General features: G+C 38.9%; 8 protein-coding genes and 3 long non-coding RNA genes across 30 annotated transcripts; 6 read left to right on the top strand and 5 right to left on the bottom strand.

The window, feature by feature from the left end:
• Nucleotides 1-12,170: 12,170 nt before the first annotated feature.
• On the bottom strand, nt 12,171-21,933 carry LOC111251873 (uncharacterized). Of its 8 annotated transcripts, none has more exons than XR_015329317.1 (5): nt 21,669-21,933; nt 21,351-21,529; nt 19,328-19,427; nt 12,999-13,161; nt 12,171-12,427 (listed from the first exon to the last, which is right to left on the bottom strand). It is a non-coding gene; the product is annotated as an uncharacterized LOC111251873 (long non-coding RNA). The 8 variants fall into 8 exon arrangements; XR_015329320.1 differs by having other exon boundaries at nt 12,999-13,158; XR_015329319.1 differs by lacking the exon at nt 19,328-19,427.
• A 2,953-nt stretch (nt 21,934-24,886) lies between these two features.
• On the top strand, nt 24,887-26,615 carry LOC111251872 (uncharacterized). Its single transcript, XM_022808954.2, has one exon. The coding sequence runs from the start codon at nt 25,443-25,445 to the stop codon at nt 26,322-26,324; it is 882 nt and encodes a 293-aa protein (XP_022664689.1). The 5' UTR covers nt 24,887-25,442; the 3' UTR covers nt 26,325-26,615.
• A 4,272-nt stretch (nt 26,616-30,887) lies between these two features.
• LOC111251911 (uncharacterized) lies at nt 30,888-38,623 on the top strand. Of its 2 annotated transcripts, XM_022809026.2 has the most exons (4): nt 31,535-31,671; nt 33,458-33,566; nt 34,602-34,873; nt 35,156-38,623. In XM_022809026.2, the coding sequence occupies exons 2-4, from the start codon at nt 33,494-33,496 to the stop codon at nt 36,422-36,424; spliced, it is 1,614 nt and encodes a 537-aa protein (XP_022664761.1). In that variant the 5' UTR covers nt 31,535-31,671; nt 33,458-33,493; the 3' UTR covers nt 36,425-38,623. The 2 variants fall into 2 exon arrangements, with proteins under 2 accessions (XP_022664760.1, XP_022664761.1); XM_022809025.2 differs by lacking the exon at nt 33,458-33,566 and having other exon boundaries at nt 30,888-31,671.
• Nucleotides 38,624-40,659: 2,036 nt separating this feature from the next.
• On the bottom strand, nt 40,660-46,111 carry LOC111251557 (myosin regulatory light chain 2-like). 3 transcript variants are annotated; one of them, XM_022808231.2, is made up of 4 exons: nt 45,978-46,111; nt 42,457-42,643; nt 42,066-42,288; nt 40,660-41,208 (listed from the first exon to the last, which is right to left on the bottom strand). In XM_022808231.2, the coding sequence occupies exons 2-4, from the start codon at nt 42,572-42,574 to the stop codon at nt 41,046-41,048; spliced, it is 504 nt and encodes a 167-aa protein (XP_022663966.1). In that variant the 5' UTR covers nt 42,575-42,643; nt 45,978-46,111; the 3' UTR covers nt 40,660-41,045. The 3 variants fall into 3 exon arrangements, with proteins under 3 accessions (XP_022663966.1, XP_022663964.1, XP_022663965.1); XM_022808229.2 differs by lacking the exon at nt 45,978-46,111 and adding an exon at nt 45,806-45,971; XM_022808230.2 differs by lacking the exon at nt 45,978-46,111 and adding an exon at nt 43,039-43,189.
• Nucleotides 46,112-60,194: 14,083 nt separating this feature from the next.
• On the top strand, nt 60,195-68,931 carry LOC111250694 (uncharacterized). The gene is made up of 3 exons (XR_002673476.2): nt 60,195-60,475; nt 66,363-66,460; nt 68,792-68,931. It is a non-coding gene; the product is annotated as an uncharacterized LOC111250694 (long non-coding RNA).
• Nucleotides 66,929-75,454, bottom strand: LOC111250691 (xylosyl- and glucuronyltransferase LARGE1-like). Its single transcript, XM_022806294.2, has 8 exons — nt 74,998-75,454; nt 72,843-73,184; nt 72,158-72,354; nt 71,941-72,048; nt 71,449-71,658; nt 70,682-70,859; nt 70,277-70,376; nt 66,929-69,645 (listed from the first exon to the last, which is right to left on the bottom strand). Exons 1-8 carry the CDS (start codon nt 75,452-75,454, stop codon nt 69,513-69,515), a joined length of 1,725 nt encoding a protein of 574 aa, XP_022662029.1. The 3' UTR covers nt 66,929-69,512.
• Nucleotides 75,455-75,582: 128 nt separating this feature from the next.
• On the bottom strand, nt 75,583-78,039 carry LOC111250692 (uncharacterized). The gene is made up of 3 exons (XM_022806295.2): nt 77,894-78,039; nt 77,093-77,183; nt 75,583-76,229 (listed from the first exon to the last, which is right to left on the bottom strand). Exons 1-3 carry the CDS (start codon nt 77,894-77,896, stop codon nt 75,922-75,924), a joined length of 402 nt encoding a protein of 133 aa, XP_022662030.1. The 5' UTR covers nt 77,897-78,039; the 3' UTR covers nt 75,583-75,921.
• A 213-nt stretch (nt 78,040-78,252) lies between these two features.
• LOC111250690 (uncharacterized) lies at nt 78,253-92,873 on the top strand. 8 transcript variants are annotated; one of them, XM_022806292.2, is made up of 7 exons: nt 78,253-78,394; nt 84,523-85,127; nt 85,365-85,670; nt 85,818-86,534; nt 86,841-86,939; nt 87,294-87,690; nt 88,760-92,873. In XM_022806292.2, the coding sequence occupies exons 2-7, from the start codon at nt 84,873-84,875 to the stop codon at nt 88,810-88,812; spliced, it is 1,827 nt and encodes a 608-aa protein (XP_022662027.1). In that variant the 5' UTR covers nt 78,253-78,394; nt 84,523-84,872; the 3' UTR covers nt 88,813-92,873. The 8 variants fall into 8 exon arrangements, with proteins under 8 accessions (XP_022662027.1, XP_086847586.1, XP_022662028.1 ...); XM_086991460.1 differs by lacking the exon at nt 78,253-78,394 and adding an exon at nt 78,958-78,978; XM_022806293.2 differs by lacking the exon at nt 78,253-78,394 and adding an exon at nt 79,465-79,606.
• A 3,934-nt stretch (nt 92,874-96,807) lies between these two features.
• On the top strand, nt 96,808-107,910 carry LOC111251749 (uncharacterized). Its single transcript, XM_022808683.2, has 8 exons — nt 96,808-97,122; nt 99,832-99,992; nt 101,681-101,897; nt 102,901-103,138; nt 103,950-104,147; nt 105,602-105,843; nt 106,123-106,248; nt 106,542-107,910. Exons 1-8 carry the CDS (start codon nt 96,952-96,954, stop codon nt 107,544-107,546), a joined length of 2,358 nt encoding a protein of 785 aa, XP_022664418.1. The 5' UTR covers nt 96,808-96,951; the 3' UTR covers nt 107,547-107,910.
• Nucleotides 107,911-109,825: 1,915 nt separating this feature from the next.
• Nucleotides 109,826-114,408, top strand: LOC147755593 (uncharacterized). 2 transcript variants are annotated; one of them, XR_015329322.1, is made up of 2 exons: nt 109,826-110,591; nt 114,195-114,408. It is a non-coding gene; the product is annotated as an uncharacterized LOC147755593 (long non-coding RNA). The 2 variants fall into 2 exon arrangements; XR_015329321.1 differs by lacking the exon at nt 114,195-114,408 and adding an exon at nt 112,056-112,446.
• A 20,539-nt stretch (nt 114,409-134,947) lies between these two features.
• On the bottom strand, nt 134,948-141,622 carry LOC111251189 (domesticated amidase effector 2-like). 2 transcript variants are annotated; one of them, XM_086990829.1, is made up of 4 exons: nt 141,164-141,622; nt 139,693-140,003; nt 135,970-136,061; nt 134,948-135,816 (listed from the first exon to the last, which is right to left on the bottom strand). In XM_086990829.1, exons 2-4 carry the CDS (start codon nt 139,879-139,881, stop codon nt 135,693-135,695), a joined length of 405 nt encoding a protein of 134 aa, XP_086846955.1. In that variant the 5' UTR covers nt 139,882-140,003; nt 141,164-141,622; the 3' UTR covers nt 134,948-135,692. The 2 variants fall into 2 exon arrangements, with proteins under 2 accessions (XP_086846955.1, XP_022663287.1); XM_022807552.2 differs by having other exon boundaries at nt 139,693-139,882; nt 141,164-141,602.
• Between the last annotated feature and the right edge of the window lie 2,557 nt (nt 141,623-144,179).

Below are 144,179 nucleotides of genomic sequence, written 5' to 3'. Positions count from 1 at the left end.
TGAAATCTTTCATCTCAACCGAATTCGCCGCGGAAGTTAGGTTATTGTGACGAACTTAAGGTCTCTGAAAAATGCTTTGTGTCGTACTTACTAGTGGAAAAGGATTCCTCGACTCGCGTGATGTTTACAATGCAGTCCTCTAATAAACACTAATATGTTAAAATTTAGCACAGACGACATGTGGTAAACATTTAGAGCATAGGGACATTTCAGAGCGCTACTTAATTTGTTCCACTTAGATAAGCAAGTGTGGTGGTGACCCAGAAGCGTCTGGACTCGAACCCCATGCCTCCTTCAAGGCCTCGATCGGGTAATGACTTCTGTTCGAGAAGCAGCATACTTTAAAATTGTCATTAATAGATATCAGTGGAGCTCTGGAGCTTGTACATAAGTTAATGAGAATTAGTTGCAGCAAAATGTTTGACGGCTTAGGTCTCGCCTAGCTCGATCCATATTTACTGCATATTGAAATGTTTATTATAATTTAAATATTTTAAATAGCGCACTCATGTGAAATTTATGTTTCACTCCAGTTGCAATTATAATAATGTATAAATTCCCTTATAGACTACGTCCAACGATTAGCTGATATGAATTTCACTTTCGTAGCAGAAGTAGGCTAACCCAATTTAACTCTTCTTAAAAAGTGAAGACTGGACGGGAAGATTCTTAGCATGTGTACCATGCAATCCAATAAAAAAAAATGTAAATAAATATGGTCCTAAGGTTAACATGAAAATACAGGCAATGTTTTCTCCCAACTCGCCGCACATGTATAAAAAGCCTCAACGGTGAGAAACTATATAATTTTAATTCTTTTTTTTTTTATTTTAACTCCATCAGTGTATTTCAATCATCAGTAGTTCTATGCCCCGATGAGGTGCGTGAAGGCCGAAATAATCGTGTTGCGTTTTCGCTCTAACGCCAGATGCATACGAAGGCTGTCATCAGCCTAGCCCGTGTATTTGCCTGTGCTAATCTTCACGGTTGTTTGCATGTCCTTCGAAGATAATCACAATGTTAGATGCCTGATTTAAAAATATCTTTTTTAAACTCGTTTATTAAGTATCAGCTTATCAATTATCAACCAGTACTAGCACTCATCAATTCTGCACCTACTAATAACAAACGTGGCCTTGAGGTGTCGAATAAGATAGCATCATCTATTAATTCTTCTATATTTGTGCATATTAGTAAAAGATGCCTAAAGTCATAATCATAGAAGGCATAATTATCTCTTGTGATGAGTAAAATATCAACTGTAAAAATCTGTGTAGAAAGTGAGTACATTTAATACATGCGTTAAGGTATTAACTTAGCGTTGAACTTCGAACCTTTGGACTCCAGTGGATTAATTTGCGTCAATAAATTTTCTAATACCTCTATGCGTGCCAACGATGAAAAAATATCGAAGCTTTATAACTTGCTATTCTGCATTTTTCCATGGATTGAGACTACTTACAATTTTTTTTACAGTGATTGGGACAGGACTTTATAACAACGATATTATAGCGGCAGATCTCTGGCTCTTCACGTTGTTGTTTTAACCATTAACCTGGAGCGTCGCCGATTATTTTTAGTCCTTTCTTCATTAGGCCAGTAAATACGTAACTGACTGATTGGATCTGTCCGTCCTTAAGGCAACACCACAAGCACTATCCTGCATTTTTTTTTTTATAGAAGCAGCTTTTCTTGTATAGCTACAAAATGCAGGCTTTTCCGGGGACATACAACTGCTTCATTAAATCGAGAGATTCAAAAAAAAGGACAATAACAGCATAAAAGCTTTGTTAACGTCGCCGATTATTCATTTAAGCATAACCAGCCAGTAACTTGGTGCAGTAATATTAGCAGTTTAAATGTTTTTTCCCCTGGTATCTAAACCAAATTACATTTTACAATACTTAAGCTTAATAATACATAGCTTTATCGTACGGTAGACGACATTTGATTTGCGAAGGTGACAACGAAGGGACCAGGGATCTTTATAGCCCTCAGCATTTAAAATGTACTATTTACTTGCGATAATTGCGGCTTGGTATAGATTGACCGATTCAATGACATTATGCTGCATGTTGTCCATATATCATTGGTATCTAAAAGGATGTAGAAGTTACAAAAGACCGACAGGACCTTAAATATCAAGCGCAGCCTTGGAGGGCAAATGTTAGATCGATCATGTACTTGCATCAAAATTATGTCGAATATATGGCTCTAGAGGTATCGGTTGACAACACGGAAAGGGACTCCCATTTTTCTGGACGAAAAAAAGACGATAAAATAAACTCATGTACACGATTAACATAAGATATATATCACAAACAATGTTTGTAAACACCCTATTTGGGGGAAATAAAAACGTTTTTAAATTCGGATCGCAATTTATCATTTAGTTATAATCGTTTAACCATACGCATATACTTTCGCAGTGCTAGAGTTGTCTTTGCCTGCTGTAATATCTTTATAGTACTATTTTTTGAAAGATGAAAACATCTGTAGCCTATTGATATTGCCGGAGCGGATTTAAACGGGAGATTATGAGCTGTCTCTAGGTATTTCAAGACTACATTATATTTAAATCAACCGCGCTGTTATTTACTGCCGTTTCGAGATCTGACTTGGCTTTCTTAACAAGGTCTATACAACAACTAGCGTACCTGATTTGTAAAACTTAGACTAAATAGCATAATAATATATCCTTGCTTTAGAGATTTGCATATAATGTTGCATTTATATACACCGTGGTTAAACCTCTGACGTCTGATAGGCACCTTACGCCAACCTCATTTCAGATACTGCTAAACATTTTTCAATTGTTGTGGGCATAAATATGCTTTAAACGGTAATTTGTCGAATAAGATGTATCGTTGCTCTTTGATCTAAATCGCTAAAATTAAAAAAAAAACGCTCTCTCAGGCTTTATTGTATAACACGTAGAGTCCAATTGAGAACGTTATTCTCTTTATTACTATATCTCTTCAGTTAAACATAGGGTATAAGGCAGTCACTTGTGATTCGATTAAATGGGCGTTATTTACTATAACCTTCTAACTCCAATCAGTAGCTCAGTGATACATATCGCAAGGTAATGCCCCTCACCGAGACGACTTGTTCTTCTCAATACATGCGGTCTATTTCCCCATTGTTGCAGTATAACTGCAATTTACTACAGCTAACCTTCGAACTTTCTACCGAACAATTGAAAACTCTCTCAGACTTGTACACTGCAAGCAGATAAGCTACTTTTCCTAATTGCACCTAACTTTTTTCTGGTTTCCATCTTCTACGTAACAGGATAATTAGCAGACGCTCATGAAAGCCATTTGTGCAAAATTAAGAATTCGAACTGTTCCTTTGAGTTATGAGCAACCAAAGTTTATTAATATCTTGGTAACGGCAAATATAACTTAATTTACATTTTAAATTTAATATAAGAGAAGTCGTTTACTAATACGCGTTACAGTTTCTACAACGAGATATCCAAGTCTATGCGGTAAGTAACCATATTAGTTATAATAACTTTATCTAGTGCTGGGAGCCAAGCGTTTGAGGCAATGCTCAACGGCAGTGTTAGACGTAAATTCCAAACGTTTATTCAATTAAAATAACCACCATGATGAATTGCTATACAATATTGAAAGTGGACCGATAAAATAGGCTTTTCGCTGAAAATGCAGACTGTACAAGAATTAGCCCGGCATTTTTACTGCAGCCATCTTATCCATGTTTCGTGATACTGAAATAGCGTATTAGTTGGGCTGGTACTCTGGGAAGCATCATTTAATCAGCGAAGTTGATAGCATAAGTTAATGGGGAAACGCGGCGTCCTGAAGGAACCAACCTGGTCGGACTGCTGATTGTTCTGTCGGTGGCATGCCAGCTAGCTAGCTAGCTGTAAATGTTCACGAATCGTATTTAGAACTAGCGTGAGCAAGAAGAAGATGAAAGGGGAGAGTTATCTCTCGGAGGACCCCACATGGGGCAGTTGGGCAGATGTTGGCAGACAGTGTCTTTGGAGGCGACATGATTTGTACCTTTGCCGAGTTTGTGTGCATATACGTATAAATGTCTGAGATACAAATACAACCAACAGATAACCTGTGCCCCTGTCCATTACTGTACTAATTCAAGGCTTACAACGATGAATAAGGCTAGACACCTTCTACCTGTAGCCATTGTTTCGGCATCTTCGAATCTTTTCCATGGCACCTTCTGAATTGAAGTAATTCAATTAGCAACTAGAATTCCATATTCTCGCGTTGCTAAGGTACCTTTTAGAGACAATTAAATTTTACGATTAGTTAAAAGCCGCTAAAAAAAGTATGGCCTCAAGCTATCTTGCCTTATTAATTAGAATTCTGAGGGATTAACATATAGAGGTAAATGTGGTCGATGCTAAACAATGATTTATAACATTTCACGAAGTGCAAAAGCTCATACACAATTACAGTTCATACACCTATACTAAGAAACGTTTGATTAAATTTGAATTATCAAATAAAGCCTGATGTGATCCACGCTCCTAGCGCTTGTTAAATTGTTCTTATCAATATAAAAAATAAGGCAGACGCAAACTTAGTCGAAGATCATTGTAAATAGCCATAAAAAATCTCTTCGACAAATCGTGTTTACTAATAACACCTATAATTATAAACCGTTTTTGTATTTTTCTAAATATAGGCATCATAATGTGATAAAGTAATGGAGGAACCCGGCCATCTTGATACGATTTTTTGAAGATAAGCTTTAATAGTTCTACTACTAATTGTTAGGTTCTCTTGTAACTATTCTATCGATTATTCGTTTCCACCAATTTCGTAGAGATCAATTTTTTGTGCCTGACTTTTCTGTGTGATCGCCAGTGGAACTTGTGTTCATAGAAGTCTCATCGAGGCCTGATGAAATTTTTTGGGGACGTCTGTGGATTATCTGTAACGCGAAAGTAAAACGCATACGAGCCTCCAGCCCCATACGGTTACGACCATTTCGGCAATTTATAATCAAAATATATATATATAATTGAAATAACATTGGCATGAGTTTTATCCACGGAATCATCAAATGAAATTTATGAGTTAATAAAAACAGTGCTACGTCGCTTATGGGAAGATGTCTAACTATTACAAACATTTTATCAGAACACTAGATAATAATCTCCAAATTAAATCCATACATATTAGCTACGCTTTCGGAGGCCGTCGTTGTCAGAAGGAAGGAAGGAAATAAATATATTTCTCCCAAAAAAAAAAGTAGCTAGTAAAAAAGCGTATGTCCATATGAAAAAAGCCAATGGAAAAAATAACGTGTGTATATATGGTCACAAAGACTATGCATAAGTTTATTATCCTATTTACTTTTTTGGTTGCGGCTTTTCTTAATTGTTCTAAGAAGAAACGCGTCTAACATGGGTCTGCTTGGTTTTTAGTAACCTATATGAAGGCAAGGAGCAATTCCCTTAATGGGATGGTATTCTATTATTAGGACATTGCCTGTTTACAGCTTACTAATAAAACAAAAAGGCATTCCAATTGGCATAATTTTAATAAAAGTTTCGATTTTTATGTTCGAAAGTGTTCCACCAGACACTGCGATGCTCGCATTTATTTGACTTGTGCTAGGATTAACTAGAATAACATTTAGTACCACTGTAATACAAATCCGGCCTGTGAACCGCTATAAAAATAAGTATAATGTTGTTTTTTCTTTACTAAATACTTGCTCATTGCGGTAATGTTTCTTTCACAGTAAGGGTTTAACAAGGCAGGTAGATACGTATTAATCGATATACAAGTATTGTTTTTTGTCTGTCGTATAGCTTTGGCTGAAATAATATGGTAGGCAGCTTCTTTCATGAGTTCCTTATTTGAGGACATCTGAAAACTCATTGTTCATATGTAGGGCAACTACTTGAATTTTTTAGATCATCCTTAAAACCTAGAGAAAATGTACAAACGGAAAGTCGAATACCTGTAAAATTCAATTGGGATGTTTCATATTATTTCGCACGTATGCTTCAGTCGCAAATATCCCTTATTGAGAACTCAAAGTTAACATTAACTTACATTAGAGCCACTTGATGATAATGTTTTGCTGATACGGCAGAGAAAACTAAATTTGAGCGAATAACCTTTAACCTTAGAACTATTAGGCTAGCATGCAAACATGAACTTCACAACAGGCGCATCGTGAAGTTTTGACTTGAAAAAATATTCTTTTAAGCCCGCTATCTAGTGGTTGACAGACATGAACACTCCCTTCCAAACACGTGATTTTCCCCTTTAATGGTACTTTGAGTCCAAAAAGGCCTGTATATGACAATTACTATATTTAGGATCGCGTTCATAAATAACTAAAATACTTATTAGGTTGTCTGTTTCAAACTTGAACGCATTTAAAGCGTGGGTCTAGAATAGGCTCAGTCAGCAGAACACATTAGGAAGGCAGGCAGGAGTATTTGACTTTGAAACAAACCCTAAGTTTAAGTAAGTTGGTATCGTGTATTTTCAGGTAACGAATTCATTTAATGTCTATTATCATTGAGTCATTATCAAGCTTATTTTTGTTAGGAATTAGTAGAATACTTAACCTTAGTTGACTTCAATAGACGTGTAGCAATACCATAGGCTATCAAGTCGGAGATCCCAATGCGAATACTACGTGATAAATCGCATTCTGATGTTCCTTTGTGGAACTTGGTCAATACCAGGTTCCACAAAGGGATTATGGGATAGGTACCAAAATACGTTTTTATGCATAATGGCAGTACAAATTGCATTTTTTATAATTTTACTCGATAAAGACAGACGCTGTTGATTCTGCGTCCAACTTGTGAGATGCTATTTTGAAAACGAGTTCCTCCAGTAAATTTTATTACTAATCATTGGGCAGTCTGTGCATATTGCTTTGAAGGAAGCTAATCAAATATTGGTCTATATGGCGAAATTTTCATCTTAACCACAGTGTGAGATAGTTTTGGCTCTAAAATAATTATGGTAGCTGCTACAAATATTAAATGATTTCTTATTTTACAAAGTACTATCCGATGGTAAACAAATTCTCATATATATATATATATATATATAAAGATTCGTTGATATATCAGTGGCTGAACAATCAATGAAACGTGCTGTGGTGGAATAATGCCAACGCGAGGCTGTGTGGAACTTTTGAAATTGTATATAGAATAAATGGTCACAACCCATTATTGATAGTTGCTTCTGTGATACCGACAAATCGCTTGGGGCGTCGTTCTATATGCTATCATCGAATTACTTGAAGAAGTAATACATAAAGCGGCACGGTAACTCAAGTGGTAAGTTGACAGTCAGTGAGCAGCTTTCGGAGTACAGGACTCAACGTGCAAGTGGTAAAGGAAGATCTCTAGAACGGACTCGCTTTCGTCAAAAAGCTATGAATGTTTAAAAGCACACGAGTTCGAACGAAACATCCAAGTAAAATGAATTTCGCTTTTATTTAAAAATGTTTGACGAGTTTGGACTCAACAAGTGCCTAAAGGAACGCATCTCTTTGCTTCTGACCAAGCTTACGATACGGACGATAACGGCCAAGCGAGATCGATTCTCACAGCTCTAATATATCCTCATGGACGGATACGGATCCTAGCATCGGCGCTCATTGGAACGTATTAGATTAGAGTTACAAATCGGCTTGGAATTAATGATAGGCAATTAACATTTATGCGATATAGTTTCTATTGTTTTATCGCGTCCCGAATGTATGCGCGGTCTCCTTCAATACAACGTTCGTCATTACTGTCGAATCATTAGGGCTATGCAGATATCTAGCTTTGGTTAAACGTTTTGCGGAGTTTTTTTTCTTTTCGTTCCGATTGCGTTGCCGGTTTCTTCTACTACAACGGAAGCGGCAGCGACGGCGGCGGTAGCCAAGTCGTAGCGGTAGATTTTACCGACTGCAGCGACAGCCGAGTAACGATGAGATGATGGTAATAGCAGTCGCAGTTACAGTATAACTCAACAGTGTTTCGGCCGATATTGGAGGCCGGTCGAGGCAGGTAGTGGTGTCATACGCTGATTACGCTGGTCGTCCTTTTTGCCAGTAGCAGCATTCCAGGCGAGGAGGTCGCTCGCTGGGCGCTTCGTTGGTCTCCGCAATAATCCCAAAGTACGTGTAGTCAAAAACGTCTCCCATTAAGTCGAGCCAGGTCGAGCCGAGCCCTCGAGCTGTGGAGTCGAATTCAATAGCAGCGGTAAAAGCAGAATCAGCAGCAGCTGAGCGTCTGCCGCGTTTTCTGGTTCTTTCTCGTCTCCTCGTCATTCACTCGTTCACTATCTCGTTCAGTTGTTCGCTGTCATTGCTCGCCCTGCCGCTGCCACCGCCGTCGTCCATTCGCGTGTGTGTCGTTGCAGTAACGATCGTGATGTCGCTAAGCGTTATAAAGAGAACATAGCTATCCGGCATCAGTAGCAGAGTGGACATGAAAGCGTCTAACTACACTACATATGTAATCTCTTTCGAGGCGTCTAGCAAGCGACAACGAAACTGCTCTCTGTTGTAGAAGTGACTAAACTGAAGCGAGCCGACTTGCTTATGTCGCCCGTATCGCTTCTGTCGCGTGTGTCCTCACTGTCTACCCATCTACCTAGTTATTACTTACACCGATGATAATGGGGGCTGCGTGTAGCAGACGACGCCGCCCGCTGTAACAACAGTACTTGTCGCGGCAGTGGCGGCCTTTTTAATTTCAGTGACCGGAAGTATTTGCGACTATTTATAGTATGTAATCCCATAGCGCGGGGTATTTTGTCTCCATGTGCTGAAACTCCCCTCATTCATGGTTATGGAACTGACCGATTAATGTTCAGACAATTCACGTTGACTGCTACCGAATCTGCCAGTAACATTTTCTTGCGTTGACTATCTTGTAACTGAAACATTAGTCATACGACGCGAACGCATATATTCTAATCTAGTTAGGATTATTTGACAATGTTAGCGTCATTATGCCTTTTTCAAGATTATTACGAAAATAATTACTATTTCAGGAAATCCATGCTCGGGCAACCTAATACTAGGAAGGGTAATATAAATAAACTAGTACAAATGAGAACGATTTAATAAAAAGTATCAATTCCATAATACATGTATATATATATTTAGTTAATCATAGGGAAAGAGCGTTAGCCAGTGGTGAAAAGAGACGCAGTACGTCAAGCACTCAATGGTCAGCTCCCCTGGAATGCATCGCTCTGTCTGGGCTCCAGTTATTCAGCGCATTAACCACAAAGTATGGCTTCGCTAACGTATCTACTGCGCAAAAGAAAAGACTCTATCCAAAGCAGTAGTTATTTTGTCCCAAATTGCTATGTCATGTATAATATGTGCATATATATATATCACAAATGTTGTAGCATTAACAATTTCTCTATTTCTATTGCTGACTGATCGATGGCTGAATGAACGATTTATTTTTTTGCCTGAACATTCTTAGCCATTTCAAAAAGAATTGGAGTAACTCTTTTTTACGTACGACCTTATGGCTTGTGATATGTGGGGCTTAGCCCAACGGTTTGATCTATTTCCACCAAGACCTCTTTCTGCTGATTCTCAACTTCTCCCTTTTGCGTTACTCCGAACCAACCCGAATATTCAGTTAATATAATCGTACGAATGGTAAAAGGGAACGACTGGTATAGGCTGCAGATTCACTTTCTTGGCTCACTGGTCGGGTTTCTCGCCTCATCCTACTACGTGGACTATTCCTTCTCGTGTACTCTGTGAGAAAAGTATTAGCTAGAAGTTTGCTTGGCTATAGCCAGCGATAGTCTTGACACATTACAGTTGTTGTAAAAGCTTACTTTCTGCTGCATTAATTGTTTTTTTTAAAAACACGTAATTTTTCCGCACGTAATCAACGCTTTGCTGATTGCCATCTGGCTAGCATGCTCTGCTTGTGAAAGGCAGAACTTGCTATTGGCTCGTAAGTTTCAGCTTTTGAAATGTGGACATCTTTAGAAAGGAAATCGTATGCAAGCCAAGCAGTGTCCTAATATTATACATATTTAGGCCTTGGGTATTATTTACAGTATTATTCTTGCGGGCATTTGAACAACATGGGCTCCAGTTAGGTAAAGGTGCTAACCAAAATGTTGTTTTGCAGAAAAACCTACTTGCTCACTTGCAAGGTCGATTGAACCGGCCAAGTGGGTTAAAACTATAAACAAATTTACGTGTCGTTAATGCCCGTATCATCGTTCCAGTCAGAGGCAGCTTTGTACCTTTTTTAGTGTGGGCTCTAAAAATTGAACAATATTTGCTATACACGGATTTTCGGTGGCATAAAATTAATACATACGTCGTCACGCAAGATACCAACATAAAAAGAACCAAAACACTTTCTAAAAAATAGAAAGCCGATCTTGAAACGAATTTATTGGCCAAGAAAGAAATATCCTCTTGACCGAATATTAAAGGCCGGGTGTAATGACATTTTGCCTAAAGTTCTGTTCTAAAACCATAGGCCGGACAAGGACTTTTTTGGAAGTGTCGGTACCATTTAAGAGTACAGCCGCTTGCAAAAAGCGCGCAGCGCTACGTAACGCCTTCCAAGTCCCAGCCCTGCGCTTCAAAATGTAGAAGAAAACGTATGACATTGCTCCATTAAAAAAAAAGCATTGTCAAAAAGATATTTATCCTCGAAAAAGTACCCCTCCTGAACATCTGTTACCATTGAGATTAATAGAATAGTAATTTCTGTATATGAAGAAAGTGAAATGAAAAATAATTAATTTCTCGACTAATAAAGATGTACACTAAATAGAGAATAAATAGAAATAGTTGTAATAGCATGAATATTACGAGTTAATCAGCTATTACAACGATCCCGAATGATATTAAAAAACGTAAGAAAAGGCAACTCTTTTATCACTGCAAAAATGTATAGCTAAAAGTAAACCAGACAGAACGTGAATAACTAAAAATAATTTTAATAAAGATCAAACATTTGACATATAATTAATATTTGAAGCAGATGGCAGATCTGCTAAAGCTGCTGCGCATATATATGACAAAATCATACATGTGTTTTTGAAACACCATTCTACTTATTGCCCTTGCTCTTCGGCGTTAACTGTTTTCTGACACGTCTCACGCAGTGTTAACGCAATTCCAAACCCCTAAATTCGACCCGTTTAAGCTGTTTATGTTCCCTAACTTGTATGTTCATCAGTTTTCTGTTAAACTTTTCCATGCCGTTGCTATAGAAAATCTATATAATCGAATGCCCTTATCGTGACGACGCTCTGGAATCTTTCCGTCATTTGCTATATTTAACTGGTTAAGAAGACGATCTCTTGCGGCTTACAGTTCTATGTGAACTAGCCTTTCCTACGTGTGCTCTGCGCTCATCGCTTAATTATAGCATGACAATTAATTTGGCTTGCCAGCTTTTAGTACTGACTGGGTGATTACATAAAAAATTAGATAAAGACTCGGTGATCTTCGATGAGCGTTACTGACTACGAACTCAAGACAGCGAGGACGACGCAGTCGGTCGTTGGGTGGTAATCTGATGAGCAAGATGCTGGGAGCTTAGATGTGGAATGAGGACGTCACACAGATACCCGCGCTAACTAAAATAACTGCTTTATGGCCCGGTTGCCTGCCTCATCTATTTGCTTTGAAGAAGAATATCTCTTGACAAATTTGCAGACTCCTCAATTCTCGCAACCAAATGGCAGAGGGGCAAGTTAGCGTGGCTCTTGATGCCCAGTAGGTCGTCAAGCGCGTCTATATGTTTCTGATTGTAGCTTGAAAAGTCGCACCGCCCAACGCCATAGGGGTAGGACCCTTAAAATTCTCGATTTTAAGCCTTATACATCATGTATGTGAGCTTGCATCGCGTGCTTATAACGTGCCAATAACAAACTGCTACTATGTTTCGCCTAGATAATTCTGTTCGAGTTTGGTTAGCTAGCAACATAAATATTGCTGATAAATGATACCCGTGAAACATGCAATAGTTTACTGATCATTACCGAAGTGAAGTCAGCGGAGTTACCAACTTAAGTTATCAATAGGCAGCTTTAAGATTAGTGATATTGCTCAATAACGATACATTTCTTCGATGCTGCACCTAAGGCGCTTCCGGCCAATTTGCGCCACTTTTCCCCACGTTCAAAAGCTTTAGAAAACTCTTTTGAAAGCGACAGTTTCTTTATTTAATCATACCTTGTTATAGTTAATGTATACAGCATACGCGATGTCATTTCCAGAGTCTATTTCTTACATAAGTTTGAATAAGCGAATGCGTTGGAATAAAGTGACATAAACCACTTAAGCTAGAAGTTGCTTGCCGTGACGGTTATCCTTCGGAATACCGGAAGAGCGAAGAACAAATCGTAATAAAAAGTAGAACCATATCCGTCACGAAGCAAGTGAAGTGAGATAACTGTAGAAAGAAGATAAGGCAATTGTAACAACGTAATTATTAAGTGGGCAATATGTTTACGGGAAAGAACTAGCCAGATGGCATAAATTACAAACAATAGCATTTAACGGTGGACGCTAAGAAGTTGCCCTAACATTTCTAAATTATAACTTAAACCAATTTTCTGTTAAATAGATATAAAGCGGGGACCTAGATGATAGGTATGGACGGACCCCAGTCGTATGTCAGTGATCGTATTCCTGTGAAAGCTTGCAGAGCGATGGTAAAGTTTAACTCAAACCTCTAACATAGGATCACTCCATTTTCATCGTTCTGTGGTACCTAACCTAATAAATGGTCAGCTTTTGGGTTGCCGACATATACAAAGTCTCCTAAAAATGTATATGCAACCTAAATGATTACAAGTTAAATTAAACTAATTTATTTATTATATTAGTTTATGAATAAATCTACATAAAATGTACATCTCTCTTTCCTGCTGCAGTTGTTTAAAATTAATATTGTTCTGGTTAATAGACTTAATAGACTAATAATGAACTATTAATTTTCAAACTTCTAAAATCTTCCAAACCTTCGGTTTTCTGGCGTAGAGTTTTTCTTTAGGGTAAGAAAAGTTAATTGTCGTCACGTCTGGAATACGGGCAGGGCATTTATGGAGTTGTTCACTCGATCATCCATCCATTTAGAAGATAAGCTTTTAGATCACGATGATGATGTGGTGGTGTTTTGTCCTGCTGTAAATAAAATTCACCCAGGGTCTTTTGAATGCGTGAGAAACATTGATTTTATAATAAATTCGGTATTGTCAAAAAATGATGGTATAATGAAATTAGAGTGTATACATTTTTGAGAACGACTATATATATATATATATATATATATATATATATAGAAAGAAGAAAAAGATGCAAATAGACGCCATTGCCACTATTTGCGTCTTTTTTATGTCGTTCCGTTTGCGTTTTCCATTCAATGTGTTTGCCCATAATTATTTCATATCGACTGCAGAGTAACACCGATTGGCCACTACCAACTTAGTTTGTTACCGCCTGAATATGGCCTGCCATCCCATATCCTATCTGTCATTTTTGTCTCTGCTTACGAGAAAAAGCCGAAAGTTGTAAACTAACCCCTAGAAGACGCGGTGTTCGAACAACGCTGAGAGTCCCAATTGTGGTGCTTATGTGTGTATCTGTTTGCGTGTGTGTCTATCTATGTGTGTACGATTAATCAGAGGAATCTGATAAACAAAGTCAGTATTTTTTCTGCTATTCGTAGCAAATAAACACGTAAGATATTCTCAAAGAAGTCAAAGCCTACGTAACTGTGAAATGCATAGGGATCCATTAGGGAATCAATTTCGAATGAGAAAAATCAGGAGTCGAAAAATCGCGTTTTGTTTAGTTAATTTAAAATACCTCGTATCTATTTCAAAATAAACAAAAATAGCTAATTTTTTGCTTTACGTATGAAATTCCAAGTGAAGATATACATATATTTTAATGTAATAACGTTCTTATTAGTTTTTGATTTTTTTTAATTATTATGGTTTCGGCTAGAATCGGAATCCTTAAGAATTGGACTTCGAATCTTTTCTGACGCAAAAAAATCAGCGGTTGATTTCAAAAGAGAAATGCTACTTAGATAATAACATGTCGGTGTTGTCTGCTCGGTATCTTTATCAAGCTTACGCCACAGTTTTTATGCCTAGTTGCTCGCACGCTCTATAGAGTGGGAACCTTACTTCTTGGGCAAATAGGTACAAAAAAACACTGACATTTCTATACATCAAACGTTAGAACCTAACTATGATTCGTAGCCACCCTTAATATGTGCATATTAGCAAACAGTTATTACTACCACCCTTATTTTGCGCGGATTGCTGGAGCACTGAAAAGCGGGAAATACCGGTCGACCAAAAATAAGTTTTATGCAAATGGGTTTCCAGCTATATATTGTTGAACTTAAAACAATGGCCAGACTAACCTAAGCCAGTCATGTTTTCATACTAGAAAACGGTCATATGTCCCTGAAGGTTTCACGTCAATAAGCAAATATTTTGCAAATAAATTAAAAAAGTTTTGAAATTAGCAGTAACTATAGACTGTAACTATATACTTGAATCCTCTGCTTCGATCCTTTTGCCGAGTTTCCCAATTTCATGGACAGCGCCTCTAAGTTTCTGAGCATTTAATAGTCTATCGATTATAATTATTCTTATATGTGTACATTGTTTCAAAACGACATGCCGACTTATGTGCGATTGTATGTTTCTACGTTAATGCACGTGCGTGTATGTGGCGTCATTTCAACGTATGATACGAACGATATTTATTGTACTGTACGCTGCAAATGGATAACCCTCAAGATACTAACATGTATTCTGCTCGGTAGATGTGAGTAATAGCTGAAATTTCCGAGCAAATATAACTCTACACAGATCGGCCGAAAAGACAGAAAAGAAAGCCAAAGTCAGAGAGACCACACATCCGATTTGTGAGTGGGTCAGCGAGAAGATCAAGTCGGCTTAGCTACAGTCGCGCGTAATTTAGCTTGTTCGCTGTTGTCGCCGCCGCCGCCCCCGCTGCTGAGCCTATGACAGCAACGAAACTAAGCGAAACGCGATCAGTCTGGAAATGCCGTTTCTTTAAAACCGTACCATGGCTGCCGACATCAAGATGACAACAGACGACGGCCACACTTCTACGGTGGCGACAGCCAACAGCGGTCCCGTTCGCTATTGTTGTTTACGACCGAATCGTCAAACGCGCGATCGAGCTGCAGGGGCAACAGCGATGGGCCGATAGAGTGTCCGCCCCAGCGGCCGCTTACATCGAGACAACCATCGAAATCGCTGCTGCTAAATGGCTGTGTCCTTAATGTTGCTGTTTATTAATGTTTTGATGTTGTCGACTGCATGAGCCTGCTGACTGCCTGTCAGATATCGAGTGCGTTATAGACCCTCCATTGCTTCGGCTCGGTTCGAATCAGTCAAATAACTCAGCGAAAAAAAATGATATGCTGTCGCCATCGTCAATGGCTTTCATATCGATCTATCAGCCAAATACGAAGCTCCTAGAAGTAGAGCTATTACAAGGACATCTTTAGGGAGTAGAACATTTTTGTTTAAGAAAGACAAAAAAAATTCAAAAAAGACGATATATAAAATTTGGAATATATTTCCAGCTTTCTCGCTATCTTCCATAAATCTTGCACTGCTTAGCTTGTCTCTACATAGAAGTGGAGGCAACCCATAGTCGCAGGTTGTGTTGTCTGTTTCGTATTCATCTTTGAAAGAGAAAAATTATTTCATCAGTATCATTTCAATGAAACTTCTTACTCTTAGGAAGTTAAAGCAATGTGTCCAATTTTTTTTATTAGATCGAGTGAGAGAATATTGCAGTTACACTGATCAGCCTTATCTACTGTTAAGTTTGTTAAAAAAAAATAGTTAAGGACTACAAAGAGACGTGTTATGAGTGGTTATGACGGAATTAGTTATCTTCAGATGACAATTGGAAAGCCCTTAAAAAATCAAAATACGTGTGCGTAAATATATATATTTATAATTTACATGCAACGTTAAGACGCATTGCAATGAGAGGCTTTTACCAAATGGCGTCTAAGTTACCTGGATCGATCTGGATACAATCTGTCGATTCTGTGTATGACTGGTTGCCTATCAAACATGAAACAGCTAACTCTATAAGTTACGTGTACTTATATTATTATTATATTAAGACTTGATTTTGGAAACAATTCATCTATATGAATTGCACCCTTTAATTAAAACATTCAGTGGGAAACTTTTTCAATAAATTTACGCCGTAGGCTAGTTTTGTAAAGTGTGGACTCTGACTGTTCGTTAAAGACCTCATCTCTTCAAACCGAAACTTTATTGATCTGTTTAGAATGGCAACAAAAGAGCCATTAGAAAAACACAATTGTCGAATTCTAATTAGAAATTAAGTTTTAATATGTTTTATGTTAACCACGTTCATTAGGTGTTCGATATAAAAACTGCATGCTATTGCACGTACAACTGCCTGAGGATATCGGCCTCAACTCTTACGTGTGTCCCTAATCTATTTATACAGAAGATAGTTATGTTACGCACACAAACATTTATATACGGATAGCGAAAGACAGGAGCGATTACGATTTATTGATTAAAATGTAGTAATATATTTAAAAATAGCACGTTACTCCAAGTAGGAGCTAGGAAAAATAGTTTCTACGGTACTTAAAATGTAGGTGACAACGCTAACCTCACTCATGGACCGGATATACGTAAAAGCTCGAGAATAAAATATGGTAATAAATAATAATTATTATTACATAATAATAACTTTTAATTACGTAAATAATAATTACTAAAAGAATGAACTGAGTAACGGAGAATGGATCTGAGCTGTGTGACATCTCTGATTTGAAATTTCATAAATTCAGTAACCATTTAATCGAAAAAATACATAGCATCTATATGTACAGATAATACGTTTCCGTGATTGTTTCAGTATAAAGTCTAGTTAAATATTTTCTACCCATGTAGCACCATTGGTCGACACCATGGATGCAACGTAGAGCTAAGTATATATATCTGCTTATTTGACAAGTTTACTCAATATAAATACCGTATACCGCGATTAAATCAGGCGAAAGTCTCCAGGCGAAAATACAAGAACTCAAAACAGCCAGAGAATTATGTCAAGAACCCGATTGGCAATTAACATTCTCGTCTCTAAAGCGGCCGTTAATTTCTACATCAAAAGCCTAGGTGTACCAAATAAAACTTTCGTGACGTTTTCTTATTTCCAAATTCTTTAAATCAAAACTTCATTGTAGGTCTTGTTGTTTGTCTTATTATAGTCTTCTTCGGCCTTTTCAGAACCCACATGAAAACTGGCAATAACGTAAACCTTCGATCTCCGACAAGAAACGATGTTTTCAGTCTTGGCTGGGATATGCCCACTGCTGAAAGATTGGATAACAACACATCATTGCTCAAATTCAGGAAACTATATGGTGTTTTTTGCCGTGACGAGTTTTTTGTGTTATTCTACAAGAATTTGGCTTTTGTTTGCCACTAGATGTCGCTGTCACGATACTTTTACCCCATTGTGTATATATATATATATATAGGTATATACATATGTACCTTTTTCATATTCCAAACATTAAGAAGTACGTTATGAAGTTGATACTAATCAAAATAGCAATCTGATTACTATTGTTAAGTTAAAAATCTTGTGTAGATTACAGGGATGTCCAGAAGAACTGCACGAATAAGTTAGAGATGTATCAACTCGAAGAACGTCTTATGCCTTTTTGACCTAAACAGAAAGGAGTCCAGTGGTTGCCGATAAGCCCTAGTACATAACTAGGTCTGGATAGCTTGAAATATCCGCAAAAACTCACGCAAAACTAGAAGAAAAAAGGTTCTTTTTTTAGTTTTGCTGAATACTGACTTTATCTTAAGCAGATAAACTTAAAAGCAAGTAAACTAAAGCAAATAAATGTTGTTAAACTGAAGCATTAAAATGCTTGACGATGATAGACGTAACAACCACAGCATCTATGTATATATATGACATTGAAGCTGTTTATTGACAGAAGAACAATACTAATTTGTAGCTAGTACATCGATAAGCAATTTGCTCATTTAACTTACTCATACTTGAAAATTATATTCGAAATTTGATCTGGCTACATGTGGCATAATGTCAGCATTTCCTTTCCCCAATCCATTCTTGCAACAATTATAAACAGATAGCCAATACATATATATTATGACATCTGCACAAAACTTATCATAGGCACTGCATATATTTATACATTGAATGTGCGTTGATAGGTTTTCTCAGGCGAGCCTATGCTGCGTTCTGTGCGCCTTCGAAAGTTATCTTCGAACTCGAAAGAATCTTAAACTTCTAATAATTTTCATACGAACGACTGCCGAAATCTAAGTGATAGTGACAACGCTATATAAGTGCTGTTCGTTGACAGGCAAACTTGCTTAAATGAATAGATATGTTGGTTTTAATTAGACTAATTTCACATATAGGCAAATAATATTACGTTTAAGATATAGATTCAATCAAAATTTCTAAGTACGTCTTCACCATTTCCCCCTGTACGTTTGGAATGGTCTCTGTGAATACCTGTACCAATAAGAACGAGCTTAATTTGGGATACATTATATATATACATATGTATCTTTTTCAATAACTGTAATGTACATGGTAATAACCTTTATATAATTCGGGAGTTTTTTTTTTGGTACACAGTTCTTTCACAGGCAGCGTAAGGCGACAAGTCCGACTTCAATTTGTTAGGCTTTACGCCCGAATTTACAATACAATGTAAGTCCACCTTCATTTGGGCCAAACCGATAGATTTTTTTTGCCATTTTGATAATAATAACTCTATAATAAAAGCGAGATATTTATTTCGCATGTCAGTTTTAATGTATAAATAGTTACTAGGGGTACGGAAATAGCATGTTGAAGATATGACGGACAGGAAAAACGTGTTTGTACAACCCAGACCTCATCCGGGCTGTAAACTTTTTTTTACTTCAGGCACACCTAGCCAAGTAAAACAAAAAAAAAAAAGCTGACGTGTATAATGTATATAATGGTCACGTTGTCTCAGGGTACAATCATTAGCTGCATATTATTTAAGACGAACAATTATAACAACGAGTTTGCTATATACGTAAAACAATAAACTGTTTACGCAAAACACTTATATACAATGCTGTTTTTAGGTTACGGACTGTTTCATCAATAGATGAAACAGTCCGTAACCTTAAAGTCCGTAGTAGTCATTATAAGTTATCGTTTTAGTAAATTATGGCTTTCGATAAAAGTACATGTCAATTTTTCAACCCCTGCTTACCCCGAAATTTTGAATATCTTTGACTTGCCGTGATATGAAATTATTTTGAGTTTAGAATATTCCTTACGCATTCGCATATCCATGCAGTCATGCAAGTTACCTGAAACAAGTGTAAGTTGGGGTGGTTTAAGTTCGCATCGCAGTCGCCTGATAAAACTGGTTCGTACAACCTCTGTGCGTCTGTTAAGCTAGTTCAGTTTCACAGCAATACGCCATCTTAGTAGTGGCTAAACTCTTACAGAGACTGATATGAAATTCCGGCACGAAACGCGAAAAATTGAGTTGCAAACAAGAGGAGTGAAGTGAACAAATTATTAAATCTGAGTAATATATGGTAAAGTCCAACTTCGGTCATAGCACAACATCGACGGTTAGATTTCGGTTCGAGCAAGCAGTACATTACTTCAGAATATTACTTATCAGGGTACGGCGTCTATGCAAGCAAGCTGGCCTTGCAGTGTTCGTTGTACTGCCTAAGTCTCGGACTTTTTCTGTAGGTTCTAAGTACCCCCGATGTTCAACCTAGATCGCCTCGAGCTATGTGTACATAGAGCACCTAAAAAGTAAAGCAGTTCTATGATATACTATGAGGCAATAACGTCCTCGAAAATGGCACTCTTCTGTTCCGTACTCTCTGTAAGTAAATGACTCTATAATAGTGCGTTAATAAACACAGCAAAAAAAAATTCACAACAGATTTTGCGAACAAAGCACCTACATGGACCTTCGAAGGGTCGACGCGACCTAGGTACAGTCCATTCGTAGACGGAAAATCAAGCAAATTCGATTACATACCTTCCACAATCCAATACAGAAATTTAACTCTCCGTAGAAAATGTAAAAAAAATATTTAGCTAAAGTTAATCATTCTCATAAAGAAGCTGTTGCATATGCAAAGTACTAACTATTATTTTTAACTAGAGCGTGGTATTCATTGGTTGTTGATGTACTTGCCTAGCTACTACCCAAACATTTGTAGACGAAAGCAGTATGACACTTCATGAAGGAAAAATAAATCTATCTCATCAACGCAATTATGTTTCCATCGTTTTTGTTAGTGTATCAAGCGCACAGCCATGTTGTACATTCATATTTATCTCACCGTAGGCCTTTCGGCGCATCGCGAAATACTAATAAAAAAAAAAACAAAAAAAAAAAGGCTTCGAAATTTGAGATAACATTATAAAACTTATCTAATAAAATGGTACAAGTGGTGAAAGTGTATTTCAGTAGGGTTACTGAGACTGGCTCACAATCTAAAAAGGTTAGCATTGTTTAGATAGAAACGTCCTCAGCTGTAAAGGTCTGATAACATTGTCTGCCTACGTATGATGGTTCAAATTGGCTGGTTATTTTAGCGTATGGACTGTTTGGTACTAGGATCTAAGTAACTAATAGAACGGCAAACAGGGTAGTCTACAATCGCTATTCTAGCTATCATTGATAGAATACGTGACACGTATAAACTAGGCAAATTCACTGTCAAATGTATTGTAATTTATTTTACTATCTGTTTTAGATGGCTAAATAATCAATTAAAATCTTATATCGAAGCTGAGGATTTGCTAGCTAGACTAAAAAAAAAAATGAAAATATACAATAATTATTTAATGTGTGTGTGTGTTGTATAGATATTTAATTATTCCTCCAACAGAAAAGTTGGACTGCAGTAAAATCGTTTAATGTGTACGTTGCAATAATTTCCGAAAAGAAGAAACCCAAAGCCCATTTTTTGTGCGAGGTGCATCCAATGCTAATGCACCTCGCGACAAATGGTCTGACGCAGATTTTTACCACGGTTGATTTACAGCATCTGTTGTAGGTAATCACCTGCTGCTTCATTGTGGCAGCTCAAGCTACCACAGAATATCAACAAATGACTTTAGAAATTCTAGATTTACTCATGTCTCGGCCCCATTACATACGTAGAGCAGGTAATTTACAAACTAAAATAGGGTTGATTGAAGAAAATATATCCGCTAGAGCTAATATTTATAGGGTGAAAGAGGTTCTTCCAACTAACTTTTATAGAAAGTTTTCTTTCAAATCAAGAAACGGCTCTCATTCAGTAAAGGTTTAATTACACTCCCGTTGAACTTGTCGACGCATGCGTTCGTACGGATATTTACGGTAACCGCTTGCCAAACTCGCTGATGTGTTGTCGTAATGTAGTGCAGGCTAGTTTCCATTATACGAAACCTTCTAACGAATGAATCGATGTGTCGTTAATCCTCAATGCGACCAGAGTGCCGATCAGAATACATGTTAGAGACGAAAAAGATAGATATAGAAAGATAGCTCTAACTGTTGTAACAGTAATCCAATGAACAATTAAACTCACGTTTAAGTATGTCAACCTGTGTCCTATAAGGGATTTTACAGTGAGCCCCCCTCCGCCAGCTGAAGAATACATGACCCATTAGGATTATGATAGATCCGGCCGAAACGTTCGCTAAAGGCAACAGGAAGTGCTTCAGGCATTACCTGGACATTTGGAAACACGTTATCACTTAGACGAATCGCTCAAAGTGGGATTATCCACTCGATTATAGATTAAGTACATAACTAGCAGTTAACTTATATCTGTTTACTATTTCTACTGCTCGCTAACCTTGTTTATCAACATTGGGACGTGCATGTATCGCTAGGCAACATCTTACAGTTTGCGTGCATTTTATATAGGGGCTCGTGTATAGCACCTAACGGGCACGAGCCACTAACATAAACACTTCTCTGTCGCAGTCTTTGTTGGAGGTAATTTCGTTATGATTTTTTGTTAAAGGAACATTTATTTACTTAACTGTATTGTACATACTTTAAAGCAACGTCCGTGTTGCGGCCTTCAGCCGGTAATCACAATTTGTCATCAGAATCGGAAAAGACTTCATTCAACAAGCGATCTTGCTTCGTCTACTACATGCGCTCTATGCGTAGTACTAATACGGTGAGTCTGCAACCTGAAAACCGTCGCCCGAAGTCGGTAGCGAATTAAAAATCACCCTCAATAGTCAATGATAACGCGACGCTACTTGATGCATAACCGTACATCACCATTAAGCAGTGTTATATCTGCATTCGTTATTTCGGCCCTTGATACTTTGGACAGTGGTTGTTTTTTTGTTTTCGATATAACCGGCGTGTTTGTCGAATACCGCCCGCTTCGTTGATATTTTCTACCTGTTTTGGCCGTGATCAGGCCTGACCAGGCCAACGGCGGGTGGTCAAAGAGAACTACGAAGACAAAACGAACGATTCAGGAGCCAAGGAGGCTGAGAAGTCAATAAAGATCCAACAGTCAAGTAGCATTAGGAGACCTGACAAAATCTAATGATCCGGGAGAAGACGACCGCTAAAAGGGATCCAGCGGCCAGCGTTTAACCCACGGGTTAGAAAAACACATCGTTCGTAAAGCATGTACCGCTATTACGTGTTTAAAGCAATGTTAAAAATAGTGCACATTGCAGTTCCTCAGTGAGCAGATAACTTGTTTAGTTTAATAAATGACTTAAATATTAATTTACACATAGCACTTTTAAGTTATTGGAGAAAGCCTTTATCATCCAGCTACAAATGAGGTTTAAATAATCATGGACTTTGACTTCCTTAGCTCAAAATCGACCCTGGACATCGCTCACAGATACAATTAAGCATTCAAATTTTGCGGTATTTATGTGACCTATCTTACTGAGATACCAGTTCAAACTCGCAATACGTGCAGCGCTGAATAGTGGTTACCAAATCTTTGTTTTGTTTATTGAAACAGACACGGCCCTAAGATGGCAGTAAGCGCTTTTACGGGTCCTTTTCGGTTTGTTTTTTTTTTTTGATGCTGATTCAAGTAAATTATACAAGCCTGACTCTGATTAGCGCATTTCAAAAAGATTTCCAAACAATTTAAATTCGACTCGTTGCATAAATGAAACTTACTAAATTTAATACCTTCAATAATATAGAGAAAACTGCGATTTTTCATCTTTAGATCACAGATCCGAGTTAAGTGAACAGAATTCGCTGTATGTAATTTTCTATTTTCTGTGATATCGCTAGCATTGGACGTTACCAGTGTGTTGTCAGTTCTGGCGTCATAGCAATGGCGTATACGTAGGAACGCCTTAAACATTATGACCCGTCACGCCTGCGAGGTGAAGGTGAGCTACTAGAGTAGATCTTTGCTTATCTGGATGAACTAGAGGGCTGTTGAAGAACAGTGTACAGCTTATTTCATTCTAGCCGGCAAACAAGCAAGAAGAAACGATGAATCTATCGGCTTGGATCGGCGCTGGCTGACTTGTGTCAGGTAACGATGCTCATTATCTTCGCGCCGATAATCACATGTTAGACACCTATTGTTAATATTCGTTAGTTGGTTTTTACAATCTAAACACAAAATACACTAAAATACCCTAATCAAAACAGAGAGACCTCTATGAGTCGTTTAGATATTTCAACGAAGATAAACCGATAATAATAGACAAAGTTTAATATTTACTATGCTATATAGAGTCGCACAATATACTTAGCAAATGTTTTTTAACAGCTTGACAAAAATTATTATTATTATTAGTTATTTGAAGATTCCATGCGCATTGGATTTTCTTAATGCGTTGGCTTAGCCGGCCAAGGCTCTAGTTAGGAAGGCCGAACGAGTGTCGCGCACATCTGCTGTCGACGCATACGCGAGATGCACAACCAATAGACCGAGCTTCAAATATGTCATTTAATTTTATGCCTTTTTCCCGCGTACCCGATTCAACCGTTGGAAAAAGTACAGGCCGAAGTACAGCAGTAGACTATAGGCAAGTTAAGAAGCTATCTGTAATTTAGGAGAAATAATATGACACCTAAAAAGACGGAAGTATGGCGTATCATCTACGCTAAAACTTCTTTAGCCTTCCGGTGGCTCCGTCGTCATTATCTAATGTCGTGTCCATGGAATTCTGCCAGGAATTGAGGTGAAATGACCGGCATTGCTGTCGTCTCCTTCGTCATCTCCGGTTTGCCAACACAAAATAAAGACGAAACACTCCGTTTGTTAAGCAGTTCTCTTAGTTATTTCCTGCAGCGACCTTAGCAGTCGAAATGAACATATATCACGCTATTCCTCTTTGCACATGCAACGCGCATAAACATGTAAACTTATACACATCTACAGTTACCTAGCCACGAAAGTGGGCGGAACGTTTGTCATATTTACAGAGGTACCATTTTTTATTTTATTAACAATCTTCAAGAAACAGAAAAATCACATGTCGACGAAAATGGACAGAAGGCTCGGCATACCCCAAAGCCAATGTCAATGGAAACGATAGTAGAAGTGGGGGATGAAACGCCATATTTTTTCATTCGTTCACAGGCAATAAAGGCAGTGGACAGCGTTCGATTTCTCGATTGTCCATACCATAATGTGACTAAGACCCTTAATGACCGTCTGCGTTTCCTTAAAAAATGTATGATATCGGTTTGCCCTAATCTTTATGTAACGAATACTCAACCAGTTAATCACAGCAGCATCTACATTGTGATTGAATGTGGTGGCAATCGCTGGCATTGGAATTGTATCATCTATTAGATGACAGATCGCCACCAAGAACATACCGTACGACATTCATGCATTGCCAAATACGAAGAAATTTATAGCGTGTTGAAAGTGACTAAATTAGCAGCTCTGCGTATTGTTATTGCGGCAACCCGAAGTTAAATAGACACCACTGTAATAGTACTACGATTTATTGTACAGGTGCTCGATTTCGATCGATCATTATTTGGGGGCAATCCAACGTATGCGTAATAGGGAAGCGACGTTCAAAAACCGGTTTCTAGCCAAACAGCTTTCGCTGTCTTCGCTGCCGTATTGAAGGTGAGAGAGCTGGTTTAAACCCTTGCCACATGACGGCCTTCATGTGGATCGTGACTTTGAATATAGCTACACGGATCGCATTCTGCAGTTGGTGAGTCCAGCTAACTAATCGGGGCAGGTTGGCTCTTCATAGCAGCACATTACTATCCCTGTCATCAACTTCTTCATCCATTAAGAACATCGTACACGTCAGTGTTTTGTCACTCGTGGCGTTATTCAGTGTCTGAGTGTGCGCACATCCTGGTTGAATCCGGCGACATGAAATACACCGCAATGCTATTACTAGCTAGTGCTGCTTACGGTCAGCATCACTACGGTCGCTCCTATAAAGGCGGAGTTCAGACCCTACAGTCCTCTCCGTTACCGCCACACGGTTACGTTTCACCGTCAGCTCTTCGTGAGAGGAGTGAACCCCCGAAACCATTCGCGTACAAGTATGAGGGCCCCGACCCTTACGGCGGCTACTCCAGTCACGAATCGCAAGGGGATGAGTATGGTCGCATTACCGGTCAGTATACTGTGCAAAATCCCGATGGAACTTCCCGACTAGTGAAGTACATTGCCGACCCCGAATTGGGCTTCCATGCCGAAGTAGACACTGATGAAACGGGAACAAAAACATCAGAGCCTGCTGGTGCCCTAATTAGGTCTTCGGCACCCGAAGAAGATTATAACCCGCAAGTTAGACAGATGGGTTACGGTGCACGTGCGCCTGCCCCCTATACTGCTCCAGTTTATAAAAGTGCTCCGCACTTAAGGCCACCTGCCTCTGGACGCCCAGGTGCTTACGGGGTCACACCCTCCGTTGGAGGCTCTCTCAAAAACTATCATTCTGGCTCGCAATACAGCGTTTCCGGCGCATTCAAAGCCCCGGCCCCCTATAAGGCTTCAGCTACTTACAATGCTGCCCCTACCTATGGGGCTTCGGCTACTTACAACACAGCAGGCTCATATAGAGCTCCAGCCGCTTATGGAGCACCAGTCCGGTATGGTTCCTCTGGAACCTACAGAGGTACATCCAACTATGGAACCTACAAAGCTGCAGCATCTTATCGGATCCCAGCTGTACAGGAAGCCCCTAGACCTACTTCATACTCTCATCGCCAATTAGCTGCCCCTAGTAAAAGATCATATTATTAATTATAAAATCAATACGGACTGTGCTGTAGAGGCCTTAAAAAGTGAGATATTAGACTTGCGAATATTCAGGAAGTGATTATCATGCATAAAAGCTTCACCGATGTATCTTTGTTTCAACAAATACGCTAAAAATGCAACCATCGGCTGCTTGTATTAGTTGAATAAATAGGTCGTGAGGGTCCGCTATATTAAAGAACCTTGGATTAACAAAATATATTATAAAAATACATTTTAAATTATAAATATAATTATAAATAAGAAATAAATTATATATAAAAGTAAATATAAAAACCGGTGTCATTTTTATTGCAGCCTGGGTACAAGGTCTAATAGTAATTAACTTTTCTTTGTATTTTATTATTTTTTATTTCTATTTGTGTGATTTAATTGTATGTAACAGCCAGTCTTAATACGAAATCGGCTTTAAATTAATAGACACAGGAGATGAATTCTCGCATCCATGTACATCTACGTATGATATAATTATTCTCGTCTATTTATCTCCGATTTCTGTATTATCGCCTGGCTAATGAATATATAAAACTGGCTGTTTAAATTCCAAGCAGAATTAAATAAAACGAGGCTACGAAACGCTAAGTATATAATCGCGCAAGTGTCTTTGAGCATCATTCAGCCAATGGCGATATTTGCTCCGACTCAACGCCATTGGCGGCCCAAAATCGCGCCAACCCGTAAATATTGCTTCTCATTACTGCTACGTTTTACCGAAAAGCGAGGAACAGGCTGGAATGCAAGGTTGAACCTTCCTTCAGGCTCATTTACCTTGTCAAGCAAAGCTGACGACATCGCGTTTTCAGGAATGCTTGAGGTTTTTAGAAGCCGAATTGCTTCATAGCTTCAAGTGTCTTCAGACAGAGCCGGATAGTGTTAAAACAGATTTATACATAGATCAGCGAACAGCTGAAGCTATTTAGTTGCATCTGTGAACGGGTCTATAAAAGAACTAGTAATTCATAGGGGCTTAGCGTGATTTATACCGTATGAAATATACTTACGTTCCGCATCGCAGTTCACGTTGCAAATAATAATGTAAGTTTCAATATGTTAATTGTAGAAAAAACAAGGCTAAAAGAATAAAAATAATAGCGATATCCTCACCTATATCACGATAAGTATCCGCTTCACCTACAAAGTAATCCATGTATATTTTTACTGCTTATATATATATGGAAAAAAAACTAAATCTTTTTTGAGATTTATATTTATATATACGTATCGACTACATACTAGGTATTTGGTGTTTTTCTATGTCCATATGTGTTACTCTAACGGGAATAAATAAATAAATGAAAAAACTCGTAACGTCATGAATATATTACGTTAGCACAGTATAGTCACAGAAGTATTTTTTTTCTAAATATGCTATGTTTATCGTGAATCTGTTATTGTGAAACTGTCTCCATAGAAAAACAGGGCGCTGGATTTGCATTCATCGACTCAAAGTTTGCTCTAAAATACTCAGGTTGTTAATATCACTTCATCATGCGGTTACGTTTAATCGGCATGGATATCACTGAACTTCCCAATCAAGATAAGGGTCAAATTATCCCATAAACAATACTCCTTGGCCGGAGGATGGTAATAAAAGCTTTTACTGATTTCAGCATAATAAGAAGAACGCTGCGAACGTTTCTTTGAATTAAAATGATTCTAAGTTTAATAAAGCGTACGTCATTCTAAATAGAGCATGCCAACCACTTATCAGTTCAACAGCCTTTGACTTTTCAGTATATTTTATATATATTTCAGTATATTTTTCAGTATATTTTAAGAAATTTCACTTAATAAAATTGGCTCAGCCATTATGCAGAATGTGAATTGAAATTAAAAGAAAAAGGTTTATTGAGAAACGAAAAAGCTTTTGTGTATGTTCTCTTAACATTGTCTATGCGGCTCGGCATAACTCACTCAGTATCTGTCAATTTGTTTCAATGTGTATTTTTAAGAATTAAACATCAAAGTATTTAAATGCTTTAAAGCCTGATTAAATAGTTCGGTCATTTATCTTCTTTAGCTTCTATTTTCCTGTACCATTGGTTAAGCTTATCGGCGTATTTAGGGACTACAAGGGTTCTATATATCAAAGAGGCCAAAAGTATGAAAATTAAAAAAATCTTATCACTCTTTGAGCACTTATTAGGCCAAAGACACTTACCTTACCTTGTTTTATATCGACATGTCCATATCGGAATCCTGACTAGATGCACGCGCAACAAAATCATTCGTCCGCATATCCAAAGGTTAAAATCCTCGCTAGCGCCTAGGGCAGTACCTGCCATCGGGATATCATTCTATTAAAACGAAAAACCACGAAGTATAAAATACCAAAAAAATGGTTTTAAACTTACTTCTAGTAATTACTTAGACGACTCACTTATCATATAAATATATAGAATATTTTCGTTGCTTTAATCTGGGCAGATTTTCCGGAAGCGATATTGTCCAGTATGCTGGAGTTGTGAGGTGCTGACCCGAACGAGTGGATGCCACCCAACAATCTCAATTGCGATTATTGATAAACGTTCCGTCAATGGCGTGCACAAACGGCTATATAAGTGTAAATATATTTGTGTCATGTTTTTAATTAATAAGAGTTAAAAATTATCTTTAACAGGCAAAAAATAAGTAGCAGAAAAACAAAGCAATAGTATGTCACACATGTAAACGGTGCAATGGCATTTTGTTAGCCTTGGTAGTAGTTAGTTTACTGGTGGTAATTTATTCGGTCATGTTTGTTCCTTACTACGGAAGTGCTGTTTTTCCATTTATAAACAAGCAGATATCACACGATTTCCTCGATTTTAATTGCTGACACTTAATTATAATCGACTTAATTGCAAACTGCAAACTCGTGAAAACCGCTGTTGAGCCTCACGGCTAGCTTCCAGATTCATACAACGAATCTGCTCCCTGCTAATTACGATATATTGTATATATATTTTAGTTATTTGAAACTGGTGATGGCAGTATTTATAAAATTCTGGAATTTCGACTGAACTTGATCTAACCGAATTCGGCTACTACCGAATACGATACGAACCGAATTACATAAAATAGCCGAAAAATAAATTTTCAGTCATTTTTGTCCTCGACATATTCGCAGCATGGGAAAACGTGGAGCTACTTGGTGCAGGGGCTATATGGGCTACTCAATTTTTTTTTTAGCAAAAAGGTTGATTTTAAATTTCAATAGTATAAAACTTGCAGATTTCTTTAGCTGTACACGGGTCAAAAGTATATCGCCCTTTGCGTTACTAGACCTTTTTCGTCGACTAAATTTAAAAAAAAATGAGCTGTATGGGACGGTTAAGCGTTTTTTTGTATTTTATAGAACTTTTGCTGAGCAACTGAAAGAAGCAAAAATATTTTTCTACCACAGTTTTCTTCTCCCAGAATTAGCTTGTATAAAAATGGTTAAACGACTTTTAACTAACTTAATGATAACTTTAGAAAATACATGGATCAGGAATAAATGAAGTTATATGAGCCACTGCATTTCAAACGTATCTGTATGAAAACGGATGCTATCTATGCTAATTTTACAGATCTGTCTATCTGTATATACGTGCGTCAACATAGCGTAGTTTCGTACTCGTACCACATGACGTTATTGTTACCGACCGGTGTTGTTTGTGAAAGAAAACCGGACGACATTATTGGCACTACTAAAGCATTGTTTCGAAAAACGATATTGACAAAATACGCATTACATTGCGAACAATCATGATCATAGCTTAGAATTTACCGTGGGAAATATCAGAATAATGCTCATGTATGATAGCGTGTAGGTGGTGGTGGTGGGGTCCGGTCCGCTTTGAAGAACAGCGCGCTTTCTGTTATTGCGCCTCCTCACTTCTCAAAACGAGGTATAACTCGTTGATGTCCTACTAGTTGGGCCATTCAACAGCCGGTTCAACTGTGCGCAACAAAACTTCATGAGGGACAATGGTAGACGAATCAATCTCTTTGTCCTGTCTAGCTTGTTAATCATTAAAGAGTATCGGCCTTTTTCTCATCCGTAATGACAGCCTTTTTTAAGAAGAAAAACATTTCTTTAATCGTTGTTAAATTATTGATTTGTTTGCACGGAATCACTAGTTGCCTATATAGCCCCACCTCTAGTCTATATAACCCCACCTTTTGGGGCTATATGTGTGAACGGCATGTTTACAGCTGGTATTTTCTTAGAAATAAATTGATTACAATGAACCTGTTTTGGTCTCATAATAGGACAGTCTCTAACGGATATAGCGATATATGATTTTCTATCCGTGGGACCGGTTGTGTTCGACGATAATTTTAGGTAAATTGCAACCCATATATAAGCTCACCTCCTATATCTCCCTTCGAGTGATTTTAGCAATGAAAGGATCTAAATAAGTATTTTCTGCCCTGCCTGTTTTCCTGGTAGCCTTGACACCAAGCAAGGTTATGACTACCGTGCGCCAAAACTTTGAATTAAGCCTTCATACACCTTCTTCTTAAACGAGCCAATGTATTTAGCAGGAAATTGCCTAACTCAATGTGACTCAGTCATAATTAAAGCTTGCGTTCTAGTATTTGTTTTATCGATAAAACGAATTTCTAACTCATTCATGGTTGCCTTCCAACTGATATGACAAGGACTGAGGCGCTTGAATTTCTATCCAACATTTGCCATCGACAGGCAAAGGTTACTGGAGACTTCTTCGCAATTAGGTGAAGATAATTTATAGCGTGCCTGTTGATACTGTAGTCTTGCTTTCACAACGTTGTAATCGCGTGATTGGATCGAACTAATGTTGATGCAACATGTTCTTGAGCTATTCAAAATCTAAATGGCGTTGACAACGCTGTGATTATAGCGATGCTAGCTATTTTCGAAAGGAAAGGATATTTCGGTGTAGTCCAAATCGATTCGTGTTAATCAGTGGAAAGTGGAGTGCGCGGATGTCTGGCGGCAGCCGTTCGCAGGAATGGAGAGTCGTCTGCGATGATGATGAAGAGATGACGATCCAAAGGTGGTTCAGTCGTCGCGAACAAAACTCCGCACACCTGAATTCACCGTCAGAAAAATCAAAAGGAAATAAAAATGGCGCCAGTTTGGACCAGCCAAAAGATTCGAGGAAGCCCGAAGCCGACGGGTCACGCAGCACTCGTGGCGGTGCCGTCTGTGGTATTCTTTCAACCAGACAGACAGGAACTACAGGCCCTACTCCAAAAGGAAGCCCTTTATCATATCCAACGCTTTCGAGTGCTGGTGCAGCAAAGAAAGTTCAATTTAGTGAGGATGATATCATACAGGTCATGTCACCTCAGCCAAGGGGTACCCCGTTCGTGAAACCGGGTACGTACATTAGGCAGGATATATAGCTGAGCGACCTTAAGCAAATAAAAATAATCTGTTGAAACGCACATTCTTTAAGAACACCATAGGTTTAATTCAGTTCTCAACAGCTGCAACGACAGCGTGCGAAGCAAACATGTTTTGCAAGAACGTTGACGCGTGTACAACAGGAAGCGCTCCCCATTGATGATCATACCGACATTACAACAGAAGCAAGCTGAAAGCTTTTATCTGATTTTTTTTATTTTAAAGAATCATGTTAACGTAGATCGTTAAGCTAGAAAATATTTTTTCATTATGGTAAGTGTTCATGGTGCAGCACATCTGCCGAATACTGCAAGTTAATGATAAACATTTTAGGTGTTCCTTCAACTGGCTCGGCCCGCTGATCCATCTGTTAGCGTGGCTTCATAGGTCCACGAGCTGAGATCGTTACTTCACATTCAGTGTTAATGTCTACAGCAATTTAAGTGTTGAATGTTTCATATGGGCCTATGAGCTTCTTCCAACGACGTTTATTAGTACGACGAAGGCATGCGGTAGCTGGAGCCAGTGTTTTCGATAGTAAGGCTGATTTCTCAAGACAGCCACACCTGGTAGATTGGTGATAAACTTTATACGCAAAGGACGATTCACTGAGGAACGGTTAATAAGCGACTCGCTAATAAGCTAGCTTTATGACAGCCTTTGATCATGGCTAAATGCACATAGAGGCGACCAGAACTACTAAACCTTTGCCCAAGTAGGTCATTAAACACCTGAGGAAACTGTAGGTGAGGATAACAATATACTGTTGTCAGGGTAGGGCATACTGAATTGGCTGATATACCATCGTGAGTAGCACTAACTCAACCGGCCACAGGCCTGTAGAGGCATCTTTTGTCGTATGTTTTGTTTCAAAATTTGGCGTGATGGAATTACGTCCTCTGTCTCAAAAGTCGACTTTGTTCTTAACACGTTATTTATGTAATCAGTAGTTGTAGTTGCGAGAAACGTTAGTATGGTGCGTGTTCGGTAGTTCATATCGATTGTTTCTGCTATCGTGACAAGATTGACCTGACGAAATGGGTGCCACCCTGAAGTTCGAAGCTGAGATCAAACACATAACATCAAAGGCATACCCACTGACACTCAGCGTCAGTTACTTGACAGATAGTCTTATTTATAGTCTTTTAATAGTCTGGGGCAAACCTATTTCAAATTATTATAACTGCTCAGTTCCATCAAAATATGCATGCTATAATATCGTGGTGCTGTTATTTTTAAGCTTTTTTGTGCTAATATACAATATGTGAAATAATAACATTAGCAAATTTCGTCAAACTTGTGCTTTTGTTATACATGGGTATGTCGAAAACCGACGATTGTATAACACTGAAAGTGGCGTGTTTCGGATCCAATTTACGGTTTTCGACGGACTTTGTTATCAGGCCCGGGTCGTGGCGCTCCTATGAAAGTGTCTTGGGGCGCAAAGCTACAGCTCTATACAACTGTGGGCTCAAACATTTCGTATTGCAAATTTGAGAAAGTCTGCTATAGATACGATTTGACCATCGGTCCTTACATTATTGCAGAAAAAACCTCGGCTTACGTTCGTTATTTTGACCATAAGCCTATCTAATCTTTCGACGAACATTACGTGTTGAAACCTTACGCCTCTCCGTCAAAAACTTTGTCACGATAGAAAAAGCGCTATTAGCCATTGTTCTACTGGTAGTCTATATGAGCTTCGACACCTATTTGTAGAGTAGTATACTAACTAGGAAAATACCAAATTTGAAATCAGGTACATTGCAAACGACGTACTCAACTTGACAGGCGAATGAGTTTGCTACTCAAGATAATATCAGTGACTCGAATGGAAGAGGAACAAATACTACCTAGAACTATCGAAGGTAAACGTTTTTATGTACAGTTTACATTTTCGACGTTTAAGTTAGTACTTACAGGGCAACGATTAGCGCGTATGTCATCACTGATTTAACAGTATCGAGAACTTTCATAGATGAATCACAACGGAATAATCCTAAAAAACAGAAGCGGCACTATTGACTGGCGGAAAACGTATGCCATGATGTATGTCAGTTTAAAAGAAGAGAATTATATCTTGCATAACGCAGTACTTTATTAAAGGGGTGCGTTCATTGGCCTAAACTAGAAACGAATCGCACCGTTTTGCATAGGCAAGATTAACTTCGATTAGGCCTTATTTCTGATTGATAAACGCTATTGATAAATTATATGCCTGAACTCACTGAGAATCGAGGACTATTTCCTGTGATACGCAAGCATATATTGAAACGTTGATTAGAATTTGATGTATGATGCACATTATCCTATTAAAGTCTGTTCTTGTAGATAAACCCAGAAGATCCGTCGTTCGGGTAACAGGCGGTTTAGCAAAAATACTGGAACATATTGGCCAGCTCGTGCAAAACTATCCGTTTGCTATAGGTTTTTTTCTATAAAAATAACCGGTAGTGACCGGTAGTGGGTGTGTTTCTGACCTACTGGAGGGCCATTATGCGTGCGGACGCAGAAATATCGGCCTACCCTAGTGCGAAAATGTAGAGCAAATTGATCAGCCTGAATAACAAGCAGATGTTATTAATGAGTGCCCTCACTTAGCTTAAGAGCCAATGATTGTAGTGACGCTTTTCTTACTGGGTAGTATAGTTCCTGCCGGCTATGATATACCACATCGACAATACCGTTTAAGGATTAATAGAACTCTGTGTGATATTGATAGTTTTTGCCACGAGGAAATATAATTATTAGTTGACCCACTATTGCGGTATTATGCTGTTGCGAAACGTAAGATAGAATATCTCCTATCCTAAACCCTATCCAAATTGTAGCATCTACAATGTCTGATAGCTATCTTTCTTTGTTTTTCTTGTTTTCGGGAATATGTTTTTTGCTGTATAAAGATCGTTACCAGAGCCGTAAGCTGCGTCGAACTGCGGCACGCATGAAACTCTATCAGAAAAAATATGGAACACCCCTGCCTGAAGAATTTTACGACGTTACGCCGCCAAGTCTCGTAGAAGCACTTGATAAAGAAATGGCTGAACAAATTCGTAAGAAGCTTCGTAGCAAAATTATGTCCCAGATACGACTGCAGCAGCTATCGACCCGCAGCTCCGAGGACGATCATCTGCCCCTGCTTGACAAATGTGACAAGCCCAATTGTCGAAAGAAGGTTGACCCTATCTCCTTACATAGATAGATGGTTATTCCGTTACTCTAATATTACGATTGTTCAGAATATACAATTAGCAAAACAAAAAACGATTATTTCAGTGTCTTTCACCTTTTTCATCTCTGTGTTTATATACAGACAGAATCGAAACACGTGCACGACGGTCAAGTATCTCACAACTGACATATATGAGAAAGTGTGTTCTTGAATATTATTATGGCAACCCTAATGAAAGGCTACCTAATCAGGGTCATCAACAATGTCGCGGCGTAAAACTTGCAGGGTTCTTGTTTGACTGAGTTAGCGAAGCAGACGACAGACAGCAATGTTACGCCCGCATCGCCGGATAAACACACCCGAAGTCGAACGACCCCTCTAGAACAGGACATTGGTACACAGCCCTCAAGCACAGATACAAGCTGTGTACATGGCGTGCCACGTTCCGTGTCAAATGCGGAAGTTGACACACTAGAATCATCGTATAGTGCCAAACCACCTTTAAGTTTTGCGTGCAGTTTAGCATATATTCCCACAGACGCCACTCCTCCACACACCATAAATTATAATAGCTCGCAGAAGGGTCGTGCACAACACATTCTCAAGCACGACGAGCCAGTGCACTGTCTAAAACATACCGGTACGTCGGACGCTCCAAAGGAAAGCACTCTGTTTTGTAGTGCGAAACGGAGCAGTCCGTCCTATACGCAAAAGGAAGATAGTTCGCCGCACGCTGAGAGTCCGAAGAATCGAAACCAGAGAGCACAATGCACGCGGACGGGATATTCATCGCAGACGTCATCGAATGCTCTAATGAAGTTCAACCTGATTACACCGCTATGCGCAAGAGCATCTATGAAGACCTCGGTTAATTTGGAGTTAATTGCTATGCCGAGTCCACCTAGCTCACAACAGAGTCCAAATGGAAGTCCAGCATATAGCCGACAAATGATTGTTGAGGAAAGCTCAACTCTGAATCCTCCACGTGAATCAAGCAGACATCAACGACGAAGTTATCGTCATCGTTACCATCATCATCGTGACACAAGCGTGAAGCACTCTAGTCACTTGCTGCCTGCCGAAACGAGCACCGATTTGAATGGTGACCTAAGCAGTGATTTAAGCGACAATTCGAGTGGTGATCAAAATGACGATTACTGTGAAATATGCGGTAGCTCAATCATACAGCGGAACCGACGAACAGCAGATCACGATCACAGCGGGGTGCCAGCTGGAAGTGAAACTAGAAATTCATATAATTGTTTGTCTGACCATTCGTCACGTCCAGTCACTCTGAGGACACCGAATTATATAAGCAGCTACAGTAATTTGGAACCCAGCGAACTTCCTAACAGTCATCTTTTAACGGAATCGGGCTTACCACCGCACAGACTATTGCTACATGACATTACGCTTGATCAAGCATCGGATCCCGCAACAAGCTTAGAGACGTTTTTGCATCACAGCGCATCAAACTTACGACGAGGCAAAGGTATAGTCCCAGCTGAAACAACATGGCAAGCGCTGCGAGGTAACACACCAAAAAATAAGTGATCTAACTCGGCAAAGCATGGATATACACCGTCATATAGCTGTGACAGGTACATTCAACGTTAACAGATAAAGATTAGGTATGACGGGTTCCCAAATTTTGTGCAGACGTGAACTTCGTACTGTATCCAATGTAACACACTTCGTGACCTGCGGCGGCTATGAAGAGGGGCCCGGAGTCTACTTTGAATAGAAGCGTCAACAGCTAATGGTTTCATGAGCAAATGAACGGGCGTCCATAAGCAAATGTTAAAAACATGATCTGCAAAGCGCATGATGAGAGTTCGGCGTTAGTCGGAATATTCACAGGTATCCTTGTGATTTTAAAACAGAGAGAAGCAGCCTTGAATTAAACGAAACACTATGACAGAACGCTCGGAGTTTACTTTGTATCACTAATTTTTTCCATTATGCCGCTGTGCTTGAAGTATACAGTACGCATTATATAAAGGTGGAATATACTTTCTAGAAATCCAATACCAATAGACACTGCAAGCAAGGCTTTTGTACACAGATTCGAGTACGCCCTAAAGAAATACACTCAACAAGACTATAGGCCGCCTTCTTTACCGTTATTTTCTAAAATGTATTTCGTATTTGTGCCTAATAATAACAACTTATCATAAAGATGTGAAACTTGCAGGGGTTTGCTTAGTACAGTTCTGACAAAGGAACCAGCAATCTTGATAACGTTTACTCGAAGGAAGACAATCGACAACTAGAAACGGTAAAGTCAGGGTTAGACGAAGCTTTGGCAGAACAAACAACCGACGCGTTTTTATCTACTTGACCAGTCAGTACGCCGACTGTTTCATAAAACGGAAAAGCCGAAGATACTTTTCTCTGAAACGAGTTGGCGGGTTGTTATAAGACTTCGGAATCACAGCCTTTTTTAATTCGCGGAGTATGATTTACTATTCGTGGATAGAAAAAAATTAGAATCTGCTGGTTCTCCGCGAAGCCGTAAACCTCTGGAACCTGATGAGGCGTTGCAAATTCGCAATACATTGCTGATGTTCGATAGACTAGGACAACCAATCAACAACTTTAGTCTAATTTGGGTTTGTTGACTTAATAGTTGAATTATTTTTCATAGGCTATATATATAATGCATGGCTAGCTTTAGAAAAGGTGTGCCTTTCACCGTGCCAACATTTACGTAGTACCTAAAACTAACTTCCGTTCGTCGAATATATTTGCTAGTCAGCTTCGTTGACCGTTCGTTTCGAGAAACACCCAACACTGAATAAGCTGGTAGACAAAATGTACTACCATGGTTTGAATTTCATGGAACTGTAAATCAGGATCGTCCTGTCGTCGCGTCGACCTGCACGTCGACTCACTTCGATAGCGCACCAAGGAGTGCTACCTCGTTAATAGTAGGGATTTATCAGCAGACTGTGTGACGGTATCCCTCGCCCGGCTAACTACACCAGTGCCACCGGCTTCGTGGAAAAAGCCAGCGTTTCGGCCAACCCAAGTTAACTTTTGTCAACCAGAAACCCCACAAAAATAACTACTTAAACCTTCACCCTTCTTCGACTAATGCGACTGTGTGCGAACAAATCGAACCTCAAGACTCTTGGCCGTACGAGTCGATTCGTGAAAGTATCTATTAGCAGCCTAGTTAGACCCTGACTAATAGATCTTTTATGCTTAGCGAAGTTATTGAAGCCAAACACAGTCATAAAGGAAACAATATCCCAAAAAACAAACATGCGTCATGTTCAAAGCCAAATCAACCTCGAATGCTAACTGCTGCGGACAAAGCGAGCCGACCCTTATTTGAGCCTTCTCAGAGAAAACCAAACGACTCCGAGTCAGAGTGCTGTCGAAGGCCAAGTCCACCTGCAGGCATAACTCAAATATCAATATCCGTTACCAACTCCGAGGACAGATCGCATCCGAAGCCGGATAGATAAATCAAAAACAAAGGCAAAAACTGAGCAGAAAATTTAGCCCTAGGTTAGCGAGCTTAGGCCAAAAGGATAGTGAATTTAGAAATGACGTTCTTCGTCTAGTAGGCAACGATGAGAGTAAGAAACCGTCAAGAACAAACCGTGGACTAGACATTCATCAGTGACTCTACGGTCTGCTGCCGCTGCAGTTATAAATGAGAAATCTGGGTGTCTGATCAAATGTTCTCTAAATAAAAATAGTCCCCAGCATAAACGGTTCAGTTTAATAAAGATGCTCAATCGATGATCTGGTTCTAATTCGCTTTGTTTCCCAATAATAGGAATAATTATTCGTCAGCTCCTGTCTGTGTCATAAGTATTATTTAGGTCATACATTATATAAATGCAGGTTACTATTGTTTACAAAAGTGCTACTGGTTCAATATCACATATCCGGCCGCTCGTGTTTGCTCGAGCGGGATCGTGCCGATGGACAACAGGACAAAGATGACGATGATGATGACGACGTATTGCCATGATGTGCACCCCTGGGAGAAGGGAAATTGACGAATCTGCTCGTGACGTGAATTCAAAAAGCATCATCAGGCCCATGTCCGGAAACTGGGAGCTGGAATGTAAGGCATCACACGTGCAAGCGATATAGATCTTGTTCATATCATTGAAATGAAATCATGATGCAAAGTTAACGTTGTCCTTCTGGCGCGACGTCCCAATGAATTGCTTTGCAAGTTTTACGTGCTACGAGTCAAGCTACAAGATAACAGGAACCTGGATGTTGAGAATTCTGGTTGGCACACTGAATATCCACGGGTTACGATTACTTATTACCATGAAAAAAAATTCAATCATGTTAATCTGCGGACGCTTTCAAAATGAGGAAATGCGTCTATGGTATGGATGAAACACATTTAGCAGAAGTCCATTAAAAAACATGTATTGAAAAATCACACTGCTACTGTCCATTTCGTAATCCTGAAGTGGCTGTGTGTCTTGCGATTCAGCAACAATAAAATTGGGTTTACTAACCTGAAACTTCCACAAAAATTCTAGGTCTTCTTTAGCCGGGCCGATAATCACGAGCATTATATACCGCGGACTTTTGATAGAGCTATTATGAAGTTACATACGTGTCGACGGTAGATTCAGACAAAAGTAAGCAGATTTAGAGATTTAGATAACATATACACCATGGGCGTATGATTAAAAGATGCACTACTGGATTTCTAGCTCTATTGTAGCGGTATGTGAATCTAGTTAATGTCCCTACGCTGAGTTCGAAGTGGCATTTTTAAAACGCGACCTTTTCCTCTTAGTTCACGTTTATATGGCCTTTCTTGCCTTGTTCGCAATAAGGCTATGTGCTGCCTAATCCATGGTATTCGCTTGAATTTTGTTTAATTTTCAGCTGTGTTATGTTTCTGTGTACATACGTCCAGTTGATCTTGCGATAATTGAAAAAGTATCTCTTGTTATCTAGTAAGGTATCAAACTCTCTTTTCACTGGCCAGAACAAGAATCGTTCGGCGCTGGTCTCCTTTTCGTTCACTTCAACCTCTCACGCCCTTCACTGCCAAAAAATCACCTTACTAAATATATCGTTGAACGATCCCAGGTGGCTCGCCGTTTTCTTTGTATTGATAAACTATTGTGAGCAATTCGAGTAAACTACACATCAGCAAGATACAATACTGAATTCACCGATAACCTTCCTCGAGTTATCTGTGAAGTAAGAATCATGTAGGTATTGAGGACTAATCAGTTAGGGTTTGCTCAATCTTATATATCGCCAAGTAATAATCTCGAAAAAAGCCTACAACTACCAGCAATTAACAAGGAAAAGAACTAATCCTGTGGCGTCGCTAGAACTACTGTTTTTATTTCCGTTGTGCAGAATAGTTATGGTTGGTGTATTGGCAGAGACTCACCTGCTTTTCGCTTGCAGACGGGGAAAAGAACAGAACTTTTTTTTGCAAAAGTAGATAGCTACCGTGTTAAAAGACCTAGTTAAGTGTACTAATAGAATCTGTATTTCAATTAATGTCCCGACCGTAATGGTCGTCGTTTCAAAGGTTGCAAAAATCTACTCTCTAGCATACTTTCGATTATCTGTTTTACTGCACCTTGAGCAAGGCCAGTTGCGTCGATTGTTTTTCTCTAAGTAAATCTGCCCGTCCATCTGCCCATTCGTGCACAATGTATCTACCTATGATGTGAAAATTTTGTAAGTATCGTTAGTAAGTGAAGCCAATATGTTTTCTCGTATTATAGCGATCGAACATAATTGATATTAAGTAGTAATGGTTTCTAATTAGGCAAGGATTTTTGGTACAAAAAAGATTTGAACTTTATTTTAGACGTCAACTGAGAAGTTGTGCACTTGGATCAAATTATAATAAATAGCGGGCTGTGATCTTTGATGTTAACAGTTTGTTCCTTTTTACAGGCACTTGATATACAGCGAGCGGCTTGCGACGTTACGAGCGTAACTAGTTCCGAGAGCGCACTCGGTCGCCTGAAGATTGGCCGCTTTTCCTGGCCATATTAGTTCGTTGTGTTCCTTTCGTTCGCTTGTACTCGGCGTAGTAACGCTGTATAGACGCATATATTATCATTTCTGTTGGATCTCGTCGCCATTATCATTGTTTCGTCATAGTATCGTTGAAGTTTGATGCTGGAAGATTTTATGGAAAAGCGCCTCGATTCATCTAGGATGCAGCCTGTTCCTCAGGATTCTCACAGCCCTTGGTGAGCACATTCGCCCACCTTTTCAGGTTAATCTTCGAGCCATCCATGGGCGCTTCAGCGAACACATCGTTGGCTTCCTGCTCGGTTAACTTTTCGCCGAAAGTGCATAGCATCTTGCGTAGTCTGTAACATCAAGCGCAAATCACATCCCTTCATCAATCTCTGATAGAATGCAACGTGTCCAAGAGATCGATGGGTATGACGATCAAACTGACCTAGATGACGATAAATATGGCGCAGAAACTTACATTCAGAGCTGCTCGGCTGTTTTCATTTCGTCAACTCGTTAAGAGCTACATACACTTTAACCAATTAACATGAAACTGACTCAAGGATAGGCATTGTAATTAACAAGGTATAGATAATATACTTCAGCAGCTACAAGTTATGCTCTGCTCACCTGACCGCGATATCAAACGGTTAAAAAGACGATGAAAGCATTTTTTAAAGGGATTATAAATTGCGCTTAACATGAACGATTTGTATACGTGCCATCTCCGATATATAGATCAGCCAAGAATCAACGCGGTGCATGTGTTTCGTTTGCAGACATTTTAGTGTTAAACGGTTCTGGCTGGCTATGGTACAACGTAACAACGCAGATAGAAAAAGAAATAGTAGGTCATCCGTTTGCGAACATAGCGATGATGTCGAAACCAGTCGCGGTTAGAATCTTGGTTAGATGAGGCTGACTACCATATATAGAGCGGGTGTGGCTATGTAGGTTTATGTCGAAAGAGGCGGATCTGGTTGGAAAGAAGAGAATGCTCGGGCTCTAGGACAAACGGGGCCAGGTTTTCGACTCTAAATATTACACGCTGACGCCGATAGGTAGCAGGGATGCACGCGACACTACAGCGTAAATCTTGAGAACATTAATGAGACGTAAAACGGCAACTGACTCGTGGGTGAAAAGTTAGGTTGGGAACAGTTACATGTTTATAATTATAACGCGGTAAACGGTCGGATGTTTCACCTACTTTTCTTCAGTGCAGGTGCCGTCTCCGTCATCGAAGATGGTGAAAGCGTTGACAATCGTTTCCTCCTCGTCCATTCCGCCGGCCTTGTTAGCGAAGATGGTTACGAATTGGGTAAAATTAATAGGTCCAGAGGCCTCGGACATCATCTCATCGAGTTCCTTATCGCTCGTCAGACGTCCCATCTGGTCGAAGGTGGCACGGATATCGTTCTTTGAGACGATGCCTACACAGCGCAGAAAGGTCACCCCTATGAGTAGCACCGGCCAGTGTAACACTCACAATGCATAGAAAATCACGTTCCGTTCCGGACTTTACATGCTATATAACAATTCACTTTAGTACGGAATATTGAGGTACTCAGTGAGGCTTTGGCAAAAGCGAAACAACTTACCATCCTTGTCCTGGTCGATGAATCCAAAGGCCTCTTTGAACTCAGCCATCTGATTTTGGCTGAACATGGAGAACACGTTGGAACTGGACTTCACTGCCTTCTTTTTTGATCCGGCCATTGCTGTGCTTGTGCGGAACCTCTTCGAAGTGAAGGAGAACTCGCGGGATGCCTACGGGCCTGGAAATTCCTGAAATCAGAAAGAGAGCTTGACCTTTGTACTCAATTGAGCCTCAGTAAAGCATAGATAGGAGGACGAGCTTGACCTCCAGATGTTAGGAAATGGTCGATGTTGTTGACTTTGAGTTAGATAAATGTCGAGTTATTTGAACTAGTTCACTGTACCACCTCACCACGTCCACATCATTGACGAACCATTTCACTTATAAACTTTAAATGCGGGAAGCACATAAAATGGGTGCTCTTCGTCCCCATTCCAGAACTTCGTGAGTTTTTCAAAATGGGGTTGCCGGTCGCTGGCAATGAAGAATTTTGGGTGGACGACAGCCATTGGTCCACCACCATGCCATAGTCTTTGCTGTGCCATTACGAAGCCAGTTGCAAAGCATTGGACAGAAGACTTACCTAAGCCAACCGTGGTGAGAGACTCAGGACAATGTCTGTCTGAACAGGGCTCGATCTCAGAATGTAACAGGAGGACGTATAAGGGAGAGTGGAAGATTTCTCTATCGTCTTCTTCAATTGGCCTGCTCGAACCTGACCCGGCTCTCCGTAAGGCTTTAGAATCTGGCCCACCAGCAGGTCGCCCTCTCCTTTCCGCCTTATGGACCGTTGTGTCAGGATGACTAGCTACGACCCTTGTTTGCGCTTTCGACCGCGCTATTTTTACCCACCTAGCGGGTATACAAGGTCTCGAGTAGTTCCTACTAGCTTAAACATGGAAAGAAACTGAGATCTTGTGAAAGGACCTTCTACCAGCGGGTTGCAAGCAGACGATTCTCTCTAGTAATAACCTTTTGACTCGTTGAGAATGTTATACTGCGAAAAGCGTGACTACGACGTTTTCCTTAAGAAAGAACTAAGCTACTGTGTTTGCAATTTCGGGAGACCCTCTTGGGCTCACCAACTCTGTTCTATGGGAGCGCCGCCGGTACGATCTGAACCAGGAAGTAATATGCTCTTCCTGCGGATAGAAAATAACTCTGAACAGGTATTAGTAACAGACGGATAACAATGGAAGACACGGAGGTGACGTCTGCGCGCCATCAACTGCGAAAATAAATCGTTGCCCCAAATCTCGAAGATTATACTGCCTATAAAATGAGCTTCGGAAAAATTCTTCTTACAAATCTTGTGACCGAGCTACACTTCTTCGTCGATCATTTGAACTCCTCTTCTCATCCCTTTCTTGAACATTAGAATCACTTCAGCGACCTAGTTTCGGCCTATTCTGCGGCCGTCCCGGTCGACAGCTTTATAGGCATTAATTCCAGTAAAACATGGATGATATTAGTACATAAAACTTGTTCTCATAGTGACTGCGACGATAATCTCACACAACTACAATTAAAAAATTGAAGATCAGCGAACTAAAGAAGAATATGACACAGCCATATGATACAACACTTACCAATACTTATTGCTCCCCAACCCTCTTATCAGTTTAAAATACGTTAGTATAGATGCTGAAACGTCTGGGTGTGGCCCCAATCGTAAGACTTTTCGCAAGTTTACGATAAACACGTGGCCTCTTAGAAGCCCATATGTTTTCATGATATACGTCTGTTTTTGGTGCGAACAAGACCGGATTCATTTCTCCCATCGTGTTGTGGTTGACTTTCAACTAACGTTTGAGCAACGTTTTCTCTTTAGGTCGGCCAGCCATCCGTTAATGGCTGGTAGACGACGTACGTATACCGAAGACTGATATCTGAACCTTGCTGGAAAATCGAATACAAACCACCGGTGGTTTGTCAAAAGTAGATTACATGAAGTGTTCGCGTTTTCGGCGATGTTAAAAACTTGCAAACTCATACGCTATTATTGCTCCTCTTTCTGGAATCGGTCTACATGCACCTTTTTTCAACTGTCACTGGTCCTTAAACCGGCCATTCATGAAATGTTGTCTCTATAGAAATACAAGTTGAGTACAGCATATCTATATGGACTCGAGAGCTTAAATGTCATTTGTAACCGATATGAACATGGACCATGTTGGAGAGCATTCATTTTGCACGGGGCTCGATTTCCGCATAGGGAATTATCTATTCGCAGGCTTTACATTCACTGCAACTCTGATACTTTAAAAAAGGCGTGAATAAATGAAGGAACTAATCGAGACTAACACCGGTTGTAAGCTGATGTGTTGCTAAACGTGTTGAATACTCTACATGTAAAATGTTGGAACTGGTCACTATGAGATTGATATTCAAAAACAACATGTCACTTTCATGTGTGAAATAGTTTTACCTGACATATTTATCTAAAAACTTACTAATTGCGGTGCAGGAGAAGTCAGTTCATGTTCTATTTCGCATGTGGTACAAACGGAACTAGACGATAATTTTTTTTACCGTAAAATATTTATTCTATAGAACAACTGTTACTAGATCATTTGCTGTATAATGTCCGTTCATTTATTATGTTGTGGGGCTAAGGTTCATTGTGGTAGCATTTCAGCTATTAGAAATACTTTGTCGATAGACGGGCTATTTATATTGATACTCGAAGTAAATGTACATAGCCTCGAGTTGAAAGCCACTTTCCTTGTAATGCGATAGTCATCACGTGGGGGTGACTTTTGGGCTTTTGGGGTAAAGCTCGTCTTTGTGTAAATACTAATTTAGGCTAATGGCTATGGCTAAAAATGTCAGAATCGATACATCTTTCTAATTTCACGATTTCATATTTATAAAAGCAGACAGCTGCGTATTGAGCACAAGGTCTCTTTATGTAAAACACGCATACTAATCGTATCTTCCTTTTCACGGTTTGTCATCTATCGGAATCAGGCAGACAAAAAAAACATCGAAACACTCCACTTTTTACGTAAGAGGCGTGAAGATGAGAAATAACTACTAGATATCTTAAAGTTACAACACCATTGCAAAACTCTTGTGGACTATAAATTCCAGTCTTAATTTTGCGCCAGGTTAACGGAACCCTGTTTTAATGGTGCATGTTCCAATGTGTTCGTCTACCCTAGGTCACTTATCCTTTTATAGGGGTGGCTGCAATCGAGAATCATTACGGGGGTATCACGGAACAGGTCGGGGCTACATGATACACTGCTCTGCTCCATTAGACCCTTGCGAGGATGCGTGTTTAGAGTTATACGCACAGCCTTTTCTCTATCCTACACAGACACTGCAGATAAGAGACTGACTATGACCTTAGGGTCGGGCTCCAAGGTCGACGTATCCTTTCAAGCACAATGCAGCACAAATGCAGAGTATCCAAGCGGGAGACTTCGTTGGGGTGGGACACCTAGCGCGTTACTATCGCGAAAAAACAATCCGTAATCCTTAAACCGCTTCAAGAAGACACGTGGGCCACTCACTAACCTTTCCGATGGCGTAGTGAACGATTGCTGCTTGAGGACGTCTATTTAACTCGGCCGTGGGCTAAGGCGAACCGAGGGCTTGAGAGGGCACCGGTGCTAACCTCGGACAGCCGACAGCAGTTCTTGAATGCGGCTGTAGTGGTTTGTAAGTTTCTTGCTTGTTAAAAGCGAATCTTCTCGATATAGGGTAACCAAGTTTTGGGCGGAACTCCGAGTATCTAGGGAAACACCGGTACTTCCAGCAGATGCGGCGACGAATGTGGACGAGAGGCGATTGTGCCAGTGTGCGTTGGCTCACCGACTAAGCTGTGCTCTGAATCTGTTGCGGCGGTAGGGCACCACAGAAAGCACGATCTGCAGATTACATGTGGGCAGGTTGATCAAGCCGCATGATAACAAATATTCGTAGTTAAATCTGACTTTTGTGTTTGCTCTGAAGGGCTATATAAATTAAAGTCTGTAATATTGAAGAAGAAAACTGGCGCCTGTCAAATCAAAGATCGACTCGGAATTTGAGCTATTTGACCTCATGTGAAGCCCCATTACAGCCTGAAAATATTATAGATGGCGCTTGCAATCCTTTTGACCAAATCGTGCTGCGAATCATTCTAGGTTTTTCTTTGTACCAATGTACCTTTTGTATCTGTTTTATTAGTTTATCAAAAAAATTGTCTAGTGAAATGTTTTTTTAGAGAGATTTTACGCCGTTTTTAATCTAAAATATGTCAGTACTTAGGTCCCGGGTCTTTGCGGTATTTTGACTTGTCCTATCGTGTTGTTTACAAAGCATTATCCAGTCGTACAGAATCTCCCTGTCAAATTACGAGCTTGTAAAGGTTATCGAGTTCGGCATCTGGGAGAGCTAGCTACAAACGGACACGAGAATAACGCGGCAAATTTTTTAAATAATAATTAGAAGTGCTATATGTAAATAATACCTGCTCAAGTATAAAACAAAATAGCCTTATATGTTTATTCTTTTATGTCATTTCTCGCTGGACACTTTAAGGTTACTTTGAGCTAGTGCTTATCTCTCAAATATACATGGTCTTAAAGCTTCTATTTAGTAGTTCCTGATAGCGTTCGTCCGCTAAAGTACGTCGATACGCCCAAGTGACAGTCAGTAAATTCGGCTTGATTCACGAAGTTAACGTATTACACAGACTCTCTGATGTTGAGAATGACAGACATTCATCGTTCTCAAAACGTGCAGTTGCACGTTGCTTAGAGGCGCTGTTCCAGCCCGAAAGTAGATGAATAAGAGCCGATTTCTAGATTTATACGGCTCAATTATACATCTAAAAATATACTTAAATGTGTATATATATATATATGCATTGCACCTACATACAACACTTTTGGTCTATCTAGAAACCATCGTGCGTTTCAGTTTCGCTTTACTCCACAGAGAGACTCACATTCGGAACGTGTCATCACACCGCCACTGCGAAGAAACCTGAGTATGCAAGGCTCTTTCCATTATTTGGCTGGATATATGGTGATTTTTTTATAATGCATGATCGAAACGTGTTGTACATTTTTTTTACAATATTCACTACAATCAAACATTTTTATAACCTGTCCCATTTAGCGAACACAGGCACGAAATCCATTGACGGAACTACCAAGTTAACTACTTGAGTACAAGAAACTTATTCTCAAAGATTTTGGAACTGATAGATATAAAAGGACGAACAATATTATAAGGATGACAAATTAGCCCCGCTACGGAGAACCACAAATAAATATTTTACACATTAACAGTAAGAGCTTGACTCATGGCCATCTTGAACAATATCATAAAGATACTTAAGGTCGATATAATACTTTTCTGCAGAGTTTTATTAGAGAAGTATGCTTTCTTAACATGATTGTCTTCTTCACTCAAACTAAACAAACTTATGCAAAATTACACCTGAGGAATACACGGTTGTTTTTTGCAGTTCCTGAATGATGCAATACTAAACTAGCAGCGTGCATTTATTCTGTTTAGATGTATTTAAGCTTACGCATTATCATTGAAATTTCCAACTTCATCAGCATTTTCATGGATAACAACACCTCAGCTTTTCATATACAGTCCTCGCTTAGTTTGCCCCATCCGTTTCTCCGAGCCTATGAGATCCACGGGGACAACTTCCTGGGCCACCAGGTCCTCCAGGAAGTTAGCTTTCTTCCAAAAACACCAAATGCATTCATGCGGAGTTAAACGTACCTCAGCGTTCGTTGTACTTAGAGTATTGTCCTGTTCCAACAAAACCGCAAAGGCGATAGCCCCACGAGCACTTCTATAAATTGCAAATTAATGAAAGGTATTACTCTGTTAGGAGCTACACTTAACACTGCTGAGGGAAATGTCGGAGAACTCAGACATCCTTACTCGACTCAGCCTTTCAAAAACAGCCCGACTTAGCTTACCAGAAGTCCGAAGACTGCAATATTTGTTTATTTTATGCCTAGCAGTCTGCAGGACCAACACCTTGATAAACTGAGTAAAAAGCCATTTACCCAGGAATGCACCTTTGTTATCAAGTCGCTTGATATTAATGTACTTTTAGAAAACCGAGATCGTTATTTATGCTGTACAGAAACTCTGGGCTATATCTGATTTTATTTGTTCATATTTACGTAGAGCATATATAGAAGATGTGCAGTAATCAAAATGGTCTGGGAACCTTCCTATTTTAGTGAATAAATTGCCAGTCGTTGTTCCTTGATAGCTTTCAAATACATGATGATATATAGGCACTCTGCGATTTCGATGAACCTGTCGAAAAAGCTCTGGCAGAATTGGGTAATGTCCTGACCTTATCGTTATAATGACTGCTTCGTGGGTTGCTGACTAACTATTTTTTTACAGTTGATCGATACATGCAAAACATATTCTCGTCTGAGAATACGGAAACCAGCTCAAGGAAGTCGTTGACCTGGAACAACAGCGATCAAAATCAAAGTGCTTTCGGAATTGATTAAGCTTATCTTGAAGGATTCTATCGAAGAGGTACAATATTAAATATATATATATATATATATATGTATACCTAAAGATAAAGGTATAAGAAACACAAAGATAGACCATTTGAAAAAATGCTTGAGAAATCATTAATTAAAGTTTTAGCCACAAGCCGATTTTTAACAACGATAGCAAATTTAATTACCTCAGTTGATTAAATGTCGAACTAATAGCTCTATGTTATGCTGATTCGAAAATAGTCGGAAGTTGCTTTGGGTGCAATAAGGAACCGTGAGTAGAAGAAAAAAAAACAGCCTAAACAAACGTTCCGTCATAAGTTCTACAGGAAACGAGGTTTCCAGAAGCCTGACGATGCATGTAGGTGCTCCAGATGAGGAACAACTCGTACAACTTAAATGACGCAAAGTGTTTTAAATGATTGCATATACTTGTTAATATACTGTGTTATGGATTTGTGTATATGAAGCTTTTGATTACTACAAACCAAGGCGAACAATTTGATGTTGATATTTAAGAGTGATTTGGGCATTTTGAAGTATAGAAATGCTAAGAAGCCCTGCAAAACGCTCAGTAATGTTGCACAAGAAAACTGTTATACGAGTACGTCAATGCTGGTTAAACGTTTCATTGTAGGTCGGTAAACGGCTAGATTTTGAACGTTGGCGTTGAAGTTCCTGCAACGGTATTCGAAGTAAGCAGCTCGTTTGGCAGGCCTAAAAATAAACGAATAGAAACCAATTTCTAAAAGTGTAAAAAGAGCAAATCTAGGCGATTCACCTATGCGAACTCTTCGCTCTGTTTCTGCTCACTTAGAATCTAAGACGAAGACTTATTCCCAATCTGGGTTCCCTATTGGTCTAGCTCTGCGATACGAATACTACGAATTAAATTACGTTAAATTTACCGAGTTACATTTTAGTTTTGTTATACGTGCAACATTCGTGCAGAAAGTCGTGATGCGCGTAAGTAAGCAGAGTGGCAGGTTTCCTTACGAAAGGATCCGGTCTTTCTGTCACAAAACCTTAGTTAAACCTAAATTGATCTTTTCTTCTAATCCTAAATCGATTTAGCAAATGATTTGAGATGAGATAATAGTGGATGAGTAACATAGAAGTTAATCAATAGGATGATTCAGTTAATGAATCTTAATGTATCATCGTTTTGCTACAGCTTGCGAATAAGTTATAGCCACTTCTGAGTTTTTTCTTCGGAGATCTTTTTCCGGAACAGAAAAAAAAACTTCATTTATCTTAGCATAGTTGAAGATGAAAAATTTTATGCAGTGATTAGGTATACCAAATGTACATTTTGAGTCACAAAAGGCGAATGTTATTAATAACATAGTCCATTTGACAAATAGAGGGATAGTACATTGGCATTTTGCCGAGTTTGCCTTGAGTTGGTTACTTAAATGAATACTTCATCTTTAAAGGCTCTTTGAGCAGTGTACAAAATAAATAGGATTCTATTATTACTATTAGTAGTATTCATCAGTTACTCCCGTTAACTTCGCAAATAAGCTGGATGTTCTATAAAAGTTGTATAGAGAGGAAAGACCATAAGGGCAATCGTATACCTTTCTGAATTTTTAATTCTTAAGCTATTTGTAGTATTTGCTTGATTTACTCTGTTTTTATACGTGTAAAAGTTGCACTTCCCCGTTTGTTGTGTTTAAGAATATCTGACGTACTTGAAGTTTTGCGAAGATGACTCGCACCGGGACAGCTTGAACTTCGGAGCAGTACCAGGTACTGAGAGCCTGTGATCTATCTACCATCCAGTAGTGGACAATGAATCGCATTGCCTCCATTGGTCCTCTTCTGCAGTAATAGTAACAATACACTACACTTGATTATCATTATTCAGAATTAACAAATTGATTCAATGATACACGCCACTCTTTCCCGCCAGCTTGTAGTACTGTTATAAGAAAATCCGTGCTGGTAAACACTGAAGCCTAGGATGAGAATCAAGAATTAGAGATAAGATAGGAAAATCGATGCTGGGGACCCACACGTGGCGCACATAACGCAAAGTTCCGCGAGTAATTCTGGTCGCGCGTAAAAGTACTACTGAAGCCCCCATCAAAAAAATATTAACAACTACGTGTGTATGAGCGTTAGGGTTTATATTTCCGTTTCCATAAATATTACACAATTCGTGTCAGCAAAAAAAAGCTTGGTTTTGGCTTTACTTTTTTAAGCTGACTCTTAAATGATTTCGACCAAACGGCGCATAATGTGCTCTGAGCAGAGTTAAGTGGTCAATCGTAGCAGTGGTTTGATTGTTATTAAAAGAGTTTAAACACATGATAAATGAATTTTTTCATAAGGTAATATTGAAGAAATACGCCTTCTTATGATGTCTGCATTCTCCGCTAAAACAGAACCTAAATGTGGAAGATTGCAGAAAAAATACAATGTATTCTGCGTTTCTAAATTATGCGACAGTGGATGAACAATGTGAGTCTATTCCTTAGTATTGTCTATTTAAAAGGCACGATTAGACCGCGAATTATTGTTGAGGTATACGACTTTATCATCGTTTTCATAATTAGCATCTCGTTCCTATATACGAGATCTAACTTGTTTTAGTTCAGCCTATCTTTCAGGGCCCCAAAAGCACGGGAAGACGAATGGCCTTTTGGGCTGCCAAACCCTCGAAGGATGGTTTTCCGTTAGAAGCACCATATCGTTGGTGAGGTGACCTTCCGCCAGGACAACTAGGTCTCTTTATGCCGACTCGCTTGCAGAAAGTGATGGCGGTAGGAGGACTGCGAAGTACAAAATGTATTTGGAGCTATACCTAACACGTTCGGGAAAAATTCTGAAGGATTAAAATACTTTGCATTCTAAAAAACGATCCAGAATAAGTTTAGCGAAGTTACAGTAGTGCATGTTGTAGCATACTTGGCAGCGTCTGTAAAATCAACACCTTAATAAGTTGAGTAAAAATATTACTATTATTAAAGGATATTCATATTATTTAAAAAAACGCTAAAGCCAACTTAGGTAAATTTTCATTCATGCGGAACTTGAAACAGTCTCGTGTACACAATGCGCGTTAGCAATACATCGGATTTGTAACTACATTATTTCGATAAATGGTTTCCAACGTTACCCGAGATTTTTAGTTAACAGATAATATTGAGTTAAACCCACCGAAAATTTCAGGTTTAAGATTGATGCCTGCAGACAGTTTAAAATAAATGTGTCGTTCAGCCACCGAGACGCCTTTCCTCGACAAGTATACAGTCCCTCCAAACTGACAGGACAATATGGCAGCGTCTTCCGCACTTCCCGTTTCCATTTCCCAGACACACTTTCTAGCTGCAGCTACTTGTAGCCCTCGTATAATAACGGATAACAATGATAATACTAAAATGCAGGCATAGCCACGCTTCGTTTCGTGCTGGGAGCCAGTGTTCTGAAGCAGTGACTTAATGGCAGTAACCGACATATTATTTTACCTATAATAATAATTCTTGCTATAATATCGGTGTCAGAGTAAATTTTGGTTCATATCAATAGTTTTTTCTTCGATTACCTTCGCATTGTATACGATGTCCTAGACGCGCTAGATGAAACGCTTTTACAGAATCGCCTCGCATCCTAAGCATTACTACGAATAGTTGTTTATTTCGCCGTATGACCCTCAGAGTGGTAGCTAAATAAAATTTGGAGAGACTGTTTGAAAATTGCGTATACCTTATAATATGGAGCTTCAGGATGAATGCTATACAGTGTTGTGTTGAGCGGGTTTGTAATGCTCCGAGGTGGCGTGAGTAACAAGAAGCGATAGCATGATGAATTATCCACAATAAATTGGTCTAACCATTGTTTCTATTATGTCAAGTGGCTGGGTTACCTCACAGTGCAGAAACAGACAATTTCTATTCGACACAAAGGAACTCTTTAGCTTAGTGATAATTTATTTCATATTATTCGTGGCAATGAAGTGGAAAAAAAAAGCGTCAAACAAGTTAGTCTTGCGCCGAATAGTCGTAATTTATTGAATACATACAGTCCTCGTTCACCGTAGCCATCTCAGGGCTATGACAGTTAACTTGACATGGGTATTCCTTCGCACCAAAAGCTTCGGTTGTATTTTACCCAGCAGGTCGACTTAGTCTGCTTACCCTACGAGATTCCAAAATAACCGAGGTAACACAAGAGTATTACATGCAACTCATAAGTTATTGTGAACAGGCGTTCCAGGAATACAGTAGAGAACTTCATTAGTTTGCTCAATACACCTCCTGTATGGCCTATAGAATCCATGGACATAATGTCCAAGTTCCAACACCGGTTCGGCCCTTCCTTCGGTTTAGGTCTGAAACAACTGTCCTATCATGAAGCATAGCAGTTTATCGTCAGATGGAATTTAGCGTAATACAAATGTAATGCGAGCGTGTCAGTCCAGGCTGTATCAGACGGAACGAGAAAGTCCGTTAAGTCTTTAACTTGAAATGAAATCAAAAAGAAATGTGTAGGCATAAAGTCAGTGGCAAGCATAATCAATAAACTCACTAAGCTACCAGAATGCCTACAAACTTACTCGGGTTATAAAATGAAGCGCTAGATTGTTACAGCGATATTTAGTTCAATTCGAACAGCATTCCTGTCCATTTACCATTTTTCGAAGCGTCTATCTAAAGTGGAAATCAGTTGTCGCCGTATCTCTGAAATGCTCTGGGTGAATGGAACGATATCTGCAGCTAGATTTTCAGCTAACGTTCTCTGTAGTCTTCAGCATCTTCTATGCTGGCCAAGTAACAACTCGTGCCTTGAGACCCTCCGTAAACTTACTTGACGGATTCGTCAGAACTTTTAGCTCCGCGCGGACCATTGGGTTGCCCAGAAAGTAATTTTCCACCATGGCCTTAAGGTCGTTTAATGTAATTTTATCTGATCTGAGGCGTCTTGGTGTTTGTCTCCGTAGTCATATTACTGTAGTAAATAATAGCCACCCGAGCTTAAAATAACTAAATCTTTTTAAATACAGTCAACGTTCAAGAGATTTCAGTACTTAGTCATGCATATAAATTCAGATTTTTCTATCAACAATTACTGAGCAAATTGAGACGTACTAATAATTTAACTTGAAATGAAAGGTTCGAGGCGTTGAAATTTCACGAAAGGTTGTTTAAATGCTCGAGACGTTTACCGGAAACAGAAACCAGAAACTTGTTCATTGCTATTTAAATTTTTTTTTATTCATTACTAATCACATTTTAAATTTAAGTTTGTATTTTCACTTGGTTAATTTAGTAATTTTTTTCCTTACAAAGATAGTAAAATTATCCGGATATAGAAGCCAATTTAAGCTTTAACGTCACACGTAACTTTTATACCAATTAATGCCGTTAAGGTGTCAAGAACAGAATGTGTTAAATGCGTAAAATAAATAGGATAAGGGTGCATTTTTATTGGACTCGCTATTTTGGTGGCAGCAAAAATCGGTCTTCTATAGCATTATGACACTACCCGAGACGACCCCCCAACATTCAACATGATGTCGACTGTGTTCTATAAGCTTAGGTAATATATCAATAAATTTTGGCACAACTAGAGGGTTTTTTTTAATTTTATCTACTATGTTACGATGTGAGATGCGAGTACCTTTCACAGCTAGCTCATTTATGCTAAATATTGAAGTCATGACATATTCTCAACTCAGAAATTTTCGTATATTTAGGAAGATTTTCAATCATATATAAACTGCACAACGTTATAGAGTAACTAGTGTTTTTAGTGCTATTTTGTTAGTCAGCAAAACATGAAGAGAACTTAAAATCCATGTTCAGAGTACTTCAGTGTGTGACATGTGACAATAAATTTCGCTAAGTCGAAAGAGTCACTTCAATAGAAAGAATTTATGATAACCAGCAAGAGAGCTGTCATGGAAAATATGCGCGATATCTCTAAATCTAAAATCCACAGTCACGAATTAAAAAAAAACATTTAATGAGGACAATAAATTGAGTTATTTTACTTTTTATTGTACTCTTGTGGTACGAATAGTCAGTATAGATACTAATACTTTGGTACATATATATATATATATATAATACATTTTTCTAAAATTAATAATATATTTTGCAAATTAAAATTTTCTGGCCAAATGCTATAATTTTGTGAATTGAGGGTAGGTATTACGTTGACCTTCGGATCAAACGAAGGTTTTTAAGCAGTAAGTTAAACCATCAGGGCACTAGTATGCTATTCATGACGTGGCATAATTTATAAAAACTAACGGGCATCTTACGGAGTTGGAAGATCGAATATTCTTTTGGCATCCACCCTCTGCTTAAATGCGGACAGTCTCTATGTAATTCCCAAATGTTACGTGAAGGCCAAATAAATATATTTTTTATTAGATACTTTAACATGCTGACCATAGATATGCGTTCAGAGCACAGTTTTTACATCTGGACATATTGTAACAGCAAGATGACATTAAACGCAATACAGACGTTATTTCACTTATGTCTGTCTGCTGGGCGCCGGCTCGACAGTAATGTTGGACGTCCGAAAACGTCCGAATTAAAATTCAACTTCTGTTTAATATATTTCACCATTTTTAACGCGGTTGACTAGTACTGCTGTGCAGACAGGTCGTACTAATCAAATATACGATATAACATTGTTCCTGCTATAGGTGAAGGTGGTAAAGGCCTTGCTGGCCTGATCTGTGGTTTCTCCAACAGATAAATAAAACGATATGTGTCATGGTAAGTAAGCAAACAGCGTAGTAACCAGATGTCATGACAATTGCTTGTCAACGCTAAAATTTGAACTAGCGATGGCTGCATCTACGCGGTTACTACAACGGATAACGTATCTTCTAAAATAAGAAGATAACTCACCTCTCTAGTATAGTTTAGCTGTACCGCTACAGTCAGTATATTTTTCAATAGTATCCACTAGGTTCAGATCTAAAAAAGCTTTTCACACGGAACGAACATTGCGAAGCATTGTATTCTCGAGGCCTTCGTTTCGAGGCCACTACGTCGCAGTTCTGCGCCGGTTAGGAGAGTTTCACCACATGATCACACGCGCCGGCGCCAGATCATCAGCGGAGAAGGAAACATCTTTTTCGTCGAAAACACTTTAGATGGCCAGTAGCGTGTAGAGCATCCTGTTTCTCGGCTTTTGGCTATAGCGCACTGTAAAACTCTGCTACGCTACGGTTGGGTTTTAGGCCTGTGTTAGGGTCCAATTCAATCGGCTCAATTTCTAAAAATGTTTAAACTATTCACTACTACAGCTAAATATTGTACGTATTCATATTCACATAATGTTGAACTTGATGACCGATTGACTACAGTTTTCCATATACGTTTGACAAGGGAGGAGGTGGACAGAAGATACACAAGGTAAACGAAAGTAAACAAAGCATAGGTATGAGCAACGAAGCTAATAATCACTTATTTCTAAAATCCGGTATAGATAGAAATAATGACTTTTCAATTGCTCGTACAAGCCGAGACAAATGTTACATCTACATTTTTCTTCAAATTATACAGTAGGTTGATGCAGTTTAAGTTATACAAGGAATGTACACCTACGCGTTTGTCGAACCCGTTCTAAGCAGTTCCTTTTCGGCGATATGCAATGTAAAATTTGGTCCACTCTATGCACTAAGCTATGTCTTGGAGCATCGGAAACATCAAAGCTAAATAACTTCATATGTGTCAAGATTTCCTGCCCTATGGCTGGAAACTCGTAACCTGCCGCGGTCGCGGCACCGTGTGGCTTGCCGAAAATCATCTATTTTTATGATTTAGCCATCATATTTATCTTTATTATATTTTTTATTATTATTAGATAGCATTTTTTTCGAGACCTTATTTTCGGGAAAGCACGATGAGCTTTTCCGACCGATTTCCATGCTAAAGCACTATTCTCTGTTATTCTTTGGCGGTTACTTCACGTCAACCAGTTTTTCCGGGTCAATGTTTGTTTCGCTGGTTAGCGTTTGATATCTTTCAATAAATTTAAATCATTGATTAGTGGCAAATACTATCCTGCCATACTGCGATTTCTGACCGCATAGTGCCCCCTTGGCAGCTAAGTAACGATTCCTATTCCATTGCAAAATTCGTCCGTCACGCACCGATAACATGTAAAACGCTATAAAAAAATGATTACAAAATGTGACTGTTATCGGACAGCTAGAGATTTCGTCGTCAGCAGCTTCCCAAAAGCCCTTATAGAAAAATATTTTTAATGGGAAATTTCGAGAGTAGAATACTGATGATATACATCATTGAAAATGACCGTCGCAGCAAACGGTGGGCAAAGAGCTACATGGGCAGATAACGTAGTGATGAACAAGGACTAAAAAACTGGTTAAAAAAGTTAACAACAATTCGAATAAAAATCATAGTAGAGCCACCTTAGTTTGATTAGACTGCTTTACAGGTTTCTGAGAGAGTATGGCTCGTTTCTTCGACATGAGATGAGTCAAATTTCTTACTAAAAACGTAATCTCTAAGGATTTTTATTCATAAAAGCTATGGATCGTGGTGTAACTTAAAGCTCATAGCCGTTAAAAAAAAGCTGAGCTTTTGATTTGAAAAAAGTTTAGTGTCATTGCATTTAAGAGTAATAGTTTGCCTATTTTAAAAATAAAAAAAATGAAGATCCGCGACATTTTATACAAGGTATAGTTCGTTCATATACATAATCGTCTTTCATTCATTTTTTTGACGCGGGCCATATAAGGTGGTCGCCTGTAGGACTTACAAAATCGAAAATGTGTCAATGTAGGGTGCCGCCTTGATGGGACCTGTATAATAAAAAAAAAAAAAGAAAAAAAACAGGTATGATGCGCAGCAGGTAGTTAGAGCCACAACAGCTGATTTGTTGCTTCAATCTGACCACGGATTATTTGCCTAAAAATAACTCAAGCTGTATGAACCGCAATGCCTCTCTAGCTAATAATACGAGTGGCCCACCTAAGTAGTTTGAAGTAATTTGCGGAAATAAAATAATGTATTTAACTTAGTGAATTCCGGATGGTGAGTCTGCTTCGTTCTTCAGCAAGCAAGTGTCGGTGACGTATCTGAATCGTATTATTATTTTTTGACATAACGTTAAGTAAGTTTTCTATGCTAAAATTAGCTCCAGGCATTCTTTAGCAACGGCTGAGGCTCCACGTGTTGAGAACGGGCACCTCGAATCGAATCTCTTATCATTCGCAAAATAGAGAACTAAGCTATTTCGACGTAGCTAAAATTGTTTACAACAAAGCTAGCCCCGCTCGTCTTCAGGAATGACATTGATATGTTGTTAAGACTGATCAGTCATGCAACCATTGAACGTGGCGCCGTGTTCCTTTGTGGATCTCTCCTTTCCATTGATTCCAGTCTAGGCTTCCCTCTCAATCTGAGTCCTCCGAGGCATAAACGATGGCAACTTTCTCCACAAACGGCAGCTGCACCATAGATATCCGTAAGAGGTGCTGAATAAGCTACTGTAATCGGACACACGCAGACGTCGTCGTCCCCCGTATTGTGGTTATCTTCGAATCTTCACAAAACATGCTACTATGACACGTTGTGACACATGTTGTCGATGAGACGCCCTGTTAGAATCCTCTCGTTGCTAAAATGGCCACATCAAGACTGCGAACGACCCTGGATGTTCTGTCAAACGTAACTTGCCAAAATTATAGTGATCAAATTTTTCAAAACGCTTTTGAGCAAAAGGTTAAGCGGTTGCATGACATCTTTACGTGGTGTACACATGTCTATGCTGCCGTTGTACACTTTCACGTGTTACAGAAAAAAGAAGACCGTTTGAGGTCTTTTGCCCAAATACCTTTGGTTAAAAAAATCTGTGAAAGATTTCAAAAATTTTGATGAGATTATTAGACGAGCGTCTTTATCTTAAGGTGGTACTAACAAAAGCTCTTAATGAAATGTGTTGTGAATAGTGAACAGCGCGGTTATGTGGCTGTAAGGACATAGCGACTAAGGCCTTGCCGAGTCAGAAATCGGTCGTATCTTGCTTGCCAAATCAATACTAAAAATGAAATTTAGATTTAAGGCGCCACTTTCCTACCTTATTTATCTTTATCTGGGTACTCCCAAGGAGCTTGGTATGCGTTTCGTAACGTACAATTTTTAGCATTGTCTCAACAGTCTAACACCGGTTTCTTTTTCCAAAATTAAACATTAACACCTCAATTTAACGAGTTTTGACAAATCTATCCAAATGTCTTAGATCTACCATGTTTATCTATTCGATATTCGAATGTCAAGTACCACAAGTCAACTCCGATATAAAACGTTATCTTTGCACGATCTTTTCCAGCTGAAATAGCGGTCAAAGGCAAGGTGATGGTCGGTAAAGCAACCCATTGCATACATTTCTAATCTAAATTTGAACACGATGACGTAGCTTGTTATATTCATATTTGCTGGTTAAAGACGCTTCACATGTTTCCGTTCATACAATGAATGGGATAAACCTCTACTAGAACGATAAATATTTTTAAAAGTGTTATAATTGCAATAATTAGGTATAACAACTTTACCAAAAACCGGCTAATTCAACTTTTAAAGCGCTGGTTCTGCTCCTGCATAAAATGAATTTCTCTTATCGTGACGAATTTCGAGGCAATATTCGTGTTACTTCCTAGGGAAAATGCATCGTTTGAGTTATTAAGTTATAACAATAGTTGATACACTGTTGGTTGTTCGAAGGTTAAATTTTTGAAAATTAATTCAGAAATATCGAGCGCCGCTATGTAGACCATGGAAAGGAATATTATCACTCATTCGAACTTGAGATCTTAATCAGTCAGAATGCGCTTTTGAAGATTTATATTAGCCTTACCTTTTTGTACTGCCTCGGCCAATTCTTTTGGTCTATAATTTGCCAGTGCTTAGACTGCTTCGAGCTATGGTCTGCAGCCACATGGTTGTTCAATACAAAATGAGAACGCTGCCTTATTTTTAGGCCTGTCCGTTGCAGAGGAAGCGTAAACACTCACAGTACCTTCTTTCCGAGCGAGGTAGGACCGGATGTCGTTTTGCCTCTATGCTTTTAAGTTCTTTTTACAGCGATCTATCGTTTTGAGTTAGGCTGTTGAGTTTCCCATAGTACGAGAAGCGGTCAAACACTGCCACGCTTTGCTTGACTGGTATTACTGATCGTCTTAGGTCTTCCTAAGACACAGGGGCAACCATACGAGCAGTATAATAGCTACAGGGAGTGCAGTAAACTATAGAAGCAAATCGCCCTTCGCGGCTGACTACCCTGAACTACTCAAAAACCCTAAAAGGCGTCCTTTCTTTGGCAAGACCAAGGCTTAGTACCTGTCCACACTACGAAGGGGCAGCTCACCTGGTCTGGTCTGGCCAACCGGAGATAGTGTCTTTCCTATCTATGCTCAGACGGACAAAAATTTGCAACATCGAAAAAGAACTGCGAAGCGAAACATTGAGAAAAAGGCCAAATCTCGAGTAGGCACCGCTCTAGTCGCATGATGATCGCATGCTCGCATAATATCAGGTAACTTTAAAATGCGTTTTGCATTCGATGTGGGTCTTTTCGACCTACAAACATATAGTCCTGATGGTTTTCCGCTTTATGTATCGTTTAACAACAGCATTAGACTGAGTTTGATCTAATCCCTATCTTTAAGATAAATTTATATATATTATTTATATAAAATCCATTGGCTATTATGTCAAGTTGTTGTTCGTCAAAATAACGTCGCAAAGTGGAGATCGAAAGAGCACACCAAAACTGGTTTTTTAATTATTTAACTTGATCTAGGGCTATAGTTATCGAGGTGTCCTGCATATATTTTAATGATTTGAAGGTATACACAGAAATTCTTCACAATAGCCCATCAAAGATATTCATTTATTTGACCTATAATTATTTTTACAAATGGAGGAGTTCTATTAATTTTAGTCACTTACCACGAATAAGTGCGTTGGTAATTAGCTGTTTTCTTCTACCAATGAAATCACTAAAATCTATTTAGATTTCTTGCTTGTTTTGATTGCGTTACTCACTGGTTCACAGTTATGACGACTGAATGTTATCAATTCGGAGCTGTTAAAATTTTTTAGTCCGTAAGCTTCTAGAACACCCTTACATAACACGATATACTTTACAAATATAAAAAATTTAGTTTATTCTGATTAATTTTTTTTTATCTTAAATCTTTGATAAGTCTTCGAACGCAGTAAGTTTTCATTATACTACAGTTTTTAAATAAATCTAAAAGGTGTCATGTACTGAATAGAGTGACTCAACTACAAAACAATTAGGTTAGCCTTACGGAACAAATAATCGATTTAAACTCCTAGCAGCGAGTGGCAGAATAGCATTATTTATGTACATGTTCTGGGCTAACGGGCTCAAAATGTGTTGCAAATATTTTTATAAACAAGAATTGAAGGAATAAGCTTCAGCTGATGATCTTCTGATGCTATATATCAATATGTAGATACTGGTACATGTTAACTATAACCAGCTTCAAAAAAATGATCTGTTTCGGTATTTCTTTAATACCGCATGTTGGCGGTTGTCTATAAGTTGTTCTAGCTTTCCAAATAAAAAGGACGCGCCGGCGTCATGCAGAAACACATTAGAACTTCTTAATTCACTTCTAACGTTAATATCGAGCGCCATTCATTTTTCTCAAATGGTTCTGCTTTATTCGAAATCCTACGGGAAATGTCTTCTCGACCTTTCGTTTTAACGGTTCGGAAATGTTTAACAAATTACAAAATGAAAACCGCCAGCGGCAAGTAAACAAATATCCCTATCAGCTCCCTAGCCCCTTCATTAAACAATGCACATGTACAGATTACACAATAAAATTCACACATGTGTACGAATAAATGTAAGCTATCGGTATGTACACGCCGTTTATCTGCGGGTTTTCAGTTCATCCAATTTTACTTTAATAAATATCTGCTAACATTTTGCTTCTCTATAAGAAATGAGCGATTCAACACGTCGCGATTTGCATTGAACTTTCTAAACCAGTAAACTTAAATCAAAAGTGAACAAAGGCTCATTCGATATTAATGACCTAGCCTGATGCTTTTAGCCGCGCGTTGTCTGATAGCCGCGAAGCATCACCCTTATAAACTGAATACTAGCCAGGTACAATTTCGGAAGCATGGCCGCCAACCGCCTGCCCTGTTGGCTCATTGGGTAGAAATTCACGTAAGTCTCGTTTCTTCCAATGTGTGAGGCCCATAAGGCCCAGCCTGTTCGGTCGTATGTTGAGGAAGCCTAGGCCGACAGCAGCAGCCGCTAATGCTAGCAACGACTGAGTTGCTGACTCACTGTAGAGTTACACAGACCAACACAGCGGTTGGGGCCGCTAACAGGAGTTTGGTTCAGCGAGCTACTGTTCAGTAGAGGGAGTAAAGGACAATACGAAATGAGTTGACGAGATCAACGCGATGCTACTGCGCGCTTTGGTCACGCGATGCCAGACGAAATGGTCCACTGATAGACCTCTAGTCGAAATAGAGTTAACGCTGCATATAAGCGAATAGCAAGTTTTGGTAGAACAGAGGATAAAAATGAAAACGAAGACGTGTGGAACGGAAAGGAAAGAAAAAGCTGTTATTACAACTGGTCCCCTAACTAGTAGCCTCTTTCGAGCACATACCATTGGCACTTTTGCTCTCTAGCCTCCAAAGTCATCGTCAACCGATTTACAGAGCGATACTAAAGACGACACAATAAATAAGAGAGTGTCCACGCAACAGTGGAGGAAACGAAACAACGAACAAACATTAACAGCATTAGTTGTACTACCATATAGTAAAAAATTCAATGAAGCAAAGACATAAGAAAGACAATGGGGGTAACTAAAGCCTCCCATTCTTGTAGGTCAGACTAAGGTGATTAATTCTTCATTGATCAATAATGGAAATAATTTTTCTGTAAGGCAACGGTTCTAGAGCGCTATTTGGTCTGACCTGACTCAACTATATATATATATATATATATATATATATATATATATATATATATATATATATATATAGAGAGAGAGAGAGAGAGAGAGAGAGAGAGAGAGGGAGAGAGAGAGAGAAGAATCGCCGCATGTGCTCCGATTATATCTTATTACAAAATCCGAAGAAGTCAGGTAAACTTTTGATCACTTAAATCGTGACATGAGGACATTGACAATGCCAATTTACCGAAGTGGCGATGAAATTGCTGGTCCATAAAGGTGACCTGTGCAGAGGGATGATCAATATCGCTTCTTTACCTGATAATTGAATACGGTGTAAACTACGGATAATTGATACGGATAGCTACAGATAATTATTTTCCATATACTTCGCACGATTTTTAAATATTCTAAAAACCTCTTCAACAACGAATTCACACATGTGTCATTAATAAACATAAAGCTAAATAAATTCTACTTAGAAAAATTGACCTTCTGTTATCAACAACTAATGCAGTGACAACAAATTTACCTCCTAGCCTGTTAAGTAACTGCTCTCTTTATTATCCACATCCAGTGAAATTCAGTGTTCTGTGTAGTAAAATATGTGCAGGACGCCAACAAAAAGTTTACCTGATAATTCCGGAGTGTCTGTGACTAAGCCTGACTGATGTAGAAAGCTAAAAAACAGATTCTGAAGACAACAGAAAGAGTCAAACATAAGTAGCTCGAAAGCGCTGTGATTCTATAATAGAGGGTGAACCTATTGATAACGCTCTTCAAACGACTCGACTGGCACACGATTGGCTTTGCATACTGAACTAAGACGCTTCGACCTGTCTTTAACGGGCGTTCTTTTTAAGACTGCTAATCCCGTCTGCTTTTTCGGCGAGAAACAAGAAGAGAGATTAGATTTAGTAACAACGGCTTGTCTCATTTACTATGTAAACACGAAGTTGCTTTTCAACTGTTATATGTAGCTGGTGCTCAAGCTTAACTGTGTAACGTTAGCAATCATAAAAAAATAGTATGTACTATTGAAAAGTTTCTCATAAGGTATATGTACATTAGAGGGTGCATATTGACAGAATATATGCGCACTGGGTTGTCAAGTCAAAGGTTACTGATTCAAGCTTTACAACAAATACATCATGCCAAGGCACTCTTGGCTTACGATCAGCTACGGTCAAAAGTCCTTTGTTTGGCTTACCACACACGCCTTAATTGCCGTTAGAAATTAATTTCCGAAGTGCTCCTTAATCTCACTAAGTCTATGTAGGGAGTAAGAAGAAAACAGGAAATGGCGATTGATCTTAAATTTAATAGGTCTTATTTGCTTTTATACAAGACCAACTAAACGAATGCTTTCATTTAATACAAAATCTCGAACGGCTTCATTCTGGAGCATAAGTAGAGATTCCTTCCATTGAGCGACAGATATTTCCTAACCATTTTAAGAACACGATCACAAATCACAGTCGAGTACAAATATATTTCAAAAATTATTTTTATTGAAAAAATTTATCAAAAATTATTAACGGCTCGAAATTATTTCTCTTGAAGGCGTTTAGAAAATTAAGTGTAACTGGAATATTCATTAAACCAAACGTACATACTATTTAGAATTAACCGTATCTCCTTTGGAATTACAAAACAAGTCAAAAAGCTCTGATAAATGTAGGGTCTAACATTGTTTACCCATCATTCGTTGAATGTAATCTTATCTTAACCTTCTTCTAGCTAACCTTCCTCGGATTAGTAAATTACGAGCAAATCCCTGCTGATAATTAATGCTAAAGTTTCAGATCTAAACGACGATGCCCGTACATCTACTGAAGAGACAAGCCCCGCAGCAACAGTTGCTGCTGCTGATTTAGAGCTGACCTCAGCTGTTGGAAAACTGACTTCCTCGGTTGATTAAAATTCGACTTTAACATGTCCGCCATGGTTACGCAGAACCAGATAGCTGAGTTTAAGGAAATCTTAGCTTCAATTGATTGGGAAAAGGATGGTACGGCATCGATGATAATTATCTAGTGTTTACACCCCCCAATTTAATAAGGCTGCCTAGAGTCATGGTACGCGAACTTGAAAGGCTTTCTTCTAAAATAAATTTAATGGGATACTATCAAAGAATTTATTCGGCAAGTTCCACAATATTCTACAGTAGTCTAAGTGGTTAATGTGCGAACCTTTTCGCGCGTCTCCGTAATAACTACGAGAAACCAAGAGTATGCCATGATTCGTATCTCATTGTTGTTTCCATGATGTTTGTCTGCTAAACCTGAGGAAAAGATGACGGTATGGGTTCGAATCTGAGCTTGAACACGCTTCGTTCGGTATTGGTGATCGGATGAGATGCTCAAAATATTTAGTTAATTTCAACACGCGACACATGATGACAAAGGTTTTATCGAAAAAGAGGAAAAGCAAAAAAGCTAACAGTTACAAGAGCCATTTAAATAGTTACTTTACGGCTTCGTAAATCTATTGATAACCATTCTCCTCTTAACTATAAAAAGGCTCTTTTTGCGAAACGCCAGTTAAGTTCAGCACGGCCCCATCTTGCACAAGACTTCGAAGAAGCTAGATCAATGGTAATATCGAGGGTTTTTTTTTTCACCCAGAGGAGTGGTCATGAGTGTCACTTAGAAATATAGGAAGCATTTCAACGTTTTATATATAATTTTTTTTCCTAGGTTTCTTATCAAAAAGCAATATCAAAACATCCTTTGGTCAAATGGGCTGTATTGTAATTGCAACGTAGAAGAAATGCTCAGAGATGTAACGAGCGTTATCAACTTTGCGCAATCTCTGTAAATTTTTGGTTACAAAATGGCAGGCATGGATGAGGAAAAAGTTATTTTCAACGCTTTTATCGTTTTCGACGAAGGTGAAGACAAATATGTAGTGTTTGATTGACACTCAATTTCAAGTTAATAGAAAACGACAAATAAGTATTTGTTTAAGTCGCAGAGTTCGTTCATCATAAATGAATCTTATTATTTAACGAGCATAACGGTACCCTCTTTACAATAAATTATCTTTCTTGATCGAAGTAACTGGACTTCTTGCGTTGGATTAATAGGTTTACTCGCAAGCTATTTGGATTTATTTCTTTGTAGAGCAAACCTCAGATACAACCAATAGCAAATAATAGGTTTCTAGATGAATCGAAACTAACCAGTAACTCGAATGGTAAACTGAGGTCCTTTGTAAACTCGAACCCATTATGGCTTCTTCACTGTGGCTTCTTCTGAATGATATTTTATTTGGCAAACAGCATTTGGATTACTCAATAGGATTTTCGATTATGTTGCCTTTCTATTCCTTACGTCGACCTTTTTATCTGCTGCCATTTGATGTTACGTAAATTGCACCTGAATTTTGGAGAACTCCATAGCGAATAAGAAGTTACCGATGCGTTTAACGAAGCGCCTCTGGTTACGCATGGTACCATTACAGATGGGCAAACGTGTTCGCGGGAGGTCGGGTTGAAGAAAATATGCAGAGGCACTAATCGTGATATCGGCTGGCAGCTATAGCCGAGAGCAAAGCTCAGGGTAAGCCCTTCAAGAGATCTGGTTCGAATTCTACATGGTCGTATTTTCGTTCAGTTGGCTGTAAATGCTGAAGATCGTGAATATCATGCCAAAGTATCCGCTTATGTTGTCGACAAGCTACGTAGCTAATTTGTTGACGAATCAAAAGCAATGAGTAAACTCTTATATTCACTGGTAAACATGCAACGATGACATCCCAAGTAGTCCGCTGGCTTATCGGCGGAAGCAGACTCTTCCGGTTGGAATACATAATGACGAAGGCAGCAAATTCTACGCAGTTAAAGTAGTTGTACTATTATATTTACTAAAATACACTGCCGCCATTTTACTTTACTAGATATTGGAGCGTATTTTTCATCCCGCCTGAACGATAGGCTTGCATATTATTTATGTATTGGGAAGCGGAGGGGTCAATTAGCTATGTCATCCATGTATTAGTGTTTATATTTAAAAAAACATATGATAATATTGGTTAATAAATGTGTTTATTACTCTACAATACTCCATAGTGTCGCTACCATTCAACACTTAACAAGTAAAGTTTTTTGTAAAAATAGTGCTGTTTCTTGCTGGCTATTACTTATTTATTGACATGATTAGCATATCGATGCTTTCACATCATCGAATATGTCGTTTCAATGCGTAGTCTCTATAACAAATCTCTAATAAAATATAAAAACTAAAGATTACAATGTGAGTAGCAGTCTATAACATGCAGGTCAGGTGCGACAATTTTAAATGCGTTGTCGTTTACCTACGAAGCCACGTGTCCCTTCCTTAACATTGAATTACTTAGTTGTACAATAACTGGAAACCCCAATTGCAAAGGCTGCGTATTAAAATGTACGCAAATTGTATTTGTAAGAGTTAATCAACCTTATAAACAGATCAACAACAAAAAGGAATGTCGCAGCACTGTAATTGATATCTGCATACATTGTTTGCGTATCACCCTTATACCTTTATTGAGACATATCTGTATTTTTCAAAATCTAACATGGTTTAGTGTATATTTACCAATTCTGTGTGACGATAGTGTCACTTGTAACAGTGACATGCTGTACACACTTAGAATGCGAATACTGAAATCAAATTCGTTAGCAAACGAAGATACAATTACACTTCTGTCTTATTCAATGGCTTGAAATTTAGTAGTGACTTAAAATAGTATGCAATAAGTAAATTTCAAGTGAATGTTGCTTAAAGAAGCCAATAGCAGTTTTATACCGACTTTTTGTCCCAGCTCAGCCCACGAGCTTTACGTCAAGTTCTTTCTAATGATTTTGCTTCCTTACTGCTATCACTTGAATGGTATACGTCGAATACTTTTTGATGAAGCTAGAGCCTATTGGCACTGAGACTCCTATGTTTTGCCGTGTCTTAGTAAAGATCTATTTGTAATTGTGAACTACTTGTCTTCATTATGGACAATTTTAAATCTCTTTCTCACTCTGAGGTCTTTGTTTGATCTTTTTTTAATTGGTCTTCTTAGCCAGTAAACCTTCTCTAGGTACCCGATCTTCCTTAACCACATTGTCGAAACAATGGTCTCAAGGCAAAATTCTTCCTTGGCCAGGGAACCACCTCAGCAATACGATTTTTTTCTAGACATTTTTTAAGTGGAGGACCCTTTTTAGCAAAAAAGCTCTGCCTAACCGTTAAGTATTTTTTGCCCGAATAAGCTTCTTTAACCAAAAAATATGTTAGACACCAAGTTTTCTATTTACCAAGGTTTTCCTGAAAATTTTGTGCTTTAAAAGAACCACTTCTTGTACTAGTGTTAGCTGCAACCTTTCATATCAGAGCAAACAACGTGAGAAATACAAGCAAATCATTCATGAGTTTAATACGAAATTATACCGCCTTAAAATAGAGTGACTTAGAACAAAAGACCGATTTTTTATTTGAAATTTTAAGCTATGATTGTTGAAGTTTTTTTTGTACAAAAACTGCACACGTTTTTTTTTTCAAAAGAGTTTCAACAATCGAAGCTAGTTTATAAAAAATAGGTGCGTCTGTGGACCAAGGTCCAAGCACCAAAGTTTCTCTAATTTAGCGTCTTCAGGTTTTCACTTTTCAAAATAGTGTTTGTGTATTAGTTTCATTTGTCTCTAGCATGCTCAAGCCAAAGAACATATTATATATAATTGTCCAGACACAAATGATCAACTGGTGCATTCGAAGAGATGGGGTTAAAGATTGGACTTACTAAAAACAACCCGCTATAAGTAATAAAGCTTGCATAAATCGTACTCGTGCACTTCTACTATATGTGCCGGCATTACCTCGTGTTAAAAAAGTACATTTCTTAATCTGCATCTGAAATTTCAGAGATAAAGATACGTTTTTGAATCAGCGGTAAATGACAAATAATGAACAATTTGTCCAAACAATCCTCAACGTAACTGCGGTAATGGTAAATTCATCGTACACTAAAGCCGTTTGTAAGAAATGTCCCCATCTTGATACTCTTGACCGTCGACCCTCACGAAAAAGTGTTGTTCAAAACGGTTTTTCATCAGAGACCAGTGGCTATGAGACGATTTTAGGTTGAAAATCGTTAAATTACATTAGATAATTGATTCTTGTTTACCCAAGGTTCCCCGACATGAAATAATTAATGATCCACGTGTTTACCTACATAACGATAGTACCCAGGTGAAGTTTTGTCATAATTACTAGTGCTACCGCATACCTAGATGTCCTTATTCATATTTATCCTCGAACACCTACAGACTAAATATAGTTGAGAGAAGTCGAAGGACACTAAAGTTTATAGCGGCTCTTAGGTGCGGTACATATTTCTGGAGTAAGACCAGACTATTTGCGGAATTTGTTCATATTGTATTGTTTGAGATATATTTGTATGTATATCCCTCTTTATATGACGACTATGTTACTTTGAAGTTGTTTTAGGACTTTTAGGAGAATCTTAACTTCAGTTGTCCATACAGCCTTATTGCTGTTAAAAACCCTCTTCCTGAAAAGGGCTGAAGAGTAGCACACTCGAGGATATAACTTCAGAACTAAGTCTGCACAAGCTATTGCGTGATCAAAGAGCTCGCTCGTCGTTGCAATCAAGATGGTATTTTCGTCGAAGATAGTGAAGAAATTCGAAGCGTAGAGCTCTGTTAGCTAGTCGATAAGTGGCATTTTGAAGATGATCAGCGAAATGCGTTGAAAGCCTGGAGATAGAACAAAAATACAATATTTTATTAGATGCCTAGTAAGAATACGAAAATGTATTCTAATAATTAAACAAGATTTATCAAATTCTTGTAACATACCTACAATTCGACATGTAAATAAAAATTGTAAGAAAAGGAAAATAACAATAAAAATAGTAGAAATAAAAATAATAATTTGACTTAGATAGCTTACAGCACAACAAAGCAGCATAAAGCAGTATAGCTGTTATAATGTATATTTACTGAATGCTCAAAAGTAGCTTGCAATTAAGCCCAGCTAAAGAAGAAACTAACAAATACTATTAAAATAATGTAGTTATTAATAATAACGTAGTTCTGTCAATCGTGTAAAGCTTCAAAAACTGCGATGTGAAGCAATGAAAGCATGATTTCTGCTTTAAAATTGTCTTCGTGTTTTCATATGATTATGTATTATGTTAGTAATCAGCTCAACTGCTCTTTCTATTGTTACAACTAAATATAATCTTTAAATAAAAATTGATTGAGAGCTATGGTGTATAAAATACAATTACTCTATGCTGCTATATCTGCAGAAAAAATGTCCTTGTGTATTTAATATATTTAAGTCTGAGTAAAAGATTTTTGAGATTTTGTCGTTAGTATACACCTGTGAGGTACGTGAATGAGCCAAACGTCCGGTGCCACCCAAAATTTGTATCCTGCTACGCGAAGTTCAGACATATGGCTTATTTTATTCATTCCATAACCTGAAATGTATTGACAAAATCGACAATAGTGAGTGCGAGTAAAAATAAATTTTAAAACAAATCTATAGAAACCTAGTTTTGTGACTACGTAGAAGCATATGCACTCATTGACGTGAAACCAGATACTATTTATATATAGAAAGACTAAATTTTTCTATGATGAGCTTATACATATAAACAGAAATAATCTATTTCATTTTCTTAATTTATTATTATAAATGGACATTTAACTGTGAAAGTGTTTTTTTATAATATTACTTGTTGACACACAAATATACTGTAATAAGTTACAGTCCAGAACCTACCAGTAAATTTCTCCCAGTAGAGAGGTAAATGTGCATTTTTCTCGACAACCAGATATGGCTCAAACTTATCAGAGGATGGTTTTACTTCGTATGCCTCCGAGGCTGTATACCACCGCCAGTAATCTGTTGCGGCGTGTGACTGTGGCGATTCCTTACGGCGAAAAGGCGATACAATACCCTATAGGACAGTAATGAACAAAAATCTCAATAGAACATGTAGCTCGAATACCGAAAGCTAGCCATCTTGGGGCACCTAAGGGGTGCTCATAACGTTCTGAAGCAGTACACACAGAGCCAAATCTACTCCTGTAGTTGTTTTACCCAACTTTTTTTTATTATCAAAGTGTGAGTGGAACGTTTATTCGATCCACACACTTGTGATAAACGTGCAGTGCTGTTCTCAGTAAAAAATTAGTGTGTAACAGTGTGTAATAACAGTGAACAAACAAATCCATGATTTCTATGTAAACAAGTAAGATTTGCTACCCTCTGCGTAAACAGAAAAGTCAGCACAAAATTACTGGCAGAACCCTGCAAAGATTACACGTTTCTTATTCCTAGATTATAATTCTTAATACTAGTTCGAACTACACTGGTAAAACGCGCGCCACTTATGTTCTACAATAATTTAAACGTAAAAGATTCACGGTGAAAAGAATCGACGTCAGAACCACTTCGTGACTTATTTACAGTTTTCAGACGTTGGAATTCCAATAGCTATGTTAAGTCTCCGCTTTAAAACAACACTAATACATTTGTCTTAATACCTGCGCATGTATAAGCTGCATAAGTTCTTGCTTGTTGGCAGCCACTACATCGCTTTTGTGGGGAACATCCGCGTACTCGAAAGCTGGGACAATGATAGACGCACGCGATGAAATTCTGCTTCGGTCACGGGCTAAAGGAAGAACTCGCCTAGCTAGGTCAGGCGATGGCTGGAAATCTGCATCGGCGAGAAGCAGGAAGCGTGAATGTGCCTAATTCAACGAACCGTTCGTTACAAGCACGTTAATCTTCGAATTTATAAGTACGCCCCGTTTATCACAGCATCTCATAGAACAAGTATGGCGTATGGAATAGTACTACGGGTCGAGCCATTTCGCTTAGAGCTAAGCCTTTGGCCCATGACGAAAAAGCGCATTGTCTAACAAGAAGGTTGGTAAAAATAACAAAAGCATAAATTTTCGACTGATAATCAAAAGCGAGTATGATGCATAGATAGAATTTACCGAAACGAGTACACCAATTCTTTTATGTACCTGTCGTATGGCGATGTTTCTAAGAGCGTTGATGGGGTACTGCTCCCCTTTATCTACAGAGTAGACAAGACTCACCACGCTAGACGGATGCAACTTAAACGCCGTGACCTAGGAAATATAATACGTTGGATTACATATATATATATATATATATATATGAAATGTGTGCTGATACTAATGCATCGCCAGCATACACATATATATATCTCTAGTTAACCTTTTTGGAGATGTACAAGCGTTGCCAATCGTCACCAGAAGGCCTTCCATCTTTAAGTGGAGCGTAGATGACCAGTGATACAGGAGTATCCCACTGATCGAGTGTGTGCTCTAGAACACCTAATCGATCCATCGACACCTGAGTTACCAATGAAACGTCATCACGGAGACCTCTGAAACCTTCAGAGTGCGGCTCGCCTAATGCAGTAAATCGGATTTCTAGTTATTAATACAGGCACAAATAAATTAGAACATTTGGTATTGGCAAGCTCTTATTTGGAATACTCATTCATGCATGTGTTCTTCAAATGATACTATCTTACTAATTTAAGTCGTTTGGTTCCTTATTTAAGCACACTTATTGCATCCTATATACCAATAGCGAGGCTTTAACCAACTGCATTCTGGCTTTTTTCAGCCAGAGTTTAGCCGTCCAAGCCATCGTGTTGTTTACCGATTTAAGCCAACTTACATGACCATTCTGAAATGAGCCCCTAAACTCGTGACTAAAACTAATAACGTTGTTAGCACTCGCATAAAGCGAGACACCAGACCATATTTACAATTCAACTGCTCTTTATTGTTATCTCATAGAAACAATTTTCAGAGAAACAATAAACTAGAAAAAAAAACAATTTCTACTACCAAGGTCAAATCTTCTAGTAATCAAAGAAAGTCACACGTACCCAGTAAGTACACAGGCTTTGCTGACACGGTAAGATTCCGATCTCTAGATTTCGTTTTGCTTCCTTCCTCGTGACTCTCCTGGCAGGGGCCACCTTCGATAGAGACACCTTTGCTCTCAGCATCTAAACGCATTTCTGATAGAAGCACCGTACCGACGTAGCCCTGGCACCCCGCCATTACTGTCACTGACTGAACCCCACCGGCACCGGCTGGAGCACGATATACGCTAGATACTAAAAGTGGCTCATCATTTGAGCGCGCCGAAAGTCGACTTGAATCGACTTCAACATCAACAAATACGGGAGGCGAAGGTTCTGCCAGTTCCACAAGTGCCAAAAGACCTAAAATAAGACCGAATCAACTAAAGTATTTCATAATATATTTTGATAACAATACTCAACTGAATATGTTCAAATTACACTCATCCTGATTCTCAGCACTGCTCTTTACAAATCTTACCTCATATATTCAGATTTTTCAAACTAAAACCCTGATGGTCAACAGCATATATATATATATATATATATATATATATATATATATATATATATATATATATATACTTCACAGCTTTAAATACCGTTCTTGATGTAAACCTGTATGTTGTATTAAATACAACGAAAATCGGTTATACCAGAGTCCTAATAAACATGTCGTCAAATATTGAATATAGGACAGTGCAGCTTTTTGAGGTTATTAAAACATCATGTTGAACAAGATGCCGACAGTTGTTGCAAATATTTTACCATAAAAAACATTCGGCAGAATGATGACAAATCGAGAAATAAGAGAATGTACCGAATAAAGATTAATATAGTGACAAAGGCAGGTTCAATTGATTTAAGAAAAGTAAGTCTGAAGTGGTGCCACGATAGAGTTCGCCGGAGGATTGAAAACCCTAGAACCAGCCAAGAATGGGGGGTTGACACACATCTTAGGTCAACTCTATAAGGCAATACCCAATTTCATATTTCCTGCCCCTTATATAAAATTATCGTTCTTCTTAAAGCTATAATATCCTTACACACAGTGATTATTACCAAAAGCAAACAACAATACCTGCCATTCTATTGCTTTTACAACCCGAAAACACATTCAGTTTAACTTTTTTATTCACCCAATTACGTAACACTTGTGTCATTTTTTATACGTAGCTATAGCCATGTACCAAGTCACGTAGCTGGGTGTTTATGCAGATTTAGACAATGCCGTCGAAGATTTATACTTGACCTTCAAATGTTTTTTTAGCTATGCTACCAGTCCACCTCGGTTTTTTTTTTAGTTCAACCGATAAAATGATTAACTTTCATTTATTTATTTAAACCTTCATTTATAACTAATGCGAATAAAACTAATGTTTTCAAATGCTCTGCGCCGTACACGTGTCTTGAGAAGGCGACAACAATGGGCTTACCAACTATAAAGTGAAAAATAAGGGTTCTGGAGACCTCCTTAAAACATTAGCGTCTTCGAGGAAAGCTCCTAATGTTAAGCCGCCAAGAGGCTTTCAGACAACTTAGTGAGCCTCATTTGTATACCAATGGTTGTCTAAATAAGGAAATAATGCTCACAAATATCCAATCACATTACTGCATAATAAAATAATTTCAAAGGCGAAGTGATGTATCATTCCACTCTAGACCCATTAACATCTTGTTTTATTCAATTTAGTATATGACGATGCGCTATAATCAAAGACTTGTCCTTTATTAGCGGAACGCTGTGATTAAGATGGAGATACGACCTCAGGAAAACAGGAGCTGTGGAGGTCGACACAATATACAATAGGGTATATTTAAAAGCCTTGGCTCTACCCTTTTGAATAAATTTATGATTACAGTATAATTTTGTGTCACATAGATGGTACCGTTTTTGCTTTGCAACGAAGTTACCGAAGGTATAAGTTCGATATATTTGAACTAAATCTGAAATTGCGAAGGTTGATAATCTCATCATAAGTTCACCTCACTAAGTGAACGCCGTTTATTCTTATCTTAATTATAGTTTACTAGCGTATATATAATATTTACTGAATATACATTAAATGTGCGCTATGGAACACCCGACTCAATCTAAATAGAGTAAAAATTCATTGACACATGCATCCACGTCAAAATAGCGTGCTGCATCACAAAAGCGAACCCTAATACACACCCATAAACGAGGCGGTGGCCGCAGGGTCCAGCTGTTCGCCTCTCGCACGTACACTCAGCGAAATCTGTTCAACTGGCGATTTGAAGACGACATTTTGGTAGACAGCGCGAACTGAAGATGGCCTACAATTGATCTGAAGGGTCCGAACACAGAATGACGTAGACGAGTCGGTTTGTGGGGTAGCTGGGTAGTGACACTGAACAGACCAATCCACCGGACTCTGGTCTGGCCACCAGCGATCAGCTCGAAGAAGATTGTTGTGTTTCTTTAGATGGTCAATTAGATTACCACTGATGATTTCGGGCTTATTACTCTTAGGAAGGTAGCCTTCAGATGTAGTCTCAGCATCGAAAATTGCCACGTTGGCCAATAGAACGAGGTAAACGCGCATAACTGTTGTAGATGATAAACTATAACCTTTGTACGCTCTTGGTGGTCTTTGATGATGTAGTAGCATTTTTAAGTATCCGTGTAGTTGATCTTCGGTGGGGATAGGGTATGGAGTGCTATCCGTGATACTTTTAGTAACTAGGGAGTGATCGCTTTAATTCTTAGATAATCTAGATCGCTCAGCTATTTCACACATTCTTCCGTACATATAACATCTTTATTAATGGCTTTATCATTTATATTAGACCTCTTGTCAATGTCCTGATATTTATGCGTTGTGTAGGATATTGTTATCTCGTTTAATGTATTTTATTGTTAACGAGAGTATTGTGATTAGTTGTCTTTCCAGCTCAGACAGGTGCTTCCTTTATGAATGTAAACCCGGCTTCAGAAATATAAGTATCAAACTATTTTTGTTGGTTTATACTTGTGAAATATGACATCTGGCTCTAAACCAGGCAGCACAAAAGTCGAACTTTCTCTTGTCGTTTTCGCGTTATTATAGAGAACAAGTTCTTTCCTCGCGATGTAGATTTAGTCGATCTTCTGTGGAACCTTGCTGTCCTTGTCAACCAGGGCTGGTGAAGGTCCGTCATCCTTTTCATGATAGGCCTTATACACGAACATTGCTACGACTCCGTGTACTGCCAAAATGGAGCACACCGCTGCGGCAATTGAGGATGTCAACATGTCAGTGGCGAAGTGAACAAGTGTGCTACGGACAATGAAAAATGTTGATATGGGACACACAATCATAAGAAGAGAGAAAAATAGGAGTGTCCCTACAGGCCCTACGTCGTTTGATGGGAGTATGGGGCTGCTGGACGAGGTCATCTTGAAAGCTGAAAAAATGACAACAAAAACCACACCAATACAATAAATGATACACAATATCATACAAAGCCGGTAGTGATTGCAAAAACAGTTTCGGCGAGCATGTTACAGTAACTTAATTGTTTGAAGCGGACATGGAAAACTGGTTGGTTCTGGTAAAAACAAGCTGTATGCAACTGCATGTGCATTCTTATTTTAACGGTAATATATTTATTTCATTTAAAGCATATATAAAGAAATTTACGTAAAAGCGAAAAACAGACGCTTTTTATTTAAATAATAATATGAGCGTACATTATACGTTTTAAGTTTATGTTGGTCTCTAAATGAATTCATTTATTGTTAGGAATAAAAGCAACTTAGCAAAAATACTAAATATTAATTGTATGATGAAAAACTTTAACCATCCTGAATTTTATTGCGATGCAATAAGCTTATATGAATGAAATTTTACTTTTATCACACCTGTACGTCTTTCGCAATTAAAAATAACCATGATAAAAAAGTTTAAAAAGTGATGTATAATTTTGGTATACTAGACGAGCTGACTGCTATATTCGTATTCTGTGCTAACTGGAGAAATAACATTTTAAGCTGTGAACAATAATAAAATTTTTAATACAATGCGAACTTATTGTTACTCGGTTTTGAATAGCATAACCATTTTGTTCTTATGATGACAGGTCAGTAGCAAAAATGTTTCTAAATATTTGCATATGAAAAATGCAGTGTTTATACGCTAACATCTATTCGCCATATGGCGATACACATGAGTTTGAATGAAAAGGATTAGATTAAAAATATTTAATTTTAATGTGTTAAGGTAGCCCTCCATTAAATAAAATAGGAGGTAAGTACCCGTGCCACTTACTACTGCTGACGGGATGACACAGTGTCACGCGATCATCACATGAATAGCGACGATGGTGATTGTTCTCCTGAACAGGTCGATCTGTATAGCGCTAAACCAATGTAGGATGTTTATCATCAATTTTTGCTCGTATAATGTTTTACAGTTTCAATAGTGAGTCTCAACACATGGCTGCTAACTAAACACGGTAGAACATTCTGCCATTGGTGTTTTTTTTTCTGTTTGTTTAAAGCACCTCACTCCAAATAAATTCAAAAACCTAGCTAAGTAAAGAAAACTGTTCTGCATTCGGGTAAATCTAGTAAGTGGATATACTTGAAAACGGACAAACACAATAGTAAATGTGGCTTTATTCTGTCATTTCTACAGATGTATAATCTTCTCGATTCCATTCATCTGAAACAGACAACTAAACACTGTAGCTTGAAGCCACAACTAATAATATTCCAAATTTCAGATAAACAGCGCCATAATCTTACTTTGACATGCACTTCTGCGTTAGAGTAGTAAATTGACAATGTAAATTTAGCATAGACGGATACACTAGCTTAGCGGAGTCGGCACAAAAAGTCGATTAGGGATCATCACACCATACAAACCAGCAATCAACACGAAATGGCAAAAAACGAAATTTCGTTTTGGTTCGCGCGCGTATATGACTGACAATCTGCTGTGCCAATGATTATAACAATTCAAGTATCATTTGCAAGAGTTCAGCATATGCATCAGAGATAGCGTGCAAAGTCATCTACCCTGCACACATTATGCGCTTATGCCACCAAACACCTGCACAGCACTCACCATCAATTCGGCTAAACAGCCGACACACACATATACACTCTAATCAAAGTTGATAATTTCCCGCACCTTCGATTGACTCGAACTACCCCAAATCAAACACCTTCATTGTCAACACTTTCAGAGGGCGCCAATTTAGCGTCCCGCTTCTAAGCGCCACGATTCGAATCGGGCCAATGGCCGACATTGTGGTTTAAATTTCGTTCGTAATTAGCTAAATTTCCGCTAGCATAACTGCTTGTTATCATATCTTGTTAACTTATGCGCGCGTACTTGTCATTGTATGTATTTTCAAAGCAGTTTTTAATGGTATTCATTGTCATGCTTCAACCTGCCATCGTACGGCGGAAACCCGCCATCACGGGTCGCACAGCGCCGCTAGCTTCAGGTTATCTTCACCTTCTCTCCGCGCACTTGGAGCGTTCGATTTTCGCGAAACGCAGATTTCGAGTTGACGATTTGCCAATTTATAGCGTTCGTCGCCCGGCGAATTTTCTCTCAAAGGTGAGTACTGTCATTAACGAGTCAATGACCACTAAAATTTGGCCGATTTTCAGCTGAAGCCATGATTCGAATGTTCCGTTCCAAAAGCAGCAGGCCCCCGCAACAGCGAAATTACGCGAAATACCTGCGTAATCCACGTCTGCCGCAATCCGTATGATGACTCCGAATCACCTCCCGTCACCCCCGTGCGAGGTTACATGGATTTTAAGTGAACATTGGCAATTGTTTACGAGTCACCGTTAGGCCTAAGGGCCCACTGGACGCTCCATGTCTTTTGGTGGTTTTTCGCAGCTTCCCGGAACATTGACAACCTATTCCGTGACGCTTGGTCGGCTTCCTAGGCGGAATCCGATCAAACGAATGAGTATTCGATATGATTCATGCACTAAATGGGCATGAATGAGCGCTGCCTTCAGGTCACACGGGATCGACCCAGTCAATCCTTAATCTCCCCTACCCCTTCGAGCAACACAGGCTTGTTTGGTTCAATGATTGGTCTCCCGACTAGCGATCGTGTATGTGTGTGTTTCTGGTTTACTGCTACTGCTGGTGCTACTGCTGCTGTGCTCATAAACTCTAAATAGGTATCGTTCGTATACGAGTTGTCGATTCGTGCGATGGCACGTTCCTCAGCCTTGCCCTGTCCATAGTTTGCCTCTTGTATCGTACATTATTATTATCGGTCGTGGTATAAATGGTACTCTGTTCTCGCCTCGCTCGGTCATTAGCTCGGCCGGTCTTGTCGTCCGTATAGAATAAAAATAGTAATTATCGAAGTAGTAGTGGCCAGTTCAAGTCTTTCCTGCGCTCCTATTGTGACATTGTGAGATAATGAAATGGCCGGTGATGTCCAGCGCCCAGTGCTCGAACAGGGATTGATATTATACACAGTTGACAGCAGCGGCAATGGAAGTGCGCTGCTCTTACATATAGTTGCTGCCGTTGCAACAACAGCGAAAGCAGTCGCTTCGAGTCTGAATGAACTGCGCCTAGCAGCTGCTTGTAGCAGTAATGACGCTAACGACAACAACAACGTCAGTAGCAGCAGTTAACTGCAGGCATTCAACAACGCGAATGGTGGTACAAGCAACCTTACTTAATTCATGCATTGTGCTGCTTCATGAGAAGTGCAGCGCGTAGCCGATGGTGACAACCACAATGATGATGTTGGTAGTTTACCTCCTACGAAAGCAGTGTCAACATTATCAGTGTGTACGTGCATAGACTCAATAGTTTACTTGCTGAGCGACACCACAATTGGCAGTAGTTGCTACAGACTCATTATAATATGTGGTCTTAGTCCCGTTCTGATTGTGAGGGTGGTGGCGGTTGTGATGGACCCGCAGTGTCTGAAGCGTATTGACAATATTCTCGTTAATCTAATAATAAATAGTCCACATTCGGTATGATCATTTGGTTTGCGTATTTGGCGCTGCGATTCGACTTGTGGACGAGCTTCTGACATAGTGACTTATTCGATGTATTCGCACCGGTGGCGTATACTAGTGTAATCTTGAAGTGACGTGAATGCATATCGTAAAGGCAAACTAAAAATGTGTTGTTGTCTAAAATTTAAAAAAATGATAAGTGCAATGCACAATAGTAATAATAATAGCACTTAGTAACGAGTTTAAAAAACTCAGTTTATTGAACAAGTTTTCTCAAATATACCTGCTGCCTTTTTAATGTTGCATACAAAGTGCAACGGTTAGCCAAAATTTAGAACACCGTTGTTCAATAGAATTATAAATAGTCGAGAAAGGACACTAACTGCTTGATAGCGGTCTCGCACGATGTACAGATGTTTATGCACTGAATAATTATTGCTGTCTTCCCAGGCCACCGCGCGATCCCAGGCCACTGCGCGATCCATTTATACTCACATACAAGTATATATTTTCCTCAAGCATGTTGGTATTGTGGAAAGTTACTCGATCGCTTGTTTGGCGCTGCTGCTGTACATAACGTAATCAATAATCTCGTGCATTAGACTCAATGCAATTGATACTCTGAATTCTTGTGCTTCGATATTGTCGTAAAGATAAATTGATACATGTGTAAGTTCTGTTTGTATTGTATCGTTTCCGCTAGTTTAGCTTCATTCAACCTTTCGAGGCTTCGCACTCCTACGCTTTGGTTTAATTTACCGCACCCAGCATACGAGTGTACCTTATAAACAGTATGTATTATACAAATTATATATAGAGATTTAATTATCAGGCTGTCAGTTTTGCACGGACACCATAAATTGCTGGTGTCTACACTTGTCGGTCGCTTCTCGCTTTATCCCCTTTGGTCTTCTATTATATCTACTTCTACGTATATGAATACTACTGAACTTCTACATCTGCGCTTTGTAGCCGTTACACAGTTCGTTGCTTTATTTGCTGTTCGTCCGTTGCCCTTTGAGTGTGCAGCGCGCATTGTTGACCTCAACAGCTAATTATATTTGTAGGAGGTTAACCTCACGGCTCGAACACAATCCTTCACGTTCACTGTCTTTCTGTCTGTCTCCGCCGAATACGATGAATCCACTATCTCCGTGTGAAATGTCCATGCGTATTTTACAGATCTCTATGCTACCCTTGCACAGTATGGCGCTCCCGTGTATGTTTATAGACTTTTGTTCTGTCTGTAGTGACATTCTCGCGTGCTTTGCTGCTACTGTTGGGGTTGACAAATCTTTGGATGCAAAAATCACGCAAAACATTTGCGCTAAAATGTTCCATCTATCTAAAGTAATAGGCCTTCCTGTTACGGCAAGACATTGCAGAAAAAAAGTACAAACAAGTATAGCTAATTAGTGTTAGTAGAATAGCATCTATTATCTTTCACGGTTCTACCCTCTCGGCGCTATTCCATTTGTGGTACATAATTGACGTAAAGGTCGTTCCATTTTGTGAAGCTAAAATAAAGCGAGGTTTTTTTTTTTATCTGTATATTAAATAAGCGGAGCCTGAAAATATTTGTCACTGTGTGCTATTTTTTTCTTATTTATTATAACAGATAAGCACGCAAAATTATAAAGAAGATGATTTGTGGGTCACATTCATTTGCCTAACTTTATTCGTTTTCAGTCTATGGGTAGATACTGGTTCTGCTGCGACTATAATTTGTATTACTATGATCAAAATCGTTAGTGTTCGTTTTTCTATTTACATTACGATTATCACGAACGATGATAATTAAAATCTTAGCAATTACCGGGAATCCTTTCAAGTGACTTTAATACAAAAGCATCAGTGTGATGCACTATCATTCTGTTTCTCAAGTACTGAGTTTGCTAATATCCTTATTGCTGTTGTAATCAAGATTCCTGCATTAGAACACACGCGGTCATCTTGACGACACCATACTATTGTTGTTCCGCTAGTAGATTCTGTCGTTCTGTAGTTGTTATTGTTGTTTTTTGGCCAGGTAATATGTGACCCTGATCTGCGGTGTGTCGACAACAAAGACCACTCCTCAAATCATAACAGCCGTAGAATGTCGCTGGCCCTCTTCTAGAGCTGCGATTGCACTTGTTCTAGATATCAACACCTTGTGTTTGTTTTTATATATATATATATATATAAGCATGTTAGATGTTATTATTGCGCATCCTTATTTGCTTGGATGTTTCTCGAAACGTATCTTTGTGTGCGAAGGCGTTACTGTCGCGGACATTACAGACACCGTTTACGATTGCGCTCAGTTAAGAGAATTCGTTCGGTGTGCACTCTAGCGACACAAAGGTGGCAACAGCCCCATATAATGCTATATAGCAGCAGACAGCGAAACCAGCAGCTTGAATAACACGCTGCCGCTATTTCTTTGCTCGGATAGTTACGTTGTTGGTGCTGACGATATGCGGATGGACGTTTCCCTGTTGTGACCCATGGGACCACGTTTGCACATCGCCCGCCAGCAGCATCGTCACTTTACTTTGTTCACAATAGAACCGCTTCCCCCCATTGGCGCCGCTCACTAGCTAACAGCAACTGCAATAACCAAGCCAGCTTTTACGAACGTGGCGCCAGCGCTATTTCACGCGCTCGATGTTTGCTGTTATTGTTACTGTTGTCTTGCCGCAGTAACTGCTTGAGCAGCTTCAACGGCACCGCGTATTAGCAGCATAGGACAGCACTATCATCAATGGTGACGACGCGCAAATGCGCGATGGAGAACAGTGGTCCCTTGCACTACACTATGCTGCCAATAAGTGCATGTGTGTATTAATGGTAGTCTATGGCTGGCGTCTCTTGCGTCTTGCTTGTTGCGTGCGCTCAGGGACTGAACCGGGAAGGCAAGTCATCGGCCGCTCGGTCGGTAGGGCCGACGTTCAGTGCGGAACTACTAAATGACGAGCGGTTGCTGTCGCCATAGCGGCCACTACAGCCGCTGCTGCTGCACCAGTTATTGCTGGTTCTATTTTGAACAGTAATGATTATGATGATGATAACTAACAATAGTTATTATTATGCCAACTAGGTTGCATCAAATCGTGATTTGCAAAAAAAAAGCGAGAAAAAGCAAAATCAGGATCATTCTCAGCGTTTTTATTACGTTACTACACTATTCTCTAACGTTAGTTAGTTGATCGTGTTGTCTACTGGTGCATCAATAAAAGCTATCGTTGCAATCTAATGAAATAAGTTGAGATAAATTTTTAATATGGCCTCAAAACTCCGCCGCAGAATAGAATTTCTGGTCATTGAATTGAAAATTGATTATATCAAGTACATATCTAAGAAATCAGCGCCCTTTGTGTTACATCGTTTGCAAAGTATATTTTTCAACCAAATTGATCCTTGTAACGTGCGTAAGAAGTACTCAATCAGCTCTGTGATATTCTGAGTGCCACAGTTAAGACGGGTTATTGATACCTTCGTAAATATTTGCCGTATAATAAAAATTCTGAGCATTATTAGACACTTAAGGAAACGTTCTGTAAAGATTTTAATGAATAAATCGTTCAGTACTGTGGCGGGTACATTGGATTTGCCCATATCACCTCGAGATTGGGCGACAACGAGCTTCTTAACATTCTTTTCCATTTGTAGATATATTAAGAGGAAGCCTAATATTCTGGTAATCAAAGCATGTTACCTATGAGAGAATCTATATTTTTGTCTGACATTTTCGTGCATCAGTGCCAACTTTTGGTTACGACCTTGTACGCGCAATTAGGCGTCATGGAGGACGGAGTATGTTCAGTCCATTTTCTGTGTCGTCTCCAGTTATTGTAGCCGAATACAGCCACGAAGCATGCAGAGCAATGTGAAAGTCGTGTTGCAATACAGTGCGCAGACACGCACCCGTCGTCACAACACGATTACCCGACGCGATCTGTAATTTATTCGGTTGCCATATTAATATTCCCTGTTGCCACTGGAACGCCTCTCATTACGGTACAGTGGCTATGTGCGACAATCGCTAGCACTCGTTCAAAGCAATAACGGTGTTCTTTCCCTCAGTTATGTAGGGAGTTATGTTTACACAGTTGCGTTTTTATTGTTAATTCCTGTCTCAACAGTTCACCGTTGTAACTTTCAGGAAATATATAGTGCTGTTAACTGCAATCAGCAACACCGTACAATATTTAAACGCTTTCTAGTTATTTCCAAATTTAGAGAATCCAAAACACCATTTCCTTTGCACACTTCTGTACTTTGTATTTCAAGAGGCTGATTCACACCATGACATGGAAGCCGATGCTTCCTCAGAATCTCATTGCATGATAAGTAACTTCATACGTTCATAACTGCGAAGTCATTCCATAGAGCCCATTCATGAAATGGAAATATTTAAAGCTACGTTTTGATTTGTTTGTAATTCTCTCGATGTCTGTGTCAGGCTGTTCAGCAAAGGTCAATTTTGGAATAATAGGAAAATAATAATAATAATAATAATAAGAATAATAGGAAAATTATAGCTACTACTAGGTCCGCACTGTAAGAAGGATGAGAGGCAAATGAAAGACGTGCGCCTGACATTCGCTGTATTGAAACTTAAGCTATTTAATTAGTTTCTGCACTAGAAACAGCAAACTGAAATGGATTTCGAATTAACATTCACGAATATGATAATTAGTAAGAAAATTAAAATCATAATGTATATGTATTTTTTGCTTTGAATTACGTTTTCAGAGTTGTGGATGAATGCGGCAGCTCTGCTGCTCAAACAGAGCAAACATTCGGGATCCGGCCGCTTCGCGGTCAACACGAAGGCCTACCACTTTCACATTAAGCGGCTTCCTTCGGCCGCACATATTGCATTTGTTTCGCATACACATCGGGATAAGCCTACATAGTAGTACGTTATATAAACAAATACATATATCGAAAGCAGAGACGAAAAGCGATAAGATTAGCAGCTCTTCAAGGAACTACTATTCTAAAATTACAGTCCAAACTGCCTATTGCAAAAATTACGTCCGAGGCGGTACTAATCACGTGCAACAACGGGAACTAATCAACCACTTAAAGAATAAGTAGATATGAGGATGTCGGTTGACGTAGATTCGTCTTACGTGACGGAAGACTCCAACGTGGAGACAGTCGAAGAAGTTACTTGTTCGCGGTCCCCGCCGCCTGTTCCCGAAGAATTCGACTCTCGATTGCTGCTTGGTAATCTAAGCAATCTTCGCTTCCCGCTCAAGCTCTGGCGTATAGTGTCCGACTGCAACAGCGGTGCCATACAGTGGATATATGGTGGCACTGCAATTGCGATCAACTATCAAATCTTCGAAAGGGTAAAATACCAATTTTTTTCCTGATATCAAATCACTACGATAGCTAAGGATAGGTAGCTAAGATTAAAGTTTCACTTATGTGAGATCATCAGAGAACATTACTTCAGTTAAAGATTGGCTGCCTTTTCATTTAGAAATTAGATTGATCGATTTGAACTTAAACAGTTCCAATGAAACGCGTATTCGTTAGGCTAGCTATATAAACCATAACCTTTCCAACGCTCGTTACTATCGCAGGAGTACTTAGATGCCTCTAAACGACTCTTCAAAACGAACAATATCACATCATTTGTTCGCCAACTGAACTTGTACGGCTTTCGGAAGGTGCCGAAGAATTCGAAGTCTGGTCAGGGCGCCAATGGTTCTGTGATGCTGCTGTCATTTTCGTCCGCAAGCCACTCAATCTTTCATCACGATTCGTTCCGGTCGGATCGGCCGGATCTCCTCTTGCATGTGAATCGGCGTGGAATCAAACCTGATGGCAACAAGAAAAACAACTCGAACCGTACGAGCTCTCGTCCCAGACGCGAACCACGTAGAAGGGTAACAATATTTCCTTGTAACACGAAATTTCTGTTATAAATTCTACCATATATACTGGATTTATGCCGTAGAAGGACTATTTTAGGTATTTGTTGAACTGTGGCCGCCACAAATTCTCCGACGTCATCTGTTTCCCCTATTTGGCAGCTGACGGTGTCTTCTGAGCAAACCACAACAACGAGTTCGGACTCCGAATCTTCCGAGACGGAGTCGTCGACATCGGTGGAGCAGGTTATCGAAGACGGCATTGTCGAACTAGATCAAGCTGAGCTGATTATTCCTCTTGGAGGGCAAGAAGTGGTGACTTCAGCAACCAACTCTAGCATTGGCAATCATGGTTGTAACACAGGAGGTGGCCACGAAGTTGGCGATCTTATCCCATTGCCCCTTCATGACAGTTCAGTTTCTCAAAAAACTAAACGTAAGACGCAACACCAGCCCCGTCATATCGAGGCTAAACGGGTTCGAGTCAAGTCGGAGTCAGCTGCAGTTGGACAACACAGTTATCACCAGCAAATTCATCAACATCAATTACCGGCCCAGCATCAGGGTCACCATAATCAACTTCCGCACGCGGGCGGTAGTAACGTTGGCCACCATCACCGCAATGGACATCAAGGTGGCGGGATCGTTCGATCTAGCAGTCTGTCCTCAAGCGCTTCTTTGCACCAGCTCGTTGCGGAGGAATTCATTCGAAAAGTGCGTAGCACCTCAGAGAGCAAGGACGATTTTGAGTGTTGTCATGATTCGAATGGGTCAGCAACTTATTCGGCTGTCGAGGATGAAGGCGAAGGTGAAGATGAAGAGGATGACAATGAAATCCGGGTGAAGACCAACAACCGACAGTTCATTTTTGATCTCAAGGTTAGTAAGTGATGCACGCAGTCTAATCGAGAAAATAGTGATGAATCGTCTGACATTTCTATTTGTCATACAGCTGTAGTGCAGGAAATAACTTTAATTATATTGCCATGAAATGAATTATCCTTTAGAGGCTCGACGATTCGTATTTGGTGACTTCTTGTAGCCTTTATTTACTCGATAAAATTAAGTCGCTGGCCTTTTTACGCAGTGATTTATACTCGATATCGTTATGATGACACACTCTCGCATTCTACTCAGAGACGAATGTCAATTTTTTTGCATTTGTGTTGCTTATGCCACTTCTAGGGAGTTGGTAGTGGACAGAGCTCTTCCGGAAATAGGGAACGTGTAAGGGTCGAGAGACTATCACGTCACTTTGAACCAGCCGAAGTAGAAATTAAGCAAGTAAGTATACAACGGCATTAATCAGTCGCCTTTAAGTCGTTTTTTTCTAGAGATCCTCGCTAAGCCAGGTCGTGCTTTAGGTATCTTTCGCGTGAAATTTACTATGAAGTAATTATAAACCTATTTTGTCCAGTATTTACTGAAACTCATAGCACGTTAGACTTTGCTATTTAAATTTCTTTCCTCATATGCTTTCAAACTTTTGAGTGTTCAGCGCTTGGACTAAGTGATTTTTAGGTGAATGAAGTTGTTGATTAAGTCTGAAGTAGTTGTTTAGTGTGTATGTGTGGCTACAAGTACTTAATTCGTTCATCTACGGCGTGGTTTTTTTTTGTTATGAACGATGCGTTAAAGGACATGGACGAGATGCACGAGGAAGAGGTTGTTGAAGAGGTGATCATGTCCGATGATGCAATCAAAGAGGAGGTTGTGGAAGAGGAAGATGAGGAGGAATACATGCCTTTGCATGACGGAGTGGTGCAGCATGTCGTTGAGGACGTTGTGTTGCATGAGGAAGTTGTTGAACACGATGATGAACACGTCGAGAGCGGATTTGCCGCTGGACGTGGTGGACAGGACGACGATGAGGTTCTGGAACAGGAGGTCGATGATGACGATGACGGCATTGAAGAAGCTGATGATGTCCCAGTTTCCTCGACAAGCAAGGCTGATGAATACTACGCAGACGAGCACAATACGGCTCGTGCCCTGCTCAGCCTTACGTGCGCCAAACTTCAGAGGGACGTTTCCGGTGAGTGTGCTTTGTTGGACTGAGGTATATAGGCTGGTAGGTCTACAATGAGGAAAACTTCGCCGGGCTGTTTGTTGTCTCCGGCAGACTTTCATCCGCTGTTCCTGGTATAGGGCGAAGCACAGTTTATTCTAAAAAAGAACAACAAATTCCAACATTGACTTCGGAATTTAAGCAAAGATTAATTATAACGCAATCTTCCTACGATACGAATTGCCACCAAGATTAAAAACCAACTTTTTTGCCTAAAACTGAGGGTCTACGTTCTTGCTAGTTTCCGTGCGGCTTCAGGAAGGATCGTAGGAGGATTTGCATGAAGACCAGAAGATCTATATTAAAGATCTTTTTATTAAAAAGTCTGGATTCAGAGGGTTTGAAAATTTATCAAAATGACGATAAAAGCCGTTTTTAATACACTTTTTGGTCAATAAATTATTGGTTGTTTTAGAAAGAAACGTTTCTCCTTTTTAAAAAAAATATTTCTCTCCTATAAGAAAGGAGTATCGTCCAGTTGAGCTCCAAGGGTCAGTATTTTTTTTTTAGAAATCTTAACGCTTTCTTCTACTTTGCAATTTTTCTATGTAGCTTACTTAACGGTACTTTCATTAGCTTACAACCATCAATATCACTTAGTGCACACTTACTACCCAAAAATTACTTCCAGATTAATAATAAAAAATTCTGAAATAGGACAGTTAATTGTTTAGGTTGAGAATTCAAGTTGTAATCACTGTGAATGGTAGTTATGTAAGAAACTGATCATCAGATATATTTATGGAATATACAACATATGTCAGTAAAATACTTGTCTTTGGTTAGGTACAGTTTAAGATATAAAGCAAATAAAAATTCTCAATTCAGATGCGCCACCTTGAATATGTATACTTATACATCATACATAACAATACGCACCAATATACGTAACTAATAGAATAAAAACGAGCGGAGTCTCAGTCATGTAGGCTTCCATTATCGTATGCAGCCATCAAAAGCAAAATAATTAAAGTTATTCAAAAAATGTGCATATTGAACAGTAGTAATAACAATAACCTTTTTGTTTTTTTTCTAGGAATGAAAGCTGTTATGGAACCGACAACTTTGACCACGGCAGGGATGTCCTAAGAGAAAAGCTAGCAGAATGGGAAGCTGAATTGGTACCATTTCTCCTATTCACATTTGCGTAATACGAATATTTAAGGCCTTGACGGTGCTCAGGCCAATCAGTCGACACCTTCTAGCTTTGGGTGGCAATACCTACACAAAAAATCACTGCAGAGGTATCGGTCGAAGTCGTAACACGAACGAAAAAATCACTCTTTCCTTGTGACTGCCAAAATGTTGTTATTCGTCGGTCAAAAGGTCGTCTATTGTGTTGACGTTACACGGGTTAGTTATACTACGAGCAAAAAATACAACTTATGCCAGCGACGGCATGGCGTTAGCTACGAAAACGAAAACCTTTCGTGTCCATGCGGGCGAATCTAGGTTGTATAGACCCGTTGTATATTCAGCAAGTACATATGCAGAAACAGTCGAGGGAGGGATTGAATGTTGTAAAGTGGACCTCTCGCCAGCAGCAACAAATACAGCGGAGAACAAGATGAACGAGTCACCTTTATTCATTCTTATTTCTGTTGCTATTATCGTAATACGAATCACTACTATGATTGAACTTGTTATTGTAGCCAAGCATGACGAGCATTATCTTCTTTGACAAAACACGAATTCTCTTCATGGATGCACGAGCCCTCAAGTTCTTCTCTCGTATACAAAGTAACAACATTGTTGTGTTCCTGCAAATCGGTAATTCAAACAACTGCATAGAAAACTGACGATATAGTACATCGAATAAACTCGATAGAGCTGAACAGTAAATGTCATACTAAGAGCAGTATAATAGTAATATCACAAATTATATTAATCATATGTTGTCATATTATGGTTACATTAAACCCCTTCAGGAACATTGGTAAGATGAACACAATGTCATTTCTTTATTTTTCGCCTTTCGTCTCGCTTCTCGTGAAAGTCGTATTGATTCTAGTAACAATGTAGTGTATTCGTTTCCTTAATTTGCGCCTTGATCAAATGAATAATTTTTTATTCGAACCGTGTACCTACACTATAACTACTGTTGCTGCAATTGCCTCAATCACAGTCTGCACACTCATTGTGCGTACTAATAAAACAAAGAGAGAGAAAATATATGTATGAATAAGTTGAGATATTTTGCCCTTTTATGAATATAAACCTCTACGTAAACATATGAATTCAAGTGAAGACACAATACATTCTTGTATGCGTACCGTATCATGAAACAAAAATGTGATGATACTGACGATCGTACTATGGTGATAGTGATACAATATACAAAGCATTAACAAAAATAAAAAACAAAACAATAATATACTTTACACACACATATGCAGAAGAAGACAAGGGATCGTGATGACAATATGAACGTGGCAGAAAAGTATTATGAACGATATTACAAGATATGTAAAAGAAAAAAGCTTTGAGTAACATTGTGCGCTAACATCGAACGTTCGAATGGAGTAAAAATGATAGGGAGAACTAGGCAGGCGTACTAGATTCGGTGTATTGTTGAGATGGCTCCAGTGCGAGAACCTAGCTAGTACAGACGGAGGTAGATCGACAAACATAGACACGCATGCGTACAGACAACGTAAGTGGGTATTGTCGCGATGATAGTGCTGAGTTAATGGTGAAACAAACAGAAGAAAAATCAAGACATAATAACAAAATAACATTATGGTGACAGCAGCAAATGAGAATAACTTAATAATTTGTCACTAGATTCCTTCAAATAGATACTTTAATATTAACAATAATGCTAATAACGACTATTATAACATATTAACATGCGAAAACAGGTAATTCATTATATAACATAAGACTTAAAATGATAAAAATAGTAACATTATCCTCAATAAGTGGACCCTTCTTCATCAATCAATCCCTCGACGGTCAATCGTAACCTCACAATGATGAGACGTAAATATGAAGATTGAGGTGCCGTCACTGTTGTCTTGGCGTTGCTTCCGCGTTTCACTTGTGACGGTCCTTTTCCCCCGTCACTATGGCGCCTGTTTGTTATAAGTTGTAATGAACATCTACATATTATATTCCAATAGTTGCTGTCTCCAGAACAAAAGAAGAAGGAGAAAGGGAAGTGGAGCGTCACGTGCGACTCGTGGTGACTTGTATGACGTGATTATGACCAAGCAATCGATAGATGAAGCAAGAAACGACAATGTAAGAAGGGAGAGAATGGACGTTTGCTTAAAAATGATAAAAATCGACAAAAAATTGTAAGTATTGGTATTTGACGTCAACAATCATTTGAAAGACACGATTACTATCGTAATAGTGGTGGTAATATTAAAAAATAATGCAGAGAAAAGAGCTCGTCTTCGAGCTACATCGACAAGCACGCGGCGAAGACTGTATATATTTATATATGTGTCTCTATTCTATATATAATAATATGATGTATACTCGTACAATGTAATGATGAAGAACGGGAAAGATAGATCTATTGCAATTCAGATAATAATAATAATGCGATGGATCATTGATTCGGAAGACATCTCACTTGAATAGTAATTTTAGCGGGTTAGAGTCTGTGAGAACCATAGCTTAAGGTGCCATATTAGATGGCCCCATGACCGAAATCATATTGCTCTGCAACCCAAAGCCCGCAGGTTGCGTGTCCGTAAATATTTACATCGCCGTGACGGTGTCAGTTGTGGTAACATAGAGGTGAGGGCAGGCAAATATATTACAATGAAGCAGAACGAAATCATGTTTACAAGTAGCATCTCTTTTGCAGTTTCGCGTATATATATATATATATATATATATATATATATATATATATATATATGGAACTGCTCAGCAAAGGGAACAGCACTATATATATACATATATACATACGTCAAAATGGGGATACAAAAGGAAGGAAAAGCCTGATTTCATAGATATATATACTGTGGGCCCCGTCCAGTGATGTGAAGTAGTGGTACTAGAAGTTGTAGAAGTCGAAAGAGTAAACGCTCTATTCATTGATGAGAAGATCTCGGTGAAATGATTATCTTTCGTGGCTTCTTCATAGCTAAGGGATCATCTAAAAAACTTTATTGTATCGTCGTTGTTGTGGTTTTCCATTTTCCGTAGCCCGATGCCGTTTTCTTACTTTCCTTATATTGACGAGTCTATACTACATCCCTTCTACGAACTGTATTGCGGAAGCTGTGCGATGTATTTTTGTCGGTATCATGTATATGGAAGGTACGCTCTATTTTTGAGCTCGTATAATACACACACACATACGTGTACTGTTGTGAGCTTTCCATTAGCGGATTTGAAATCCGCGGTACCGCATTCTTCAGAGCTATTTAATGCAACCGGTTTTCCCCATCTTGTCTTCGCCCACAAGTTGACCAACATGCATATAGTGCTCCACACAAGACTTCTGTCACTCGGTAGACAGCAGATTCGTGTTCATATTGTTCAGGTGTTTAATATGGGAATGTGGCAAAAAAACAGCGATTATCACCTGATTATTGCACTATGTGTATCAAAGAGCTGGAAAGGGGGTGACCAGGGGCTGGAACGATATCGTTTGGAGAAAAAAACCTAAACACCGGGTGGAGCGGTAGCTGTAGACCGAACGCAGCGGTTGAGACCAGTGTTAATATGTACGGGAGCAGCAATGATGGGAATATATAAAACGACACGTTCATATATATATGTATAAGTACGTAGAAAGACACTTAATGGGGGGAGTAAAGTAATGGTTGAAGAAGGCTGCAGTGTTGAAGGATTCATACGATAATTGTTCTTCTTTGAGGAAGGGACGAACAGAAAAGAGAATTAAATCTAAACCCCACCAAGTGGAGAAAAGTAAATAGTGAAAACAGACAAACTGTTGGTGGGGAAGAAGATGAGCATGTATTTTAATACTCAGATGAAAACGAAAAACACAGAAAAAAACATCCATAATTTAAGATGTTAGCAAAAAAAAACGGCAAAGCAGAAAAATGAAGGAAGAGACAAGATGTCGTCCTGCAGAGCTAAAGAAGATATCGTTCGCGTGCCACCAATAGCAAAAAGAATGGAATAGTGGAATGGAGTGAATAAATGCTATTCTACATGCAACAGTCATTCGCCTATTCATTATTTAGCCTCCGCCTTTCAACTTGAACTTTTCAATTTAGACGAAATCTTGTTGTTTATACCATTTTAGACTCTCCATATGCCATAAAACACATTATATACATCATGTATTGAGTTTCATTAATATACAAGATTTCTCAAAAAGAACGTGTTCGCTGCTTAATGGATCTCGCTCACGGGCCTTCTATTCTTTTTTTTTCATTAATTTAACGTTTAACATTTAGACAAAAAATGCCTTATAAAGTACCATTGGATGTATGAACATGCAGCTTAAGTACAAAGATAATATTGCAGGAAGTTCCAAGCGAATCCACTTACGCGACTTAAAAAATAAATTTTACATGGATTTTAAACGGTTCGAAATGCTTATATATAACGTGCAGGAAAAAAGAGTATCAGACAAAAAATGTACTCGAAATTCGTAGCGAAACATCGAACAGTCTATTAAGCAAGCAAACCGTGGGTTTGGCATCAAGTGTTCGTCACATTTTAGGACGTGGCGCAAAAAAAAAGCTATATGCTAACTATAGTACATCGATGGAGGTAATCCGAATAAAAGAGCACGGTCTTGCGAACGGTACTTGAAAAAATGTGAGCACGATGCACAGTACCCAGGGAAGACTGTATGGAGCTGTAAGGCTATATTTAAATTAAATAGCACGATCGATCATTATGTATTTACTGGATAGCTGCAAACCCATATGTTATGCGGGAACAACTACTAGGAGTCATAGTGTGATGCCCCATTTGAAGCAAACGAGAACAACATAATTTTTGATATTATTCAGTAGTTGGTTCCAGTTACTTAAAATTACTCCGCATCCAAAGAAGTTTGGTGAAGATGATAACATTGATTTCCAACTGTACGGAGTACCTACAGATTATCATCGTTATGTAAATGCTTATCTTGATGAGAACCTTTCAAACAGTTGGGTTGGATAATGAGGTCCCATAGAACACCCTGCCGGTTCTGCAGACTTAATGTTAGTGGATTTTTTATAGTAGGGATATTTTAACGATAAAGTTCACGCTAGAAAGCTGATGACACTTTAAAAAAAGTTAAGCAGGAATGCGCCATAATATGGAATGTAGTGCAGAAATCCATCGATATCAGCACTATATTGACCAGAACGGTAATAATTCGGTAATAACGATAACATTTGCGATAGAATAAAACATTACGTTATATATTTTGAGTAGATTCTTTTGCAATTTAAGTACTAATTTTATGTGAATAAAAACTGCAGTTACAACCATTGCGACTGCGTACACATTTTGTGAAACACCGTTTATTTTAAAACTTCAGTTAACAATACTGGCTCAGGTTCAGACTGTGCTGTCCTGTACGGATTATTATGTATTCGCAGTAAGACGTGTTATTGGAAATTTGTACTAGGCGGACATGTCAAAGCTTAAACCCCAACAGGTACGTGGTAGCAGAACTACCTATATTTCATACGTTTTTTTTTACAAGGCATTATATGAAATCTTTTGTTTTCACGGAAGCCTCATTGTGCTCATTGTTGTGGGGTGAACACTGTGTTAGTGTGGTTAATTAACACATCGTGTACCACTACTTTTTCTAGCAAGTCTATAGTCAGTGCAGTGCTCGAGACTGTTAATGGGATTTCTTCCACAAAACTATAGTATTTGAATGTATTATTTTAAGTTAAAATTACATTTTACAAGCGTAAACAAAGCGTGTAACGTAAAGTAAAAACAAAGCGTGTATTATATTTAATTTATTTTTGCGGCATGAATCCCGAGGCCACCGTCACGAAAGGTTCCTTTTGTACGTTGTGTGCTCGTTACGAATGAGCTTAGATGGTATGATGTTTTTGAGATGGTTTAGTTAAGAATCACTCGATTTATAAGCATGACCTCTGATACACTATCTTCATCTTTTAGAGGGTTGCATTCACTGCTCGCATATAGAATAGATTGCTGTGCCTATTGTCCGGCAGCTACATTTAACAAAGGATCAAACTGTTTCTATGTTTTCGTGAGACCCAATCATTTCGTTTGGCAGGACTCAGTCATTAACTTGCTTCTTGTTCGAAGGTTATTAAATTATTAGGAGAAAATATTCATCCGATACGTGGTTCTATATCATTTCAATATGAAAAAAATACAGCTCATACAATATATTAGGTAATCATCTTAATTTAGACGCTTGTCGCTTCCTCTTCCCAATAATCGTCTCTTAGATTCTCAATGCCAGTTGGAAGGTCTTTTTCGTTTACTTATAAATCTGGGTTAGGGTAAGCTCACGAATTTACTTATATATTTCGATGCTACTAAAACTGCACTTATATACCAGCCAAGACTCAGCTGCTGCGACTATCGGGGCAGCGTTGTCTTTTGTCATAACTAACGATGACAGCTGTCGGAAATGTTTCTCCTCGCGGTAATCTTCAATGATCGGGCAATCCCCTCGCTAACAAGGCCCCCTGTTTCTAGGCTAAACGTTACAAAATGACGCCATTATCTCAAACCAATATATTCGCGTATGTTTTAAAGTCTGGGTGTCCCGTCATTCATTTAAACTGAACTGCGCGATGCTTTAAGTATGGAAGCATCGTAGTGCATGTAGCAGCATTTGTATGCACTATTTCCCTGACGGCTAATGCTCTTACTTTCGATAAATTTCAATTAATTTTCCAGAATTCGGCTTGCAAGCATTTCTAATCAGCGTTCTTAATCATATCGTCTGTTTTATTTTTAAATAATCTTGTATCCTGCTTAACTTTATTAGATTTTTCTATACATAAATATCTTATAAACTCTAAAAGCTAGTGTTTTGTGCCCAAACATAAAGCAGAACTTTGCTAATCGTAACAAGAATGATACCTATGTGCAGAACGAAGAAACAGCTTTTAATAGATATGTAATACTTTTAAAAATAGTATGAGCAAGAAACATACATTGGTGAGAGAATAACATAACCTAATACAGGTTTCCCGAACTTATTTTACTTCCTAATATTATAATAATCATGTTTATTAACTCTAGCTAAAAATTCTTGAATTAGGGACCACGTAATGTGACATCAACCAACAATTCTCCGGACCTAGCACAGCGATAGACAATAGGATAGGATATTGGTGAAAAAAATCTGACAACGATATGTGGAACTCTTCTACAGGCCATTATTAAATGTCAATTTATTTAGACCGATGTAACAGCTCAGCGGACGTAAGGTTGATGTATCTTTCAAGCATCACACCTCGAACTGCGGTAGCGTTGCAAAGGCTTCAGCAAAATTTGCGAATACAATATATGTAGCGTCTCGTACCGTTACCTTCCACTGGAGTTGTATTAGTACAGCTTCGAGTGAATACTTCCTCTATATTTACATTTGAAATATGCCTATTTTATTTTCAGAATATTCGTGTTTATTCTCGGCTATTCAGTTCACCTTACCCTTTCAAAAAAAGGGAAAGAAGAAGGGAAAGGGAAAACGAGAAGGAAGAAAAAGAGAAAAAAAGAGGATTACTCTAGAATGAGCGCTCATCAGTTACGTCACACGTTATTTACGTCAAAGCGTCATCAAAACTGGTGCATGATATCCGTATTTCAGGTCACAAAAACCAATACAAAAAAATCCTACCTTTTCAAAAAGAGAATTCTCAATAAACACGCTCATAATATATTGTTTCACTTGTTTGTCATTTGTAAAAGTGTTTCGATTGATGCGACTTAACCGCTTAGAGAATAGGATTACAAAATCGTTAGCACTGACATGCTATTTATATTTAAACATCGATAAAGATGCAACTCGCGTATGTATCGCATATATGTCATCGTGTTTCGTTTTAGTTGGTCGGGAAGGTATTTGAGAAAGAGGGTTATCTAACACGGACAGTTACGGTGAGTACTGTCATCGGCTTAAAAACTCATCGAAGTCATTGACAATGCTGTGACGGCCGCTGATGGACAGGTCTAATCCAGTGGCCAAGGGTTGGCCCGAACCCGCCGGACCTACTCGGGTCCCGATCTTTTGGCGCTTTGATACAGGCCTTCTTTTCTCTTACCCTATTCGAAGGTCTTTTTCTAGCTTTGATGTGTTTCATAACCAACGGGCTTACCAACTACGGGCGGCGAGCGTTGCTGTCTTTAGGAAAGTGTTCAGCGAAGGAAGTGTCAATAAAAGCATGTCGTAGCACTGGTCAACCATTCATTTCATGTGGCCTCGAGAGCGCTTCGACATTTCGCGATAACCATTTTATTAAGGTAGGTATGTTGTCTGGCTGGCGCTAGGTAATCCGCTAACGAGCGTCTATGTCACGGAGGTTTTACGATTGTGCGCCATGGAGCATTTACCTTTGCTAACGTTTTCATATAACCGCTAATTTATATAGTTATACTGTTTTAGCAACATAGCTTGTGCAGATCTTTTACTTAAGTACTTTAGCTGATATCTAAAAAGCATACTGTATCATTAGATTCTACTGGCAGACACTTCGCTCCCACGTACATGTGTCAGATCCAAACTCATCGAGAGATTTCGTGTATAGTCGTATTAGCCCCCTGTATAAGCTGCTACAACTTTTCACTCGTTTCATATGTCTACGATATGCAAGCACACACGAATCAGCGTTGCTAGCCGTTTACTAACAAATAGTTCAAAAACTTAGTCTATTTGGCATTGTTTTACACTACTTTGAGAGATATTGCCATACCTGTCTACTTTTAAACAAGCAACGAACCTTCGAAACTAGCATGTTTACAATTAGCAAGCTAGCTTTAATAGCACCTCTTCAGTTTTCAATCCGACTTTGATACACATCTTTGGTTTGTGCGTCACGCAGAAAAATGTCACCAAACGAATCAATCTAGGTATGTACGTGCTTATAAAAATAGGCGTATCGGTGCTCACAATGCTGATGTTCATCATCATTTAGAATCAACAGTTAGGTGGAACAACTGATTTCACTTTCGTAAGAGAAATTAAAACATATCTGACGCTGTACAATCGAGAAGGCTAAACTTCTGATGATGATTAATAAATACAATTAATAATTAGAGAAAAAATGCGTTTTAATAAAATGTATTACTTTTATCAAAATTACATGCGAACTATGATCAGAGAGTAAGTACTCACCAGTGTAATGATAGGTTGCTTAAATAAGTTGGACACACCGATCAGTTCCTGCGCCTGTTTTCTGACGCCTCATATTCTGGGATTGTTTAATATTAACCTAGATCGATCAGTCGTTGGAAGAACGCCTTAGTGAGTCGTTTTTTGATATTACTTTGGCCACTGCTGGCGAACCTAGGGCCAAAAGAAGCCTGAGTTGTTAGAAAAGGCATGATTCTACTGTTGTGAAATACTGAGACTATTTCGTGTTCTATTCTTCGGACTAACTGCTGAGATTATGCTACAATATTTCCTTATACAACAATACCTAACTATAGTCGAATCTATTTTAAGCGTCGATTAATGAAGCGACCTCGTTTAGAAAAATTATCTGTCTTAGTCGCTGTAGTGTTGTATACAATATTTTGATAAAGATTCAATCAGATAAGCCCAATGGCTCATTGATTTGAAGCCTGATTCATCACAAACGAAATCACACAATACGACAACATAGATAGTGGCTAAAAGCAACAAAAAAACGGCATCAAAAGCAACTACGAGCGATAACGTTCGATGCAACGGATTCAGGGTAGTATTAGGGAGCTCGACTCGGTTGGTAACTTCTGAAATCCGATATATAGCTCCTTTGCTCACCTGATGAAACTTCCTACGATCGCTGCTGAAAAGATACCAGGAAAGCTGACAGCAATGAAAATCAGACCTGGTTTACGAGGGATCTGCAGATTGATCTAAAGCCAAGATGCCGTCTATTGGCCTATCTATCCATAGATTCGAATGGATTACTAATTCTTAATACTTTTTTTAATGCTCACCACGTGTACTGGAGCCTGGTGGTTCCTCCATATCACTTCTAATAGCTCTTTCTGTAAGATAAAGATATATATAGTAATGTTTAGGTAATATGTCTGTCTGTCACTATTACCAGACTGCATTGCATTTGTAGGCAATGTAAAAATTTCCATTTTGATTTTATCGTAGTAGTGTCAGAGATATAAATAAAAGTCTGCTAAACTTATATCAGACGAGTCGGGAGATCGCTTACAATCTGAATCTGGAACAATTTTTCGTTCCAACAAGGAGTTAAAAACTTCGCTAAGAAATAGTACGCCTTCGCCAAAGTGAAGTAAAATTAGTGTTGAGGTCATCTCTTGCAGCGAAGATTAATTTTATGGCTAACTTATTACCTGAGTATTAACGGAACTGAATTACTATCACCATTCGTTACTATTTATTCCCCAGCCGGTGGTATATATTTGAACGCCAAAGTAACGGGATAAACATTTCTTGAAGTTTAATACAAACAAACAGAGTTCTAGCGTATATTTTCCTAGCTAGAAGGCAGCTGATAGCAAGTGCATCACAATACTTGGACCCACATGGGAAATGGCTTCGGGTGTGCCAGTCCTGAGTACTTGAATGCATTTACTTAGAACAGCACAAAAAAGTCGACAGCAGAGAATTGTACCCGCATGCCCACTTTGGCTAAATTCATCCTACTACTCAGCAGATACGCAGACAACAGCTATTGCCACTAACGTTTTTGCACCCGTGAACACAAAACATGTTATTTCAAGCACTAATTGTTCAATTGAAAATTCTCTTCAGCCTCCTATCGTGCATAGTTTCCATGTCTATGTATACGATCGAAGACTTTAAAATTTACATTGTAAAAGAAATTAATTTAATTTCTAGTCAAGTCAGTTAAGCTAATCAACAGGTTGAGCAGTTAATTAATCAGATATATATGCCTTTGTGCCTTTTAATTATGTTAAGTAGTTCAATTAATTTTGACAGCCGTCAATGATTAACGATTAAATGAGCATAAATTTCCATTCAAACAGACTGCAAAGATGGACTTCGGTCCTCTGGATATGCTTCAACTGATGCACACAGTGTACGCTATACCCCCGGAGCCTGTAGAGCCGATTGCCCCAGTACCGTTTGCGCCTGGAGAGTTCAGGGATATGTGGTGCAGAAATCCGGCCGGTGACAAGGTTGAATGGTGTGTATTATTCATAAGGTTTCACGATAAAATTTCTATCTTATTAAGTTTTTTTTTCACTTCACCTCATATAATGATGTTTTCTGACAAATTCTCCACTGGTCCTCAATACGCATTAGTCATTTATTGCTACGGACCTGCTTGGGTGTTACTAGGTAGGCGAACTTTTTAATTAGGATAGTTCTGTTACATGGAATAACTATGGCAGATACCGGGAAATATGTAGTTTTTGTAGCCCTAGATCGTGTAGTTAAAAATAGATACAATCGTCTTATAGATAAGTTGGAATAAGTTCTTGACTACGAAATGTCGCTACACACAGAGTGTTCCATTCGCGCTTCATGGATCAATGAATTGGGTTGCTGTGAGTAGCAACATACGCCACGTATTAACAAAACGTTTGTCCAAGAAAAGGATGCTTACGGGCAAAAATGCAAGCCTTAAAATCTGAAAATTGAAATCTTAAGAAGCGAACTTAAGGACCGCATGTTAACTACTTTTTAGGTCGTTACATTTTTAAGGACACACATTGCACAGTACATCTTGTAAATACTTGATCTTTTCCTATATATCTGAAACTTTGTTTTTGTTTCACGTCTACGTGTTTTGTTAACACGTAGGTGTACGTTGAATCAACGTGTGTACCTATTTCTTAATTAATAAAACACGTTTCTCTCACACTAACGAAAATGTTTCAGCCGATTCTTTCTAATCTTTAATAACATTGTGCAGTAGTACACGGTGTTGTTCGAATTTTGTATATTTATATCGCGAAGTTGACTACATTGAAAATTATATACTAATATCGACGACATCCAATGGGATTTTGCATTCCTCAAGAGAAGTAGAAGATATACATACTTTTGTGTCGTTAACAAAAGAATCGTGGTACTCGGTACTAGCTTCTCACATTGACTCGCGAGCAAAAAATTATGCTTTTTTCATGTATAGGGTTTGGGTCGAATGACAAGGTCTGCTAGGGGAATCAATTAACTCTATATACAGTATCTTAAATTCCGTTGAAATATGCATCTATATTATTTTATCAATTAAACATTGTCTTCTGGGTTCACAAAGACATAGCCTTTAACACTTTGACTCTTCGTATCACAATATGTCTGCATGTACGCGTTTTCCTCCAAATAAAGCGTGATTTTCAACAGCAGTACCTCATGATCTTGGGTTTGTGAAAAACAATCGTTACTTTTATACTAAAATTGAATTAATTAACGGTATAAGACGGCCTTTCAGGTACTGTTCGCCGCGGTCGCTTGTCTGGACAGCTATTAAAGTGAACCCGGTTGATCTAACCCTTTTTGTTCGCATTAAAAGAAGGCATTAGTAATATGCGTATTCTATTAATATAATCAATGAAAATTAAATATACTATGAGCCCATTACTCTCAGTGGCATCTAAAAAGATTTGAACGTTACGATTTCATTTTTATCAGTCGGAACAGTATTCAGCATGAATACCGAAGGTGCGTAAACGATACTCTGTAAACGTGGAACGTAGAATTTCCTTGTTTCACTTTGCTTTTAGAAGCTAAATGTCAAGTCTTATATGTATGTTTTCCGATTTAATGTAATCCTCCATTAATTTTTTACATCGTGTACCTGTGCGCCCGTGTGCCGGCTTGCCGATATTCCTTCCGCTCATCCTTAAAATGTACAAATGCGCTGTGCAGGTCGATCATGTACAAGGCCCCGGCGGCGTCGATGTCTCGCGGAACGAGCGAGTCCATCTCGAATGGTGTTCAGTATGGGTACATCGACTCTGCCACAAAACTCGACGCCACGGTTCGGATGCAGTTGTTTGACGATATCACTAGCACCCAGAACAACGCGCTTTACAACACCCTTGATGTTCTCTTCAAGTATCCTAGGACATTCTTGGTTGAAAAGGTAAGCAGAGGTGCCAAAGACTAGGTGGACAGCGCGAAGCGGCATCAAATGGCTCTAATCGAGGCGAGACGCTTGAAGTGAACGATGTTTCTTTACGCGACCAACCTACAAAAGCGTAGGCATCATTACGCGGCAATAGACAAAGCTCCCTTCTGTTGCTTGAATTTGTTTTAGAATGAGTTTGTGTACAGAGAGATAAGAAAAAAGCTGAGACGTATTCAAACATATTCACAGTTCGCTCACCGTAGTGATACAACACACAGCGCCGGAGTTAACATAAATATGGGTTTTAGACTTTGATACAGAAGCTAAAGATTAAAAGAGAAGCTTGTCTTATTTTTTCCGCGTACACAGCAGCGGCAATGGTAGTAGATAAGCCGTGTGCAAACGTAGGTATGTTGATCAGGATTTCCGACGTCTATTTGCGTAAAGCATTACGGAAAAATCCAACGGCGAATTCAGAGGAAAGTGTAGTGTAGCCCGTACCTCGTTGGGCATATGCCACCCATGTTTGGTTTTTCATCACTGTGCGATAGGTCGATGGCGTCCGTCACCCTTTAAGATCAACGATTATGTGGCTTTCAGGTACAGCAAGTTGTTTTGAAGAAAAACACATAATCAGTTCTATGCAAACAAGAAAGTTTAATTATTTCAAAAAAATTGGCTTCCTGGATGACAAGCGCGCTTTCTAATAAAAACGTACATGTACTTTTGGACTTCAAAAAGTGCAATTAATAAATAAGTAAATTGTCCTTGTTATGCTGAAATACTATGTGTCCTTTCAGAATTAATAAAGCAGGTCACTTTACATTGAACGAGTATATCAACAACTTTACAGCAGTTCTCGATGATTAGTTCAAAGTTCGATAGTGTCGATTCCGAATAAGCAAAGTTATGCCTGCAACCAAATGAATACCTAATTGTTTAAATAAGATTTATGTGTAATTTTAATATACCACGCAGAACAGTGTAGTTAACAGAGGATGGAACTCGCTGTCCGCAGAACCTGACGTTCCTGACCTACAATGATCAGCCACCTCCTGAGCTTGCCAAATCGACAACAAACGGCATCGCAAAAGGTGTCCTGTTATTCGGAAACAGTTCTGGCGCATGGGTGTCCCATACGTTAGGCAGCTTTGGCTACTTCTTCCAAGAAAAATATGTCTTCCCTGACGATGCTCGCCGCGAGGGGCAAACCATACTTTGCATGTCTCTATCGTCCGAGAACTGGCCGAAAATTGGTACGACCCGAAACTTTTGTTTTGATTTTCACGCGTATTTAAAGATCCCGGTTATTGCATTAAATGTGATATACAAATCAATGTATCAGGAGTTCCTACTGATGTCACAAAACTATACATGCGGTACCGTTGTTAATATCATTTTACTGCCCTCCTAGCTACGACATTTGCATCAGGTACGTCCCAACTTTCAATGTTTTCTTAGCTAAACGCTTTCGGCCTGTCAAGGATTGGGCCGAAACGGCTATATCAGGCGTTTCATTTTGAGTTAACTTCGAAGTCAATTAGAGTTATGACTATCTTGTGCGCTTTGAAACTACCAAAATCGGGGCGTCAAAGGTACCTAGACTTACTTAAATGTTGCATAGAGAAAAACTTTCGTATCTCCGGTTGAACGAAGTAAAATTCTGTAAAAAACATATTAGAGTTTATAAAAAGAAATCTCAGAAAAGATGTCAAAGGGCACACAAAAAAGAACAAAAAAACACGGACAGAACTCGTTATGCATAGCTTTTTCGTTGAAAGTTTTATGTGTTGAGAACATTGTGTACTGTCATTACACCGACAAACCTAGCGTTATGAATTCTAAGCGTTTTGCATTGCGCATCTGCCATACGCCTCACGCGTTTAGGGTTTGTCATGGATTGGTAAATACTTTATTTTACCTGACTGTGTTTTTTAAGCCGATGTATTTAGATAACTTGCGAACGTTTATAAAGGCTTTAATTGAGTGAAAAATACCATTTCAAGATACCTTTGAGTATATTCTCACTGAATTCAGCGCTTACATTGTTGACCGATCTCTGTTTAGTTGCCCATTTGCGACGCGAGTCTCCAAACATCTACGACTGGAATATTTCACCTGCGATGTTCGATATGTATCCGGCGCTGAAACAACTTATTGAAAAAGATTTCAATCACGAGGATCCGGGCGCGGAGTCCAACGTTTTTAGCGGTGTCAACGGGACTGATTTTATGGCCTTTGTCAAAAACGCCGTTCACAATTACGGTGAGCGAAATCAAAAGCAAATAATGCGTTTAACTACAAGTGACAGTTACAAGTTCCACATGAGCACTTTTTCGACCGCACGAGTCAAATGAACCCAGTATAACTAAAACATTAAATTAACAGTCTAATGTTTTTTAGCAGAACAGCAGTGTGCCTTAATGGCTTATTTGAGAAATATATATTTAATGTTAATCAATGATTTTCTATTTTATCCTCCGTCTGAACGTACAAGACGATCGAATATTTCTCGCAGTTAGTGTATATATTCATATATATATATATATATATATATATATATATATATATATATATATATAGATATACGATTTACCGAAACTCAAAACAGCGTGTTCGATTTTTTCGGCTTCGGATTTAAACGGCTTGTTTTATAAATTCGATTTTAGATAGAGTCACATCGCAGAACAGAACACAACAGTGTTATTTATTGATGAGGTAGGCTCAGTAGTTTTCTCGAAAACGTCATGGTAAAATTACTAATTGTACAGTCCACATATCACTAACTAAATAATAAAGGTAGCTATTTCCAGCGTGCGGATGAAGTGCTACCTTTAAGCATTGTTTTGGATGACTGACCCCTTAAAGCACAAAACGATGTGGATTCATGCCCGAAATTGAGCTTAGATTACTACCTATCTTTAAGCGATACTGGGGCGTGCATGGCAAAGTTTAGAGGCAAATCTAGTATTTAACGAAACTGTTCCCATAGCTGCCTATCAGTTATTTCTCTTAAACTTGTTTTAGGCAACGATCAAGGTACGAGGCGCAATGGCATCAATTTCGATCTCTGTAGTATATATATAATCAGTGTTTTTTCCTGTTTATCGCCCAAATGGCAAGATTTACAAGGATATGTATTTTTTTTTCGGTGAATTTACCGGCTCTTCAATAGGTCTCTCTAGGAATTATATGCACTAGCAGTTTTGGTGCCTCTACGGTGTTTTGCTCTTAGGAAAGGATGTGAAACTCTCTTATTTGGTAAATGCAGCAATTTGTCAAATTTAAGCAAAAAATGCTCGCACACTATTTTCGTCGGTATTTCTCGACCAAGTTTTTTGGTAACTTTGGATAATTTCAGGCCACACTTATCTCGAAGCGTATTGATCATAGATACTTTTTTGCGCTTGCATTGAAAGACTAACTCTATGCTTGACCAACGTACAAAGTGGCTATCTAATTTATTTATTAGAAATATTTTTGTCTAAAAAAATAGAAATTTAATGTTAGACTGCTAATAGCATACCGAATGAGCTTAAACGTAAAAATTTCGAAAATTTTATTTAGAAATGTTCATGATCTTTCTAAAGTTCACTTCTTTGAGAAAATAACACGAATCAAACAATAATTATTGCAGTACAATTATCACTGCGTAAATACTGCCCAGGAAAGGAGATATCAGGAACTTATTATATATCTATATTAACATATTCGGACAGATATCTATGAAACAATGGTAGCCCCCCAGCTGGAGGCGAACATGTTTGTCCGCGGGAGCCAGGAAGGCGATCAGCATTTGGAAAATTATTGCACCGATTTTAACATCACTGAAGTTGACAAAGTTGAACTTAAGTTAAGCCAGGATATAATCTTTAAGAACGTTCGTAGAAGTCAGGATAATTCTCGATGGGCTGTTTCCGAGCGAGATTACTGGGTGTGCTTCGGTTCTGTTGAGCGGAGAGTAAGTCAAGATAGTCCACTTTGCTATTTGTTTATCTTTTTCACTGTAATGTGGATATAATTATAAATGTATAGAAATGGTATCGCTAATTTTGCTGGTGCTTAGAATATATACTTAAAGCGCGTCTTTCTTTCTTTCATCTGAGATCATTAGTAACCACTAAACGTATCTGGAGCATTACGTTATTTTAGCGCTTGTAAGGACACTATTTAAAATAACAATTATTTAATAATAGTCACATGTTATGTTGTCTAATAAACTTATTATTTAATTTTGTAGAAGAGTCATCTCCCTCGCGGTGGTGAAGTGTTCTGTTTCCAGAACCAACCTGCCAGCATCCTAATGGCCAACAGTATTGAAGAATTTTCTAAGTGCAAACCCCTTCCCGAGGAAATTGTTGCTAAGGTTTGCCATTATTATTAATAGCATAATTATATTATTGCACATCGAATCAGACAAAATGCTCAAATCATGTTTTTCAGTTTTTTTCGTTAAACAGAGCCAATCGTATTACTACTCTTTTAAAGTAAATAACCTTTTCAAACTAAGTAAATTAAAAATAATTTTAGCAAATGATCTATTGTTAACTTTCGTTACTTTACAAGTACTCGATTCGTGATAACTACGTGCTAGTTTTGGTGATAACTTGTGTGAAAATAATGTCTTTTTAACTGGCAGGTTTTTTTTATTCATTTTAGATTGCTGCTGCTCCAGCCGGTACCGCTGTAGATGTGGGTAATGGTGCCACATACGTAAGACCTGCCATTGTAAGACCTCTTTTCGGAGTCCCACGTGTTTACTACGGCGGTCTACCCAGCTTCGGAATCGGTTTCCCGTTCAAAAAAATTCTCAAAAACCCCCTCGTTGTAGGAGCAGCCGTCGCGGGGGTGATGCACTATCGTCACAAACAACAGATTAAGAAACTGAATCAACAGCATGCCTTAGCAATGGGTTATGGTAGGCACGGAGTACAAGGTTTTTCTTCACCATATTTCGGAGGCTCCTCTGGGAAGTACTCAACTGGATTAGCAAGCCTTTTTGGAGGTGGCAAAAGCCACTCCGCCTACCCAGGTGCTGGATATACCACTATGGGCGGTGGAGGCTACCCTACGATGGGCGGTGGATATTCGCCAGGCCCTGGGTTTGCGCCACCAACTTATCCTGGTCCCCCGTCCTATCCTCCACCGGCCTACTCACCGACGAATTCAGGTTTCAATACTGGCCATCACTTGGGTTACCCCCCGCGATCTGGCGGGTACCCAACAGATTCGCATGGCTATCCCATTCCCGGGTATCCTATAGGCTCACACGGATACCCTAATCCAAGTTATCCTACCACGGCAGGTGGACACTCATTTGCTCCACACAATCCAGGCTACCCAACGCAACCGAGATCATCATATCCGTCCCAGCCCGCCTACAATCCCTCGTTTAACGCAGTCAATAATGCGCCATCAATAGCTTCCGCGCCCCCCATGTCAACCACTCAAAACGTTGCCAAACAGCAAAGTAATTTCAGTAGTGGCACAGCCTCGAAGTCAACCGTGAGGACGTCACGACCTTCCACACCTAATCGCCCCGTTCGTGTGGAAAAGACTGTTACCAGAACTGTCACATCGTATACACCTAGCCGAAGTGCCAGTAGGGGGTCTTCTAGAAAAAGTTCCGGCAGGAATAGGGGTGGAAGTCGTGGAAGAGGTTAATAACGACGTGTCTGATGATGTGACTGTCAGCTTTCTCCTATTAAAATTCAAACGAATGCCATGACCGTTTTATGCGGTTATGAGGACAGAAAACTATTTGCGGAACATTGTAGCGTTACAGAAATTTCGCTGATACGGGCTGCGTAATAGTAGTAACAAGTACTTTCTAAGAAGTGTAAAAACGATTCTCGCAATCAAATGTTGACCATTACGGACATTATGATTCTAGCAAAGTAGCCTGGTCTTCAGTAATTAGTTCGATTGGGCTAAAACGACACTGCTTCGAAGGCATTATAGAGCAGGGCTGAGTCCAACCTAGCCTTACAGCCAGCGAGGATTTCTTATAATAAATATATATTTTATCTGTTGTGTTTCTTAAATTAGGTTATTCTAAGGAAAGGGAAATTAGAAGTTACCCGCAACTAATATAAAAATTTTACCGTGTTCCGCGCCGTTATAGCGATCAAAGAAATTTCTTACAGGTTGCTATTCTTAACCCTTTGGAGCAGCAGTAAATAAATTAAAATGCAAGCATCAAGTGACATTATCTGCTGCATATTTGTGGTAGGTATCTACTTAGGTCATGACGACAGACTGTCATTGATTTCTCATGGGCTTCCTTTCCTGGCTACGTCTCGGCGAGGTACTTGAATCCCACCTACGTCTCCAAAAACACATGAAACCGTTTGCCAAAATTACGAAGCGTACACATTTGTTTTTTTACTTGGTTCCTACCGCGGTCAGTTGCGAATAACGTAAAAACTACTATTTTATTATTACCAAAGGAACCTTATATGGGAGTCGTAAGATACGAATCGTGGGATTCAGGTATTTATTAACCTGCAACAAGGCATAGATACCACGAGTAGCCTCGGCTAGCGTATCTGAAGCCAACGTAGCCAGGAAATAGAAAATAGTTGTTAAGAGTTTTTTTTGTTACTTCACCGAATACTGCAGTGGATATTATTAAAAAATTCAGGTAGAGTATTTCGGATAAGGAGTAATTAGCACTAGAAGCGTGCATGTGCAACTGATGCCTATCACTTGAAGTCTGCAGTGTACTATTTGTTTAAGACTTTTAAGTGTAAACAAACAATGGGCGTTTGGATGGAAAAAAGATGGGCTTTTTTGATGCACAATTTAGAAAATATTAAGGGAATTATGTTTTTTTTTTATAATAATGCGCGGAAAATTCGGACCTAAAACTAAGCAGAACCAGTGCGTCAGATCACTCTAGATATTAGTTAGGGAATCCGGGAATGAACCGTGAATTCAGGTTCGTAAATAACACTCCAAGATATAGAGCAACAAAGTATTTACTTGTTCTAGCAATTATATTCGGTAAAACATCTTGAAATGTAGACTAGAGTGTTAAATTTAATTACGATACCATCGCTGAGGGTTTTATTCGGTACAGCGGCAGCATAAACAAGCGAAAATAACATCACAAAAAAACAATACTGGGTATCATCTAACTGTTCTTCGTTTTAAATCGGATTCCAGTGCACTTTTCTATTTTGAAACAAATTTACACTAAAAGCATTAAACCGATTGTAGTAGCTTTCTATATACTTAAGGCACTCAAAAAGGGAATTTATCCAGTGAAGAACTTCAGTGATTCGTATTATCACTATTATTAACGCTAAAGCGTTCAGATTTACCGAATGTTTTCGCCACATAGGCTAGACCATTTCTCTTATATATATATATATGAGAGGGTCATAAGTATCTGTGACAACACCAACGAAATTAGCGGGACGTATGGCTTATGCCCATATATTCAATTTAACGTTATTGATTTTCTATACAAAAGGACTAAGTGTGAAAGTTCACTGGGTATTGGCAATCCAGATGGAAAAACAAGCGCAATTCCGACCGAATTGGGCATAGTGAAAAAACGAAGCCCAATTCAAAGGTCGCACCAGAACTTAGTACAGCGGTTCGGACGAACTTATCATTCTTACATTGCGCTAGTATTCAACATCATTTTTTTCTTGTTCTCGACAATTTGAGTTTCTTAGCCGTTCATTGTCCTTGGATCTTTGGTCTTCGGTCAAAGCCCTTTAGAATGGTGAGTATGTATGTGTAGCGGAGACCGCTCTCGTCCAATCTGTAGCAGTTGCTGTCGCAAAAGCAAAGTATGTTAACATCGGGGCGTTGACTCCGGCACCATTTCTCGCCGAACGCAAAATGGCACCACACAGCGACGTCTATGCATCGGTAACCGCTGCATCCTACTTCGCGGTTGTGTCCGATTACCATATCTGCCTAAGGTTTGTTTCTGAATAGGCTAGGCGTGACATGCGGAGAAAGTGGCGCTCGGTAGCTTACTATCGTAAAAACAATAAGTTTCAGCTGAAGTATCAATTTCATATTACTGGAAGTAAAGTAAATTTGATTAGTTTACCTCCAAAATTGATTTTATTGACTGCAACGAGCGGTAAAGGTGACGAGTAACAGATGTACTATTTCTTTCCTCTTCCTTTATAGGATCTTTTTACACGGACTGTTTCTTGTAGCTAGGAACCTTTCAGTTCTGAACAGACGCAAGAAATTGGTGTTCATGGATGTTGTTTTTAATATGGTGATTTCGCTAATAAAATGCACTTATCTATCATACCGAGCGATAGGTATGTTTGAAAATAAGCTTGCATTTATGCAAAGCAACATATGACCAGCTTGTTGGACACTCAGACCGTACCATTGGCTCGAAACACTTGTCCTGATGTACCAAATCTGCAGACGACGTTTGAAGCAACAGGTCCACGACGCACCAAACAAACATTACGACGACTTGAGCTCTGACGGAGTTTAAATGCATTCCGCTATTTATTGTGGCCACCACTGAAAACTAATGAAATCTTTTGACCTAATATCATATAGAACTATAGGCTTTTGTTAAACGCGTCCATTGTTATTCTCGATAAGATCGTGTGTTACCGTTACGCGGAAATGATAGCAGGTTCTATAGCTTCAGGAACTTATTCCACCGAGACTATTGGCGACAAGTCATACAAACACAGCGTATTAACTATGCTTCAGTCTGTGAGTGCTTGGCGACATATTCTGACCGAAAAATTTAAGTTTTTTATTTGTGCAAGGCAAGTTACTAATTAGCCGACTGCAACAGCTAAATGTTAGCTCAGACTCAAGTCTAGACAGGTGCCAGGCCTGTAGCTAAGGCTGCTAAATGCTGAAAAATCGGTTGATAGTTTTCGTTCGTCCTCGTCATTTATATTTATTGTTAAGTCAAGGCTGGTGAGGCAAAGGATCGAGCTTCAAGAAAGCTTCGTTTTCGACGAGTTTATGAACAGTTAAATTGACACAAAGTCACGGCAGTTACATTGGTAGAACTTGAATGCTTACTGGCGCACTTGTTTGTAATCAGGTGTACTACTGAATGAACTTCGATACACTGTGTAATATAATCCACAGCTTGTTAAGTCTGAGGGCTTAATTGGTACAGGAATTTGTTAAACAAAAGTAGCTTCCTTTGAGCAAACTTCGGCGGATATTCAGACAGACTGCGACGACGCCATGTGTACTAGCGTTAAACGCGTAAACGGTAATGCGTATTTTTATAGTAACGCATATAATACGTGCTTTTAGTATCCTGACGACGCTCCGTATACTCCCGTTTGTTAGCGACTGCAACGTGGATCACATGTTCTCTTTCATGTTGAAGGCATCGATTGTACTCCGGCGTCCACCTCCGCTGTTGCTAATAATATGCTCCCGAGTCTGCCAATAGCGACAAATGAGTTTCCCTTAGCTAAGCCTGATCAATTTTTCTTGCTTGCTTTTTAACCTCCCGCCTTTCTGCTCCAAAATACGCTCAGACATTTTCTCGTTTAGCCATCCATTGCAGATTTCACTTTGTTCGATCTCGATTTCTGCCAAGACTAATGCGCAGTACAACAGTACTGCACTCCGCACTTCTGAAATATCGTACTCGCATTTATACCGCTGTTTTCTGTCTCCTATTTCGATTGACTATGTTTCCGTAAATAATGTTACTGCTTTGTAAAGTCTGCAATGGGTACAGACCTCTGTCGCAATGAACCATCCTATCTTAAAGTCGTTTTTGAGAAATGGATAGATAAACTGTGTACGGTTTGTCACAAGAACACCATCTTGTTTATTCAAGAACTCATATGACGCAGACTATATATCTAATGTTTATCTTTTGGTAGCGATATTAACAGCGATCAGGTAGCTATAGCGACAGTACAGCCCAAGTTTAGATAACAGATAAAATCGTTTAGCTGGTAGCCCAGCAACACTTGTAGAAAATTGTTAATTAATGTTAAACGGAAACCAAACTTGGTCACTTGCAAAATATAGTCTCTTTTACAATAATCTTTTTACACATACAATAAACACTTAAAATAAACTATCTACTATCAAGCACAGATAATGCAGTTCTCATTAATATTCGTATAATTATATGTTATGATGATATGCTATTTCGCAATTTCATATAATCCGTATCCTCATGCACCAAATCAGGAGCGAAGGAGAACTTCTATGACCGTTACGTTACGGCTCAAGGCGCCTTTCTGCCACAAGGCGACTGCTGGCGCAGCATTGGCAATATCGAATACAAACAACTTGCAGCAAGCTCTGTTGTTTGTTTCTGCAATCAAGTGAACTCGAACCTGTATAAAAATAGCCGACGGTTACGGCGGGGCTATTAACACGGGGGCGGGGCGACACCACAACGCTAGATCTAAATGGTGTCGCACAACTTTTTATAACTTATCGAATACGATGAGTTGCTGCACACAGTCGCAGACGAACGTTAATCCTAAATGAAGAACGTTAGCTAACAGCATATATATCGAAGTTACACTGTATAAATGTATCTTTTTTGATAATAAATTTCATAATATACTTTTTATTATATAATTTTTACTTATGTAAATGCTCAGTAGAAAGAAGGAAGCCATTTAAAATTCTTACTTTATAGGGTAACAATGCTATTAACTGTTTTGGAAGTCTTCATTCATCGAAATCTAGGACAGACCTATGAAAATACCACTAAACCATCGGTAGTACTTTATTCAATATTTAAGTAACGCCACCATCTCCTAATCATATTTAAGGCGAGGAACTCCCCAGAGAAAATTTGCATATACACAACTTCGAGATGAGGTGCAAAGGACTGCCTGAAGCACTAATTAAATAAAGAAAATATACTGCTTTTTCAGAATAAAAAAATGGTACTTTCAATTAGTCAGCTAATATTCGCATAACAGGCATGGGATGTAGGAGACAAATATGCAGTTGTTTCTGTTCCGCCAATGTTCGAATCTGTAAAAACCCCTTCATGCTAATCGTAGAGGCTGATTAGAAGCAAATAAACAAAATAAAGAGTTGCTTATACCAATCGATATAGTAAGACAAAGACAAACGTTCAGCTATAAGACAGAATTATGAAAGAATGCTTAACTCCTTATATGTTTTGATATTTACTTAAGCATCGTCTTTTGGCGCTCCATGGGACAACTGGCTCTCGGCACGAAAAGGCCTGGATTTGAATCTAAATTGCCACGTGTCCTTAACATTAGCAAACACATACATTACCGGTTAATATATCACTGGGACAAACGATGTACAACTAAGGTTAAAAATCGATTTTTATTAGTATGTATTAAATGCAGGTATCTTATACCAACCTGCTTACAGTTCTGTTTACAATAGAAAAATATACCTTCATAAAAAGGTAGATACGTCTTTTCCTGTATTCTGTCAGCGCTCTCTTTGACATGGTTTTAATGAAAATCGATTTTAACTTCCTAGCATTCTTCTTCGCAATCGTCATCCTTTTGCGTTCCCAACCGGGTTAATAAGGTGATCCGCTGCAGGCCAATCTGTCCTCAGACGTACTCCAGGCCAGAACTTTTATAGCACAGTTACTTTTTACTTTTTTCTCTCTTGGTTTATCCTTCTGCAATTAATCTTGATTTTATTCCTTCTCTATCGCCACCGCCCGTGTCCTTCTTCTTCTAAAGGTCCCTGGTTGTGACTCAAGGCTGTTATTGTTTTTGTGTTGTAGCCCTCTATAACAGCCCGCCGTGTTGTCAGTCCTAAACAGGACTTGCTGCTTTCACAATTTCGATATATAGCTGTTGTTGATTTTGTTTGATAATGGATACAGAAGCAGAACGGGCGCCCCGATTTCTTCGGCCTCTGTTTCCCAGCTCCATCCTGCCTCTAGGCTTCACGGTTTTTTTTCAGGTAGGCCCTTTATGCAGTAACACAGTGATCGGTGTGCTTGTATAAAGCCGAGGAAGACGTTCAAGAGTCACCATCGTTTTCTCTACATTGATATATTGATATATGGCTATATGCTTATGTGATTCTAAATGCATTTAAATCATACACTTATACGTAGAAAAATATTCACTCCACACTTTTTCGTGCTCGCTCCTGTGTTGTTGAACGTCCTCGACGAGTGGCAAGCGGATGGGGGTAAAGCTAGGAAACCGAGCTAGGTGCTCTGAGATGCCACGCGTTGTACGAAGGCCGTTGTGGAATGAGTCTGCTCCCTCTTTCGGTTCTTTTTACCTGGACATTTGGCTGCGGGTGCTACTTACCTCCTTTATTCTATAGCCTTTTCTAACGACTCTCTACGATTTTTTGCAGCTTCGACGTGTTCGGCAGACATTGCATGAAAAAGTACATACGCCGTTCCCAATGTGGCCAGATTCAGAGCAAAGGCTGACACACCCACCACATTCTAGATGGTCTATGACCGAACGGATGATGGATTATTATTAGTATTATTATTACCACATTGCTCAACTGAAGTTAATAAATTGGAACAATTACACTGTAAAAAATAAATGTTGCTTGTATACTTCTTGGCCTAATTCTTCCTCATGTTTTCCTGGTTTTCCTGAAGACCGATTTTTAAAAAAAAGACACCATTTTGAATATAGGCTTTTGCTTTCGATGATCATTCCATATCTTTGTTACTAGATAAGTAGCTTCTCACCGAGTATATCTTTAATGATCACTCTAGAGAATCTAATGTTTACCATGGGAATTTATCGCCGGTTTCCTACGAGTTAATTTAAGCGATTTAAAAAAAAATTAAATAAGCTCCTCTAAAAGCTCAACAAAGTGCTGCCTTTAAGTTGGATCACGCTATAAAAACCAAATCGTCCGATGCGACATTTAACCTTGTGATCGCGATCGAAGATATTCTGTTACCTGGCTATTTGATTAGTACTCCTTCTCACATTATAAGCTGCTATAAAATATACCTGTTGTAACAAGCAGCCCTAAGGGCTGCTTGTTACAACAGGTATATTTTCATTGGACTTCAGCGTGATGTTCTGCGAACTACCTTGTGCCTGATATGACTCGTCCCTCCGCGCACGGGAATGGTGCCTAATTGGATTGTCTCGAACACGTCACTGCACACCCATCTTCGCTTTCCCTATTGACAGTAACGGACGCCGCTTACAAACACCGCATTTTTTGCACAGCATTGTTGTTAACGAGAAGTAATACCTGAAGAACCAGAGACTAAAATAGGTGGCTTCGGGAGAGAAGCTAAAACCGAAGGTCCAACCAGATTTTCATCTAAAAAAGAAGATTAGACTTTGAAGTTGGTGGGACTACAAAAGTACAATTCACATGGAACTGTTTCCTCGGAGGCAGTTAATCGGCGCAGTTTTTATTGGTTCAATTGAATTAGGTTAACCACGTTATTCGAGAGAAAGACCCGACAGACGAGGTCAAATCATCCTGCTGCATGACACTATTAACAGTGCCAGGGTATACATAACATAATAATATATTGTAGCAAAAATAAAAAATATGAAAAGAAAAGAGTGCACGGGCACTTTTTCCCGACCTAGTATGTTGCGCTAGTAGTTAGTACTGGTTATTTAGGTGATGTTTTCCGATGAATAGTTTAGATCTGGTTCAATCTGTGCGTTGCGGCAAAAAAAGGTAAGACTTTAGAACAAAGTTGACTATTTATATTAAAATTGCGAACTTTCGCTGTTTATGTAACCGCTTGCTAGGAGCTTAAAGTAACCGAATTGACAGCCATGATTTTCTAAAGCCAAATGCACTGTCAAGCTTTAGGGTAGGTCAGTGCAAAAGAGAGACCTATCCTTCAGAGCCGAGGCAATTCTGACGGGATAAGGGACACTATTTGGTATCTTTAAAAAAAAAAAACTGTTTTTCCTTATACGTCAGTGGCACGATACGTGTTTGAGGCAATCAACTTTCAGGCAGTAATTTGGATGATTTTCAAAACGATTATAACTGTGTTTACAGCCCGACGGTTGTGTGACCGTACGACTACTATTTACTGATGGCGTACGCATCTCAGATGTAGACTTAAACCTGTCACGGTTATAACGACCAATGATGGCTGGTTCGCATTTTGTACGCATGAATGATGACACATACAGGCACAAACGTATCTCTTACAGAGTGCATACATCGTCAGGGATTGACAGCCGATGCGCAAGTTTAAGATGTATCTCGTTATCTATAATTACCGGGCTGTAATCTTTGTTTGCTAGCAATCATCAAAGATTTTCGGGTACCTTAAGGGTGTTCCATTTCGGTACAAGGTGATCATTAATGGTAAAACGTGATATACGTATAGTTTCTCATTTTTAGTAAAGATAAGTAAATCGAAGTAATTTGTATGGTCTAAAAAGTTTACCATCTTCTTAACACTGTTCAATCGGGGGGTTCGGGCTCTAGTTGACTGATTGTTCGAGAGAGTTGGCTATTGTCGTTTCCCAGACGGAAGAGATTTCGTCATCTATCTATTTTTCCACTATTATAGCCTACCAGCGCTAGCAGTGGTAAAGCGAATTTAAGTAGATACATACACTGTCTTCCTGTAGTTGTTTGAAATTTACTCCATAGTGATGTAAGGAAAAAGTCAGTTTGCACAGTCATTTCAACATGCAGTGTTACACAAACGGTACTCTATGTACTAACTGAATGATCGATTAAACACGACGTGACTAGAGCGCAAACTGTATAAACAGGACACGAAAGCCTTTGGCATAACCCCTTTATTGAAGTCCGTTTGTTAAACTGAACTGAATACGCTGTTATTTACATAAAGGGGGACTATGACACATTGTATGAGCGCCCTTGAAACTACCTGCACGTAGTCCTTATTTACGATCTTGTTCTTCGCAATGGTTTTAGAAACTGTGGTGCAGTTACTGCATAGGTTATATGCTCAAAATAATAATTTATAAGGTATCCTTTATAGATTTGGGAAATGGTCTAACCGTTTCGCGTCTCAAATAATGAGAACGATGAAAGGCCGATTAATATGTACTGCCTCAAGAAATATTTTTTACGTATAAATATTTTTAAAAGCGTACCTATATTCATTCTTAAGCCTGGACTTGTAAATTCCGTAAGATGTCGTTCCCGCGTCAGGGAACAGTATGAAAGTTTAATCGAAACGCTGGCGTTGCATAAACGAATATAAACACCGCTATTTTTCATTATAAAACATCTAAACAGAGCTTTGCATGACTTGACCGATCACACTGTCAAGATCTTTCTAGCCAGGATCAAACGTTGCATTTTGCAATGCTGCACGATTCTTGATTACAAAGCTGTGTACCATTACGTACATACCAATGTAGCAAGTTAAGAAGTATTCTGCAAAACGGCTCATGTCTATTTTCGAGATCGAAAAAAACAGCACACGATCAAATCACTTGTTTAGGTCAACTATAAAAATTGCATTTTCTTTTTTATCTATTATTTTTTATTTATTAAAAATGCAACCTTCTTGGACAGCGCCGAGAAAGAAGAGGGAGGGATAATAGCAGGAAACTTAAAATATTTGAAGTGTCCTTTTGAAAACTGCCTAGCAATTAGGTAACTTGAATGCCATTGTAAAGTCGATATCTCATCTGGGCTACTATGTTTTTCCAATCAACGCAAACGAAATAGTACGGTCTAAATGTTTCGGGTTTTGCGACCGTTTTAGGGATTCCATTGGTGATGGTATGGTCTGTGATTATTTACGTGCACGGCTGAATTTTAGACTATATCCACTGGGTGCAAATAGAAGAATAGACAACGAAGATCTGCTGGTTACTTCATTTTTGGAAGGAAAAGCCGACAGGTGATGCACTGAATTGTTTTCCATTTGTTCTTATTTACGACATCTTCAGAAAAATGTTGGTAAATTAGCAGAATTTCCCGAGGGTCAAGTATTTTTGCCACAAATTAGCCTAAAACGAGCTCTTATGACAGCCGTCCTGTAGCACTGCAATCTTTTTATGGCTGAAAACGATTCGTAATTCTCCCATTATATGCTTATCTATGTTTTTAGACTGTGAACTACGTTGCTAAAAATTTTATTATAACAGAGTTAGGTAAAAGACGACGATCTGATAAGAACATACACAAATAGCTGCAAATGTCTAAATCCTGCCGACAGGCGGGGCACTTGGTGTCATTGAAATAAAAGGATCCGTGTCTTAGGAAATTGTGATAATGGAACGACAGACCTCCGTGACTAAACGATACCGGAAGGGTGAAACAAAAACTTGCGTATTTGTGTGTGTTCGACAAGGATGTTCGGCTATACGGCCGGAACACTAAGGTACATTATAATCGTAAAAGTACCAAAGATTTAAACACATTAAAAACAGACATTTGTTATAATACTAACAGATAATTGTTAACGATCTTATAGAATGCAAACACCTAAATAAAAAAAAAAAACTGCCTATATCGTAAACGATTCGATTGAGAGACCATTGTGGAAACACCAAGCTCAAGTATACAGCAGCACAACATAGAGTTTTAAAAAATCAATTACGATCGAGCATATATCCGGTCAGAGTCGTGCATGAGTTTAGTAGATAAGCTTGAAATTCACTAAAGAACATCTGAACTCGTTCCAAACCAAAATCTATTTAGACGAATTATACTGTCCGTAGCAATAAGCATCTATCTGACACTGAAGTATGACGGCTTGTAATTGTGCAGTCCATGGTCTAACTGATTTGGCATGTACATAAACTTTTTTAAAGCCTATATGGTTTGCTTTTTTACTATTACCTCAGATAGGTGGTCCTGAGTCCAGCTGGAGTGATAAGACTAACGGCTAAGATATGAAAATAATCAGAAGATGACGAAAGTGACCGAACAGTGCATAGCGCTCTTTCAGTACCCTATGTGATAACATCCTCTCTATGTAGAAGGCACAGTAGTAAAAAAACAGATAGTAGAAAAAGAGCTCGAGCTAGTCACTAGACACGCTTTTTGGATATATTCGTATATAACTCATCATTCGCAAGATAGAAATAGAATATTCAGTTTATTAAGATATTTATCTCAGTTATATACAATAGTCTTGGTGCGGTTTTGATTAGGTAGACTATAAAGAACTTAAAACAACGCCCTCGGAACTATCTTCTTTATGATGGAATTGAATGTGTTTGAGGTTTATCTATAGACTATCGGTTTTTCACTCATATGACTATGTAATAGAAATTTTAGAGTAAAGGCATATCACCGTTGGCATTTCTTCTAAGAAATACTTTTCCAATCTACTGCGAGCACAAGCTAGCCGGTAGGCAAGAACTTCCGCATTTGCATACGAGAGAGTAAAGTCGAAATAGATCCATAGACGCAAAAAATTAGAATTAAATAGACGATGGTTTCGGGAAAAGCATCGCCTTAAAATAACCTCAAAATCTTATTTTGTTAATATGTGCTAGTGTTGAAAGAACTATATCAAATCAAGGTGTCCATGATCAGGAAACGCAGATGAAATGGGATGACTTAATACGGCTACAACAATGTAGCCAATCCTTTTTTCCAAGCAGATTATAAAGACTATTACATAACAGCATTTTGTAAACTTAGGAAACTCATTTGGGAAGATCAGAAGGAATGCATTTTTCGGGATGGTCAGGATGCTAGGTGTCCTAGTAAGGGCACATAGACGTTTTAACAACGCTTCGACCTCCTGCCGAAACGTCTTTGATAAATAAAGATGTCGCTGCAAGAAGCTTGACCAATCGATTTTGTGCCGCACGATAGAGTCCGAGAACACGTTTAATATAGGCAGTTTAAAGGAGCTTTAGTTGCACGAACTTTTCAAGACGAAAGTCCTCCTACGCGGCCTCTATCCTATAAACAACCACTGAGGCCACCTTAATGTCGGATAGCCTTCGGGTGCTAACAACTAAAAGAAGATCAGGATCCCTGATAATAAACATCGCTAGGATTTCTTTTTGGCATCTGTCTGTGGCGTGCGACGAAGCGCTTTTACCGTTGAACGAAAGAATAAGCGTGAGGAAAGGAAAATTATTTGCCCACGCTAGCGGTGACCCTGCAATAGAGTGCGTGCCTTAGAAAGTAATCTGCTCTCTTGCCTTAAACCTAATCGCCCACATTTTTGTGAGTTTTACAACCGAGTCGAATTATACTGAGATTATATGCAGTTTAGCTAACGCTTGCTGGATTTAGAAACGCCAGCTTCCATAGGCAACTGGATCGTCTGAGTTACAAAATTATCTTTGTACGGCTTCTCGGCCCTGTAACTCTCCTTGGTATATACTTTAGAAATGTTGAGAACGGGGGAATCTTCGGTTTAGAAGTTCTGTTATTCCGTTGTCGACCTTTCTCTGTTTTTTTTGAAGGCTAGTTATCATGTGCTTTAAGATTTTCTCGGAATCTTCTGCTTTGCCAGGAGTTTCAGAACGACGTCTTTTGGAAAACTCTAAAATCCACGAATACGGTGAACAGGGGCCATGCCAGCCTAGCCAATGGGTTCTCGATATTATCCAGCAGAGTTTTACATGCCGCGATGGTTCGTCGGCCTGCTTATTCGAGATGCCACAAGCGATTTCCAGAAACTAACTTGATCTTATCAAGAACGCTAGCAGTTTAAAACATACACTCTCCAATGCAATGTTGGCAAGCCAGGGTTCCTTTTATCGTTAGGAATAATTCGTAGTATGGTTTCTGACCACTGAGAAGATAGGACGCCTTTTTAAAGGCCTAGACAATTTCTGTTATTAAAAAGTCAGCCTTAATATTGGCTTTTCCTGCACTGATCGTAGCACGATAAGGTTGCACGAACTACCATGAATATCGATCACTTGCTGCTTGTTGTTTTCGGTATCAATAAGATGGGTAGGTAGCATTTTGACAAAACCCTGGTTAATGTTTCCAGATTCAAGGGAACGGCCTCTCTTTCTTTTTGGACTAAGCATGGATCGCAGACTTAGATCGATGTCTATGGGGACATAAATACGAAAAGTAGCTCGCTGCTTGAGTAAATGATTCTCACAGACAAAGTCTACTTTGTCTACGCATACATTGTCGCGAAAATTTCGATAATTTCTTGTGCCTTATGTAGGTTCAAGCAATTCAGCAACAATTCAGCAGCCAAAGTTAGCTAGGGTCCCGCCGATTGCCTTTGTGAGGCTTGAGGCAGCGCTGGCCGATCTTACGTTAAAGTCTCGATAGATAACGAAGGCAGACGATAGTTACACCGTGCGCAATACTTTTAGCAACTTTTTGGAAAAATGAACATCGAGTTGGGCTCCGGCGGACATAAACACACAGCAGATTGACTTTCATTCGTTCATTTTTTTTACTTTTATTCAGAACAACGCCATTATCTCTGACTAACGTACTGACAGTAACCTACCCGGTCATCGTAAAAAGCCATGACTCTGCCACTGGGGCGTCCTATACCGATTACTCTTTGAGCAAAGTAGTAGAAACCCTGCAGTTTTAATGTAACTGTAGTCCATATCTTGTTTGGCACTAAAAAGTTGGTCTTCCACTGTTGTAGGTGTGAGAAGCAACGACATTGCCGCGTTCTGGCATTTCCGTTAGGAGCCGCTGCTGGTTGGGGAGGTCTGACGCCTTCTGAATGATTATCCTGGCTAGATCTTAACTTACTACGGCACTTCGAGCATCAGGGCTGTAATAGAGGGGAATACTAGAACCACTTGCGCTGTCACAAAATATTTCTACAGCTTTGAGGTCCCGATTTGTACAAATCACGAGACCGGACAGTTCACAAAGCTAACCTGAAGCGGAGGCTGGGGTTTCCTAGCATCAAGGAGAGTTGGCGATGTCGCGAGTTATTCGCTGCAGTTTTCGGAAGCTCGTGTTTTGATTCCTTCTTAATCTTCAAGATTTTTACCCTCGAAAAAGCCGTCACCTTTTTAGCAGCGTTGTATGTGATCCTTTTAGCGATTGTAACTATAAAGGCATCTCTTAGTATTATGTTGTTGGATGATGATCATAAGAAGAAATGAAAACGGAGTGTTCTTTTGAGCCGCTTTTTAAGCCATTATGTCGTTATACGCTTTACAGTCAGCAGAAAATGGTAATACAGACAACACGTACAGCTCTGATTCTAACTGTACAAGCTTCAGCTGGCCACCAAATGTCTCAACCGCATAAATAGATCGACACGTTAATTTTTGAACCCCATACATGCATGGTATCCTGCTTGTAGAAAAATCGTTACCTGGCCTCTCATACTTGCTATGCGTCATTTGGTCTCTGCTATGATATCATTCGCATCCGTTTTTTCCGTGAATAGTTCTTTCCTTTAGCGCTGGTCGAGTGCCTCTACTGTGTTGTTTTTTTTTTTCGTACACTAACATTGCTTGTGCCCCGTTCGGCAGGTGTCGTCTGTACTGGTCTTATATTCGATCACGTCCATCTGACCTCAGTCCTAAGTGTAAGATCTCATCATTCTCTAGGGAAGGCGCTCTAAGGGCCAGCCTTTTGTTAAAATACTGCATACATGACACGTTCACCTGGCGAATGAGTTGACTGTTGGGTCCATCTCGTCTGCACGATAAATAAAAATTCTCTAGTTTGTCGCGTCGCGCACAGTCAATGCAACGCCTACATTTTTTTCACTGGAAATCAATGGAAGCGACAGTGGTAGTCTTACTATTTGCACTGCTGTTATTTGTTCCGTTTCTAGAAGGGTGGGACAAGTTCTGTGACCAGGTTCTCGGATCCGGAGCGCAGGTCAATCTTGGCTCACCCAGAAAACCTTGAGGATAACCTCAAGAGTATCCTTCCTGTACATTTTTGTAACATCTGACGCACGCGATTATTGATTATTGCTGATGTTTCCACAAGTGAGCTTTTGGAGAGAAAAAGCGACGCTTACCTTCCAGCATACTAATCGACGATTTGTATTATTGGGTGAGATGCGACCTACCCTGTACATACAAGGATGTGGACTATTTCGTGTGAAGGTCTCGCCTCTGTCTGAACGAATGCTCTGGGTCGGTTTCCTAGCTGTCGTCAGAGTCTTCACCGTTGTATATGTCTCATTTTTGCACCCTTCCAGACCAGCAGTCAGAACAGTGGAGTACTCACGTTAAAGCTCTCGGAGTTTTCTACATCGGAAACTGGGCTTTGTCGTATTTTCTGGAAGCTCACTCAAAAGATGTCGCACCAATCGAAAGCGAGCAGACAACACCGATTTAGCAAATGATCAAAATACTAAACATTTTTAAGATAGCTAACGATAGTACTATATCAGCATATGAATAGAAATAAAGGATATGTGAAGTCCTGGCTCTTATAACAGAAAGAGTTCTATGAGTAACAAAGATAAGTAAAAGAGTCTGGATGGCGAATGTCCCATGAGAAATACCTGTTATTAGTAGACGTGATTAGATGATGCATCCTACATTATTAACTGAGCTATATATGTTCTTTTCAGTGGGCTCTGTGCTTGTATTGAGTAGGAAAAAGTTCACTTTATAGAAACAGTTTATAAATAAGGGTTATCCTAATTAGCCAATCCTAATATTTACGTAAAAAGACGATATTGTTTATTGTATGTCATGTCTGTACACGCTACTCTTTTCGAATAAAACCGAGTCGTTTGCACAAGAGCTTTGCTTGCCCTACAGCTGCTTCGTTTTATAAACGAAGTTCAACGAGGTAGGTGGCTAGCTGATACCTCGCAGAAAAACTGCGCACATTTTGCTCATACCGTCATTATGTTCGTGACAGTAGCTAAGTTGCTGACAACTTAATGTTTACAAACAGTATTACGACCGGAATGTTTCTCCCCAAAGTTGAACGATATTCTTATCCAGCTTCGTAAGTTGATAGGACGAACACAAGGTGGGGTAAAAGGTCGCGTACTTTCTGCAGAACGGCTATTTCCAAAGGTAGGCTTCGCCAAACAAAGCGATCAAAAAGGCTTCGCCTACCCAATTTCATTTATATAGGAAGCAAGAGCGGAGTTGAGTGCATGATTCTAGTGAAAATATTCTTGCGTTTAAAGTAACAAAGAGTGACGTTTCCATGCCCTACGCCACGTATTCTTCTATATGTTTTCACTATATAGCCCGAGGCTGCTAGTTGCAATCTCGATATGGGACACAGGCGTTCCAATTCTTCAACAATTGAAACTTATTTTCATAGTTAAATACATACTTTTCATAAATGCTTGACTGTTTATGTGAAAGTTACTTTTTGATAAACAAATGTTTTAAACAAATGTCAAAAAAACCTGACTAAGGAATGTTTTTGAAAGCTTTATTTGCACACATTTGAGGAAGAAAGACCTCCAAAAATTGGAGCAGTATCTGTTTTATCTGGACTACACAGTTTCACTTCAAACATGGACTTTAAAGAGGAGTATGTTACGCGGAAGAGAAACAGCATCGACTTTTTTAATTTATCAAAAAGGTGCACACCTATAAACAAGTTTGTTTCACTTAGGGCAAAGATTTGATGGCTATCAGATACGGACTCTTCTTGAAATCAACCTATTCTTAAAGTGGGCCAGATCAGTTTTCATAGTACTCAAATATCCCAGTGAACCACGTTTACTTCTGCCGGAAATACTATATTTAAATTCAAAAAGCTATTTTTGAGAAGTACTTGCAGGTTTTACTAGTCGAACACAGTGCACCTAACCAGATTTGTCGCGCCTTTGTTTTCGTTTAGACCGGTGCAGGACAAATACTAAGTGTCGAAAATTTTGTCGGTCGCCGTCATATCTACGTAGCTCTAAAATTCTAACTCAAGGTAACTTTTCGTAAAATGATGACAACAATTTCTTAGCGACTACTAAGCTCCGCGAACCACATCCTGTCATAATTGATAAGCCTTCATCAAAGCTAAAAATATAAAAAAATAAACAGTACTTAATATAATACAAATAAATCGTATTATGAATATGTAAGCTCTAAATGAGCTAATAACATGCTAAGGTCTAGCTTTCACTAAGTGATAAAAATAAATGCTTGCTTATTATAAACAAATAAAAAATAGAAGACTACAACAAAAAGCTGTTATTATATTCTCAACGACCCCACAAACTAAAAACAGCTAAATTGAGAAGGTTTGCCTTTCTTACAGGAAAGAAGCTTAGTATTCTGTTTCCTAAATGTATCGTGAAGCAGTTGTATCTGCCAACGCGCTGAACGCTTGCTACTCTTGCTTGCCCTTGTAATAATTTGCATGGTTTGTTTTAATTTTAAGAAACACCATTTAATCACACGATTAGATAAATTTTTGGTTATGTTCTAGAGGAACGACAGCTAAGGTTTATTGCTAAAAAAGCGTTGCAGGATATTTTAAATTGCGTATTGCTCGATAGATACTCGAGCAAAATTAACAATTAAACAACTAACTATGATGAAAAATGGGTACCCATTTTGCATGCAGTTCATTTAGCGTGAACAGATAACAAGCAAAACGCATTGGATATTAAAGGCATTCAGGGTTGAGTCTTTGATTCACTTGAATCTCTTTGAGATCGTCTTACCCTTCTGTATAGCAAATAAGGATCTTTGGAAGAAGTATTTTATTATGTAGCCCTATGTTTTCTTGTGACTTCAAAAAGGCTGTCCTCTGAATCACGTAAAATGCTTTCTACCTTTTAGTGTATCCATCATCTCTCAATAGCCACTGGCTAAACGATACACGTAGCCACTTATCTCGGTAAATTCTCTTTTTGCGGTCTCTGGCCAGCCGCTAAACGTGCCTTGCCTCCTAGCCATGTTTAACAGCATACGACCTCGCCAACGCGCAAATCACCGTAGCCTCTAATGCCTAAAGGAAAACTCCCTCTCAACTGGATTGGTGCTCGTTGCCCACATGATATCAGCCGTCTTAGGAAACGCCTAACGGTGATGCCGAATGTAAAACTCGAAATATAATAGGGATTAACACTAACTGGCAGTAAGGCCTGATGGAACTCCAGACCGACAAACTGGTAAATCACGTTGTTTACAACGGAGAGTTTTGTACGCCATCCTTTGTTGCGTCTTATGGTATGACTTAACTTGGATATATAATAATACACTGATGTGGCTTAAATACGAAACCCCTTTACCGCTGAGCTAAGCTTATGCAGAGAACGTTTTTGTCCGGCAGTATCCCAGTCGCAGCGAAGGAATGTCTTAGGTTTGTTTTCGGCGTCCAGTTGTGAAAGTTGCCTTTAGCCCTGCTAGTTTCCGCTGGCTAAAAGCAGCTCTTCGGAACAGAAGTGTTCGAATTTTCTTAATGATTATTTTACCATGAGTTGTTAAATCTACGCGGACGAAGTAATCAGCCACTTTACCACTCCTCTCATGAGGAATTGCTTTTTAGCCCGTTCTAGCGAGCTAGTAGGACGATTTTGTGCCAGGAGACGTAAGAGGTCGCTGAATTTTTCACCTGGTCTTTTTCACGAAGCTTCAACTTATCCCCACATTATAAGGTCAATAAAGCCAGTAAGGGCAACACGTAGAGGTTTCGGCTGCCAAATCTTTCGGGGCTATTTTGTATTACAAACTGCTTGTAAGTGTTCATGTTCGACTCAGCATTCAGGGAGTGGCTGAAAGGGTGGCTCAGTACATTTCTCATACGCTGTAGAACATCTCCGTCCATTAATAGCGGCCCGAATAGAAGTTAACTAACTGAAATGCTAACTTAAATGTAAAACCCACTAAACGGTTACTTGAGGCGTAAACATGCGACATAAAGCTGGCAGGTAAAGTAGAAAGAATTAAAGCAATCATTTGATTGAAGTAACTGAACCGTGTAAAAAACCGTTTATGTTAGGCACTTCAAACGATATTTTGTAACTTACGGTTTACTCGCATGACGCCATGCTTGCTAGCACGCATTTCATAACGTTTAACCATTTCCAATGGAGATATTTAGGACATATATCTATCAGAACTAGAGATATTTATTCACATTACAAACAAGCATCACTCGAAAAATTGAATGACAGTACATCTCTTTAATGAATATCGAAAAATATATAGAATTATTGTATGTCTAGCTAACTTTCTGACTCAAGACGTTGCCCTGACGGTTTTAGAGCAATATAATAACCAATTCCCCAACTATATTCTTTTCTGAAACAATTGCCAAAATTGTGTTTACTAATAGGGTAACAAAATTTACGGCTTACACTCTCTGACTTCAGGACAGCGAGAAACCCAAGCTGGCTGCCTAAATCGCAATGGCCAGCCCAGAACAAAGGTACCCTCCTAAGCTAAAAAGCCACGGTGTCGTTTTCACGTCGAGAGACTTTCTAGATGGCAGGTAAAGATGTGAGTATGCTTAGTAACAGGCGCGGAGTCATCGAGGTAAGCAGAGGGCAGCCTAAGTAATACTAATGACACACGTGTTAAGCTTAAAGCGCATACTGTATACTCGAAGGTTGCGAAAAAAGCGGGACCAACACACGATGGAAAGCGTCATTTAGAAAATAAAAGAGCTGAAACAGTGGCAGCAGCAGAAACAGCAGCCGCTAATACAAAGAGAGGGCTGGCGTTAACAGTGACGACGGCTGAGGAGGTGATAGCAGTAGAGATAGGCGGCGGAGAGAAAAAAGCTCAAGGCAGCTGGAAGATATTGCAGTGTAGGAAATTAGCAGAACAGCTACGCAGGCCAGGACTGACATGGCCGTCGCTTCGCATCGCTTGGCAGTGAAAACGGTCTCAGGTGTAACTAAAACAGCGAGTATAATGGCCGTGGAGCTTTGTACTGGACCTCACAGGAATTTCCGCAAACTCCGCCGCTTTTGGCTTCACCCCACAGCTTCGCATCCTATCCGCAAAGGAAACAACGACAAGGGGAAATCTGAAGTGGGGTATTTGACGGCTTCACGACTAATCACAGGAACGTGTAACTCATCAGGCTCTGCTTCATCGTCAAGATATGAATCTGCTTTTCTTCTGGGGCGTTCTGGCTATACGGAGGATAAAAGGAAAAACACAGACGAAATAGCCTGACACATAATAGAGAATCACACGTAGTGAAACAGTCCCCGGAAGCATTTTAGTCTGGGGAAGGACGCACAGACGAGAATGGTATAGCAAAGTCTGGGGTGGCTATCGAAACATTGGTGCTGTGTAACGTCAGTCAATTGTACAACAGCAGACGAGACCATATGATACGAAATTATATAGGGAAACATATGTGCGCGTTAATTTAACTAATTTTATTTTACCGATTGCACGTTCAATTCTCGTAATTACAATAGATTAGCATACTGTTTATTTAATTTTTTTGCTGGCAGTCGTTTTCCGTTCACGAAATCTATATCACCCGAGAACTATCTGATAATTTCTATTGAATTTATGGCCGTAAGTTCGCACACCGATTCTCATCATTTCATCAGAAACACGCGCTTACGTTAACCGTATAAAACAATTTATCGATTTAAATGGTCCTTAGATAACCTTTGTCTGTATTGAAATAGATTTTACTTCAATTGAATGAGCAAGAACTACTGGAAGCCCTTTTAAAATTACACAAAATGTTAGTTAATAAACGAATAAATTTTAAATAGCTGCGATTCGACTGAGGTCGCGTTCAAGCTTCAAGGTCTTAACGAGGCTTTTCTGTGTTGGCGTAATTAAGAGAACAGTTCAACTTGATTTGTTAATTCGCGCCCATTAGCAGAGACAACGGACTGTGTAGTTTGTTGAAGGTTCTGAATAATTTTTATAACTTTATAACCGAAAATGTTTCGCCAGGGTGAAGTTCAGGCTAACACGAAGTCCGACAGCAGGAGCTAAACTAACCTATATTAGAAATGACAAAATCGATACATCTAGAGGCCCTATGCGAGTATACATTTCGGAGACGCAAGTGTTTCACTTCTCGGCAAATGCCAGTGAATCTCGTTGTACTTTTTCAAGATTTTAGACGGTTTCACAGACAGATAGCAATCTTCTTAATGTAGCGTACGAAAATGAGTGGGGTAACACCTATGCTAAGAGCTTGTTCTTTTCAGAATCCCGCTATATGAGAAGACATCGAACCTCAAAGTCTCATAATGATACCTTTGAAACATTCGACGAATTCCACAGCCGTTTCTAACTGCTTGTAAAGGTAGCTGAAAATCAAATCTCGTTTTGTTGGATTTAATAGGTGATACCGAGCTTTGGGGGGAAGAAAACGATCTCAGTCTGTTTTAATCATAGCTCAAGTCTGTGCAGGTTATGTTTTACGTTGAAAAGAAAGAAGCCAGCGAGTTTGAATCTTAGGTTCTGTCTTCTTACCCCAAACACAGCCGTTGCAGTCTTCACTTGGCAGCATGCATAGTGATGAAAAAGTTGCCGTGAGGCTGAAGCAAGCAGCCTCATCTTTTATTCCATCGTTTTTTTTTTGATGTTAGAAGAGCAAAGCCTTAATCAAAGCATACTAGAAATATGGTAAGCCTGCTAAATCTAGCTCTTTTCACTTCTCAGTTTAGTACAAACTACTTCTAATCATCTGCATATAAAATGAGTAACGGATTTATCTTGTGATTTCCTGGTGATGATAATCAGCTCTGCATAGGACAGAAACTGCTCTAGCACAAATGCTACCGCTAAAGGTTTAACGTCCGTGTCAGATGATTTTGTTTTGAATCTTACCTATTGCACATAATGGATCAATGTTTTAAAATGCCTTCGTATCTATTATGATCAATTTAAACATAGCTTGTATGCATATTTAAGTAAATCTGCGCAGCACTATATTAATATAATATCACTCAATATTATTGGGTTTTCGGGAACCCTATTCAACAACGGTACTAAATTATTTAATTGAGAAAAATATTTTAGCTACAACGCTCTGAATCAACTACTTTGCTGAATCAGTTCTTCTTCTATTCAACAAAAGGCCGCTTCCCATTGCTGATTCCAGTCCTGAGCAGCGCTTTAATGGACGCGGCAATTATTTGAACAGGGATGGACTTATTGAAGCGGAAGGACACTAGTTCAGAAACTGAGGGCACAGGCAGACCGGATGGCAGTAACTGGTGAAGTGGCATTCTCGCGACAATACCGGGAGTTCCCATTCCAGAAAAAGGCCGCGACCTTCAAAGAGAAAAAAATTTGGTCCTGACCGCGAAGCCTGGTCTAAAGGCTTTTACAAACCAGTACCTTATGGGTAGATGTGTATAGCTTTTTTCATCTTACTGTGCATTAATAAGCCCTTCACAAAGGAAGACGGGTAAAGCAGAAGAATTGACGCCTCTATCAGAATATGTTAGACGCTCCAACTATGGACGCTATGGCGCTTTAGAGATTGTGCATCGGTACAGAACATGAATTCCGCGAATCATTTCTAAAAAACTCAAAGAGTTCAACGACCTTTTTCTTTATACGCACAAACAACAGAGCTGTTTTACACTTAATTATGATGTTGATTAGGACTTGTCCTAACAGGGCCAAATATCATTATTGCAAATAGTAAATAATTCAATTTGTGTTAGTGTACAAATAGCTCAATCAAACACTGTCTTATAACGTATTGATGAAGAATATAATAATTAATGATTCATAGCTTTGGATTTGCTTTCACACGTCGTTATACACTTAAATTTAACTAAAAGCCTGTATAATTGGTGGTAGGCAAAAGTTTAAAATAGATACCCATGTGAAAATATTGACTTTGGCCTTAAAAATACGCAATATGTTTGTCAACTTTAATTATATCTGCAATAGTAATTGGTCGTTAGGGGATTGCGGAAATAAGGCGATACTCCTTCCACTACAATTGCGCAAGCTGAAGCATTGTGTTCTCGGAACAAAATTAACCCTAATGTCGATACTTTTTAGAGCTGTAAAATAATCATGTGCCATTGGTTTGTAACAGGTCCGTAAGATTTAACACTGAAAAACTTCTGAGAGAAACATAATTCGGTACGCGATCATCACACGCTTAAGAGAACCTTATTTTCAATAACAGGACTATTCGTTTAAATTAATTCCTGCCACCTACAGATTGAGGTCTTTGGCTGCTAGCAAATATCAACGATTGTTCGTATATGCTTCTACGTACGCTATAACCACAAGCGTTCCCACTTGTGCGATAATGTCGTGCATCTGGACTAGGAACTCCCGTTGCAGCCATCCTGTTCTCAGGACGCTGGCCTAATCCATGCCCCGCCTAACAAGTGCAATACTAATAAAAAGAGATACATATTTCTTCTACACTAAATGGGGCGCAAATTTCAAACACGATCCAAATGATTTGGATCTTACGTTTTGAAGGTAGACAAGGCATGACGAAAAATTCGTTCATAAAAAAGCGTATAAAAGCTATACTGTAATTTTTCGACATCTAATAAGATACCTTACTCTAATCCCGGCTCCAATAGACAACTAAGGGACTCACTTTATGAGTGAATAAGGTAGAATAGTATTACAAAATGTGCTTACACGGGTAAACCGCTCTAAGATAGTCTTTTTAGACCCAGGTAGGAGACAAATATTGATCTTCATTGACCCAAAATCCTAGGCGTAGTAAATTTTTATTTCCTTCAAGAAATGCTACTACATAAAGATGCGCTACTCACTCAGTCATTTTTTCAATAACAATAGTCCTTCTAGAAACAGATTATCGATTCAAGTTTGTTCCTTCTTTTTCAGAAATATTTTAAACTTAATTACTGTGTGCGCATTGCAAGCTGTCTTCATAACACGTTTGTGTATTCCTATAAATAGGCAACAATTTTACTACGGTTCTGTATCATTAAAGACGATAACTCTGGATAAAAGGTGTTATCTGGGTGCTGGTATGTAATAGTAGATCGTCAAGACACCGAGCACTATACAGTTCTATGCAAAGCGAATGTAGCAATCTAGCTATTCTTTTTAGCACTATATACCTCCTTGTAATGTTCTTTGTGAAAAACTGCCCAGAGCAAATTGGGGAAAAAATAGATGAGAAACCTTGAAAACCGGCGGTTAATAACTACTATGTCCCTCCACATGATTCGAGTAAAGATCCCGATGGGTAACATTTACAACGTTCTACAATCAGTGGAAATAAACGGACAGTACGAGTGGAATTTCATCATAGACATCTAGTAATATTTAATGCCGAATAATTACAGTAAATTAATAAATTTTTGTCAAATCATTTTAGCTAAGCGTAAGTGGCCGATGATCTCACATTCATAATAATAAGTAATGGGAAAAGACGCATTTTTTGCACTACTATCTCTAGAATGCCCTTATTCGTATATAGTGTATGTAGTATATGGTCAACCTTGACACTTTATTGCAAGCTTGCCATAAGCTTCTCAGTAAATCGAATAGATTATTAATTGACTAAGACTTTAGCATAGATTTATCGCGTAGTAGCAGACAATATATCGAATCTCAATGCAAATAAGTTCTTTTTAAGTTATATTTCCGGCGAGCGATTTTTCTCTTTTTAGTCGACCGTTTACTCCGCTAAAAACCGGCTGCTTTTATCACACACCGGATGTATGATTTCAGATATTAATTAGATGCTAATATGTACCACGATCCAAATTTAGATAGATAGCAGCACTTTGGCTTGGTTAGTTGAGGTAGTGCTAAATAAGGTGTCTTTTACGGTAATTCACCTAAAAAATGCCAAGAGGAAAGGCGATAGCCGCGCATTTACCGGCGGCGAGGAAAGCTTGTATACTCCCCACTAAATAAAGAGTCTTCATATATAAATCGTTATAAAAGAGAGTATCCTATAAAGAAAAAAAAAGGACGAATTAGAATTTCTATAAATTAACTAATTGAAAGGTAGAAAAATCGATAAAGGCATGTATTGTCGGCTGCATAAGATTACTATTTCGATACATAGATTGTACAGAATAAAGTGACTCAACATTAAGGGCTTGAAAACTTCAGAGGAAAAAAAGATGCAAGTAGATCAGGTAGTATGACCGAGAAAACTCTCGGCAGTGTGATGCAATGGAGAAGGACGTTTAGCTTGAATGGGTTTTTTTTTTTCTAGTTAAACCCACGTTCATAACCACGCACACAGGCTGGTGTACTTAAATTGATATTTTTTCATGCGTCGTATCTAGGATTTTATCTAAACACAAATACATCGTTTGACGAAATCTTTTACATGGATTGAGAGTGTCGTTGCTGGCGGATATGTTCATTAAATATGATTAGCATCCACCATCGATGGCAGCTTCAATTTAGGACCTAAAAAATTTCTTTCGAAATTTTCGAAATATTCCTTCTTTAGCACGCAAGTACCTTTCACTAGAAGCCGTCTATAAAGATAATAATTATTATTATTGGTGTATATAATCGGTATTGGTAGGTGAAATCAAGCAGCGCGAAGGATCAAAATTATGAATAGTTCCACAAAAAATCAAGATAAAAGAACGAATTGTTTGAGTTCATCTGGACAAGCCAATTACTAACTGGGATTTTTCAATGTTTAATTTCTACATAAGAAGTCCAAGTATATCAAAACTAGTTTCTGAACTCTTTCGATATTTTTTTGAGCTTTTTATATCTAAACATTATTGAGGACCTTTCAGTTTGTGTCATGAAAATCTTTCTCGGAATTTTCAAAAGTCGCACAAAAACAGACAATAACGTTTTTTTAGACTTAGGACAAAAAGGAAGTTTTTAGTCTCATTGATGTTTCGTTCAGGACTGAAAGATTAAAGAGTAACGGACCTTCGCTTGAATTTTTAAAACGAAGCACGAATTTCGTCATGATGAATTCATTGCTATGTTCATAGAAGAATTGTTTTCGTCTGGTAAGTAATAACGCCCGTTACGAGAGACAGCCCGTCGAAGTTTGTCCCAATTCGAACGCACTTCCTTGGATATTGGTCTGTGGGTTCTATAATCGCAGAGCTAACTCGAAGACAAATTAGCGGAGCTAAGAAAGAAAGGTCTGAAGAAAATAAAGAGGACTTCCACAATGGCATGATGCCACAAGGAACAGAACTAATATAGAAAGAGATGTGGTTTGTGCGGAAAAAGCACGATACAGTTTAAAGGTTGTAGCAATTTTTCGAAAAAAAAAACTCACATATTACATAGAAGAGACGAATTATTAGAGAATTTGGGTGACGATCTATTGGAGAAAAATTTGTGCAATACAAATATAGATAAACTTGTATCTGTCAAAAAAAATTGCTCTACTCTGTAGATTTATATTACAATGGCTTGGGGTTGCTCTCAAAATTAAGCTTCTATTTCGAAGCTTTCTTTTATTGTCAGCTGGCGCCAGCCAATGCAACATAGGTTTTTTTTTTTATCGATTTATATATATGCAGACAGCTCATATAGATAATTCTAATAACACATAACTAACAAGACATGATAAACTGGGCTGTTCAGTACAGTTTTGTAGCAGAGTTTATTGAAGCTTACCTTACGTCCTGTTTACATGTGTTCACTGCCTAAATGAAATCTAATAGTTAATACCGATAGATAAAAATGGGTCGAGTGCAGTCCACCACATATTTAGCAACAGCTACTCGACAATATTATAGATTTGATCCATTGGTTTAAAAAAATTGCTGATAGACGTTTGTTCGGGAAGGCTGTTCAATACATTTTCCGTCGATAAATACGAACACGAAATCAAATATCTGGTTTCAGCTAAGTTTAACAGAAAATTGTAAGACCCGTCTGTCAAAAACAGATAATGCCTTTCATGTTCTTGTTTATGTTAACGCTGTTAATAAGCAGTAACATCTTCTGCTACGTGTATATATTACAGTTTTAATAGACATTCCAGTTTTGTTGGTGGTGCCATCAACTTTCCTCTTGAGCCCAGCTCTCCATTTACCTTTATATTAGTTTGAAGGCACAAAGATGTCAGTGCTTTTTCAACTTTTTTCCCAAATAATCTACGGCTGTGAATCAATCAACTACCAATAATCGAAGTTGTTTCTAAATTAGAATACGCACTTCGTGAGTCAACAATGTTATGCGTAATAATCACAGAAGCCTAATGTGTTGCTCTGACGAGAGGTATGGGTCTTCGAAGTGAAACAATCGTGGAAGTCATAAGGTCTGACTGAGAGTAATAACAACCTTGGAATTGTTTCTACATCTGTATTATTTGATCCATCTATGAGTGATATTTTACTTTGGTGTACATAATAGTAATAGTGAAATACATAGGATGTCTCAAAATGTTATCATGTTTATTTCAGATAAGGCCCTCAATTGTGAGGACAGCACTATTTACATACGTACACAGAGATTTGTGTGAAGATCATCGCATTAAATACGCTGTGGAGTTGTAGATAGTAAAATACCTGAATTCTGCATTTGAATATAGTAGGCCGTTAGGACGAACAGCACCGTACAAGGGTCCAATGACAATTACGGTCTATATGTTGATAGAAATTGATCGTTTACGTTACTTAAGTAATTTTGCAATAAAAGTTTTAACTTAACTATTAAACGTGTTGAATTTCATATAGAACGACTATTCGGATAGTTGCCATAAACGGTATATCTCGAAGCGTAATCAATGGCTACGAACTGAGCAGTAGGTCGTTGAACTAATAGCGAAGTTAGATAAATAGCAACGTTTATTTAGGCAAATCCGTAAATCATCTCTATTCAAATGTATAAATAATTCGTTAAAATTACCTCAATTTTGAGGTTTCTGGTGCTTTATGTTTGGATGATCTATGAGGCTGTACATTAGTGATTTGGAAAAAAAGTGAGCAAAACTTCAAATATAACCCCAATACGTAAGCAAAGTAAACATCGGTATAAGTATCTAGTTAAGATTCTACTAGAAAACTAACATTATATATCAAAGTAATTAGAATTACAATAATGAGCATCTGTAGCCGATAGTGCAGTTATTCAATCAATCAGTCAATCAATGGGGTATTACTAACTGAGGGAATCAGTGGATCGTGAAGAAGTTCTCAGCATTATGATTTGCCACAGTGCCGCCCCATGGAATGAATCGCAATCCCAGTGGTCGGTGGGGTGTTTGGTCGTAAACGTGGATTCCCTCGCGGCCGCACCTGATAAAAAATGACTTCGTGCTTAATAATTAAAAACGTACCTGCGTTAAGGAGTGCCTCTATATAATCGCTTGTTGAACTGTTGTGATTCGTATTTCTCCCATTAAAGAGCTACTATAGTATTTTTAAGGGAACATTTAAAACGATTACTACCTGACAAAAATGGCGGCGTACCCGCGGTATTTTTTCCCAACAAAGCTTGCGATCGGCGTGTTGCGAGATACCGAACTGCACGAATCTTTTACCTGAATGAACCAAAGGATTATAAACACGCGTCAAGTTCTATCAATGGTAAAGGCAAGTTTGTCATCAAGTTTATGAATACCAGTTTACAAGAGGGTTTTCGAACATTTTGATCATTCCGATTTATTGGCCTTATGTAAGGCATTCGTAGCAAGAAGATGAATTTTATAGTAGGCAAACGATTGTAGGAGTATAGTTTTAGAGACGTGTACAGTTTAAATGTTTCGAAATCTGCGTCCGTTAGACATTTCATTAGACGGGTCCTATACACAATTCAGTCAAGTCGGTTCAATTTAAAAAAAGCCTATACAAAATGGTATTAAGTATTAAAGATCGATTGCTGCTTCAACAAAGAAAACCAAAAGATAGTACACTTTGCCCAGCGAATGGTCCGTTCGGTCCGTTTCCAGCTCAATGCAAAGAAACTGTGATAAAGTTATGTTAACTTAACTGTAGTGCTTTATCATCGGGAAAAAAGCTAGGCTGTTTTTGTAAACGGTTGTACGCCACAAGTCCGTTTGGATGGCTAGTGTAGCGCGTCAAGCATTAAGGCTAACATTTCAACAGCATGTTTAATAGTCCTGTAGCAATTGAGTAATCGTACGCTATGAATGCTTCGTTAGACTTTCGGCGTGATTGGAAAAGTCTGAACAACAACTGGCAGCGTTTGCTATCGCTTATAATAGTGCCAGGAGGGCTTTTGCCAACTGATCTGATGAGGCGATACTAAAACAGCGGTTTCTGTAGCGTTTTTCGTTTTTTTTTTTCATCAATCGTTTCTCATCATTTGCTAATGTTGAGATTTGAACCAACAACAGCCGGCATCGCTTGTTTGTAATAGTGCAGCACTCCCGGCTGGCCACGCAAACCACGCTCTGTCGTGAAGCTGAGCGTGGCGTTCGCAAGGCGCACCACGGTTGATTCCAGCCGTAGCTACATCAATATAGAGTTCACATCACTACCGCGTTGAAGAACGTTATATGTTTTTCTTTAAGCATTTTCAATGTTGTTACCATATTCGTAAAGGATAATGACGTTAGACTGTTAATTTTGACCCTCAATTTAATTAATAGTAGATGCAAGCAGACACGCGCATTTGGTTTTAGTAGCACTCAAATAATATTACCGCCTGCCGTAATTACGACCTAGCTAATGCTGTCCTACTTACATCGCTTGTTGTTGAACACCAGTCTGCATAGGATTCGAAATGTATTAGACGTAGCAGACGACACTCGATTGGGCTACGCCAATAAGCGCTAAGTTTTTTCAACGCAGTAAATAAAAACATCCGGGACGTATGCGCATTGAGCCAGACTTAAATACCTTCATAGTCTAAATCAGTACAGGACTGTAAAACCAACTCCGTAAATTTTTAATCCAGAACCTTAGGCTACTCGTTAATCTTGCGACTGTTAGACCAGTCTCGCTCATTCGATCTTGCAGAGGACAGTTATTCAATTTGATTTTTTCCCCTCTAATACATTTGATAGCTATGCTTCTCACGGTACAGCCAGCTATAACTAGCCCTTGTAAAGCACAGTATTGGAAAATGGCATAATTTCAAATAAGCGAACTGTGCACACGCCGTTATAATCTATCTGCTTGAATAAAAAGACGGATTTGTGATGAAATTAGTCAGAAACTTCCATAACGGTCGTAAGCGTACATGATGCAGAAATCTAGGTTTGCAAATAGTTTCCCCTGTTACTCGAATTGACGTATAGAATATCTTAAACATTTTCCAAATTACAATACCATCATCCGCCACTGCGGTGTCTAATTTATACGATCTATGAATAGTGTTTGGATTATATAAAAAAAATCAGTCGGCAGACCCTTTACCCGTGTAGTGGCTGATATCAATGAGCTTAGCTCCGTGAACAATATGCATCGTAGTATGAGGAGTTTAACGTAAACAGGTTTGCGAAGCGAAACCGCATTTCACCATTTAATTTCTTCAAGAGCTTCCGAGATGACCTCCGAGTTCGCTTTATGAATCCCAATGAAATTTAATCGGCAGCTACTCTGAGAAGAATATCAGTTGCATGCAGCTGGACATCGACGGCAGGCGCTTCCTTGAAGGAGGTTAACCGTTAATCTCCTGTGGGCAATTTAGCAACTTTGACGCTAACAACTACGCTACAGTTAGGTACTTTGCCTGTTGGCCGGGTTGCCCCTTTCACATGTACATGTGTATATATAGGAGTGCGTATAATTCGATCTAAACCCCGTTTGAACGATACGATTCGTTCCGAGCACAGTAGATTAGCGGTGGTGCACATAGTAAGGGTTATTGTTCAATAAGGATACGCTTGTTGTCTGTTCGTAGGTGTTTATTTGTGTGTTGTTAATGTATTTCTTGAACTGTTCATAGCGGTCTTAGAAACAACTATCGGCGGATGCCACCTTACATGAAAGATCTTCAATTGCGAGACGATTTTGGTGGAGGTATATTGATGGGTATGAGAAAAGCATGTTAGCTTCAAAACGGGAAAAATAAATCAAATGTTTTACAGAATTTTCACAAAAGGTTTTCAAAGCCAAAATATCAACCAGCGGCGCGGCTATCGTCTAATAATGAAAAGCAACCGAGAGAAATATGTGTTTTTTTTTTATCTCGTCTTCTTTTTTCTGGTCTTACGGTCGTTGTCTGCCTTTAATTTTAAGCCTGACATGTAATTTTTCAATTCGAGGAAAATTATAATTTTTGTATAATTTTTTTTCGATTTAATGCTTCGTACATTGGTTGCCACGACCGCTTTAATTAACCATTGTATGAATAGGTATTGTATAATGCGTCCAAGAGTGAACGATGCCTGAGAAAATTGTATTTATTCCTGAAAGTTGGATAAGGAGTATGTTCCGGTGTACAGAAAGGGTAAAAACGTGATAAAGGCTACACGTAGGCAGAATGCTAGTCGCAATAATGATAATCGTTGCTCAGGTCGTCACTCCGTTACAAGGATGAGCTGCTTGGTAGTGAGCTCGAGCCAGTATTATTATCGCTTGACGTGTAGGGACAGTTAAGTCGCAAATTCCATTTGGAAAAACAGGTGGCCTGAACCGTTGCTTATGGATACGCAGTTAAGCACGTTTTTACCTTCGTCGGCGTCTCAATACATAGGAGCATCATATTGGCGTACGTATTTTCAATAGGTGAAGCACTGAATGGCCTGGTAAGGCGAAATTGCCAAAAGTGTCACACGATCTGTAATGTGGTCAACTCCATAGACTAGTACATCAGATAACGCTACTTCATAATGCCATACGTTCTATGCTCAACGTACGAACTGATATCTGTTAAATTTTCTGTGCACGACTTTTGCTGAATGCACTGTATGGCTGTTATACAAACGTGGTATATTGTTTTCACCATATAGGGGAACATACGGGTATGCTACTGCTGTTTTAGGGTAGTTATAATTATTCGCAATGATACTGGCTTATAACAACTTTAGCTATCGCTGCCTCAGGATGCTTTTAATCTCTCTTCAATTTCGAGCAATCTGGTTTTAGCGTTCAGGGAATCCCAGTAACTTATGTAGCTGGCAAGCGAATAACGTGTTTTTCCAAATCTTCTCACAAACGAGTGCGAAGCATCAACATACGAGCAATGCGTAAATCAGACTTTACCTTTGTCCTCTTACGCCAGCTGTCGGTTCCTCGATTAAGTCCGGAACACTTCGATTTGACAAGACCAGCTGCCGAACCATCGTCGACCCACGCGCCCATAAAGCTGCCCACGTCCTGACAAGCGCCTTCGATGCCCACCGTAAACATGTACACGCCCAGTAGGCAGCTTGTTAATAGTATTGATTTCATACTGAAATCAACAAATACTCAATTTTAACTGTTTTTAGTTAAATTCTGTCATGTTTAAATGAATAAGTATGAAGTGAAGAGGAATGGGCCCTTTGCCTTAAACCTTGAGTGAATTGAAATATCTGAAATACCAGTAAAAGAAAAACTATATATATATATATATATATATATATATATATATATATATATATATATATATGATAGCTAAGTATCAGTCATTCAAGATAGTCAATATTTTACGGTAGAGGCACGCGACACAAACACCATGGAATTTATATTTGGGATACAGATAGAAACAGAATTGAATGGGAACTTAATTGACTGAAAATCAATTTTGATCGAAGTGTTTGGTTATTTTTGATTACATTGAAAATTTCAGATCTTTTTATACTTCGTGTAGGTAAGCCTACGTTTTATATTAGCAAAATTGGTAGCTTACCACAATTCTGAAACAACGAGAAAGTATTGTCAATAAGAGGCAAGTGTTTCTAAAAGTCAACCCCAAAATACCCAACTGTCACAGTTAAGACGCGGTTGACGCGGGTTGCCTGAAGTGAAAATCCAGTTTTGAAGTTTTCATAGGCCTCCGAACAGCTTTGGATTAATGTAAGTAGGTAGATGAATAAGATGCGAATACGAGTGTTATAGAGGTGTGTACCTTCTAGAACGTAAACGATGAATAGATGATCCAACCTAGTTGTACCTATCGGTATTTCAACCTTAGTTGAGAGCACCCTTGCATAGAATATAACCAAGTGCTCTATGCATGAGCATTTATAAGGCTATTTCCTATAAGGATTATAAGGCTATTTCCTTAAATGCTTCTCTCTCGCACACAAAAGTTAAGCAGGTCAATATATTTCAGCCGTTTACTATATTTTACTCGCGATCGAGCTGAGATGTTTGGTTACAAATAATTGATATTGTACGTACGCGCTATTCGAGAAACAATATTTAACGTCATACATATATGTATATATATACATTTTTACGGCTTTATTGGTTAGGATATTCTTGGCAAATAATCCAAGCGTCTATTTCTAGTATCTTCTGTAATTAGTGGATAGTTTCACAGGGCTCTCCCTAGAAATCATAGTAACGCCCCAGCTGAAACGGAGCGCAATGTTTAAGTGGGCTTTTGCTTTTATTCTAACAATTTTTAAACACAGCAAAGAATCAGATCAAGACATGTATGTTTTACTAGAGATTATTTGTACTAAAGAATATCCACCATGTTCCTGTTTGCACGTCCAACATTTCAAATATTTATCCATTTACTTACTTTCGTTGTACGTGGCTAAATATCCAATAAAGTTGTTGCTTTAGTCTTTGTTTCCTCGTCACGATAATCAAGCTGACAGGGTGGCCTTATTTTGACACCGTTCGACTCTAGCTACAAGTGGTATGATCGAGTTAGTGGGCGAAATCTTATCGGCCGGAGACATTACTACTGTCTGTACAGGTCAGCTTCAAGCATGTGAGGGAGTATAGGGGGAACCTTTTAACTGCAGCGTCGCGCAGACGGCGAGAGACTGCTTCATATGGTTCTCGATAAACGCGGACTCATGCGTTGCAGACCCGAAAATAGCATACTATACCCCATAGCACTCAGTAGATGTTATCACCAGTGTGACTTGCTGCTTGGTCGGGCATTGGACCTTTTTTCTACAGACCTGTACAGATATTTTGATGCAAGGAGCTATTCGTGGACGGCTCTTGATGAATTGCTAGCTGACCCCGATACCGTGGAAGGGATCAAGCTGAAAGCATACGCTGCAATGTAACGTGATGGTAAATTAACACTACATCGATTGTGCAATATTTTAACCGAGCTCATCAGTGTGCCTTTAATGCACACTGATGAGCTCGGTTGCACAAGCAAATCATTGTCATAGCATCATATGTCTTTCACAAATATTTATTCAAACAAAAATATAATTTCTTTCTTCAGTCCAGCATAAATATTTCAAGTTTTACGTCTGATACTGGTGTTAAGGCTGAAATCAACGTCGACCATCCATGTGAAACGATGTTAGATAACTGGCTATGTTCTGGAAGACTACTATACGATAACAATTTACCTTGTCGATGACGCAAAAAATGAAAAATAGCGTGTTGGCAGGGTCTTGGCAGGGACTCCTTCAAAAAAAAGATCTAAAATTTGCAGAAATTCTAAATCAGAGGAAATGCAAACGGAGAAATACTTACAAAATGACGACATCTTGCCATATCGCAAGTTTTGTTTAAATATTTCTCTTCGATTCGTTGCAAAGTAGACGTTCTCGCGTACTGCTATCTGAATGTAGCAGCAGATGCCGATATGAGGCCCTATCCATTGTTACACTATTTGATCGAAAAATCTCCGTTCAAAGAGGATGTGTGGGTCTTACATTTCAGTTGTTAAGGATTACGATACGAGGCCAATAGTGCTTGTAGTACCCTTAACGAAACATTATTCAAATTTGAGCTCATTCTAGGATATGCTGGCAGCGTTTTATAGGGTGTCCCGAATGTCTCGTCAATAATACATTTCACAATTATACAAGGTAGCTTTAATTTAAGCTGGTCGCCTTCCCAACGCATTCATGTAGAAAGATTGTTCTTGAAGTCGATTTTTATACTTCTCTGCTTTACTGATACTGACTTTATCTTTAAGTATCTTTTTTAAATTTTCAATTCAAGCCACAAAAAAGACTTGTCAATTTAAGCACTTCAAGTCGGCCGATTATTTTCTATAGATAACTTAGTATGCCCAGTAGTAATAAGACGGATGAATGACTGTTGCAAATAATGCCCAAATCTAAGAGATATTATTTTTTGACAATTCACGTAGGATCTACTTATTCTTGATTGTTGTTAATACTGTGCATTAAAGTAATAACTTCTAATAAAAAAAAATTTTGTACCGCCGGAATAGCTATCAATGGATACAAAATCGCGTAGGTTTCTTTTCCGAAAGCTTTGCGTTGAATCTTATTTATGGATGTCTCTTTTTTCAGATTAACGAAGTTAATGGCGTAAATGTCTTATTCAAACCAGACAGAGTCGGTACTACGGACACACTACTACCGCCTCTTTTTTCATGTTTCACCCTATCATCCTGACCCGGATCTTGGTAAACAGTACTACGAATCGATAAGATCAATTGCGGGCGCCTATCGGATGAAGTGCGTTCTTCGCCTCGTCAAACGCGCTGTATCCCATAACCTACAGATCCGAAAAGCATTAATTACGCTCTTCGTGGCAAGTCTGGCCTTTCTCAGCCTTGCCAGCCGTCCTTTCTGCCCCAGGACTTCTGCAGCCATTCTGGAGTTGATCTACCAGTTGTCTGTGAAGCTGCGTATGGGATCTGCCATTCGCTTCATGCCGCCTCTTACTACGTTTGGAGGAACGCTATTTCTTGGATCGTGGTTGGGAGCACTTCTCGGCGCCACCTTTTTTACCACTATTCTGGCTTCGTCAAGGGCAGAGCATATCAATAAGGTGTTTGTTACGACAGTATCTACAGCCAAGTTTCAACTGACGAATATCTTTGACGGAATTTTACCGAGTATGAAGAGCTAGGCCCTAAAAGTCTCTATGTCCCGTGATAACCTGAGTTAGAAAGTTATCAATTTTTCCCCTGGGCTATTCAACCATATCTGGACGTCTGAATGAGGTCCCCGACATGTGCGCCTGGACTGCCCCGTGGGGTGGCTGCCCCTCGTCCTGCCACACAGCTATTGTGACATTCCTTTCTGCCTCGTTTATCTCTGGCATTTCACCTTTTTCATCCCATAGTCGTTTTCTCTTCTTGACCTCCAGGTTTCAGGGTGTCTTTTCAGCCAGAACCAGGGCTACAGCCGTGCTAACCGTGCGATAAGCTTGCGTGATGCCAATCTGTGAGTCTTTCGGAGGGGTTTCCTGTTTTATTTCGTGTTTATCGCCTTCTTCATCCATTCGGACACTCTAAAAAAGCTATTGACTCTGGAAAATATATTGGTAGTCTGCGACGGCTTGCCGCTTTTGGTCCTTATACGGTGGAAAAATTCAGACTACTGAGTTCGCTGCTTTAATGCTTCCATGTACTCTACCACTGAGTAAACTGTCTAGATGCACTCCTACATATCCTGTCGCGTTTAGCATCGCAATTTGTTTGTCATTTGGACGTAGGGTTAAATGGCTGGACTTTTTCCGTCTAGCGTGTAGAATTTCCTCGCTTTTTCCCGAGCGAGTTTAAAGCCTGTATGCATTAAGCATACATTTTGGGGCAGTGCTCAGAGTCTTGTTAGCGTACAGTTCCGTACCTAGCACGGATT

Source organism: Varroa destructor, unplaced genomic scaffold, assembly GCF_002443255.2.
Source record: "Varroa destructor unplaced genomic scaffold, Vdes_3.0 BEIS01000005.1, whole genome shotgun sequence".
In the NCBI taxonomy this organism is placed as follows: domain Eukaryota; kingdom Metazoa; phylum Arthropoda; class Arachnida; order Mesostigmata; family Varroidae; genus Varroa; species Varroa destructor.
Note: the sequence above shows the minus strand (reverse complement) of the source record. Positions and strands in the feature narration are given on the sequence as shown.

Excerpts from the sequence above, each read along its gene's own strand:
- LOC111251749 (XM_022808683.2), top strand. The coding sequence starts at position 96,952 with ATGTGTTTCATAACCAACGGGCTTACCAACTACGGGCGGCGAGCGTTG. Across the intron at positions 101,898-102,900 it reads GGACATTCTTGGTTGAAAAG|AACCTGACGTTCCTGACCTA; the intron begins GTAAGCAGAGGT and ends CGCTGTCCGCAG. Across the intron at positions 105,844-106,122 it reads TCGGTTCTGTTGAGCGGAGA|AAGAGTCATCTCCCTCGCGG; the intron begins GTAAGTCAAGAT and ends TTAATTTTGTAG.
- LOC111250690 (XM_022806292.2), top strand. The coding sequence starts at position 84,873 with ATGAGGATGTCGGTTGACGTAGATTCGTCTTACGTGACGGAAGACTCC. Across the intron at positions 85,671-85,817 it reads GACGCGAACCACGTAGAAGG|CTGACGGTGTCTTCTGAGCA; the intron begins GTAACAATATTT and ends CCTATTTGGCAG. Across the intron at positions 86,940-87,293 it reads CCGAAGTAGAAATTAAGCAA|GACATGGACGAGATGCACGA; the intron begins GTAAGTATACAA and ends GATGCGTTAAAG.
- LOC111251872 (XM_022808954.2), top strand. The coding sequence starts at position 25,443 with ATGAAATACACCGCAATGCTATTACTAGCTAGTGCTGCTTACGGTCAG.
- LOC111250692 (XM_022806295.2), bottom strand. Across the intron at positions 76,230-77,092 it reads GTGTCATCCCGTCAGCAGTA|CTTTCAAGATGACCTCGTCC; the intron begins GTAAGTGGCACG and ends TCATTTTTTCAG.
- LOC111251189 (XM_086990829.1), bottom strand. The coding sequence starts at position 139,881 with ATGAAATCAATACTATTAACAAGCTGCCTACTGGGCGTGTACATGTTT. Across the intron at positions 136,062-139,692 it reads GCTGGCGTAAGAGGACAAAG|GTAAAAGATTCGTGCAGTTC; the intron begins GTAAAGTCTGAT and ends TGGTTCATTCAG. Across the intron at positions 135,817-135,969 it reads TACGCCGCCATTTTTGTCAG|GTGCGGCCGCGAGGGAATCC; the intron begins GTAGTAATCGTT and ends ATTTTTTATCAG.
- LOC111251911 (XM_022809025.2), top strand. The coding sequence starts at position 31,275 with ATGTCTGGCGGCAGCCGTTCGCAGGAATGGAGAGTCGTCTGCGATGAT. Across the intron at positions 31,672-34,601 it reads TACCCCGTTCGTGAAACCGG|ATCGTTACCAGAGCCGTAAG; the intron begins GTACGTACATTA and ends TGCTGTATAAAG. Across the intron at positions 34,874-35,155 it reads AGCCCAATTGTCGAAAGAAG|GGTTCTTGTTTGACTGAGTT; the intron begins GTTGACCCTATC and ends TAAAACTTGCAG.
- LOC111251557 (XM_022808231.2), bottom strand. The coding sequence starts at position 42,574 with ATGGCCGGATCAAAAAAGAAGGCAGTGAAGTCCAGTTCCAACGTGTTC. Across the intron at positions 42,289-42,456 it reads CATCGACCAGGACAAGGATG|GCATCGTCTCAAAGAACGAT; the intron begins GTAAGTTGTTTC and ends TGCGCTGTGTAG. Across the intron at positions 41,209-42,065 it reads GGCACCTGCACTGAAGAAAA|ACTACGCAAGATGCTATGCA; the intron begins GTAGGTGAAACA and ends TTGATGTTACAG.
- LOC111250691 (XM_022806294.2), bottom strand. The coding sequence starts at position 75,454 with ATGCTACTACATCATCAAAGACCACCAAGAGCGTACAAAGGTTATAGT. Across the intron at positions 73,185-74,997 it reads GGCCACCGCCTCGTTTATGG|GTCTTTTGGCACTTGTGGAA; the intron begins GTGTGTATTAGG and ends GTCTTATTTTAG. Across the intron at positions 71,659-71,940 it reads GAAACATCGCCATACGACAG|GCACATTCACGCTTCCTGCT; the intron begins GTACATAAAAGA and ends TCGTTGAATTAG.